The 108,029-nt window shown below is 34.6% G+C and overlaps 11 protein-coding genes and 1 long non-coding RNA gene across 15 annotated transcripts; 7 read left to right on the top strand and 5 right to left on the bottom strand.

Moving 5' to 3' along the window:
* The first annotated feature begins 6,960 nt into the window (after positions 1 to 6,960).
* Positions 6,961 to 8,371, top strand: LOC148228771 (histone H4). Its single transcript, XM_088200746.1, has one exon. It carries the CDS (start codon positions 6,990 to 6,992, stop codon positions 7,299 to 7,301), a length of 312 nt encoding a protein of 103 aa, XP_088056872.1. The 5' UTR covers positions 6,961 to 6,989; the 3' UTR covers positions 7,302 to 8,371.
* A 680-nt stretch (positions 8,372 to 9,051) lies between these two features.
* Positions 9,052 to 9,655, bottom strand: LOC148228770 (histone H2B-like). Its single transcript, XM_088200739.1, has one exon. The coding sequence runs from the start codon at positions 9,566 to 9,568 to the stop codon at positions 9,191 to 9,193; it is 378 nt and encodes a 125-aa protein (XP_088056865.1). The 5' UTR covers positions 9,569 to 9,655; the 3' UTR covers positions 9,052 to 9,190.
* A 99-nt stretch (positions 9,656 to 9,754) lies between these two features.
* On the top strand, positions 9,755 to 10,551 carry LOC148228769 (histone H2A-like). The gene has a single exon (XM_088200745.1). It carries the CDS (start codon positions 9,802 to 9,804, stop codon positions 10,174 to 10,176), a length of 375 nt encoding a protein of 124 aa, XP_088056871.1. The 5' UTR covers positions 9,755 to 9,801; the 3' UTR covers positions 10,177 to 10,551.
* Positions 10,552 to 14,693: 4,142 nt separating this feature from the next.
* Positions 14,694 to 17,146, top strand: LOC148228768 (U-scoloptoxin(01)-Er1a-like). The gene is made up of 3 exons (XM_088199434.1): positions 14,694 to 14,779; positions 16,086 to 16,270; positions 16,548 to 17,146. Exons 1-3 carry the CDS (start codon positions 14,749 to 14,751, stop codon positions 16,680 to 16,682), a joined length of 351 nt encoding a protein of 116 aa, XP_088055560.1. The 5' UTR covers positions 14,694 to 14,748; the 3' UTR covers positions 16,683 to 17,146.
* Positions 16,706 to 19,087, bottom strand: LOC148228767 (protein-L-histidine N-pros-methyltransferase CARNMT1). Its single transcript, XM_088199433.1, has 8 exons — positions 18,871 to 19,087; positions 18,467 to 18,761; positions 18,293 to 18,408; positions 18,086 to 18,227; positions 17,857 to 18,006; positions 17,634 to 17,785; positions 17,481 to 17,562; positions 16,706 to 17,405 (listed from the first exon to the last, which is right to left on the bottom strand). The coding sequence occupies exons 1-8, from the start codon at positions 18,963 to 18,965 to the stop codon at positions 17,274 to 17,276; spliced, it is 1,164 nt and encodes a 387-aa protein (XP_088055559.1). The 5' UTR covers positions 18,966 to 19,087; the 3' UTR covers positions 16,706 to 17,273.
* A 1,548-nt stretch (positions 19,088 to 20,635) lies between these two features.
* conv (insulin like growth factor binding protein acid labile subunit convoluted) lies at positions 20,636 to 26,552 on the top strand. 2 transcript variants are annotated; one of them, XM_088200707.1, is made up of 20 exons: positions 20,636 to 20,851; positions 21,035 to 21,161; positions 21,238 to 21,397; positions 21,457 to 21,626; positions 21,692 to 21,844; positions 21,919 to 22,022; positions 22,092 to 22,190; positions 22,261 to 22,362; positions 22,431 to 22,575; positions 22,642 to 22,896; positions 22,955 to 23,127; positions 23,187 to 23,390; positions 23,457 to 23,691; positions 23,832 to 24,031; positions 24,916 to 25,000; positions 25,058 to 25,253; positions 25,313 to 25,390; positions 25,449 to 25,640; positions 25,703 to 25,982; positions 26,054 to 26,552. In XM_088200707.1, exons 2-20 carry the CDS (start codon positions 21,042 to 21,044, stop codon positions 26,496 to 26,498), a joined length of 3,396 nt encoding a protein of 1,131 aa, XP_088056833.1. In that variant the 5' UTR covers positions 20,636 to 20,851; positions 21,035 to 21,041; the 3' UTR covers positions 26,499 to 26,552. The 2 variants fall into 2 exon arrangements, with proteins under 2 accessions (XP_088056833.1, XP_088056835.1); XM_088200709.1 differs by having other exon boundaries at positions 20,809 to 20,947.
* LOC148228765 (angiotensin-converting enzyme-like) lies at positions 26,548 to 32,145 on the bottom strand. Its single transcript, XM_088200714.1, has 10 exons — positions 32,072 to 32,145; positions 31,406 to 31,844; positions 31,232 to 31,346; positions 28,794 to 29,010; positions 28,427 to 28,731; positions 27,938 to 28,080; positions 27,754 to 27,865; positions 27,171 to 27,643; positions 26,953 to 27,102; positions 26,548 to 26,773 (listed from the first exon to the last, which is right to left on the bottom strand). Exons 2-10 carry the CDS (start codon positions 31,831 to 31,833, stop codon positions 26,602 to 26,604), a joined length of 2,115 nt encoding a protein of 704 aa, XP_088056840.1. The 5' UTR covers positions 31,834 to 31,844; positions 32,072 to 32,145; the 3' UTR covers positions 26,548 to 26,601.
* Positions 32,146 to 39,318: 7,173 nt separating this feature from the next.
* atos (atos homolog atossa) lies at positions 39,319 to 75,674 on the bottom strand. The gene is given in 9 exon segments (XM_088200706.1): positions 39,319 to 39,532; positions 39,535 to 39,899; positions 41,600 to 41,802; positions 41,871 to 42,040; positions 42,127 to 42,332; positions 42,399 to 44,981; positions 45,045 to 45,247; positions 47,007 to 47,273; positions 75,522 to 75,674. Coding segments are annotated over 9 exon segments (4,131 nt in total). The 5' UTR covers positions 75,576 to 75,674; the 3' UTR covers positions 39,319 to 39,452.
* LOC148228763 (uncharacterized) lies at positions 71,267 to 80,370 on the top strand. Of its 2 annotated transcripts, XR_015811738.1 has the most exons (3): positions 71,267 to 72,970; positions 74,406 to 74,514; positions 75,089 to 79,064. It is a non-coding gene; the product is annotated as an uncharacterized LOC148228763 (long non-coding RNA). The 2 variants fall into 2 exon arrangements; XR_015811737.1 differs by lacking the exon at positions 71,267 to 72,970 and having other exon boundaries at positions 73,192 to 74,514; positions 75,089 to 80,370.
* An 8,859-nt stretch (positions 80,371 to 89,229) lies between these two features.
* LOC148228762 (uncharacterized) lies at positions 89,230 to 92,128 on the top strand. The gene is made up of 5 exons (XM_088200729.1): positions 89,230 to 90,662; positions 90,722 to 91,264; positions 91,460 to 91,600; positions 91,661 to 91,828; positions 91,899 to 92,128. Exons 1-5 carry the CDS (start codon positions 90,558 to 90,560, stop codon positions 92,109 to 92,111), a joined length of 1,170 nt encoding a protein of 389 aa, XP_088056855.1. The 5' UTR covers positions 89,230 to 90,557; the 3' UTR covers positions 92,112 to 92,128.
* D12 (YEATS domain containing 2 homolog D12) lies at positions 92,120 to 97,841 on the bottom strand. The gene is made up of 9 exons (XM_088200710.1): positions 97,489 to 97,841; positions 97,287 to 97,428; positions 97,085 to 97,222; positions 96,762 to 97,026; positions 96,528 to 96,696; positions 96,319 to 96,467; positions 95,237 to 96,252; positions 94,356 to 95,170; positions 92,120 to 94,287 (listed from the first exon to the last, which is right to left on the bottom strand). The coding sequence occupies exons 1-9, from the start codon at positions 97,668 to 97,670 to the stop codon at positions 94,155 to 94,157; spliced, it is 3,009 nt and encodes a 1,002-aa protein (XP_088056836.1). The 5' UTR covers positions 97,671 to 97,841; the 3' UTR covers positions 92,120 to 94,154.
* A 1,064-nt stretch (positions 97,842 to 98,905) lies between these two features.
* On the top strand, positions 98,906 to 106,284 carry mri (BTB/POZ domain-containing protein mrityu). 2 transcript variants are annotated; one of them, XM_088200731.1, is made up of 2 exons: positions 98,906 to 99,423; positions 105,010 to 106,284. In XM_088200731.1, exons 1-2 carry the CDS (start codon positions 98,941 to 98,943, stop codon positions 105,637 to 105,639), a joined length of 1,113 nt encoding a protein of 370 aa, XP_088056857.1. In that variant the 5' UTR covers positions 98,906 to 98,940; the 3' UTR covers positions 105,640 to 106,284. The 2 variants fall into 2 exon arrangements, with proteins under 2 accessions (XP_088056857.1, XP_088056856.1); XM_088200730.1 differs by having other exon boundaries at positions 98,906 to 99,435.
* The last annotated feature ends 1,745 nt before the right edge of the window (positions 106,285 to 108,029 follow it).

The raw sequence follows: 108,029 nt of genomic DNA, 5'->3' as shown, positions 1-108,029 counted from the left end.
CAGTGGTGGGTATTTGTAAAATTGTGGCTTCTGATTGTAGTAGGTCGGGGGTGGGGATTCTGTTGTGGGCGATAGATTTTTTGATAAATATTGCGGTTCCACCGCCCCTGCTGTGGATTCTGTCATTTTTATATAGGATGTAATTTGGGATGTTAGGAGCGTTGGATTGGCGGAGATGTGTTTCGTTAATTAGTAGTATGTCAGTATTGTACGTTTTTATAAATTGTCTGAGTTCGAGAATTCGGTGGGTGAGGCCGTTGGCGTTCCAATATACCAGGGTGAGAGAGCTGGCTTTATTTACTGCCATTGAAAGAGGGGTTTGTCGCCAGGGTCTGAATGACCATTGCGGTGATCTGAGCTCTTAGCTCGGGAGAGAACGTTGGGGGGGGGAGTTGGTTTTAAAACCTGGCTATATTTCGTCTGTAGGGTGACTGGACGAGTCGGTGGAGATGGGGTTGGCAGTGGGGTTGGCGGTGGAGTGGCGTATTTGGGGGGATTTTTGGGCGCCGGCCATTTCGGGCAGCCTTTGTAGCTGGCCGGATGAGCTCCGCCGCAGTTGATGCACTTTGGCGCTGACTTTGCGTCCTTTGTGCAGTTGAAGGTGGGGTGGTCGCCTGCGCACTTGACGCATGCGTATTCCATTGCGCAATTCAGTGCGGCGTGGCCGAACCGTTGGCAACGGTGGCATTGAGCGGCTTTGGTCGGCTGGTTTAAGCTCTCCACCGTTATTTTCAGGTGGAGGAGGGAATCCAGTTGAAATAGAGCTTTTTGCTGGTCAGGTTTAGTTAACTTAACTAGTACCATTGGGTATTGGATTTTTGTCGTTCTTGAGGACATGCGGATGACCTCAGCGATTGCGAAGCCCTGTTCGGTGGGGGCTTCTTTTATTTCCTCAGGGGAAAGAGAGGTGGGGATTCCTCGGAGGACAACTTTTAGGGGTTTGTCCTCTGGGAGAGAATATGTGTAGAAAGGGATTTTGGCTAGTTTAAGAGCCGTGGTCGCCTTTCTGTAATCGTCTGGTGTGAAGACGGCGATATTAATGCCGTTGTTGGTTTGTTTAGTCGTGAAGTGGGTGATAGATTTTTTCATAGTTTCCACTACTTTTTTGTAGGGCGTGGGGGATGAGATTATGATTGGTGGGATTGGAGACCGGGTGGTGTGATTTGTGGGTGGATAGCGTGTAATCTGTGTTTGACTTAGCTCTTTGGGTGGCGTTGCTGCTGTCACAGGAGTTGCGGCATGCGGCGTCGATGTTGAGGCGGGCTGTCTTGGCGTTACGGCGGTCGGTCTTGGCGTTTCGGCGGGTGGTCTTGTCGTTTCGGCGGGCGGTCTTGGCGTTTCGGCGGGCGGTCTTGGCGTTTCGGCGGGCGGTTGTGGCGTTTCGGCGGGCGGTTGTGATTCCTCAAGATCCATTTCTTCGGATGAAGTTGAGGATTCTCCTTCTTGAATCAGGTCGGTCTTTTTTGGTTTTTTCCGTTTTCTTGGTCCTCTTGCTTTGATGGCGGCGGCAAGTTGGGTGGAAAGTTCTTTAATTTTGCGATCCTGTCTTTCAATTGTTTTTTCCAGGCGGTTGATGAGCGTCTGGAAGTCTTTGAGGCTGTCGAGTTTTGTCGGAGTGGGTGTCATGATCGTCTTTGAAGTAGACTGTCTGATCTCGAATCGAGTGCTCGAGTCTCTTTTTGAATGTGTGTGTCTCGCCAAAGTCAAAGTTTTTGTGTTGTGGGAGTCCCTGCATTTGTGCTCTATCTCCCTGTCGGAATTTATGTTGTTAATGTGTCAAAAGTAATGATTAATTAATAACGAACAATGATGGCCCCAGCCGCGCACAGCGCGGCTAGGGCCAACACTATTCATGCGAATAGAGGTTTATGTTTTAAATTTTAAGATGTCCAGCGGATGTGGATTTCCGTAAGGGTCCCCCGATCTACAGAGGTTGTTGATAGTGCTGTTGGGGTTTTGTGGCAGTGACTTAAAAAATTTTTCCGACAGTTTCTGTATATACTCCATGATTTGTTCCATGTCCGTGTCTTTGTGGATGTCGGAGTTTCTCACAAACCAGGGCGCGTCGGTGGCCTGTCTGAGGACTCTGTTTTGGACTATCTGGAGCCTTTTCAAGTAGCAGCTCCGAGCGTATCCCCAGACCGGAGCAGCGTAAGTCATCACGGGCCGGATGATCATTTTGTATATCAGGAGCTTGTTCTTCAGTGAGAGCCTCGACCTCCTTCCTACCAGAGGTTGGAGGGCGGAGACCCCCGCCAAAGTTTTGCTCCTGATGTTTTCTATGTGCGGTTTCCAGCGCAGTCGTTTGTCTAACGTGAGCCCGAGATACCTAGTCTCGTCGGTCCAGGGAACGGCCGTGCCGCACATTGTCACATTGCCCGGCGTCTTTTTGGATACGCTTTTGGAAAATAGAACCGCAGCACTCTTCTTTGGGTTCACGGTGATCCTCCATTTGCTGAACCATGCTTCCAGCTCATCGATGTAGTTCTGGAGCCTCTCCACTATGAGCTGTGGGCTTCTAGATTGAAAAAGGATAGCTGTGTCGTCCGCGTACAGCGCTATTCTGGCCCTCCTGTCGACCGGTTTCGGTAAGTCCGATGTGTATAAAGTATACAGGAGTGGTCCTAGTATGGAGCCTTGGGGGACTCCTGCAGCTATTGGCCGTATCGCTGATATTGTGTTCTCGTTTTTGACACTGAACTTCCTGTCCCGCAGGTAAGACGAGAGTAACCTGCAAAGAGAAGAAGAGACATTTTGATTGATTAATTTGTGAAGCAAGCCGTCATGCCAAACCCTGTCGAAGGCTTTCGCAATGTCCAGGAAGATCGCCCCCGTCGAGAGCTTGAGTGAGAAGCCGGAGTTGATGTACTCGACGACTCTCATCAGCTGGTGTACAGAGGAGTGCTGCGGCCTGAATCCATGTTGTTCATCTGGAATGATGTTTTTCTCAGCAATGTCCTCTTTGAGCCTTCTTTCGATGACTCTTTCGCACACTTTTCCAATTGTCGACAGTAGGCTAATGGGTCTGTAGTCTTCCGGTTTGGTGCCTCCCGTGTTGGGCTTTCTTATCAATATGACGGTCGCCGTCTTCCAGCCTGTGGGGAAATGTCTGAGTCTTAGACACGAGTTTATCAGAATCGAAATAATCAGATACCCCCTCTCCGGTAGGAGTTGTAGCGCTTTCGGTTTTATTTCATCCGGGCCTGGTGCTTTATTGGCTCTCATGTGTGAAATGATGTCTTCTATTTCCAGTGGGCTCGTGTGTCTGATGCGGTCGCTCGGTGGTGTTGACATCTCGTGGAGCACTTCGTTTTCTATCCTGTCCACGAACAGAGGATCGATGTTAATAATTGTGGGGGTGAATTGGGACTGCAAACCGTCTGCGAAAGCTTCCGCTTTGTCTTCCGGGGTGACAGCGATACTTCCGTCGGATCTCTTGATCGGTGGTACGTTGGTCGATTTGTTGCGTAGCGCCTTGGCCATTTTCCACAGTGATCCATCGTCGGTGGCCAGTGACTGGATTTTTTCCTTCCATTGGCTGTTTCGGAGTTCCGCCAGGGTAGATTTTACCTCTCGGTCCAGTCGGTTCAACTCCGCCTTGTCCGAGGGGTTGCAGAACTTTTGCCATCGCTTTCTTGCTTTGTTCCTGTTTCGTATGACCCGCCGGATGCTCAAGGGAATGGGAGGGGTCAGTTCGGGGTCGTAGGGAGAGGAGTTGGACTCCAGCGCCTTGCGAATTTCCGTGGTGAATTTATTTGCAGCTGCATCCAGCCCGTCGCACGTCGCTAAACATACGGGAAGCGTCAGGAAGTCGTTTGCCGTCTTCTGAAACTTCTTCCAGTCGATGCGATTTCTGGCGATGACCGGCAGGGGGTGATGTGTCGTTTTCAGGATTAGGAGCACGGGGTTGTGATCGGATGAGAGCTCGTCTAGGTTTGTCAGCAAGTAGGAGTAGTGGACGTTTTGGAAAAGCGCTATGTCGAGGACGTCCGTCCGGTGCGGAGGGATCATGCTTCGGAACGTTGGCGTAGCGGGTGCGTCGACGTGGGTCGGGTTTGTCCTGTGGGTAAGATAAGTGTTTAGTATTATGCCGTTTTTGTTGCTACTGTGTGAATACCACGCTGTGTGTTTGGAATTGAAGTCGCCTGCGATGATGGTCGGGATGTCTGATGCCAGAAGCGAGTCGAGATCTACGCCCAGGAGGGTTTTGTTGGGGGGGTTGTAAAAGGATATGAGCCGGATTTTTCGGTCGTCCGACAGTTTGATTATGACTATCGTCGCCTCGGAATGACGGAGCGGTGGAGTGGGTTCTTTGTAGTGTTGGACGGTTCTCGACACGTAAATGGCCGTGCCTCCTCCTTTCCTGTCCTTTCGGTCGTCTCTGTGCAGCGTGTAGTTTGCAATCTTAGCCCAGTAGCCCGGACGCAAGTGCGTCTCGTTCACTAGGATCGCTTCCAGTCCATGGGTTTGAGCGAACACTGCGAGCTCGTTACGCTTATTCTGTAGTCCGTTGGCATTCCAGTATGCCGTTCTGAGTTGGGTACCTGAAACGAGAGAAGAAAGCATTAATTGCGGATTTTAATCATTTCTGCCATCATCGGGATCATGGCCATCATTGTTTTTTGGATGAAGGTCTGCATGTCCGCCGTAGTGAACGGTCCAGGGGCAGGTTGAGGGGGGGGAAAGTTTGGAGTGGGAAGATTGGATGGGAGTGGGACAGGCTGCGGCTGAGGAACGGGAGTGGGTGCGACAGCCGGTTTGCTTCCTGCGGCCGCTTTGGCGTAGGAGGACGCAGCCGTGGGAGCTTTAGGACACATCCTATAGCTCGCCGGGTGGCTTCCCCCGCAGTTCGCGCAAGTTGGAGGCTGATCGGCGTTCTTCTTGCAGTCGCGTGTATGGTGCTGCCCTGCGCATTTGACGCAGGCCGGTGACAGGTTGCAATTTCTTGCTCCATGTCCGAATTTTTGGCAGCGGTGGCACTGGGAGAGCTGTCCCGGTCGTCTCTTGAGCTCCTCAGCTCTCACGCTGAGTCCGTTGAGGTGTGTGATCTTAAAAAGTTCTTTTCCTTGGACGGTGCGCTCTGCCTGTGCAAGCACGAGCGGGATGTCCTTTCCGCGGGATTTCATCCTGTGGACAGAAATAATCGGATAGTTGTCTGATTTTAACGACTTCATAATGTCGGAACATTCTATACCTGTGGGCACTCCACGGAGGACAACCTTGAGTGATTTGTCCTCCTGGAGTGCGAATGTATGAAATTGGACCCCTTTTTTGGTTAACGTCCTTGTTACCACCCTGAAGTGGTCGGAGGACGTTAGTTGGATCCGGATTCCGTCTTTGGTCTGCTTGGCTGTCGAGAGAGGGATGGCCATGCGTCTCAGGTCGTCCATCAACTTATAGAAGTTGTCACCGGAGCGGAGATAAATCGGCGGGATCTTCGCAGCTGGCTTGGCTTTTTGTGAGTCCTCTGAGTTGTCCTCGGGACCATCTGAATCGGACTCGCTGTCGGAAATTCTGACAGCACGTCTCTTTCTGGTCACCGTGGTGAAGCCGTCGTCCATCGGTGGACTGGTCGTCTGTGGGCTGGTCGTCGTCGGTGGGCTGGTCGTCGTCGGTGGGCTGGTCGTCGTCGGTGGGCTGGTTGTCGTCGGTGGGCTGGTTGTAGTCAGAGGGCTGATCGACGTTGCAGCCTTCTTCCTCTTCCGTCTCGGCTTCCTCGTGTCGGTCGAGGCCTCCTCTGTGTCCATGTCAGACACTTCGCTTGCTGGTTGTGCTTGTGCTGATCCAGTCAGGATAAGATCAATTTTTGACTGTAAAGCCATGTTGATCTTCGTTAGCTCGGTCAGCTGCTTAATCAGCATTTTCTGCTGCTGGTGTTGTTGCTCCATTTGGAGGTTGTGGCGATCCTCCATCTCCTTGATAATCCTCCTTAAGTTTTCCGCCTCCGAGGAAGGGGAGGGAGGAAGAGTCTGTTCGTCCATGACGAAGGCGAAGGTGGCCCTGAGAAGGGCCTTTTGAATTGTCGTGACCACGCCAAGCGCGGTCACAGATCAATTTGTTTGCGGCCTTGAAGACCGCGGGTCGCTGCAAGTCACCACGCGTCCGAACTTGTCCGAACGCGTCAGTGTCCGTGAGCTGGCTGGTCGAGAGCGTCCGCGCGATACGTACGTACAGCGCGAGCAACGGCGAGCCAATTGAAATTTCGAGAGAAACGGCCCGCTTTTATAGTAAGCGTGTTCTTTTGACTATTTTACGGAGAGTGGGGGTCGTACTCAACGGCAAAGCGTCGTTTCAAAATTTTGGGTTTACTTTATTTTACTATTAACTACCTAATTCTAATAGTATATAGTTTACATATTTTATTTATTTTAAATATTTTCCAGAATATTTACGTTTTTTTTTTTTTTTTTTTTTCGGTTTTAAAATAAATGTTTATGTATTGTTAGTAGGGTTGCCAACAGTCCCTGATTGACCGAGATTGTCCCGGAATTGAAATCGCCGTCGATGTTTCCGGTTGAGTGGCAAATTATTTAGCAATTCCAGAGAAATAGTATGCAACAGGTCATCTCGGACATTTTTGAATGAATAAATAAAAAATTCGAGTTGACTTTTTTTTTTTTTTAAGCTCCCACCAAAATCACCCGTGACAGTCACGGGTCAAAATCATAAATAAAATGTAAATTTAATTATCCTATTAAATAAACGATATACAAAAAAAAAAAAAAATGGCTGAAAGGTTATTATTTTACAAAAAAAAAACATTATTCGTAATTAAAAATAAAATAACTCTGGATATATGCGCGTTAATTTATTTAAACGAAAAACTAACAGCTTTGTTTTCATAACTAAAATTAAACTATAACCCCCACCACGCGCATGTTTTAGCTCCGCCCACAATATTGCGTTTGTATATAAGGCGGTGTCTTGAAAAATTTTCTCACTTCTCTTCCGTCGCTCGTTTCGTGTGGTTGGACTTTATACTTTCAAAGATGACTGGTCGCGGAAAGGGAGGAAAGGGATTGGGGAAAGGAGGAGCTAAGCGTCACAGGAAGGTGTTGAGGGACAACATCCAGGGTATCACCAAGCCCGCCATCCGTCGTCTGGCTCGCAGAGGGGGAGTCAAGCGTATCTCCGGTCTGATATACGAGGAGACCAGAGGCGTGTTGAAGGTTTTCCTAGAAAACGTCATCAGGGACGCCGTCACCTACACCGAGCACGCCAAGAGGAAGACCGTCACCGCCATGGATGTCGTCTATGCTTTGAAAAGACAAGGACGTACTCTATACGGATTCGGAGGCTAATCATCTCGCATCGCTGACTTTTCGAAAAAGGCCCTTTTCAGGGCCGCCAATTTTTTATTTTCGGTTAAGAATTAATCTTGCATTCAACAAATTTATTTACGCACCTTTCAAATAATTGTTATACCTTTTATTAACCCTTAAAATCTGGTTTGATACTATTAAGAGGCGAGTGATTCGATAAATATTATTTTTAGATAGATTTTTACTACCTATCGGTCTTTGTATGTACCGTATCCTCAAACCGAAATTCTTTGAATGCATTATAAATTTTAGGACGAAGCGAAAAAAATACACCTAATTGATATGAGATATTTATGCACTATTTTTTAAATAATTTTTTCCGGGTTAAAAAAAATTTGACGTGAAAAAAGTATTTTTGATTTAAAAATCGAAAGTATATGGATAATTCTATTTATGAAAGCTGCTGATTTGGTTACCTAAATATATCAATGAATGGTGATAGATATAAACATAATTACATAATAGCGACAGTCCGTTCACCGTTTATTAAATTAAGACATTTTTTTGGTACGCAACCTAAACGAATTTAAAACAATCGTTGCTCTCGTGTTATCGTTTTATTACCTACAATGTACAGTCACGTTTTAAATTGTATTAAATTAAGGCGACCAGATTTTGAAAATATCAGAGACACTAAAAATAAAATGGTCATCTCTAAAATTTTATGGATAACGGACAGTTGCCGCAAGAACTAAAAAAACGTTATGAAGTTTTTTGAGAAGGATAAATGCTACGGGAGTTAAAAATATATCATTTTGACTTTAAAATCTAATAATAAGGAAATGTATTAATTCATTTCTATTTCCGGCGAAACACACGTTGAGAGCCACTTAATAATGACTTGAATTGATGCATTGATACATTTATAATATGTCTAGAAAAATTCATTAAAATATTCGGACCGTATCAAAAGATACATAAGTTTTTCTGGTAGTCAAACTGCCGGATGAAAGAAATACAAAATATATTTATAAAACCTTCGCATTTGTCTAAATATAATTAAAATAAAAAGAAAATTCATACATTTATTTAGTCATCTCTTAAAAAAAATAAAACACTAAACATGTATTTTTAATTTGACATGGAAGCGATCACATACACAGGACGCCAATTGGCGTCTGCGGTGTTTAACTTTCGGCACACTCAGGACGCCAATTGGTGTGAGCGGTAGGTAAAGTGTTAATGTATACATATTTTTTAATAAACAGCAGTGCTGTCCAACTAGTGGGCCACGAAGAACTTTTTTTTTTAAATATTTTATTTTATTCATTTTGTAAGATTCTGAGTATTTTTGTTTATGATAAGTAACAATATAATACTGTTGGATTTGTTTTCTTCGTGTAATTAAAATAACTTGATAAGTGATAATAACTGAGTTTTCAATTTCAATTACCAATTACAAAATAAAAAATGGACAGCGCTGCCATACAATAATTAATAATTACTATATGAAACAAATAAAAATAAGTAAAGTCGCTCTCCATTTTGCCCATTTGGTATAGGATTTTCCAACAATCGATATTAAATTTCGTCCAAAAATCTGGTGTGTGAAATTGGGTATTGTGTAACATTAGTTTTGGTCACAGTCCGACTGTTTTAACATTATTATACAAAATATAAACCGTTAGATTTGTAAGTGTTATTTATGCTTTCCTTTCGGCTTACAAAGTTAACGCAGGTGACGAGGATTCCTCAATAATTAAAAATAGCAAATAAGTGGTGTTTTATAGATTGATGACAAAGGGTAATAGGATATTATAGTGAAAGTAGTCATTGGTGAAAAACATAATTAGCAGGATATCAAACAAAACCGAAAAAAAGATTCGTTGGCCCTGAAAAGGGCCGTTTGGTGTACGTGAAGGATCTGTTTACTTGGAGCTGGTGTATTTAGTGACTGCTTTGGTGCCTTCACTGACGGCGTGTTTGGCCAATTCACCGGGCAGCAAGAGCCTGACGGCAGTCTGGATCTCCCTGCTGGTGATGGTGGAACGCTTGTTGTAGTGAGCCAGGCGAGAGGATTCGGCCGCGATTCGTTCGAACAGATCGTTGACGAAGCTGTTCATGATGCTCATCGCTTTCGAGGAAATGCCGGTGTCGGGGTGGACTTGCTTCAGCACCTTGTAAATGTAGATGGCGTAACTTTCCTTCCTCTTCTTCCTTTTGTTCTTCTTCTTGTCGGTCTTGGTGATGTTTTTCTGAGCCTTGCCGGACTTCTTCGCTGCCTTCCCGCTGGTTTTCGGTGCCATGATCGGACTCTGCTGCAAAGCTCAGTCGGAACGGGTGGGTGAAAATTTGAAAAGACTGGTAGAGTTTACTATCGGATAAACGCAGCGCAAGTAGGGGACGTTGGCATCGGTAGAGTGGTGGGGAAAAGCGGCACGTACCGCGACTGGTATAAATATACAGCCCGTCAACCGCAAAAATTTACACTCGCTCTTCCGTTCTTCTGCGGTCGTGTTCGTTTAATTCATCACTCAACATGTCCGGTCGCGGTAAAGGTGGCAAAGTCAAGGGAAAGGCGAAGTCCCGTTCCAGCCGCGCTGGACTCCAATTCCCCGTGGGACGTATCCATCGTCTCTTGAGGAAGGGAAACTACGCCGAGAGGGTCGGCGCCGGTGCTCCCGTCTACTTGGCCGCCGTCATGGAATATCTGGCCGCTGAAGTCCTCGAGTTGGCCGGCAACGCAGCTCGCGACAACAAAAAAACTAGGATCATCCCCAGACATCTCCAACTGGCCATCCGAAACGACGAGGAGTTAAACAAACTTCTCTCCGGAGTCACCATCGCTCAAGGAGGAGTACTGCCCAACATTCAAGCCGTTCTCTTACCCAAGAAGACCGAGAAAAAGGCTTAAATGGATATCTTATACTATTCACTGACAAAAGGCCCTTTTAAGGGCCGCCAATTTATTAAATCGGTTATTTAGGTTTCTGCTACATATTTGTAGGTTCACAACCACCGCTTAAAATGAAGCTTCTTACTACTTTGATAATAAAATTCAAAAAAGCCTTCGCTGATTGTTCGTAACAAAGTAGCGAGAATAAGTCGGAGCAAGATTATTATATTTACAAGTTGTTAGTAGGAAATATTCTATAATAACTAGAACAGGGGTGGCCAACCTGCGGGCCCGCCTTGAACATTTTTCCGGACCGCGAGATTCTTTACAATGTACGCTCAGTAGTATTATTATTATATTTATGTTTACATGTAAGAATAATAGTAAACACAATAATAATAACTCGCTATGTTTCAATTGTTCACTCCAAAAAAATGTCTATAGTGTATCTAAATCTAATATTAACATGGGGACATAATTTTATATGTAGCCCGCAAGATCATTTGGGTTGGCTGCCCCTGAACTAGAACAGTTTTCTGCGAATTTGTTTACACCGATAGGAGAACGTTACTAATACTAAATCAGGGCTGTTTTACGGGTAGGGTGACCATAGTTGGAAATTTAATTAAAAATTATAATATGTTATATTTTTATTATAAATTATTGTCATGTTGTGTAATTTTATAATCAATAAAACAATTCCAGTAATATTCTATTGGTATTTTAAAAAATATTATATTAACAGCTTAACGACCGAGGACTCACCCACGAGTCCTGAGAGAACCTCTGTAGCGGCCGAGGACTCGCCCATGCGTCCTGCGTTATGCGTATTCTATTATTAAAAATACACTATGATACAATACAGCTTACCCCCTATATTATAATGCGAGATGGTAGTATACTATTTCTACATAATATAAAATAAATTATATTTTACTTTAATTTTTCGTAAAAAGAGTCGTTTTATCCCACTGCGTCGCACTGCAACGAGTCGTCGCCTATTTGGGGCATTTTAGTTTGTTATATTCTAATATTTTTTGGGTAGTGTGTTGTTTGGTAACGGTTCTCCAAGCCGCTCCCACTTACAGTGACCATATTTTTTGCATTGTGGAATATTATATTTTTATTTATTGTTGTTGTTAATAATAAGTGATAATTTATAGTAAAAGTTAGTTAATAATAATAAAAACAGTGAATTGCGTATTTACAAAAATAGTTAAATTATCATTAAAGGAATTTTTGAAATTTGACAACGTTGATTAGTGCACGATTTTTTTTTGAACACCACATTAGCTTAAAAATGTGATAATTAAATTAATAACATGTATGTTTAAATGTTTCTAAAATATTTTGTATAAACGATTTATAAAAAATATCCATTTATAATAAATAATAATTTGCACTCACTAAATTTTTCGGCGTCCATTTTCTGCGTACAATTGTCTCGAACACATTTATTTTCATAATTACACTGAGTGATACGTGTAAAAACATTCGTCATTATGAAGAAAATGAACTGGATGAGTGCAAATTTGTCACACGCGGTCTATGTTTACGTACACTTGAATTATAATTACTTTCGCACATATCACTATGTTCACAATCACTGGGGGCGTTGAACAACGCGTTTTCCAAATTTTCCAAAAAGGTTTAATTTCTTTCGTCCATTTTGCCGTGATTGAAAATAAAAAATTTAAATCACAAAAGATCACAGAGAGAAGAGCAATTTTCGCGATACGTTTCGACCGATAGTTTAGAGGAGACTGTATTACTTCGATTATAAAATGAATTTTTTTTTATCTGTGTGGAATTCCCGAATTTGGTAATTCCACAATAAAAAAAGTATCATATACCCCAGGGGTTCCCAACCCCGTGCCCGCGGGCGCCATGGCGCTCGCGGACCGATTTGTGTGCGCCCGCCACTATTCGACCACAATAGAATTTTTTTCCCAAACACTAATTAAAAATTTAAATTATTTTTAATTATTTGTTAAGCTTCTACTACACTCTCTCGAAGTTGTCCGAACCGAAGCTACAACTGAAATCGGCCGAGATCGCCGACTTTTTTCCGATTATAGCTCCTGTAAGTGGAAAAAAAGGAATCTTCGACGAGTCAGGTGGTGCCCGCCGCCCTACCGATATTGTAAAATGCGCTCTAGGATACAAAAAGGTTGGGAACCCCTGATATACCCTAATAGATGAATTCTTAAAAGGTATGCACGAGGTAAGCTGATAAGACGGGACAGGTAGTGGCGATTTACCCGTTTAGAATAACATTGATTGTAATTTATAGTAAATATTTAATATTATATTTGTAAACAAGTTTATTTTCGTTATATCACTTAATTATGCGGCCCACAGATTTAGAAACACTGGTTAAATGACGTAATTACAATATATTTATGCAAAAAATCATAAGGAAGCTACAAATTAAATTTCGATAAAATATATTATTTGGTTTACAAGTTATAGGGAATTTACTAAAAAAGGTAATTTTTTGCTCTTATTCCGCGAAATCTCCCGGCCACCAAGGAAAGTTCGGCAAAAAACACCGGGCGTTAAGCTGGTAAAAAATATAGTGCTTAGATGTGTTATAAGATTAAGAATAATAAATTAACAATAACATTAGATAAAATCGTAAACTATTTTTTTTAATAATAATTTCTTAAATAAAATATTATCATAATATTTTTGTGATACCTTGTAGTGTATGCGAATATTGTGGGCTGATCTAACTTGTGTTTCATGTAAATAACCAATACAAAATTAAGTAGAAAATATCTTTCCTAAGATTAGAGTAGTAACTTGTCAATAATGAACCTTTTAGAAATGGGTGTTGGTCTTCGCTCAAAGCATACAATATAATTAGAAAGAAACTGTTCTGAGAATTTATGTTTAGTTTTTAGTTTATATCACCTATATAATACCAAATTATTGTTATGGAAAGAATGAAAACGATGAATATAAAATATATTGAAAGCATACATGTTACTTTTAATTTATTTAAGTGCAATAAGCAAAATATTTTTAGTGAAGTGTACCGTAAATTCATTTCGTGAGTATGGGCATGGAAATGGTTAGACACGGTGGCCCTGAAATAACAAATCAAAATTTTTATTTTTAAATTTAAAAAGTGATAAAAAATCAGGTAATTAATACTAATCTATTGAAGAGTCTCACTTACTTTGTATTTGTAAGATGTTTGCCAATGATATAAATTTGTTTTCGAAACTATTATTTCAAACAAATTGGACCTACAGGCTTAGAAACACTGGTTAAATGACGTACTTGACAGATATTTATGCGAAAAATCATAAGGAAGCTACATATAAAATTTGAATTCAATATCTTAATTGGTTTACAAGTGATAGGAAATTTAGTGAAAAATGTAATTGTTGGCTATTTTTCAGTGAAATCGCCCGGCCATCAAGCAAAGTTCGGCAAATAAATACCGGTCGTTAAGCTGTTAAACAGATATTCAACCTGGAGAGTGATTCCATAACTGCTTTCATGTTTTTGAGTTAAATATGTATATAAATAAACAAAATAAGTAAGAAAGTGATGTTTTACACTTTCCTCAACAATTTAAATTAAAAAAGTAAAAATTACCTTATTATATTTTCTCACCAATACTGTGACGATGAGCGTTCATATCTTGGGCGGACTGTACATGCGACTGCTGTGAAAGCGTATTAAAGTTATAAAAAAAAAATAGGATTAAAGTAAACGCAGTAGGTATGTAGATTTATGTAGATCTATGGAAAAATGTGTAAAGATTAATATATTTTTAACGGTTAATATTCATTTTAAGATGTTTATTTATGATTATTTTTTTATTTTTTCTTAATAGCCCCTTTATTGAAACAAGACGGCGGATTAGACTGGCTAAAAAACTTGATTAAAACCACGACAGTTACCGTGTCCTCAAATTTCGTTATATCCCACTGAAGGAAAAAAACGTAAAAAAAAACATTTTTTTCCTTTTTAAATAAAATAAACAGATTTATTTTTAAAATAAATGGCTGTTAAAACTGGTTATCGAACTTAGTTATTTACAAGATCTATCTTTAGAATGCCAGTACGATAACCACGGAAGTAATTGTGTTCTCAAAAATACACATAAAGCATTTCGCCTCAACTTATGTTAATGTATTAATACAAAACATACCAAATGTATTAATACAAAATTTTTTTTTTCGCTTAAAGGTCAATTTTCCAGGAATTTATCTAGGTTCTAGGTATGGGTATAGGTACAGTTTATAAGATAGAGTAAATAAATATTTTCTAGAAGGACATTCTCGCGTTCCAAATATTTTGGAGTGTTATCAATCGATTCAGTCCAACATGGAGACGTATCAAGGTTGACAACTGTTAGATTAATTTAATTTTTAATGAATCAGAAAATGTACGCAGATAGATACACGCACGCTATTAATCCATCTTTACCCTCACCATAGTGACTGGTCCACTGGAGAAAGGAACTATTGCTACCTAATAGGAATGACCATCAATCGGTCAGTTCTTTACAGGTGGTCAATTGTGCTGCGGTGTTACGATTGAATTCATATTTTAATTTGTAAAGTTATCAACATGGGATTTGTCCATATTATAACATTGTCAAGTAAGAGTATTGCATTTAAATCGCCATTAATTTTATCAACAATTCATAAACAATGAATACAGTTGCAACCAAATAAATATAGATATGAATTAACACGGTAATGGTACAAGTGTTGACACAAATTTGTGGCTAGTCATTAAAAAAGACCAGAAGCGGGTCAATAGTAACATAATGAACGTTTATTTTTTGCAAGGCAATAAATCACATTCCTTGTCTACAGTATTATCAATTTATTTTATTTTATTAATACAGTAAAGATGCATGTTCTTATAAAGTATTTTTATTTTTTGAAAGTGCTTTATATTTCTTTTCGAATTATTAGATAATGATATACGTACATTTTACAACACGCTAAACAGAACGTTTTAATTTTTATTTTCAAAATTATCTAATATCAAAGTATTTTTGTGAAATTATTCAAATTTACTTTTGGATTGTGTGCGACTAATTATAAAAAAAGTAAATTATTTTTTGTGTGCAACTAAATACAGTCTATAATCATCACATTTGCAAATTGTTTTCATTGTTTTCAGATCCTTTTTATATTTAAATATTGCAATTTAAATGAATACATACACATTTATTTCCAGTTAAGAAAATCAGATAAGCTTAATTGCATGGCGTCTAGTGATTAATGTAAACTTGTGAATATATTATAGTTTTTTTCTTTTATGCTACCGCATATCAGATAATCTCGTTTTTTTTATATTAAATTCATATTATTAACCGACACGTTCTTATTTTATATAGTCGGTTTTATCTAATGGCGTCATCTAGTTCTTGGGCAACCGAAAAACGTGATTGACGAATGTGCAATGTAACAAATCGTGACGGGATAAATCGACAAATGTGTCTAATATTAATTTCTGTACGTCTATTTTATATTCGTACTTTTTAAATGTGCTTCAACTATTTTCATTGAATTTAATTTATTTGTGCATGCTCATTTAAAATAATATTAAAACCAAATTATTAGAAAAAAACCACATCACTACATTTGTTATACTACATATTTATTAAATCAAGAATATTAAATTTAAGGTAATTCAATTGCTGTACTTTTCTTTTCATATTCATGCATTTTAACGATTTTATTGAATTAAAATATTTGGAACATGGTCGTCGAAAATTACTGTTTAAGCCAAAATAAAAAATATGCTACTTTACATGGTGCCAATAGCACCATATTAGACTAATTACCTCTTATTATAATTAAATTAGTAAAAAGTAAAATACTTTTATATTAATATAGACAATGAATGTGATTTTATTATTAATATACATATTTTGGCTTTCATTTTTACAGTAATATCCACTGCTCTTTGTGGTCATTATATTATACCGTATCATGAGCCCTACGACGCCTATCACGATCTCCACTTACCTCACAATCCGCCCTTGCATCCCATTCATGATAAAGTTCCGTTAACATCATTTTCTTGTCTCGGTAGACCTTGGCGTTTGTTTGCTGATATTGAATCAGGTTGTCAGGTGAGATTTAAAATATTTATATATATATATATCAGTGGTGTGCCGTCCATATATGCGGTAGATTCAAAACGCTACCAGCATGAACGATTGATGGCGAGCGACTAAGCCAATCATGTGGTCGTGTTTATAGTCGATCAACCGTTCATGCTGGTGGCGTTTTGAATCTACCGCATCTATGGACGGCACGCCACTGATATATATATATATGTAGTATATGGCATTATAAAGATGTTTATTAATATTCAATACTGAGATGACATATTATTCTTTATTTTAGGCTTTCCATTTGTGCATAAGGGAAAAACTGACATCTTCTAACTTATGTACAAACGGAACACTGTTCAACGAACAATTTCAAGTGTGCGACCAATTTTACAATGTTCGCTGTGGATCGCCGTACGAAGATTTATAATATTCGTTAAATGAAATAATTGATTTTATGAAAAATATTTATTACTTAAACATATTTGCTGATAATTATAGATAATTTAGTTTATCAGTACTTTTCACAAACAAATTAATTTAGAAACTTAATCAGAAGGAGCTTTAATAACATTTTAACGACTGTACGATTAACTTATTTAAGTGATTAAATACATTTCTAACAAACGTGTTTAATTTCAAATTTGGTATCATGAATAATAATTAAAATGAGCGTTTGAGAGATGTCTAAATATCTCAATTAGGCTTATAAAAGACCGTTTATATTTATCAATAATAGAGAATATTACAACAAAAAATATACATTAATTATATATCATAGTAAATTAATTATATGTAGCCCACTATTAACGTGGTCTTTGTAAAGATATGATTATTATGCAATAAAAAAGATCTTGCAAGAGATTATGTTAAATAATAATATTTTATAGTTCGTTGCCTTGTAACTGCAGTTCTTGAAACATTGAACTTCAATAAACAAACAAACAAGTCATCCATGTTGTCTTATTATAAAATAGAATATGATCATGTTGACCTTAGAGAGATAACTCTGGTAATTATTTTATAAAATACGTAAAGGAGAGCCGATGCTTGATGTTGGTTTTCGGCAAACGAAAAACACTGAATCATACTCATATTGAAGCATTGACTGAGGATTTTGTGAGTATTTTGTCTTCATGCTGGGTTTCACGATCTGAAATTTACACGTTAGTTATTTAACATATAATAATACATAATTGCATAAACAAAACAAATATATATATTTAACCTCCATGACAAATCCCACGTCAGTAATAATATCACAGAGAATATCGAAAGGCGGTTCGATGCTACTCTCGTTTGCTATATCACTGAAAATATTTAAATAAGAATTATATTTTTCTATATATGGAAATATAAGCCTTTTGTATAAAAAGAATACCTATAATGGTACAGTAATGGACCTAAATTGATCCATATGCCACCTGGTTTGAGTATATTGTATATCGTCTCAACAAAATCAATTACATTTGGTGCACAATCTATGAAAAAGCAAGTTGCTACACAATTCCAGTCGTTATGTGTAGTATAAACCTTAAAAAATATGCATAAAATATTAAAAGCTGCTTCTCAATGATGTATAAAATTTTCAAATAGTGTTATACTTTCAAAAAATCTCCAGCCACCATGGAAAAATCTGCTCCGGCAAGTGTCGAAGGGTCGACGTCTGGAAAATATGCTTCTTGGATCTGATGATCGCACGACAGATTATTGACGAATTGATGTACCCAAGGATATACTTTGTAATGATCAACCTTTAACACAAACAAATTCATGAACATTTTCACATCAACATAATGCATATTCATATAATATAATATATAAAATAACTACTTCATGACATTTATTAAGAATGAAATTGCTGGCAAAAAGCATGAAAAGTGAAAATTCGTTGCCTTGGCACACAAATCCACGCATCGCAATCTCAAAAGCGAGTCGACCTAATCCAGCTCCGGGCACTAATACTTTTATACCACTAAAATAAAAAAAATAAACAATTGTAATCATAAAATTATTATTAATGAACCATATTGTCGTTACTTAGAATTAGGAAATTCGCTGCAAAGAGCCGTTAAGATTGGCTGGTAGCATTGCAATCTTTCGCGACTGCCCGATGAACTCCAATCTCTCACAAACTGTTTTAGTACTGATTGAACCTAATAAACAAGTATCAGTAAGAATATCAAATATATTACGATAATAGTTTTATTATACCTTATCAATATCCTCTAGCTTTGGTCTGACTGGATTTATTCTGTTATCGGATTCTCCATTTTCTAAATTTTTGCAAACGGAATGTTCGGCCGTAGGATACAGTTGTTCACTAGGAATATTTTCAAACATATCACCAACGTCTTGCAATATATCCTTGATAATTGAATCATTTTCGTCTATGCACCATTTTATTCTCGATAGGTAAGAGACGTACTTTTCTAAGCGATTTTGATGCCGATCTGGCAAAGTTTGTATGAACTTTTCAGTCTTATTCACTCGTAAAATTGTTTGTGTTCTAAAAATAAATAAGTGGTTCATTAATAAACATTTGATGAGTAGCACAATAGATAAGAAACAAAAGACAAAGAGCATAACCTCAAAGTTTATAAACTAATTTTACATACCTGTAGTGCGAGAAAGCTGAAAGAACAGATTGAAAATGGCGTTTTTCTATTTCTTCTTCACTGTTGAAGACATCTTCGTTTTGTTGTGGGTCCATAATACGTTTATAATAAAACTGTCAAAAGATCCACTGACAAATCGTTGGATCGGATAAGTTTTGGTCTTAACAGCAAAAAATGTAGCTATCACAAATTGGCCTTAATAATAGCAATGATGTCCACAAAAACTTTTAAATTGCCATACGTCATGTATTAACGGGTTCGTAAATTATTACGCAAACAAAAATTGCGCATAGCGAAACATTCAAACAACAAAAACTATGATCATAGATAATCAATAAACACATATATGTATATAAGAATACGTCAATAAATATAAAAAAATATGTTTGTAAATATAACAGATGTTAATATGATTTTAATTAAAAATATTATGTTTCAAAAATATTTAAAAATTATATTTGTGATTTACGTTAGTGATTAGTGATTTGTAGAAAGCGAAGAACGTGATAATTTCATTTTTTCGGGGAGACAAATATATTGTAGGGCCTATTTAACTATTTATTTATTCATACATTGTGGCCATTCTGACCGATCAATCCGAATAACAAATTCCATTTAAAAAAAGTTGATCCTACACATATTAATTGCTATATACAATAGCGTTATGTAGATAAATTAAATTTTGTGCGATCTTATTGAATCTTCAGTGTTTTTTTTGTAAGCGAATGAATAAATAAGATAAGCGATGAATTTAGCTCCACATTTCGTAGAGCACGGTCAGGGCTAATGAACAATGTGATAAACCGATATAAAATTGTTTTTTAAAAAATTAAAATATGCTAAAAATAATATTTTAGCGACAGGATGGTGACGGGTGGCAATTAGACACAGATAGGACAGCTGCAGTGATGATTTATTGTGATACGAGTTGTTTACATGGTTTATACAAGTGAAAAAACGCGGATCAGCAGGCCGGACCCAACCGGCATTTGCGGGCCCGCCAAGGGTTGCCACACGATCGAATGACCGTCACGCCCGTGTTACTAGAGTGAGCAGGGCCGGCCCGAGGGGCAGGCAGTACAGGCGATCACCTGGGGCGCTAGATCTTGTGGGGCGCCATGATACCAAATGAAAACGCAATATTTACTTGAGATTATCAAACAATATTGTTAAAGAATATAATCGTGTACATAATTTTGAATAAATATTTTGGTATGTCTCAAACAAAAAACATAATCTATTGACCCAGGGACATTTCAGCTTTTTCAAGGAGGGGGGGGGGGGCGGCAAAAGTTGCCCAATCAGTGGTCATTTTTTAAACATTTCGATTTCATTAAGGTTCATTAAATAACATACATTATGCTGGCCAATTTCAAGGGGGGAAAATGCTCTCATCTGTCCCCCAAAAAATGGCGTCCCTGTGTATATCTAAAAAATCCTTTGTATAAATATGATAGATATTTTACTCAGAATATAATAATTTTAATTATGACTTATATTTATAATAATCTAGTATTAATTATTATTGATGAAATGTAATTTTTATTATCTTGAAAAACATATAATATTAAAATATGTAAGTATATATAAAACTAGTTTTATTCCAAATAATATACAATAATTTTGTAAATAAACGATTGTAACATATTATAAAAATAATAACGATGAGAAAATACTAAGTAAATCAAACATGAAATAATTAGAAATTCTCGATCTAAATATAAATATTAAATTCATGGTCGAAAAGGCCGGCCTTGTACGTACTAAGGCAGTTGTAGTGTTGTACAACTTTCACTTTTAGTTTCGTGTCAGCTTTCTTGCAAACAGAAAGCCGTCATGCAGTGGAGCAAGTTAAAATCACAATAACCCACATCCAAAGCATAAAATACATACAATGGAATACTACATCAACTATTATTGCCATTTAAAAATCACATAAATACCAGAAACTAATAAGAATACACCGTGTTCTTGAGTATTTGTGAGTATTTTAACAAAACATATTGTTAAACAACAGCTATATAACATTAATAATAATATTTATATAGAATAATAAACTTTTTAAAATTAAAATAACGTGAGTGATATAAACGAGTGGTAGAGCTCGCAACTTTTATGTAAAACCTGATTTAACAAACTTTATATTTTAACATTTGTGTTTTAGATAAAATATGAAGGCGTTAAGGCATACCATCTTCTGTGCTTTATTGTACTTGTTCTTTATTTATAAGGCTCAATCTGAGTATATTCCACCAGGGCCTTTTTACAATTGCCCCAAATCGACAGAAGCGGTATTGATCTAATTATAACAATAGTTATTATTATTATTATAATTTATACAAAGTGTATTAATATTTTACTTTATAGATAAAATTGCTTCATCCATGTGTTTGCGAATTAGGATCTGACGCTGGTTTATATATATCGTGTGAAAATGTAGGCATAGCGACCCTGAGCGTTGGCTTGAGAAACTTAGCTACGTTTGACATGCCTTTAGAACAGCTCATTCTAAAAGAATTAAAAATAGGTGAGTAATTTAATGACCTCATAGAAATAAATTAGGAAATAATACAATCCAACATTTAGGCAGACTCTATGGTTCATTACTTCATCGGTTGAAAGTAAGAATCTTAAAAATATTAGATACTCCTCTTACAAAGATTGATGAAGAAGTATTTTTCGGTATAAATAATACTCTTCAAGATATATATTTGATAAACACTAAATTGGATACTTTTCCGAAAGCAGCTTTTAAGGTATGATATTACTTAATTAAAACTAAAATTAACTATAAATGATTTGTACAAAAAATGTTTATTAGATATTGGGAAATTTGACTATATTGCATATAGATAAACATAATATGAAAAGTATCGACAAAGATATTTTCAGTGATAGTTTATCTGTTGGTAAATTGGAGAGACTTCATATTATCAACGGAGATTTAACAGAGCTTCACGTAGAATCGTTTCAGGTAATACATATTTATATATGTACATAGAGAAAGATTTATAATATGTTAAATAAATGTATATTTATTAATTTAAGCCTTTGAGGAAGTTGAAAACTTTTGACGTACACGGAAATAAGCTGGTGAGTTTAAAACGGAACCAATTTAAAGGTTTAAGGGACGTTGAAGTACTAGATTTGAGGTAACTAGCTTTTTATATAAAATGTATATTATTATTCAATGTTTTTTTAAATGTTTGCGGATGTTTCAGTTATAATAACATAACGAAGATGGAAAGCTCACATATTGCAGATTTGACTAAATTATCATGGTGTAACGTTTCACATAATCATTTAACGGAATTATCAAGGTGTATTTAATATTATTAATTATTTTCGTATAACTGTATACTAAATGATTCTTTTATGCATTAAATAAAGAGGAATGTTTGCTCGGAATGCTGTATTGAGAGTTTTACACATGGATAGCAATAAATTGAAGAGATTAGATACAAACAGCTTCCGTGGAATGAGATTTTTGAGGTAATTGTTTTATATTAATTTTATTTTATAGGCTATATACTCGGTTTTATATTCATTTCACTTTATAGGCGACTTTATTTATCTGATAATGAAATATCCGACGTCGGAAGAGGCACATTCGGATCTATTACAAGAATAGGCACTATCGATTTAGCCAGGAATAAGATAAAGAAAGTCGATTTCCAGATGTTTTATCAGCTTAACTTTGTCGAGGTTTACATCATGATATATTTTTTATAGATTGGTTAGAGTCCATGTAAAATTTAATACATTTTTTAGATAATCGACTTAGCCGAGAATCAGATTACAGAAATTCAGAAACAATCGTTTAAAGATATTTATTTGGCTAAAATCAATATATCTCATAACGCTTTATCGACTATTGAAATTGGCTCTTTTGAAAACTGTGCAAATATTACAATACTAGATCTTTCGTATAATAATTTGACTCAGATACCGTCGAAAGCATTCGACGCGACCACATATGCTACAGAATTGCAGTTATCTTATAATCAACTGACTGTTTTAAATCAAGTAATTGAATAATGTTAATTAAGTTTATATTATTCCATTATAAACATCATTTTCATAGGTGCCATTGCATAACATGACCGGTTTGAAAACTCTGAATGTATCGCACAATATGATAACGACTATTCCAAAGAATACTTTCCCAAAACTGTACGAACTGCACACAGTTGACGTGTCTTACAATCATTTGACTGATATTGCTAGTGCAGTTTTCCAATCTCTGTTCTCCTTGAGGTAAGTCATTATATATTATCCTTAAAATGTGTGTAATAAATCATATTTCAATGTTTTAGATACCTCAATTTGAGTCATAATACACTCGAGCAAATCAAACCACCAACGTTTGGTACATTGCCAACTCTACTTGAACTTGATTTGTCACACAACTTATTGAAAGATATATCCAAAGGCGCACTGACAAAGTTGGCAAGCTGTAGGAGGATGAGCGTCAGCAACAATATGCTCCAAAAGATATTCCAAATTCCACTCAGCTTAGGGTAAAATTTTATTTTAAGTAAGGGTCAACTTTGTAATATGTTATGATAATCTAGAACTTTTTACAGCGAAATTGATTTTTCATATAATAATATATCAGAGGTACCTGAAAATACATGGCCGTCGATGAACGCGCTGTTAAAAATTGACCTCAGCCACAATTCCCTAGAAGCTGGTCTATCAACTGAGAGTTTTAGAGGCTTATTAACATTGCAAACGTTAATTTTAACAGAAACTGCACTTACAAGACCACCTTGGGAGGCTCTCAGTACTCTTACTTCATTGCAGTACTTAAAATTGAATGTAGGTTTTATTATTATTATTAATGTAATTCTACAGATGTAAAATTTAATATGAGAGGCGTAAGCGTAATATGTATAATATTATCATGACCTAGGTTTTTTGGTAGCACTAAACTTATATTTGGGATGGTTATTTTTCAGAAAAATTCTATAACTGAGCTCAATAAAGGAGCGTTTGGACGACTTCCAATAGTGTTTGATTTAGATTTGTCTGATAATCAAATTGTGAGAGTAAGTCCAAGAACATTTGACGGATTGTTGCAATTATTAGCACTATCATTGAGAAACAACAGCATTAAACATATTCCAAATGAAGCATTTAAGGGTTTGGTGTCTTTAAGGTAAATATCATTGTACATTTATTATTATAACATACTATACCACCACAACCCCAAATGTTTTAGAATTTCTATTATGTCTAGGAGATCGCAATTATTGATTATTATATAAATATAATTCTGATCGACTATCATAGATTAAGTTTTCTTAGATTTTCCTAGCCTCACGGATGAATATTGTTATGAATAATTTAATGAAATCGAGCTACATGGTGCATAGTGACAGCATTGATTGTAAGCTCTAATAATATATTAAAATTAATACAATAAAACTCACTAATTTGTTTATTGATTAGCAAAACCAAAGCATTCGTATATTCCGGCTATGATTGTTTTTATCCCATTAATTCCAATGAAATATATTCCTATTTTACTCATAATGATTTGTCAGTTATGATTATCCGAAAGAACCTCATGAGAAAAGAGTTTGTACAAAATTATAAATGTATTTGTTCAAAATGCGACATATTTTTTTCTAAAAATAAATTGATGTGACTGATGATTGTGATATTTATGTGATTTATGTATATATTAATTATTGCACATTTAATATTTACTTTAAAATATCTCAATAATATTTATTTTCGAAAGATTTATCTCTCGTATATATAATATATTTATTTATACTATATGGATTTGTAAAAAAATGATTTTTTTCCAGTACTACTGGTATTTCATTTTGTATTACCGGTAGTACCGAAGATCGATTTTTGTCCCAAGACCGGTATTACCGGTATCAGTACTACTGGTACTGCAAACCCTACTCACTACTTAGTATTTGTTGATCGTTTACTCCGTTGTAATGCGTTAGGCTAATCATATCATGTTACAACGGAAGAATTACAGTAAATAAATAAATACTCTTTTATCGTATAATTATATTTTAGATCACTAGACTTATCACAAAACCAATTAGAAAAGTTGGACAACAGAACAAACGGACTATTAGATGATTGTTTATCTTTGGAAAGGGTAAAAAAAATTTTTATAAATTTTGTAATCGTAATATTAAATTGATTTTATTTATAGGTGAATTTGAGTCATAATAAAATTAGTTTCATAACAAGAAAGATGTTTCCCAGTGATCCATATATTCCATATAATTTAAAAGTAATAGATTTGAGCTACAACGAAATGCCAGTCATAACTGGAGATTTAATGTTTGGCACCAAGAAATTGGAAGTCTTGAATATATCGAATAATATTCTCAATGATATTCGAAAAGGTTAGTTTGTAATATTTTTATTTGTTCAAGTTCATACTAAAATATGAATTAACTTTTAGGTGTAATCGGTAATCTAACGTCACTACGACATTTAGATTTATCACACAACGGTTTGAACGATTTAACTTCAGATAAAGGTATGTAAAATGCTAAATTTGTATTAAATATGCTTTTATATGTAATCATTACTTACAGATACATTTTCATTACCACCTAAAATACAAATTATAAATCTATCCCATAACGAATTATTAAAGTTACCTTCTGACCACATAATAAAGTCAGTTAACATAACTGAACTCGACGTTAGAAATAATTCATTGGAATTCTTCGATGATAAATTAGTTCCTAAAATCAAAGAGAGTGAACTGAGAGTATATTTTTCAGGTAAATATTTTAAATAAAGAAACTTAAAGGAATTTGCAATATTAAATGCTTTTATTATTCAGGAAATCCATTGAAATGTGATTGCTTTGCAAGACCTCTCAAACATTATATAAATCATCTACCAAAAAGATTAGTATTTGATGATGAATTGTATTCAAGTATAATATGTACAGCTCCAACTAACCTGAAAGACTCATATTTTGTATCTGTTGACGACGATCGACTAAATTGCATCGAGAATGTGGCTAACAGGAATAAGTTAGACAACAAGAGGCACCCCGATGATAATTCAGTTTCAGAATACGATAAAGAGCCAGATCTAGTATTTAGAGAAATTCACTTGTGAGTATTAACAAACTACCTTTATTTATGAACATATATGATAAATTAATATAAACATACATTTATATCAGTTCTCAGAACTCAATTTTGCTCAAATGGTACGTGCAATCTGTGAAAGACATTGCTGATATTAGTGTCATCATCAGAAATCCAAGAAACGATGTATTTTACTCCAAAATGTTGCCTTACTTCCAACGAGAGCTATCTATTAATATCAACGAACACGCTAGTCTACAAAAGGCTATAAAGGAGAAAGACCCGATGATTGAATTGTGCATTTTAGCTGGCAATTCGGTTTCGTCCACGTTCAGTTGGTTCCAAACGCAGTGCAGAATGTTCCCCGAAGACTTTGATAAACTGGATAAAGATATAGTTAAAAAGTCAAAGATATATGAAAGTTATAATAGGTTGAGGAACAAAATGAGATCATCTGCGATAAAGTTCAAAACGAACAGTTTGTTCATGTATTCAATAATGGCTGTGCTGTCATACAAATTTATTACTGTTTTAATATAAGCATATCCAAATATTTAATTTTAGAGTATATTTAATAAAAATATTATTGTAAAATTTGCTTGTAGATTTATTTATGTAAATTATACATTATTTAATTTATATTTCAATAACTTTCCCAACCGACATAGATTTCATTCTTCACTATCAAATTCTGCAATAATTTCTTCAATGGATCAAAGTATTCTAGAAAAGCTGAAGAGGATATTTCACGCTCTCCCGTTAGTATGTATAAAGCCTCGGACCATTTAATCGAGCTACCCTTGGACATCATTTCTCTGTAAAATATGATAAATATAAGATTAATTTAATTACATATAAATATGAAAAATTTATGATTTTTCAAATATAAGATAATAGCTTTCATTATTTTTCAATGAGTTTATTGATATTTGTTAAAAACGGAATCATTGAGGAAGGTAAAATGAGAAAAATCTCTCCTAATTAAAACACAAACCTGAGCTTCTTTCCTGCGATTCTAGAACCGTATATATCACAACGATGTAGCGGTATAGGTAAGCGTTGATGTGGATCTATCTTTCCGAACACGCTTAATTTACACATTCCCTTAAACATTTGTATTTGCAAAAAGCTGCTGAGGAAATACCTAAAATATATAAAAAATATAATAATAATTCAAACCAGCATAAACTAATATATAACTTAATTATATACCGTATATAAGGAGTGTTATCTGGAACATGAAATTTCGCCCCCGCGTCAAAGTACTTTTCGCTTCTGAATAGAGAATCAGGCGGAGTCACACCTTGATATTTCTGAGTATACTCCCAATAAGCTTTATTATAATCTTGCGGTTCAATTTTACCGGAAAATATGTCCCATCTGTATTTTTCCAAGACGTAAGCATAGGGAATGTGAGGTATTTTTGATAAAGCTTGTCTCAGAAGCAACACATCATCGAAATCTAATTTCGATTTGGTGTTCGGCTTTGATTCTGTCCTATACTTCGATAAGTCGTCTAATAGAACACTGATGCTTTTTGTGCTATTGAAAGATTTATGTCGATTTGGTGAAACGTGTAACAATTTATCGTTTATCAAGCTCAAGCGTTCAAGATGTTGCGGTGACATGACGCTTAACATTATAGCATCACCAATGCTCTCTTGAAATGCTGTATTAACTCCATCCTAATGTAACAAAATGGTTATCATTTCATTTAACGATCAAACGGAATTAATATAATGTGAATTTTCGCAATACATCCACCGACGCAGAAACTTAAGATATAAAATATGACCTGAAATATTGTCGGCAAATCTTCTTCATACGCCATATAGTATTGTATATGTCCCATTTCATGATGTATAACGTAGAAATCTTCCAATGACAATTCAGCACAATATATCATTCTAAAATAAGGATAAGTTTTAATACATTATTAATATCATACATAGACCTTTTAATGTATTCTATAAGTAAACCTATAATCTTTCGGTAAAAACATATTGGCAGCCGTTCCATGGCATTTTGTCGTATTATCTTTTTTAAATATGGAATAGTTCCAGAATTTCTCGGTCATTGGAGGTAAGCCCATTGAAATGTAAAAGTCCTCAGCTCGTTTAGCCTAAAAAATAAATAGTATGTAAATTCAATATTAATTTATTAACTCTTACAAATTTGGGTTTAATATATTTTATTTTATCTTCGTAATAATTAAAAATATGTGGGTGGCTGCAATATCAATCTTTTGATATAGACTTTGCCATGTGTTAGAACATTATTATTCATTGCTCGTGCGGATTCACCGTCTGCACATTTGCTAAGAATGTAAAGATATTTTTCTGCCCGACAGTCATAAGATAGCGTAAACAAATACCATATTTTAAATATATTACAATGACAGCATAGCTTAACCTCGTTAAAATATATTAAAACTCATTATATGCGACACATAATAATTTAAACCATACCATGTCCTTTGCTGTCCATTTTTTACTTTTAATCGATTTGTCCAAGTTCATATTGTCATCCACTGGTAAAATAAGATCAATTATATTTTCCCAGTTTTGAGCCCACATGTTTCCGGTTAAATGTGCTTGAATGAGTGTATCCTTAGATTCGGAAGCGATTCCATAATGTTTTCTCAAAAAATGCCTTACTACACTATGAAGAAGAGTGTATAGTTCTCTCGTTTCATCGAAAAGTTTATCAACCAAGCCGGACAAATTGTTAATTTCTAGCTCTTCGCGCCAGACTTGTCCTGTATCTGAGTAGCCTGTGAACAAATATAAAAAAATGTATTCTTCTTACGATTTTATTATAATAAAAATATATTACCGTATTTAACAGCTGCTGCGTTTTCGATTGATACCATTTTTGCATATAATACTTTCATGGGAGGCCCGACTGCTTCTCTCCAAACGATCCAAGACCATTTGAGTACCAACTCTTGTCTGCTGGTCCTCATGATTCTTTCTAAATCAGGCTCTCCGGATAAACAATAACCGTTTCCATATATTGATGTGTTTTCATTTTCGTTTACATTTATTTCAAGCTAAAAAATATTATTTTTAATTAATTTATTTTATTATTAAATGGTGCTGTGTTTCGGCAGTTCGATGAAGAATACTGAAAATTTAAGTGATCAAGTAAAAAAACAACGCAAATAAAACATGCGATCAGTCCCGTCATCCACTTCCTAGCTTTGTTTTATATTGTAAATATGAGCTGTATGACTTGGCTGTTAATCAAAAGTTAAGCTACAAAACAAATTATTTTGACTACTACTGCTACTTCGTTTGACTCTTTCTGGATCAAAGTAAAAACAGAACTCCTAGAGTTATATGAAATAATTGGCTTTAAATTATCTTTGTATCACCTAAAAGATAGCTAAGCATTTTTTTTTTGATTAAGTTCAATTAAATTTTATATTCCAAGATTTAGAAAGCACTGAGGTGTATTGTACATATAAATAAATTTGAGGTTTAATTGATCGTGGGATAAGAACAACTTTGTAAATTTCATTAATATGACGATGTATGAAGTCCGTCACAAAAGTTTACTGATATTTTATTTAAATATATACAAGATTCATATGAAATTACAAATTAAATATATTATAGTTCGATCCTTGCGAATTCACACCGAATTTTCGACGTTTTTTTCAAGACCCGGGCGATTGCAAATAGCATTGAAGGCGACTGGTCGACTGCGATCGAGGCACAAGTTTAATTTTTTCAGAAATTCGTACAAAGTACAAGGCATTGAAAAATCGGTAATCAAACAAAAAATTAAAATTAAAATATTTGATTAGTACTAATAACGGTTCTTAGTTTCAAATATAACGGTTCTTTTTTTCAGGGAGGGTGCAAAAGTTGACCAGTCAGTTGGCATTTGTTTAATATTTCGATATTATTAGGATTCATAATATTTCATTAAACAACATGCATTTTTCTGGCCAAGGGGGGAGGCAAAAACTTCCACCTACCCCTCCCCAAATGAAGTCCCTGTTTAAAATTAACATAAAAAGCAAAACTTTTTATAACAATATTATTATTTACAATAAGTGAGAATCGATTAAAGCATATCTATACCGAATTTTGACCAATAGGAGAGCGCGAAAAACAATTATTCCTTCTCATTATTTACTTATTTTTGTGTAATTATATAAATAACAATAAACCCGTTTTGCAGCATTTTATTTTTTTCCATATTTTTACTACTGAAAACAAACATTTGCAATGAACAAATTTTTAGTTGTATAAACTAAAAATCATATTATGACGACCGGCCGTCGTATGGTGCATTCATTCAAAAATACGTACGACGACCGGCGCGTCGTATGGCAGTTATAGTGTTAAAACACATATATAATATATACACACGTATATAATTTATTTAAAAATGCAAAGCAATGATTTAAAAAATATTTTTTTTTGCATATGCCGAATTGTCTGACTAAAAAGGTTATGCAGTATTTACGCATTTTTTATTCTATAATATTTACATAATCATTTATAACTAATATAATAATAATAATTAAAGGTTCTTTCAGATAATCGTTACTGACAAAAAATAATAAGTAATATATTTTATTGGAATAAATTTTCGAGTGGTGCCCTGGCCCCTGGTATAAAAATTTAGGGGCATCCAAAAGCGGTCGATCAAAGACTATATTTTGTAAAAGACGATGTTGTCCTAGATTTATTGTTCCAAAATAAAAAAAAGACTTCACTCCCGAATTTTCGAAAATATTTTTTTTTATAATTAAGAAGTGTTTAAATTAAAATAATTTTTAATTAAAACATTAATTACATCGAAACATTAGTTGCCAGGGAATTCAAATGCTTTAGTTTTGCCAATCAATAAATGTGTTGAATCATGCGAGCGGTTCTCGAACTATTTTTTCGGTTAATTAATTAAAATAATAATAATTATTTCAATACCGGTATCTACAATTTTATCTATCTGTAATACCGGTATTTAAAATTACAGTATTATTATATTCCGGGAATATTCATGAACCATTGTTTTCTTGCATAATTTTTTTACGTCCAGACAACTCGCATAGTATTTGATAAAAATCCGACTTTTAATTTTTATTTTAATTCTGAGAAGTTATATAATTTTATTTATAAATTCAAAATCAATAATCATATAGAAGCTTAAAAAATAATACTATAACGCATTACAGCCCCACTACACCACTGATTTTCTTTAAAAAATATATCCAATGAAATCCACAATTTATATCCAGTTTTTAAGGGATAACTAACCTTTTGCATATCCTTTAAAATCGCATTCTCTACACCATTGGACGTTCCATATGGAATACATATTTCAGTGTTTGTATATATATTCTGCATTTTTTCCAAAATAGTATTTAACGATCTGAAAATGGAAGTTTTAGTCGATATGTTTATTATTTTTACCATCAATATAATACTAACCTGATTTCCTTGTCATTGAAAATGATTCCCCTGCACAATAAATACACTTGTCTCGTCCTAAAAGGATTTAAGATCGATTGTTTCAGTAGAGCAATCCTAGAACAAACAGTCTGCCGCCACAAAGAACGCACTCTATCGATTTCGATGCCTTCTTCTTTTAAGACTTCCTGACCTGTGGAAGCTCTCCAAGCTAAATCGGCTGCTTTGATATTCAACTTTAAAATATCATCGTTGATCCTGCAAAACCAAGAGTTTAACAACCGTTCGCACGAATCGCCTTCGTTCATTTCGCAGGCCTCAATCGTCATTTTATCGAGTTTCTTATGAATTTCGATATTCATATTTGGCGTTAGCAGAGAAGCGCCACTTGCGTATAAAAGTGTTGCCAGATGTAGCAATAAAATATATAATTTATTTTTTTTCCTCATTTTTGCCGAATCTGAAAGAAATAATATATCATAAATGTCACGATAAAATGTTAGTGTGTTAATGTATCGAGATAATACATATTCATTAACATTATAATGTATGCATGACATTGATTGACTTTATCGAAGATGAGTTAAGTGGTTAGTTTAATTTATATTTCGGCTTAACTAAATTTTATACCAATATTAATAGTATCACCAAATTAATATTAAGTTAAATGTAATTTATTGCTCTTACTGAAATGTTATGGTTTTGCAATGAAATAGTATAGAGATCAAATTTCAATATAACGAGCGACCGTAAAGAACGAGCTTCGGGGTAAGACTGGATAACATGGAGTATGTGCTTTAGAATTCAGCGATACTCAAACTACATGCTAGATCACAACCTTTCACAGTTATATTTTTAGAACAGCTATCTTTAAACTACTGTAGAATAAAATTAATTTAAACATAAAATTCATTTTTAAATAATATTCGAGAATAATGAAAATTAATACCGGTAAAAGTGAATTTTGTTTTTTAAGGACCTTATGATTTAATTGGAGATTGTGATAGTGACTATAATAGTTGAAAATGATTAAATGTATTTATTTAACTTACTATATCTAATATATTTTTCTATTAACAGTAGTAACAGTTTAAATATTGATTTATTATTTTTAAAGACAAAAGTTTTTAATTATAAATTATTATATATACAATAGAATGTAGTATATGATGAATTTAAAATGGATAAAATCGGCAAAATCATAATTATATGCTCTGCCCGTGTTTTTTGTATTTGGCAACGACCTTCCGGGCTATGTTCACGGTTTTTATACTATTAATGAGTATCGTTGTATGTCTGCTTAGATACGTAATCGTTTGTAAATGTAAATGTATAAGGCCGGCAAAAGAAAACTTATTTTTTAGAAAGTACAAAGGACACAAATAAAGCAATTAGTTATAAGCTTTTGTTTATTTATGTGCTTTTGTTTATTATGTTTATTTATTAAGCTCTAAACTGAAGCAATTCAAAAAATAATCTCGTATATTTTTGTTCAAAAATGTTGGAGGTGACCTTTTGAGTCATCTTTCTTTGAAATTTCATAACAATTTGGCACATAACCGGGATCCTGGATGGCTATTTTAATTCCGGAACAATTCCGGTCAATTCAGGACTGTTGGAAACCCTAGTTATGGTGCGTTCTCAAGCGCTGAAATCCTGGCCGCAACGGTAAGAATAAGGGATGCGATCGCGACTCTCTAGTGCACACGGAAGCTCGCAGCCGAAAGTCGTCGAGCATTGATGGATTGTCGAAACCGCCCCTAAGCAAAAAGTACTTCATTGTGTAGACACTACACTGAAAATACAATGGATTGTATCAAAAAGGCACTAGGATACAAATACGGATACGAAAAAAATAGCATGTGAAATATTTTAAGTACGTTTATGTAAGAAACAATAAAATCATCGACTAATAGTATATATTGTATGTAATAAGATATTTTCATATGACTTTAATTTAAGAAAAAATCAAGAGTTATTTTATACTCTTTAATTAAAATTTGCTTGTTTTATAAAAACATACAAAAAAATATTAAATTATCCACTCGTCAAATATATCATTGGTGATATTTGACTCATAAACTAATATTTTCTAGAAAGAAAATATTGAGGCCGCGTAGCGTAAAATTTTGTTTAAGATTTAAAAAACCCTAATTTTCCTTAAATAAAATGTTTAGTTTATGTTTCACAGTTGGGCTACTTATATTCTGTTATTTTCTTAAAAAAAAGTCGAAAATATTCATGATGTTTTGAATATTTTATTTTCTCCTTGATCATGACGTTTTTGGTGTTCCGTGGATGTTGATCCTTTTACACCTTTGTCTGTCTGAAAAAAAATATTTTCTTAGTAACCTTGTTAATTTATATACATAGACGATGAAGAATGTTTGAAACAAGATCGTTAGTTCAAACGTAGTGTCTAAACACAAGTTTCAACCACAAAGGACATTTGTTCGATGTTGATCCTTACATTGACTTTTGAACCTTGCGGATGAACTTATTATAATAGCCATTTGCAACGTAAAGAAACGAAGCTTTATGATACTTTTCAAAGAGCGTTTTTAGACGAAAATAATTAAACTGCTCTCACCGTGTATTTACGGACATCGTAGATGTAGTGTGTTTTACATTTAAAATTGATTGCATTTTATTGCCAAGTCACACACAGGGGATTGAAGGAGATTTGTTTGCATTAGACCGGATTGGCAGGTCGTATTTTTCAATTATTGCTCCGAGCTTTGCTGTAGAGCGAAGACTGAATGACAATTGATGTGACCTATAAACTATAATACAGTTGTATCAAAATTTTTTTTACATTTTTTTACAAATAGGTACAATTAAGCTCAATCTTTAGAATATAATCTATTCATTAAATTTTACAAACGTCTATAATTAATTTAAGTTTGATTTTTTTATATGCACAGCTTTTAATAAAAATCAATAGCAAAAAAGCTCTCTAGAATTTTTATTACATATCTTAATTCAAAAAATATCAAATACACGGAATATGTAAGCAACTTTCTTTCCATTCTATACTACAAAAGTATGTATGTATCCATTCATGCTTGTAGGAAAAGCAACGTAATTGACTTGTTAGCGATATTTTTCAAGTCGATCGTAACTTTTAACGATATCGAATTTCAATATACATATATTATATTTTATACAAAATGAGCGCCCATGGAAACATGTTTATGCTTAACATCAAATTTTATTTCACTAATATATTATAAATAATACTAATAAATTATTTTATTAAATGTATTAAAATATTTTATTAGGGGTACAGTTATGGGTTATTAATTGGGTCAAATGGGTTATTAATTAATCATTTAACAATTTGTATAAAAACGCATTAAAATACCTTCTCAATAATATAAAAAGTTTAAAAATACATAGGTTGGCAACCTTTTCCACCTTGTGAATTTTTCCATTAAAAGTATCCATTATTAGTTCCGAGCATGTGCATTAAACCGTTGAAACTCACTTTAACAAAAAAGTGAGGGTCGATGCTAAATCTCCAAACAAACAAAGCATCCGTCAAACTCATATTTCAGAAAATAGCTACGTTGTCATATTTTAAATGATTTGCGAATCTATCTTTACGCTGTTACACACGCAAAAGACTGGTTGTTTTTTATAGTACGCTTTACAAAGCTTTATATAATAAAAATAATATTATTTATAAATAAGAAATTTATGAGACAAAATTAATTAAAAATTTAAATTATCAAAATTAAATAAAATATATTATAAGTAATAAATATGATTTATAAATAAAAAATAACATAATAATTCATAAGTGTCTACCAACACCTTTGAGGTAGAATGCAAGGTGCCTGCAACCTGCCGAGAGGGGACAAATTCTCGGGGCCCGACTCTGGAAAAAATCATAGCAAGAATGTATTTATAAAAAAAGTAAAAACCGACCTCAAATAACGAATCTGAACTACAGTTGTTTGAGATGTATGTATTTCAGGTATAAGTTTCTTCAGCCCTTTTTATATATATTATACAATAAATAAAAGGAGCAGAACATTGCCTTCAAAATCACCTACTTTCTTGGTAGTACTTTCACAATAAACATTATTATTCAAAGGGACAAGTTTGTGTTAAAATTTATTTAAAAATTATTGTTGACTTTATTGTTTTTTGAACGTTTAAAAATATTAGACATGAGAGGAAATATTCAACGAATGTAAATTAGTAGCAGTAAATATAGGTATTCGATCTGAAAATTCAGATCGAATACCTAAGAAAAAAACAAAGAAAAAACGAAAAATCAACAACAGCATCAGCTGAATTATATAAATTTAATGTTTTTATAGATTTATTATCGATAATTTGATAACTGGATTTAATGCAGAAAAATAAATAAATAATACATTCAGCTTTATGTGGTTATTCCTAAAAGAAGATCTAAAAAAAAGTCTCGAATCTATCCCGAAAATATTTTTTTAAATATAATTTAATTTTACCAGTGAATACATAAATCATCTAGCGGGTTTAAGTAAAATGATATGATTTCAACTTTTCTATATGTAGTAATATATATATATATATATATATATATATATATATATATGTATATATGTATATATATATATATATATATATATATATATATATATATATATATATATATATATATATATATATATATATATATATATATATGTATATATGTATATATATATATATATATATATATATATATATATATATATATATATATATATATATATATATATATATATATATATATATATATATATATATATATATATATATATATATATATATATATATATATATATATATATATATATATATATATATATATATATATATATATATACATATATATATATATATATATATATATATATATATATATATATACATATATATATATATATATATATATATATATATATATATATATATATATATATATATATATATATATATATTTAAATATGTACTTATCATTATTTATTTATATCCGATGTCTAAATGTTACAGTGAATGTGTATTTTTTGGTAAAGTTATATTTTCACTAGTAGATATATATTTCTACTAGCGAAAATATAATTTGATAGGATAACTGATAGGCGCTAATATGCTGTTCTAAAGTGTTTATGAAACTAAATTTGACAATTGCGAAACGTCCATTTGCTGTTCAAACCCAAACCTAACCTAAAGAAAGTTCTAAAACTAATTATGGGTAATTATAGTCCAAAATATAAATTAAGGCAACGCATCTCTCAGGGGGTAAATAAGCGGAAGAATAAGTACAGATAGACATCGCATCTCACATATTGCTCCATAGTTGGTCTACATTTCAAAATTACACTATTTTTTAAAATATGATAGCTATCCATGTCGATATTACTATGGATTTCTAGTATAAGATGGCTGATCAAAGTATATTCAAACCGAATTTTGCTCAACAGGAGGCGAATACATGCGTGTCTTCACATTTCATTTGTCAATTTTCTTTAAGAAAATTTCTTGCTGATGTGATTAGGTTCGTCCTTTTAAAATAATCAGCAGATCAATATCTTCTACAACGATGACGGCGGTCTTTTGTTGTTCAGATTCTGCCATGGCTGTTTTGATGATGATGATGATATCAGCAGCATCTTTGGCTTGGTTTGTAGCGATGCTAGCAGTTTTTAATTGCTCAATAAGCATTCCAATATTTTTTTTATTGCATCCGTTCGATAAAACTTTTCTTGGCTCGTCAATAATTTACCTTGCTGGATCTGTTAACAGTTATTTTTTACCATTGACAAAATAAACTGCCACAAAGTAAATGATATTCATTATTCTGGCCTCATTTATGAACAACTAATTATTTATGGTGGTTAAAAATAACTAGTCTTTTTCACATTTACAGACAGTTCTGTATTTGTTTGCATTAAAAGCATAATGAATTTCGTTTTACAGATACAGAGCAAAATTAATTTGCCCCAAGGTATGAAAAGCTAATCTGCACGGCAAACGAATCGCGAGACTTATTCTGCGGATTAGAGATTTATTATAGAAATTTAATTAAATAAAAGATGCATACTTTTTATCATTTCTTTTATTATATTCATATATATACATATTTATATATGTATAATATATACCATCTTTTACACCAGAAACACTAAGCAACGTATCACATACCTTCAATTTTTTTCATATTTTATACCATAAATACATTTATAATCAAAATATTTCATATGTTATATAATATATATACTATGTATTATATTTCTTTTTTATATATTTATATATGTTTAATATCAATGATAATAATATTTTATAATATGTATATAATTAAAATAAAATTGTGTCTCGAACATTATTACAATATACAATGATACATAAATCACAAGAGAACATTAGCGTTCTTCATATTAAAAGTTTATCAGAGGAATAAAATCATGTCGAGGATTGGAAAAATTGAAGAATGGACAATTATGTTCACATATACGGTTGGCGCACTTGAGTAGCCCGCACCTACTTACAGACTGATAATATATTTATTAATTGAGCTACTTTGCCACCGGTTACATAAACACATAAGGCCAAAAGCCACATTTATGAAATCACACACATGCTTCTAAAAGTCGTTACGTCCTCTACTAAACTAATGGACTATTGAAAAATATTTAATATTCGATATTATACAAAAATATATCAATTGTGACGACTTATTGCCGATAATTTAGATTCAATTTATAAATATACATATATATTCATTATAAGAGATTTAATAAAAATATGAGTTAAAAAATCAGCACAGCTTTTAATGTTGGGTGTAAAAATAAATCATTATAAATCGAAAAAATAATATTTTAACATAGTTTAATATTAAATTTCGTACACTTTTAAACAAAATTTGTACAAAACAAACAAAATAAAATATTTGGGATTTTTTTGTATGAGTAAATATTTTAACTGTCAATTTTTGAATACAGAGAATAACACATCACATTGGATTGATATACGTATGCAGAGATACAACGCGTTATATTTAATTAAAACAGTACGTTAGAAAAATAACGTACGATTTGGTCCTTCTGACGTGTCGATGGCCCTTCATCGTTCCTAATATAAGAAAAATCTAAACGAGAACTTTGACGTTAAAACATTCACATTTTTATTTATGTAAAACATTAATCTTTTTTATACACAAAATATATGATAAATTACAAAAAAGCATGTCTAAAACACGTTAAAAATACATACGCTCGAATCAGATTATTTTACACGAAAATCACTGAACTTCATCATCGAAGAACATCTATATTATAATGATAGTCACTTTGGACAAAATGATTTTAATCAACTACCATACAAAATATATACGATCAATAGATTTGAGTAATTTACAACAAAAAATATGTATGTTATAAATTTATACATATGATGTATTGGCAAACCTTACTTTCTCAAAGAAAATTTAAAGTGTCATCTTTCATCGACAAAAACCCTGATATGATTATTTTTAATTTCACAAAAAATTCGTCAACAGTGTAAAAATCAAGTGTTATCTATTCAGTATATAAAGTCTATGTTAATAACATATTCTCCTATAGTTATCGCACAGAAGATTAATAAATCCATTTGTCAGAACGGGTAAATTTAAAATATGTACAAAAACAGCTTCGGTGTAACTTCACAATAAACTAGACCAATATTATCGTCTCACAATACTTTGGTTGTAAATTTATAAATCTTGTGCAAGCGCAGTAACTTAATTTTGATTTTATGCTACAAATTTACACTAACGTAAATAATAAACATAATAAAGCAACATCATGGTGAAAATGTGACTCGTTAACCTGCGACACAAAATAATCACAACAAACAAACACAAGTTTATGAATAACAAAAAAATAAATAAATAAACATATATATGAGGATCAATGGAATCCATGAAATATATACACTGGCATACACATTTGTATGACTATACATCGCACGTACAGAAGTATGTTTTCGAATCATTTCGCTAACTTTTAATTTATTCGCATTGAAATAAAAAAAAGTAACTAAAAACTAATCGAGCCTATCGAGGGGAATACTTGGGATTGTCCGGTCCATACGTGTAACTTCTCAGCTCGTATGACAACTCTTTCGATACTCTTTCGATATCACCGTTGACATGTTGTCATGCAGGTTGACGTGCTTCTTGATTTTGATGTGATCGATGCGGTTGACATTGTGATTGGCGTCGTTCAGTTCGTAGAGCCCATTGGTGCAGTTCAGCTTTTGCTTCTCCATTATGAATTGGTCCTTTCGTGACCGCCGCTCGAAGGTTCCCCGTTCGACTTTGCAACCTTTCTTCTTTCCAAGCTCGTTGTTATTGTTGTTGTTGATGGATTCGGTGAAGGCGTTTAGCCTCACGCCCGAAGCCAACGAGTGAGCAGCAGCCGTGTCTATGTCTGCCTTTCGCGATACGATAATCCTGATGTCTGTGTGCAGATACACTTTTCCCGATTTTGAAGTGAGAAATCTGAAATTATAATGAAATAAAAACATGTAAATAAATATAATCGATGTAAGCACAAGATTTAGAGTAATGGAAATGCATTTCGTAAAAGTAAAATACATATTATTTACTCCACTAATAATGGAACAAAAGCTTAATCACTTAAAGAGAAAAAGAGCTGGGGTAAATGGCGATAGGAACAAGTAGCCCATCACAATTAGGGATTGCAATACCAGTAATACCGGTATTGGGGTAAAAATTGATCTTCGGTACTATCGGTATTACAAAATTAAATACTGATAGTAACGAATTTTTTTTTTAAATCTGTACATCTTATTTGTTAAAAACGATATCTACATGACTCAGAACTACGAATGTGACGATGCCCATATTGCTTGAAAGCAGAAACGGAGAATAAAATGATGCTCAATGTTAAGCCTATGCAGTTTTATCGGGGTAGGATATCAAAGTAGAATAATATCCCTTTTAGTCCAAGGGGGGCAAAATATTAGTCCACTGAAAAACTATTTATGCAAAAAATTTCACCGGCCGATATTTCGGTGTAACTTTTTGAAATTCAATTTTACATGTTCGATATTTTTGTACGATATGCGCGACGTGTCAATGTATAAGAAATACTAATAATACTAATAAGTTACAGAGAAATGAACGCGCCTTTTTTATGATAGGGATGGCTGGCGAAGTGAAAATTTTGTAATATTTGTACATTTTTATCTTCATTCAGACGTATTTTTATCCAAATAGTCCACAGAATATGTTTCACTAAGCATTGCTGTTAAGTAATAAAATAATAACAATAAGTAAGTCTCAATAATTATATTTAAATAAAGAACATATTTAAAAAAAACTTTTTATTGGAAAACAATGCATTGTTATTTTTTTCTGTTACAAACTAATTATTATATAATTAAAATAAGAATAATTAAAATATGTTGACGGGTGTTTCTTTAAATCAAACTTGATTATTTTTATAAGTAAATAAATATGAAAAATAATTTTTTTTATTGTTGTAATAACTAAATATTATTGCTTTTTATTACCTCATGTTGTTGAGAATTACATAAAAAAGATTAAAAAATTTAAAACACATGTTTAACATAATTTATTTAAGAATGCAAATCAATGATTTTTAAAAAAAAATATTTTTTGCATGTTAGGCCAAATTGTCTGGGACTAAAAGGGTTAAGTAGTTTACGATTTTTTTATTCTATAATATTTGCATAAACATTTTTAACTCAAATTTAATAAATGTTAATTTTAACATGACAAAAAATAATGAGTAATATATTAATTGGAATAAATTGGATATGGTATAAAAATTTAGGAGCGGTCGATCGAAGACGATATTTTGTCTAATCAGATGTTGTCCTAGATTTATTGTTCCAAAAGAAGAAAGATTTGGCGCCCGTATTTTCGAAAATATTTTTTTTCCATAATTAATGTGTGTTTTAATTAAAATATTTAATATATCGAAACAATAGTTTCCGAGGTATACGAATGCTTTGGTTCTGCTAATTAATAAACATGGTGAATCATGCGAGTGGTACATGAAATATTTTTTGTTCAATTAATTAAAATAATTATAATGTCGGTATTGAAAATTCCGGTATTATTGCTAGTCACAATCGAGTCATAATAAAACTAAACTTTTAATTTAAATTAGTTTGATTATCATCGGCGTTGATTATTAAGCCATTAAATACCTGAGATGAATCAGGTAACGCAGACAAGTTCCGCCCCAGAGGGTCCGCTGTCTTAAAAACGTTCTTGAATAAGGCGGCATGTCTTCCAGATCATACATAACTACAAACATCTTGACTACGGTTCCGTGTGGGTTGAACAAAGTTACTTGAATGGTACCTGCGCGTGGTACACAATAACCTTTTCTTCCTAGATTTATATGGCCCTAAAATAATAATAAAATATGAGTCGTACATAAGCGCTTTTATACAAAGTAAAATAAATAATACTTACAAGATAAGGTGACGAGGTGGTGTTGTCTCCTAGAGTGTAAAAAAAAACTGTAACAGGTAACTTTATATGAGATGGACAAAATTCGCCGGAAGCGCCGATTTCTGCAGTGAATCCTGCTACTGTAGCTGCTGGTTCCAATCTGCCGTTTAGTACGGATTCCTCGAAACTTCCTAAAAATCAAATCATTTATAATAATTAAGGTCGTCCACGCTCATAAAAATAAATAAAGCTAGGTAATACGAAAATACTATTATACCTAAGAGTCCACTGCTAGTGCCGTGCCTAAATTTGTTCCTTCTGTTCGGAGCTATGATTGAAGATGATACAGTTTTCGATAGCAAGTTGTTGAAAGATGGCGGTTCAGTTTGTATGTGACTAGGAGAACCCGGACTGGATCCTGGAGACCACGTCGGATTCTGATCGAGCGTTTCTAAATCCGAAGCGCTCAAGCCGTACAGTGCGCTAAAATGACGTAAATTGTAAGCACAACTAGTTTTTTATATCCGGATCGAACTTCAGAAAACATACCTTTTAATACTGGATACGCTGTTTATGGAGCTGTCGTAGTCGAAACAAGACTTTCCTCTTCGCAACGGAGCTGGACTGGAAGTCAAAGGGAGGCCGGTGTGGGAATGGAAGACCATAGACGCCGCTGAATCTAGCCTATATCTGAACTTGTCCATTTCGGAAACGGACGGAACGGCAGAATGTTCAGATATAGGCACCGAGTTACTTTGATTGCAGACGATAGGCATTGATTTTGTTCTGTCGCACTCTATGATATGTCCGAATGTGCCATAATCGCCCTTTTCGTAAACGACGACGTTGTCTTCCTCTCTTTCGTCCGCAGCAATGTGTATGTATCCATTTTCGTTTTGGGTTTTGGTGCGCTTTTTTTTATCCGGTGTTTCGATTTCCGAGAGAGGTTTGCCGTTACGATAGAAGGAGTCGATGTTGCTGTTTTCTGAACACTTCTCCCTGTTTTTTTTCATGTTTCGATCCGAGATGATTTTGTCAAGTCTGTCTAATGGCGAAGCAAATCTTTTGAGCTTGGGTTTTCGAATGAAATTTTCCAACGAATCTTCGGGGTCGGGCTCCGAGCGCCTGACGACACGTTCGGCGGCATCGTCGGACATTAAAATACTGAGATCCGATTCGGTGAGAGAATTTTCTTTATCGCCATATGAGTTACATTTGGTTTCGCGTCTGTCGCTACATCTAAATAGAGATTTTCTACGCGAAAGCGAATCTTTCGCACCGCTACGTTTTTTATAACTATTAGAATATACTATATTATTATCACACTCGCAATTATTTAATTTACTAATACTATTATCACAATGTAAATCGATCACTTTGACTCTCCCGTTGGAGCCCACTTCGGCGTCCGCGGCGAATTCGACGGAGCCGAGTTCTCTATCTTCGCGCTCGACGCCGCATTTGCGACTAGTTCTTTCCATGGCTTCCAGAAACAGAGCAGACTTATCGACATCGGCCAGGTTGTGATTGGCCGTCGAGCGTTTCATCGCAAAGACGCCCGGAGAAGATCGGCTGAAGTCCGTTCGAGGCGGGTCACCGCAGTCGGAGCACACGGGAACGAGCGACTTTCCGCATCCACACTGCATGTCGTCGGTCTGCGTGTAGCTCGAGATCAGTTTTTTGGTCGACGGGCGATAGTCGACGTCGTCGTCGAAGCGAAATCCCTTCGGCGAAGCGTCCAATCGTACTTCGCACGGGCAGATCTCCGCCGACGCGACGCTCTCCGTTCGCAACGTGACGTCGTCGGCGTCGTTCGAAGGAGCTTCGCGGAGAGATCCGGCGCCGTCGAGCCTCACGCTCTGCTGTCGTTTCAGAGAATAGAACTCTCGAAGCGTCAGCGGCCCGTGCAGCGATTTGGCGCTCCTGAATCCGCCGAACCTGTTGACGTGGTCGAACTTGGAAGCTTGAAGTATCGGAATGGAAGTGGTAGCGCCGGATTCGGGTTGCTTCCCGCACCTGACCGGATTCTCGAAGGGACAGCCGTTCCGAGGTCCACGCGTACAGTTGCGGCAGTCGTGACAAAGCGCGCCATACCGCACCAGCTCCGGAGAACTTCTACCGTCCGAGTTGTCAGATGAGCTGCAAGTTCTCGCCTTTCTATCTACAAGGCTGTGCTTTCTGTCTCTGCGCGAATCCGCGGGCTCCGGAAGTCTCTGCTTTGCCTCTTTTCTGTGCCTTCGGTGATGTTGTTTAGAAGGATCTCTGATTTTCTTCTCGTCGGTCGTCGAGTAAACGACGGCCGTTTCTCTAACGCCTTGGTCTGACTCGTCGTCACAGTTGCATCGATGCTTTCCTTTCTGTTTGCACGACGTCTGCATTCTATCGTCGACGACCGGATAGACGGGGGCGAACCTCAGACGGTAGGAGGCTTCGTTCACGGAAGTGGCGGCGGGAGACGCGTCGCGAGATTTGCAGCAGCCCGACACGCCCGAGTCGTTCAGGTCGGGGGGTCGCAAAACCATTCCAGAGCAGCCGGCGCCTGGATCGAAAGGCCCATCTTCGTCCGGAGGCTCCGGTTCGGCGAGCGAACAAGAGACGGCGAGTTTTTTGGCGAGCGCGTCTCCCGACGGGCTCTCCGACGAAGACGCATCTCGGCTCTTCCTCCTTTCCGGGACGGAACACGCGCATCGCACCGCGGGCACGTCTTCCAGCCTCGGTAAGCTCTCAAGCACGACTTCCAGGTAAACGTCGCCACCGATATCGGTGAGTGGAAAGACGTGCTTCGAGGGCGATCGCAGGAACGAGCTTGACTTGGGACTCTCGCTCGGCGCTCTCAGTTCGTAGACGACGTTCAGGTTTTCGACTCCGTCCTTCTCCGGCGAGCTACGGTCAGCGTCTGCCTTCAGCACGTCTTCGTCGCAGTTGGACTCGTATTTTTTATAGTTGCACGTCTCCCGGCTCAGCTTGCGCCGCCTCTCCGAAGGCGATAGTTCCCTCCTTGCCCTGGCGAGCCTCTCTCCGGCGTCCCGCTTCAGCTTGGCGCTCCACGCGGATATCTGCGAGAAGTGTAGCTGCGACCGGACGGCGTTGAGCAGCCACTGCGACGTGATCGAACCGACGCCGCCTCGACTCCTGAAGAGAACGAACGGCGAACGGTTAGCGAATGCGGGGAAAAGGACTCTCTCGCGGTGTTACCTCTGAGAGTAGACCGACAAAGTCCAGCGCTCCAGTAGTAGTAGAGGCTCTCTACAGGCGTCGCAGGTCGGAGCGAGCAACACCTCGATACAGAGGGGCGCTCGATCCCGCCACAGAGCCTCCGCCCGCCATCGCAGCGGGGCGGCTTTCGCCATCCGCGCTTTCAAGTTGTACGCGGTGGCGGGTCCACCGTTCGACGCGACCTGAAAAAAAATGCAAAAATCAGTTGATTCATAAGGAAGATATAGAATATTTTCAACGATGTCATTAAAAATTTGAATGTTTTTCGGACATTTTCGGATACATGAACATTTTCTTTATCCCGTGTGTCTACTTGCCTTTCAACTATAAGTTATATTAGTCACCACTGATCGAATACACGATTTTCACAGATAGTTTTATTTTTTGTAAATAATATCGTTATAGTTTAAAATGTAATGTGTTATATTAAAAATAAATACTATATAATCATTAATACACACATGCACACATGAGTCAATAACTTTTCATATCATTTACGTAAAAAGTAGTAAAATCGCGCCGTCGCCATCGAGTGGAAGCGTTCGGTTATTTAGCGTTCATATTATATTAAGATGTTTTTTAACTTACAATAAGTGAGAGTTGAATGAAGCATATCTAAACCGAATTTTGACCAATAGGAGAGCACAAAAAACAGTGAATGCGCCATCGCGGCCTGCGATGGCGCATTCACTGTTGGATGGCTAGCGAAGTGACAACCAAAGCAAGTATAGCATCAGGAATGTCATTTCAACTTTTTTCAGGGGGTGCGCAAAAGCTTTTAATATTTCGATTTCATTGCGATTCATAGTATTTTATTAAACAACATGCATTTTTCTGGTCAAATTCAAGGAGAAGACAAAAGCCACCAAATAACGTCCCTGTTTAAAATTCAGGTAAAAAGCAAGCATTTTTCTAACAATATTACGACTTACAACATGTGAGAATTGAGTGAAGTGCATCTAAGTCGAATTTTGACCAATAGGAGAGCGCAAAAGACAATTATCCCTTTTCAGTAGTCAAAAATTCGTCGCCGTTGCAGTGGAAAAGTTCGTTACCAAGCGTTCCCACTGCGACGGCGCCGACGCGATTTTATTGCTTTTGACGTGAATTTTTGACTTCTGAGAAGTAATAATTATTTTTGCGCCCTCCTATTGACCAAAATTCGATTTGAATATACTTTGAATCAATACTCTCATATCAAAAATCCGTAGAATTGTCGGTAAGCTAGCTATCTACCATTTTTTATGATTTGTTTCAACATAAAATACGTGCTTAAATATTTATTTTCATGATCAGGGAAATGTTGAATTTTGGTTTATAAAATTTTAGCAGTAAGACATAAAAAAATCATATTTTTGAAAAAAGGTTTGCTTCTAAGTCTTATTGTATATGAGACATGTGTATAAAAATAGGTTGTCATTAGGTTTGGTTTGAACAGCAAATGTCAAATTGTGTTTCATAGACATTTCAGAGCAGATAGAGCCTATTAATTAAATTATATTTTTCCTAGTACCTATGTCTACTGTTGAAAATGTATTATGACTTCACTAGTGAAAATATAACTTCACCAAAAAATACACTACCATTTATACGTCATATAATTTTACTAGCTCCATTTTTACTATTTTCACTGGTAAAAATGTATTTCAATATGATTTCACTGAAATTACATGTTTTATTATATTTTTTTCGGATAGATTCGAGACTGTTTTTTTTAATTTTCTTTAAGTGATACCTAGAGAATTTCTAGTTTAAAATCAGAGACATCATTTCAGTATTTCTATGAGGAGGGGGGGGGGAAAGATGACCAGTGGTAGTTTTTTTAATATTTTGATTTCAATCAAATTCATAAAAAAACTTTGGCCAAACCCCACCTGCCCCTCGCAAATGATGTCCCTGTGGAAAAGGCGGTCGATCGTCGAGATTTGTGTAAAAGCTCACGTTTTCCTGCGTCGCGCCATCTTCGTGTTCTTCGTCAGTTCTAGCTTGATCTCTGTTTCTCTTGGCTGGCGACGAGCGAGGAGAGCCGACCGCGAGCCTCTTCGACGAGGCACCTCCGACGGCCTCCTGGCACTCCGCCTGGCAACCCTTCGAACCGTACGACGGCGCTTTCGAAGATCTGCTCTCTATGATGAGGGTGCCCAGTTCGAGCAGCAGGGCTGCGCCTTGGGCGGGCGGCGGCGGCGCCGCTAACTCGCAACTATGCATCTGCAAAGAGAAAGAAAACATCAGAGGCCGTCTCGTCTGATCGAAATTCGCGCGAAGAGCGACGCGACGGACGCGAGACGATGCGATGCGTTGCGGCGCGACGACGGGAGCGCCGAGCCGTCTGGTCGGGAAGATCGCGCGAAGGCCGTCCGTTCATTACATAATAATCGGCAGTGCGGTGCTGACCGAGCCGCTCACGTCCAGATAGAGCCCCCCGAACTCGAAGCAGCGCCACAGGAACGTCATCATGTCGGCGGCGGAAAGTCACTGGCGCCGAAGGGGCGCGAATCAGGTCGCACATGCGCTCGCCATAGGGTCTTCTCTCGGAGCGCGACGACCAGCCCTAATTCGACGCGCGATAGCGAAACGTCCGACTCGACCTAAATTCGCGACCCAGTTAGCGCGCCCTTGCCTCGCCCCTCTCCCCTGAGACCTCAGCGACCCAGCATCAGAACACCTGTATTTGCCAATCGAAGACATCTACCAACGAAGAAAAATAAACACTTCACAGTCCCCCCCGGAAAACTAGGTCGCGACCCGAAAGTGAACAAAGGTCCGTTTAGAGCGCGCTCATCGACGATGCGATTTCCCGGTTTATAGTTATGCACCTTGCAGGTACGATAAAGGAACGAAGCGGGCGCCGTATCCGGGTCAAGGTGCGCAAGCTGATCGAACAGCTTTGTCCTTTGGCATTGAAGCAGCGCTAGAACGCACAAAACGCACACATCTCGAATTTCTGATTTTTTCTATTGAGGCGTGTAACAGGTGTATTACGCACAACGGCGATATAGTTCGAGGCGACGCCAGCTATAAGCGAGCGATTGCACATTCGCTCGCCAAAATCACCGAGACGGGCTCGGGAAAGAAGTCGGTGAAAGCTCGGCTCCGGAAGCTCGATCGGCCGGTCCGAGTTAGAAAAATGGGAACGGAAAACCTGTTCGATTAGGAGAGAGTTTCGACGCCCCGAGGTCGAGCCAAAGCGCGAGACGAAAACGTAACGATCGAGCGAGTGGGAAATTCGACTTTTCGCGATGCGATTGTGCAACGGCGAAAATCGACCTAGGAGGAGGTCGAGGCGAAAGTGCCCCACTGGCATAAATATCGCCGAAAAGCGACCTAACCCAACTCGACTCGATTCGCGTAAAAGTGAAAGAATGGTTAGACGCAAAAGTGGAGCGAATTTCATAACTCGCACACGGTCACGATTTGAAAGTAACCCGCGCCGCCATTTTGTCGTAATCCGCTGTTTAACGTTGCCGTTTAATGCATAACGATCGTATAACGACGTAATCCGTTACGGCGAGGTCCCGAAGTCATCGGTGCGAAACTGCGCTAATTCGCCCAGCCGGACCTCGCGCGAATCGTAGCAAAGTCGTAGCGGAGATCCTACGTCTTTGTCTACGGAAACGTGTAACAAAACATTATAGAATAATAACGCACGCACCGGTGGAAGGCCGCCGCTTGACTGATGGTGTGTAATTTACTTTTTAAACCTTAATTAAGACTTATAATTACAATTAAACTGGGCAATATCACGCTAATTGAATTTATTATGCGTATAATTACACATAATCGTCTCACGGCAACAATGTCACCATTTTAGTAGTTGCACAAATACGTCACGAGTAAACTTCAGAAGATATTTCATAGCAGGGGTTGCCAAGACGTAGGCCGTGAAAAATGTTTGGGTATCGCGCGGAGGTTAGACTATCCAATAAGTCAACGAGGATCATATTTTTCTGTGTACATTTTTTTTAATTACAAAGATACGACTCTGAAAGACTAATTCACTATTATTCCAATAAAAACTAGACTCAGAGCCGGCTCTAGCGTAGAGCCAAGTAGGCTCAGATTAAGGCGCTTAATTTTTAATCAATATATTTTTTAAGCATGAATGATTGAAAAATGTGGTTCGGTGATTTTTCCGGACATAAACATTCCGGATACTGATGATTTCAAAAATATATTTTTATTATTATATTAAAAAAAAATAATAAGGTAAACAATTGGATTGTTCAATTTTTAACTACCGAGTTCAATCTTGCAATGTACCAATGAATCATATTTTTACTTCGTGAAAAAACGCAAAAAAGAGCTTGTCTTAATTACTATTTTCCATTATTAAAAACGTATTTTTTATCTTAATCCGTTTAAAAGGATCTTTATAAAACATAATAGTAAATGGCCTATTTCCATTACTAAATAGTTTCACGTTACTTTTATGAAATTCTTATATTATTTTATTATTTCAATTAAAATAAGTTTAACGATAAGCAACGTGTAGAATTATAAAATTAATAGTTTCCTCGGATTATAATGTATTCAATAAATCAATGATAATGTGAAATTATTATGAAGCAAATTACTACACCAGTAACAAAATTATAGTATTAGTTCTTAAAACTTATGATATTTAACATTAAATAATAGTGCATTTTTTAAACTTAGAATCCGTTTTTTTCTTCAACAGTAAACAATGCTTTCATTGAGAGTCGAACTGTCCCTTTTTATGATGATATGCGTTAATCCTTTCGTCTAATTATAGATAGATGAGTGTTTCAATCGATGAACCCTTCAATTCCTTTACCTATCGAGTGGTATTCTTATCAATATTGTGGGGGTTATTATTCTTGAAACTGACCACGATATAATAAGGATGAACTTGACAATAGAGTATAAAGGAAGGGACGACACAAAAGCCGTCTTTACGTCCAGAAAAAAAGAGTTTCACATAAATAACACGCAAAATTTCTTTATTGCGAAAACAATATATCACCAGACGACAAAAAGCACCGTAAAGCCAAAATATTCCCGTTGCACGTATTTCGTATGTCGAAGAAACGAGTGCATGGTGGTGATTCGTCAGCGAGCTTTGTAAACCTTGATTAAGGCTGGTCTCCAATGTGGAGAGGCCAGATAGGGACTCCCGCATGCGATCACCGCAGCAACGAACCACTACTGCACCGTAGCTGCACAACTACAAGACCTCTGATGCTCCCCTCTACTGGACATCGTCCCTCCGTCAGCTTCTCCACCACTGCTCGGAGAATAACGATACTCGCCCATTATAATTTGTCGCAATATATGTAATATAATAAAATCAATTATTACTGGCCATACTTGGCACTAATTCTCTTATATATGATTCTTTCTCAGATTGATTTTAAAAACACATTCTATTAACAATGGTTCGTATTTTTTCAATAAATGAACCAAATTCTAATAAAATCTGTTTCCAGTTGATTTGAGATTGACCAGATAAAGCTAAATTCTGTTTAGCTAGGAATCATAATAAAAGATGTAATAATGGAAATAGACCATCTAGGCAAAACAATAGAAAAACATGCGATTGATTCATTTTATTACATGTCACTACTAATACATTTCATGACGATCCTTTCGAACGGATTTAGACAAAAATGCAGTTTTAAATAATGGAAAAAGGTAATTAAAATGCACTTGAGGTTGTCATCAGCATATTCAATACATCATTATACATGTAATAGAAATAAACTTTGGTCGTATATTTGAGAATTACTGACAAATCAGAGGGTAAAAATTTAGGCCGCATTAAATCTGTGTACACAGTAATTTTTATTTTTGACATTGCTTTTCATAAAGGCCGCCGCCAAAAATCCTAATCAATCTTTACTTAACATTTAATTGTCCGTTTTTATAGACGTCAACTAGTTAAAAATGTTATAAAAACAATCAAAATAGCAACAACTGATAAAACGTTTTTTTAACGAAGTAAAGGCAGCACTGTAAATCATACAGCTGTCAATAATGACGCGTGTTCAAAGTGTCAATGTTAGTTTGCAGCAACACATTTACGAAATAGATCGCTCAATTATCTAGCTTTTATATTAGGATTTTTTAAACAATTTTTCAATAAATTAACAATAGATGAGAATCGAATGAAGCATATCTAAACCAAATTCTAACCATGGAACAACCGAACTTATAACCGAAACCGAGATTCAAGTGATTCTTTTAAAAGAATCATGACTAAAGGGAAGGAGGCATCAGGTAGCAAATCGCTCGCATTTTTTTCAATAGCAAGTTGACCGCAGTTTGAAAAGTTTGTCCATACCTGGCTTATAGAATTTTGATCATGAACATAGACAGAGAATGAGCTATGTGTGTCAATATTAGAAAAACGTAAATAATGAGCATTACAAATATGTACATACAAGTGCATTCAAGGCAAAAAAATACATCATATAAAGGTGCGAACACGTACACTCGATAATTGCAGTCCTAGAATGCTAAGCTTCTTTGTTTGTCCAATACTACATGGCACTTGTCACACGTGTGAATTTCGCTAAAATATGTCGGACACGAAATTCTTAGAGCTTGAGCTCCGAGAATTTTGATTGCGAGTACACTCATATCCGAGTGCGAAGCGTTAACAAATTTGATATAAAAATAGAGTCGAAGAGCAAACGGCGGTCAGCGCAATTCGCACAAACGCTCGTAAACAGGTTATTGTTCTTTCGATAATGATAATTCAGTATGCCATGATGGGTTCAAGCGTCTTCGAAAGAGAGAGAGATAGTAACGCGTCAGAAGAGAGCCGATCTACTAAATTAGCAGCCGGAGATGCGCCAGAACGCATAAGATGCGGCAAATTCTGAAACGCGAGATGGAACCCCATCGTGGACCCAAAAAGGCAAGCTTCTGCGGATACAGCTTCAGCGCGTTCATATACCCCCATTCTAAACGGCCGAATTTTAGATAAATCATATTTGCGCAGTTTGATTTTAATGAAGTCAACACGCCTTTGCGTTGTGGTGCTAGAGAAAAACGTTCCTAGCTTTATAAAATCATTGATAATACAACAATTTATTTACTATATATGTTATAGTGAATGTATATTACCAGTGAAAATATATTTTCACTGATCTTTCAGTGAGACCATATCTGAATACATCAAATAAATATAGCTTCACTGATATTAGTGGAATTAAAAATCAAAATTGTGTGATAGTCTTTGTGTTTTTATCTTACATTTGCAAAAATGTATAACTTTTTATAAATTAACGATAATTTCACTATTTTTTCGGTATTCGTTAACACTAGTCAGTCGTATCAGTGATGCTATTTAATGAAGGAATATTTTTTGTTTCGATATTTTTAACTCTAAGTCAACGATGTCAGTGTAGATAAAATAATCTCTGTTATGAGTTTCAACTCGGTCATTATGCGACTGTAGCAGTTAAAAACATATGTAATACAATTGGCAGGAATACCATATAATTTAGAAAGTGTCAAATGTGTCAAAATTTAGTTTTTGACATTGAATATCTTCGTAGTCCATAGGGGTTGTTAGTGAGTATATTGGAGCTGCAATCTAATTAGCGATACAGAAGCTAGCACAAAATTTCAACGTGTCGCCTACGTCAATTTACAGACGTTTAAAAAGTTGGGAAAGGTTTTAACTTGCAGAATATGCTATCTCATAAATTGTCTGAGGAAAAGCTAGTGCAGTGAATCTCAATATGTCAATAATTAATGATTTATTTTTGAGTCGAATTGTTACTGAATATGAGAAGTGGATCATTTAGTTTAACGCCGAGAACAGGTGGGATATGAAAGGCATAATTCATTATGAGTTATTAGATTATAAGCAGACAATTACGACAGAAACAGAGTGTTCTCAGCTGATTCGTTTAAAAGCGAAGACCTTCGTTTATAAATTAAAGAAGGGTAATTTTACACCAAGACAGCGCTCGCCCTAAATCAAAGTATCAAAGAAGATGATAGAAAAAAATCAACGAATTTTCTTGGGAACTCTTTTCTTACCCGCTGTATTCTTCAGACATTGCTCCAAACGACTAGATCCCTGCAAAAGTTTTTAGGTGGAAAACATATTTTACAAAGACAAATATAAAAAACTACATTATTTTATTAAAGCAGATATAAAAACATGATTAACATGTGGAGAATAATTGTAAAAAAATGGAGAATATATAATTTAATAAAAGTATTACACGTTTTAATTTTTAGTTTATCACCTTAAAAACGCAAGGACTTGTGAAACAGCCTGATGAATACATTTTAGAAAAATTCTAGTTAGAAAAATTGTATTTCTAAATTAAATTGTGTAAAATACACATTTACTGTAAGAACTGTGAAATTACACACGTAACTACAAGCTTGACAAGCATGCATGGTCAATATTTTCATACAAACATGCTTAGGTGTCTGTAGGCGAAATGCTTGTGCAAAATTATCGTACAGATGCTCAAATACGCTTGTACAAAAATATTGATCATGTATGCTTGTTAAGCTTGCAGTTACGTATGTGCCCACTTTAAGCTAAATTAATTAATCAAAACCAGCTTGACCTAATAAAAAAAAATCAGTTTTTGAACTGATTTAGGTTTGGGTTTGAACAATAAATGGACGTTTCGCAACTGTTAAAAAAAAGTTGAGTTTCATAGACATTTTAAAGCAGTTAAATTATATTTTCGTTAGTAGAAATATATATATCTACCGGTGAAAATGTATTCGGATATGATTTCACTGAAACAGTTAGTGAAATTATAATTTAATAATGCTTAGGGTGACCCAGGATCGAGAGGAATTCATCAAGAATCTTTCAGAAAGCTGGAATTCCGTTTCAATACCAAAACAACACGGAAGGACCGATTCGCCAGATAGCAAAACTACGAAACTCTCCCGCCGAGCAAGTATTTATAGCAGTCAAGTGATGATAATAACCAAAAAGCGGACTCACGCGCGCGCGATGACCGCCTGCCAACTAATCGCCGACGACATTAGCTTTTTGCATATGTACATATTTATGCGTCCATTGTTTGCAAACTGCGCCGCTATAAATACGATATTCTATACGTAGTAGATATAAACAAATCGACTTTCGTTTCTCCCGTTCGGAATCCTTTCTTTGTCTCTTTACTTTATTTGCTCTTCGGTACGCGCACAAACGAGAAGACCATACGAACAATAGAAAGAAACGAGGTTGGGCTACATTAACCACGAAAAAGAGCGTTCCACTTTGGAGCTTGGCTCGCGTGTCACTCCATATTCGGCGGCGTTATACTGTTATATGAATAGAATTACGGGATTGACCGTGCAGTTTTAAATTTCGTTTACATTGTCTATGGCATGCGTATGGTGTCATTATTACACCGTGCAAAACATAAATCTTAAGGTGCATCCAAATTATCGCTCCATCTCACTCGCTCATTTTAAGTATTGTATACATACATTCATGGCGTCGAGATAACAATAAATGGTAGCGTATTTTTTTTCAAAAATATGATTACATCTTTAAACTGGACACTACAGGACCTACAAAAAATTTTATTTCCTTTAAAACAGATAATAAACTTAGTTTTTAGTAGAATATTTGAGCTGTGGGAATAATTTATTTTTGAAACTATCACAATAGCATCGTACCCATTGAAAAAGCCCACAGAAAACTAAACTAACAGACGATAAACCATATATGTATGTTAAAAATAATAATTTACATATGATTATATGGGTATTATTATAGTTCACAACAATAAATATATAATTTTCAAACCTCCAGACTTGATTGTTTGAGTAAACATATTATAACTGTGTAAACAAAAATTCAGATATTTACAAAAAGTAGTAAAAAAAAGTTACATATGTAGATAATATATCAGTATTATAATTATAACTACTTAAACGCCAGTGACTCGCCGATGAGTCATTTGTTGTTTTTATTAAATTTTTTTTTTTAAATTTGATTATTTTTTAGTATTATTAAAGATTATTGTACTAGCTTAATTTATCAGTAAACCAATTTTCTTATATTTATTTTAAGAAAGAGATACTGACGCGTGAAGAGAAATAACACATGACTCACTAATTAATCGCTGGCATTTAAAGGGTTAAATAAAAATTAATCATAACATTTCCGTTTAATTGGAATGTTAATAGAAATACAACGAAACAAATGCTAAGATCTAAAAGTAAATCTCTTCGTTTCTCTAAAAAAATCTCTAGAGTAAATGAAAACATTCCAAAACTCATCTATTTGAGTTACTTAAACATATCGTATTTTTTTGCATACAAAGATGTATTGAATTCATTGTTAATATGACACATTAAGCACGTTTTGATGTACATACATCTATTTACTGCAAATCTTCCTTTGTAACATGTCAGTCGCAATGCGTTACAACGGGGTAAACACAATCAACACCTACAAGTAAGTAGGACACCAGATTGAAATCAGTTTGTAAATTAGTGACATTCATTTTATTAATTATATACTATCATTCAATCGTGATAATCATCATCTTCCGTTGTAACATGACATGCGTTAGCACAATGCGTTACAGCGTGGTAAACACAATAGACACATACATACAATTAAATAGTTAAAAAAACTTTGTCGAAAAGCTTGAAGATTTACTTTGTTTAAAAAAACGCCTAACAATATTTCTAGGCGTCACTCAAGCTTTTACAGATAAGGCGTGGCGCATAGTGCTTGTATTTAAAATAAGAAAACTTCTAAAGGCTTATTCAAATGAGTTAAGCGAGAAGACACATTTACAACCCTAAGAATGATATCAACTGGATGGCCGGAATCTCTTAACAGAGAAAGCGATAAAAGAATCTAGTAATAAACTGCAACGAGCTATTGATAAATTGAATCAAATTGAATGAGAACATATATCAATTATACATATTTATTTAACCCATAATATCTAACCAAAAATATCTTGTCAAGCTCATACGGTGACATCTTTGGTAACATAAATGCAACCACTTTGCCATCAGGCATCGAAACCTAAAACTGCGTCAGTCGGTAATGTCACATTGCTACGTGTTTGAACATATTTTTTTCGTTAAATGTGTACAAGATACGTTGTAAAGTAACATTCAATATTGATAAGTAAATATGAGAATACACTGATTAATTTTACAATCGTTATCATATCAAAAATGAGGTTTCTTTATGAGGCCAAATATGGCACTGCATGGATCGGGTGCTATAAATACGTATGGATATGGCACTACGGTATTTAGGTAAGATAGAACCAAACAATTTGTATTGACACAAAAGTTTTTAAATATATCCGTTAAATCGAAGACGAGTATTTGTCAGATGATACCGAATTTGGTATTTTTCGCTAAACTATAAAAAAAAATCTGTACCTTACAAAAAAATAAATGAAACTTAGGAATCAGAATTAGAACAAGATCCACTAGATTTACAGGAAAACACTATAAGTAAAAAAGGACAAAGGAAAGAATTCAAATAAAGAAGAGTATTACAAATGGATAGTATTGTTGTGATCAACAGAAATAACAAATTTTGAAAATCCACTAATTTTTAAAATATTTACTTACTACTGACGATGATTCAATATTTATGGAAAAATAAGCAATGGGTACTGCACAAAGGTATATTAGAAATGTATTGTTTTAATGTTTTCATTTTTTAATTAATTCGTATTTTTTACAATTTTAGGTGCCCAATGCATATAGATATCATCCGCGATCAAAGGGTTAAAACGGATTGGCAAAACAAACAGGATGTGTATTTGGACACGTACATTCCGCTATCGTCGAAGCAAAACCGCGATCCGTTTTTGTCTCAAATCATAACAAAAAAGTGGATAGTGTACGATAATATGACACGAAAAAACAATGGCTTTCGAAGAACCAAGTACCTGTTCCAACCCCTAAACCACGAATGACACTTAGTAAAGTTCTTTTGTGCGTATGGTGGGATATGCAAGGGGTACTGTATTATGAATTACTAAAACCGGACTCAACAATTACTGCAGAAGACCAATTACTGTCAACAATTAGCAAGATTGGACGAGAAATTGAAAAATAAATGTCCGAATTTGGTTAATCGAAAGCGAGTGATTATTCTACACGACAATGCACGCCTTCACGACAGGCAAAAATGAGATGGTTTGGGAGGTTTTAAAGCATTCTGCGTGTTCACTAGACCTTACTCCTTCGGACTATTATTACCGATTCAGGTGCATGGAATATACGTTAAGTTGAAAAAAAATGAAAACCACCTATTATTATTTTTAATCCAAAACCGGCAAGTTTCTATAAGAAAGGGATTGAAAGAATATCAGAAAGATGGGATAAGGTTATAGAAAATAAGAGTAATTATATTTTGCAATTAATTGTAAAAAAAAATAGATTTTTTAATTCGATAAAAAAATAATGGATATATTTCTGGTACACCTAATATATGTTTACCTGTGAAAATGTATTTGGACTTTACTAGTGAAAATATAACTTCACCGAAAAATACACTTTCACTGTAACATATGTATATACATACATACATCGCATGTAAATAAATAATGATGTATACATATATTACTACGTATGGAAAAATTTAAATCATATAATTGTACTAGCACATGCCATATAAATTATATTTTCACTAGTAAATTATACATCTAACGATGAAAATGTTTCCGATAGAAATATTTCACTGAAATGACATATTTTCGGGATACATTCGATATATTTTTAGGTCTTTTTTTTAGCGAGAACCAGAGAATTTTTGGTTTAGAATCAGGAACTTTCTGCTTTTTCCAGGAGGGGAGGTGGGAAAAAGTTTCTTAATCAGTGGTCGTATTTTAATGTTTCGTTTTTCTGGCATAATTCATAGGGATAAATGACCCACCTGCCCCCCCCCCCTCACCTATAAATGATTTCTCTGAATTATAATGATACATATGTATGTATATACTGTTCTAATGACTTGGTCTCAAATATCCCGGAAAAGTTTCAAAGAAAAACTGGAAACTCGAACATGAAAAAAAAACAATCGGGAAGTGGCGCAAGTATCGTCATACACAATGGCAAGGTACACACACGCGCACGTGTTGTCTTCCATAGTTTACCGTTACGACTAGTTTCGTCTCGCTCTTTGGCGGCGCGGGCGCGCGCCGCCGTCTCGCTCGCGCACTAACACACTGACACTGATACGGCAGCAAGCGGTGTATACGGTTTGTTTATACGGCACAGCTGATTCGGACTGACTGGTCGCGCGCTAAGGCCACGTTCGCACGCACGACGGCGATTACGATTAGGACATTATGCGGTGACGCAACTTTTTACACGTTTTACGTTTTCGATTTTATTTTTCAACTGGCGTACGTTTCGATTGATATCGTAGATAAATTGTATCGAATGACAAATTATGACAAATATTACGACTGTTTACTGCATGGATAATATTTATTCAAGACTTAATAATATTTTAAATAGTTTGAAGTATTTACAGATAAAAATCGACCTAAAAGTACTTCTCGGATTCAACAATTTATTATTGTTGTTTATTCACCTGTAACAATTAAGTCAACATGAAAATGGATGAGCTGTGTCGCCGCGAGTAATAACCAGTATTTATTTATTTGTAAATACATGCGCAGGACTTTACACGTAAACAAATATCTTTTAAGTATAATATACAAATAAAATGAAACAATACAGTAGAAATATATTTTTTTTATGAATCTGCAGATACTTCATTAACAAAGATAAATTAAAAAAATGAGCGAGAAGCAACGCATGAGCGTGTTCAGAGGCAACTCAAGCGAGTCATGCCTTAAAAAAACTTTAAAATAAAATATCATTAAGCAAAATTCTAGATTTTTAGTAAATATTACAACATGATATTTATTAATGCTGACGATCCATATCAATGCACTCAAATCATCTCTAAATAATATTTAAAAATCGTCAGCATAAACTAGTGTTTTTTATTTATGTAATGTAAATCTTCCGTACGTTAGCCCAATGTGTTACAACTAAGTTAACACAACCAACAACTACCAATTAAGTAGTGTAAGACTCCAGACTGAAACCAAAGTCTGTAAATCAGTTACACCTACAATATTTTAATAATTATAAATATACACGAGTTCATTTTTTTCAATTATTCATACGATATTCTTCCGTAAAATTAGGAAAATCTAGAAAAACATAATCCGTGTCGATCGTTCAAAATTATAATTATATAATAATCGATAGCAATATTGAAAAACACTAGCACTGGCACTCTAAAACTATATTTCGTTTCTTTTAACAGAGTCACTTTGAGACTTATCTCGTATTTCAAAACGGTATTTCATTGTTCCGCTTGCGCAGAGTAAAGTTGTCATATACGTTCCAACAACTTCATTGTTATTCCAAGTCTTTAAATTATTATCGCTATACATTCGTAAATGATTACGATTGATAAATCATTGATTTCGATAGCTTATAACATTCACTATTTCAACATAAAAAATATATTATCATTCCTAATTTCTTAGTAATGATAAGCATATCGAACATATATCCGCATCTTGTACTTTAGAGCAAATTGGTGGGAGGCGTACACCCAAAGTTAGCATTATCTCTTTTACACTTATGAATAATGACGAAATGGGTAGGCCTCAAAGTGACTCTGTTAAAAAAAACAAGAGTATAGGGGCTTTCAAAATACCGCCTTTCGTTTTTTTACAAATCAAAAACCGGATAACCGGTTTTAACCGTCCTCGGAAAATAAAGATATTTCATATGTTGTAAATTTTCATTTAAACAAATAAATATGTAAATATTTATTTAAAATTATGCAAGAAATTATAATTTCATTGCTAATAAATATCATTCAAAGAAAAATAACTAGAAATAGATAATGAAATGCACGAATATATGTTTTAAATTAATGTACATATATATATATATGTACATTAATTATAAATTACAAAATACATTATAATGAACAAAAACCAATTTATCGACAAGAAAAATACACGTGGATTGTTATTTTATAGAGCCAAAATTTGGTGGAAATATATTCAAAATAATATAATAAAAAAAAACACAAGTAATTAAACGGTATTAAAATATATGTATTGCAGTTTTTTTTAAATAATATTTAAAAATACTAATGCAATAAAAGTGTATCGTAAATTCGTGATACTTTTTAGTATATTCAAATAATTTAAAATCTTTTTGTAGTTGAAATGATTAATCGGATGATATAATATACATATATGTATTCATAATGGATGATATACTTTTATGCATTTCCATTATTAGTGATAGAGAAAAAAATAACATTCTTTATTTAATTCTAAAATAATCGTAAAAAATCGGTTAACCGAGTCAAAAAAGCCGGTTTTGTTTATTTTAAATGAGCAAAAACCGGTTAATCGGATTGTAAGCCCTACTCCAAAACATACTAACTTGAGTATTTATTGTTAGTCATATATAACTTACCCAAATAGGTACGAATGAACCTGGTTATATCATCAGAAAAATCAAGATTGATAAATTTGTTGATACACTTTATCAAAAACCTTATCGAAATCTGTATATATTACATGTTTTTGAGCATTAATTTTTAGATATTGTGTCAATTGTTTCGCGAATGACACTAGAACGCGTAGATATAAATCGATTAACGTAAATTATTGTATATGTCTGGAATTATTTAAAATCCTTATATACTACATATATTTATATTTATTATCAATACATTAACGTTTTTGTAAAATAACTGTAAAACAGATTAGTGCATTATTTGAACAATGATATAAATTTAAATTCAATTATATACACCACTTTCGTTTGTTTTGTTTTGAATTTTGGATAATATTTATTTATTATAAATATCAACACTGGTTTCCCAAATGCGTCATGTTGGTCACAATACAAAATAAATATTCAACATTTCAATTAAATCCTATACATACTCAAACATGCATACGTAATTGGGGATTCTGTTTCGAATCATCCCGAGAATTTATTTGCTGTCTCGAGTCCCGGGAATTAAAAAAAATACAAAATAACATAAAATTTATATAATATTTCGTACATTTAACGTTCTTAATAACATCTGCATAGTAAAAAATACTCGCTTAGTATAAAAGCAGATAGCAAGATACTCTGAAAGTAAAAAAATAAGAAAGACGAAATATGCGCCTCATTGATTTAATTAATTTGTTACAAAACCCTAATTATGTTATTAATAAAAACAAGTTGTTCCAAAAAAGTATGTATAAAATATGGTCAAGAATTAATGAGACGACTTTTTTCCAATGTAGAAAGTTCGAATAACGTATTTGTCGAGGAAGAAGAAAGCACTGATTTATTTGTTACAAAACCCCAATTATGTTTTTAATAAAAACAAGTTGTTACAAAAGAGTATGTATAAAATATGGTCAATAAATATTGAGATGATTTTTTTCCAGTGTAGAAAGTTCGGATATCGAAGTAATCGAGGAAGAAGAAAGCACTGATTGTATTGTCATAATGTCGATTGAAGAATAATTGAATAAAGAATTAATACAGCACCAAAATATTTCAACGGTGAAGAACAATAGAAATTTCAGATCTTGGACTCCAAATTTAAATCTGTTATATAAATCATTATTACTAGAACGAATATTTTCTACGGCAGGAATATTCAACAAATATTTGTTAAATAAATATCTGACAAAATATTTTTTTTCTATGATTCAAATAAAAACCCGAGATTTCAGAATCCATAATACATATACATATAATACACACACTTTAACATAGGTATTATTATTAAAAATGTAAAAGATGGATAACTTGTATAATGGGAGCGTTTTCAAGCGCTGAAGACCCGGCCGCAATTCCAGAATAGGGGACGTAATCGCGATTGCAAAACTTTTTTTTTAGTAAAATATTAAATAAAAAAAGTCTCAGTGGTATACGATTTAGATACTATATACCGGATGCTATATATCGTTATCCTTGATAGTTATTTTCTACAGTGTGTTCAAAAACGAAAGCAGTTAAACTTGATTTAATTTCGTTTTATTTCAATACAAAATTAAATATTCGCTATGGATATATTTTCTGAACATCCTATATTATTAAATATATCTAAATGCGTGTTTAAGTTTTATGCTTTGTTCAAACGATGACGGTCCGAGACCAGTATTTTTCAGTTTGGAATTGACACGTAGTTGAGATGCCTAAAAGCGCGTCATACTATATATAATATAATCACTCATTAGTCGAGCGATTATCTTTAGTATGCTGATTAAAAAATTGAACCAGCTCTAGTTACAAAATATTTTTGAGTTAAAAAGGGATATCAATATGTCATTGCATTAAAAAAATAAATGGACCGAGTATTTCAATAAACCAACCGTGTGAAGGGTCCTTTACAATGCTCGTCCGGCGCGATTGTCAAATCGTATACCACAATATATTCCACAAAACAACATGAGCAAAATGTGTTTTTGTTATTTAACGGGGCAAAAATAACCACACAATTTACACATATTGACATAAATCACTATGCAAGTCAAATACGCCCAATGCGTCACGGTACAGCTATAGATGGATTTGTGGAGCAATTTTTCGAATCGAGAACGATTTTCGTTCCGGAAAAATACAATACGTAAACGCACCGTTATGCGGAAGAATCGCTTCTGCAGCAACACGCCGCATGGCTACTACGCGAACTTCTTCTGCTTCTGCTTCTCATAGCAGCTTTCTACGGAAAATCTACGACTCGCGTTGCGCAAAATACGTACCGCCGAGATCGAGCGCGCAAATGGAAGTAAGTAGATGTAACCGTTGTCGCTTTCACTTTCGCGCGTTAACCGGACGAAATTGCCGCAATTAGAAATAAACATAAAAAAACTACACACACAAATCGACCGTAAACTGGTCGAACTTAACCGAATCGTTACATAGCAGAAAAAAAACTAACCAGATTTCTCTCTAGTCGGCGACGACCGGCGAGAAGACATCGCAACCCACTTGCGCTTTGCAACAAAAAAAGGAACGCCCGAGGTCAGAGACCATCTTCGTACACCACACACGCGATGTGGTGTAAAATAAGAAGCTCGCAATTTGCGAACGTAAAATTGTATCTGTTAGCGATAAGGAGTGCCGAGCACCTGTTCGAATTTAGAACCGAGCAGCACCGAAATACGTGCGCGGTATGGCAACAAAGTCCCTAGACTGGACGGGATCGCCGCTCTGGTGACCAAAGCGGTCGGTTGTTAATTAGCATTTTCGTTTTAGGAAACAATAACGAGTCGGGTGCAGCCAATTCTGGCAAGCGCACAGGAAGGTTAGGCTAAGGTGACCAGATGCAGATACCAAAGATAATTTGCACCGCACATTTTTCTTGTACTGATTTCTACAATAGTCAAAATTGACACCGACAGCTTTCTATATTATAACCAACTCGCAATTTGAACTTTTGCAAACCAGTTATTCAATTACTACGACATTCTTTGAGAAAACAATGGTTACAATTGTTCCCTCAAGTTTAAGCCATTGTGTTATATTGTAAAATAACTAAAACTCTTATTGTTGGTGAGAAACTAGTGCTCGAAGTAAAATTTTGACATAAAAATAAGTAAATATTTTTATTTTATTCGATAACTGATTACACAACTGTACAAGATTTTTGGGCACTGGTCGGTTTTATACCGGCCACTGCCACTTGTACACATGTAATTAAGAAATTTGGCGCATGCATCATTATCATTATTATTCATTGCGTGATGTATGAAAAACAGATGTTTACGGATAACAAAAAAAATATATGAAACTCTTAAATTAAAAAACAAAAAACAAGTGTTTTCACTTGCATCTGTTAATTAGAGCAAAATTAAGATCAGGAAATTTGTTTTATTTCTAGTTAAAAACAATATCAACAAAAAAACCAGGAACGGCACTTCAGATTTTTCCAAGTAGGGGGGGGGGGGTCAAAAATTCGTTTTTATTAAACTATTTTCATTACATTAAGATTATTAGTATTTTATTAAATGACATGCATTTTTTTGGCTATATTCAAGGCCTCTGTTTAGAATCCAACTCAAAATAAAATCATGCCATCGCAGAGGAAACGCTCGGTTATCTAGAGTTAATATTACGACTTTTTGTAACAATATTACGACTTACAATAATGAGAATCGAATGAAGTATATCTAAACCGAATTTTGACCAATAGAAGAGCGCAAAAAACAATTATCACTTCTCAGAAGTCAAAAATCCACGTCAAAAGCAATAATATTGTGCCTTTGCAATGGAAACGCTCGGTTATCTGGCGTTCTTATTAAGACTATTGCGCTCTCCTATTGGTCAAAATTCGATTTATGTGTGCTTAATTTGATTTTCACTTATTGTAAGTTATAATATTTGTATAAGTAGTCTTAATAAGAACGCCAGATAACCGAGCGTATCCACTGCAATACGATTTTAAAACACAATGCAAATAAACTATGGAGAAATATGCGAGTTGTATATCACTTAAGTGTCAACACGTACTTTCATACTTTTTCCCTTTCAAAACGTCAATACTCTATTTGCGTTAACACAGTCAGTCCGAGAGCTATCTATTTCATCATTATATATAAGATAGACTAAGTTTGTTAGCGACCATGATCACGTTTCAAAGTTTCTGCTATTAAAAAAAATTGTAACTTAATTAAAAACTAAAAATAAAAGGCAAAATTAATAAAAATGTAAACAACTAAACATTAAAATAACCGTAACTCCTATTTTTATTTTCTTAAATGCGCACAACTACACAATTGTATAAACATTTTGTATCGAAAAACGCTGTATACTTACATTACACTGGTAATTAACGTAGTATAGACGTGCCATCCAACGCCGACACTCAAAAAAACTATTCATTGATCTATTCAAGTGTACTTCTACGATAAAAAGGTTTAATATTAACATCCATTTACTATCATTTGTCCCTACATAAGTAAATTTTGCATTGAAAATCGAACGAGCATTGTTCGAGCACGCGATTTTTGCTAGTCGTGCATCACGACTGTGGACTGGGATTTAATCACACGTTCGCTATCGCATAATGTTTCATCACAAATAGAAGAAAATCATACTAGGGACTGTAGTTAGACGGAAAGTATCCTTGGCTAATATCGATCATGCGTTTCACTGAGCTCGCGTGTTATCAATAATAAAAAAAAACGAACGCAACAAAGTGAAATCACCTGTGGCAGAGTTCGAGCGCCTTTGGAAAAATACAGAGGCAGAGCTACTTGCTCTCTCGTGCAAAATAGGGCACATCTTCGATAGATGTGGGGACCTTTGGAAGCTCACAAAGAACTTTTAGAAGCGGACGGCCCTTGGCGCTACTTGTCAGCCTTGTGCCATAAACTGAACCCATTACCTCTACGCTTGTCTATTAGCAAATCGTGGCGCATGGCAACAGACACGAGGACGGATTGCGAAACTCCACCAGAAGTGCTAGCGTTGCATTAGATTAAGTACTGCTTACACAGGTAGCTGCTGACCGATTTAAATAAAATCTGCCAATTTACAGTTATTTTTTATGAAAGAAAAACGATTCGCAACTGCCACGATAGACAAAGACGATACAGTTACACGGCATGACTCGAAATTCGTTCCGCCCGATTCGCTCCCAAATTTGGAACCGAATCATTACTCCCTATACGTTTGCAAATTGACCGCCGTCAAACATTATGATGAACATGGATGGGAGTGTCGTAGTATAATCAATATTATCGACTCAAAGCCATATTAGTGATGTCAAACATTCTGGCGAATTCCTCGAATATCGAAATTAATGAGATTGGTATACAATATGTACTATGTATTTTACTCGCAAAGATGTAATCTATTGTCTTGTCCTAGACACTTTCTTATCTAACTTCTGTCTATTTCTTAACTGTCTGAAGCCTCATGCATAACTTGAAAGTAAGTTTATTTTATCAGCTACTTCTAAACAACAAATAGGTTTTGTGGTTAGCATATTCATATAAAGTAGACACTCAAAATTTTAAGAGACTGATTTGCTGTACACTTGTATTCATTTGAAATGGAAACATAGTTCCTTCGCGGTTTTGAAGTTTAGTACACTCATTTTCACACCAAAAATATTACAAAAAAAATCTCGCCATACGATAAAACAACTATAAATTTAAGTACAAGTACAAAATGCCAAAGTACATATAGCGTTAGAGGCTAAAGACAACATTTCAATGGTTCCAGTTCTCCAATTAATGTACTCAAATTATCACATTATTTATCGTTTTTTTTTTTTATTTCCTACATTTTTTTCTTACGCTTATTGTAGGTTTTTTGGCTCCACTTTCACCGGTAGATAAATATACTTTTATTTGTTTGATCGTTTTATTAAAATATTTAATTAATTTTGCTAAAAAATATTAGGGCCAATCAATGTAGAACTACACGTTTATTATTGATACTAATAACGAAAAAAAAGCTACTGGTTATTCGATTGTACCCTTATTTGCTTTGAAACTGCGTAAATTAACACATTACAATCTAATGGTTAGTAGCTCAATTATGCTGTTGAGGTATTTAGATCCAATATAAATTTTATTTTATTTGTTCTAAAGTCATTGGACAGTTACATAAAATATGCGATTGAACAGTGATCCTAATTGGTACACAAAGAAGCGAATACGCTTTTATTCTTAGTGATTTGCCTTTAATCGCCATATCAATAATGAACTCACAACGAGAGTTACTTAATGTTATAGATGAACGCTTCATGATCAATTTTAAATCGTAACATCATAAGCGGATCTTCTAAAACATGAGTTAAAATGGCCCATTTTAATACCTAATATGTACGACTTAACTCGGTTTGAATTAATCATTACGATATTCATCCGTGAGATTGGAAAAATCTAAGAAAACATAATCTGTGATAATCAATTGGAATTTTAATTATATAATGATTACTAAATCTGATTTTTTAAACACGATAGAAATTGAAAAACACAAAAGTTCATATTGGATTCGAGCCCGGTCCTTTCGGATATTAGTGTATTTTTTTCATACATTACTTTTTAAAGAAAAAAAAACGCATAAGTAATGCTGATTAAACATTTAATCTAATATTTATATCATGGTCTTGCGTATTCTTAAGAACTTAAGAACAAAATATTTTGAATTAAACAATTTATTGTATTGCAATTTCAAATACAAATTGCTTTTTATAGTTATTTTTTGGGTTTAGATTCTTAATCTGCTCTTAGTAACTAGCTCACAAGCGTCTAAAGAAATATTACTGATTTTCTTATGAAAATAGCGAAATTACAAGAGCAATAGTGCGCTGATTGTAAACTATATTCAACGATATTCTTTATGTGACATCAAAATGGAGCTCAGTCGAATTCATCTCATTCATTATGAATATGGGCGTTTTCAAATACATACTCGACTATGCACGCATCGTTGGCAAGCAACGAGAGACCACCGTCAATTATTGTGCAACGCGACCTCAAGATCGTTCAGTCCGATTAAAAAACAGAGCAAGGTTAGGCCAAAGGGTCGATTTCTGATCTTCTGAAAGTGTTACGTGGTGGGTTTTCTTTTTAACACGACCTTTGCCTTTATGGCGTCATTGGAGCTCTACTCTGATTTATCTCGTTTCTGCTGAAAGGAGTGGAATCGATGCTTCGCGTCAGGCTTTGTTTAGTGTTCGCCGGGACTCTTCTCCAATTCGGATCACAACCGCACGACACACAAAACGCGCACACGCAAACATGGTCGCAACCCTCCTATTGAGCGACGAGCGAGAGGACGCTGACCCGCTCACCTTATTTCCCGTGCTCAATTATCCGGCTGTCGACTCGGGCCCGTTTCGTGAATCGCAAAGTGGGTGCAAAGTGCCCGATAAAAACCGAAATTCATAAACAAACTATTATTCCCGTCAAAGCGGTTTCCATTTTAACGAACCCGCGAGCACACCGACACGCACAAGGGTTCAATCAACCGCTGGCAGAACCGGTCATTTCGCGGCGAAGGTCGGCGGGGTCCCAAACTAACAACCCCCACCCTGGCGACGAAAGAGATGTGGGACCATTTTTTTGAAACTGGGCTACGTCGCGGCGGTAAATGACGCCGCGGTTGTGGACCCCCAGTGAGCCGCTGCTAGATCTAGGACGTCATCGTCGACTTGTGCGTGTCGTTATCCTTTCGGTGGCTATTTCCATCGCGGCCGACGACACCCTGGAATCTCGGCCAACGATGGAAACAATGCGACAACGGAAGAAGTTTGAGCTAATTAAAAAAAATGAGAGGGTAGGTTAATGGTAAGGTGACCAAACTTACTCATCAAAATTTTGTCCTTCTTTGTCCTCCTTAGACAAAAATGTCCGAGATAACTTTTTCATTTTTAGTGTCTTTCTTTGATATTTTCGACATCTGGCTACCTTAGTTGATGCCACTTTGCAAATACGCCCTTAGTGTATCTAATCCACTACCTTTTGAATTGATAAAAAACAGTTCTCGGTAGAAACTTATAATGGTTCTGCCATCTAACTGATGATAAAAAGAGAGAGAATACATTTGCGAACTGTCTTTGAAGTCAACTCTTAACTAGTTCAAATTTAGACGACAACGAGTCAAAAATATACACTGAGATATCTATTGATCGATGGCTTCACAATTTGTGACCCACAGATTTTAGAACATTAAAAGGGAAAAAGTGGCTGGTATGCTTAAAAATTAAAGGACATTATAGTACATCCACCGTTGTTTGCTTACCATTGCAAATCAATGATAAGCATGTATCGATTTTATCAGCACCAACCAAAGTATTCAAAATCATACTTCATAAGAATGCTTCAAACCATATCTAAGGTTACTTTTTTGATTAACAGTGCGGTTTTCGTGTATCAATATCAGTAGCAGTAAATCTGAACCGAAAATCTCAAGTACACAGATGTCATGTATGTATCTACACTAATTTTGAAAAGGCTTTTGATCAGGTTTATAATGCTTTAATTATTAAAAAAATTATAGACGGGTTAATGTGATTAAATTTTTAGAATCAGACTTCAAATCGTCATGCTTTATTTGATTGATCAACAGCGTGGTTTTTTGTGTATCGAGATCAGTAGCAACGAATCTGTTGTTTTTTTAAATTTTGTAACGAAAAATTTCGATATATCGCAATACATTTTCATCGGTAGATATATATATTTTTATTAGTGGAAACATAATTTATCTGGCAGGTGCTAGTAAAATTATATTTTTTCAACTTTATAATATATACATTTTAATGCGATATATAAATGTTTCAGTGCATGTGTATTTTTCAGTAAAGTTATATTGAAATCATATGCTGCTCTATAATATCTATGAAATTCAATTTGACAGTTGCGAAACGACCATTTCCTGGTTTAACGCAAACCTAACCAATGAAAATTATAGAACTAATTATATTTGCAGAACTTTCATTAGATCAAGTCCAAAATACAAACTAAACAAACTCATCTCTCTGGGGAAAATAAGCAGAATAAGTACATACAGACGTCGCATCTCGCATTACAATATGTTTTAAAAATATGATAGCTATTCTTACCGATATTACTACGGATTTCTGATATAAGAGTCATAGTATTGAATTTTGGTCAAAAGGAGAGCGCAAAAAAACAAGTATCACTTCTCAGAAGAGATGATTGTTTTTGCGCTCTCCTATTGATCAAATTTCGGTTTATATGTTCCTAATTTAAGTGCTAGTGCGAACGCAAGATTATCGAGCGTTCCCACTGCAACGGCACCCATACGATTTTATTGCTTTTGACGAGGATTTTCTACCTCTGAGAAGAGATAATTGTTTTTGTGCTCTCCTATTGGTCAAAATTCGTTTTAGATATGCTTCAATCAATTCTGTAATATTGTTATAAAGAGTCTTAATATGAATGATGTAGATTCTAAAGTCCCTGATTTAATGATAAAGGTCAAACTGTAACAATCAACGGTGAGCGCTATAGTCGCTTAATAACCGCATATTTTTGGCACGAAATTGAAGATATCGATGTGGAAGGCATGTGGTTAACTTGCCACACGTCGGCTGCAACGTTGGAAGTTTTATGCATTATTTCACGTTTTGGTGACATCAAATTGTGGGGTTACCCAAAGAGTCGTGTCTACACCGACGAATCTAAATCGTTTGCGCGGCTAAAAACCAACAAGTTATAGCCGAAATTACGCCCGAAATGTACGAAAAGTCATCGAAAATTATCTCAAAAGGATCAGCTACCATCAAATGTTTTTTTTAAAAACCCTTTATAATTGATCTTAACGTAGACATAATTTTACACAGTTACACGTAATAATATTAATATTGCAAAAATATATAGAATCTTAACTTAATAAATAAAAGTTGAATCATAATTCTATGTTGCAACTTTTAACCCAATTTTCCTACTCGCTGCGAATGATTGTAAATGAAGACAGTCTCATCGTGGTCTTTTTTACTACGACTCCCTCAACTGTAAAACGGTAGAAAACTATACGAGAAAGGTAAGAACCGGTATAGTTTTTTATAACGCCGGAGCGTTATGCACTGTGCTTTTTAAATGCCACTTTTCGTTTGAGGTTGTAGATTAGATTCAGGTTAAGGCGGAAATGAGAAGTTCAACGGCGAGGTAGCCACTCTTATTGCCATTATCAACAACACGAATAAAACGAACCGATTATGTGTGACAGTGAACTAATGCGATACTTTCCAATCATGTAAATATTTATTTATTTTTATTGGCAATCTACAGTATTGTATTGTGACTAGGGATTCCAATCCCGGGATCCCGAATCCCGGGATCCCGAACGATTTTCAATACCCGATGAGTCCCGGGATTATAAAACATAATCCCGAATTTTTCGGATTGGTTGATTTATCAAGCACAATCGAATTATTATTGACAACATCGTTATATTTCGTGTACAAACTTGCGCGAGTTGCACGTGTCATCTGTGAATCTTTGAGGCTGTGAGTCTGAACGTGCTTTTTCAGCAGCAGGCTGCTTAGGAACCAAAATCAGATCAAGGCTAAATGATAAAACACTTGATGCTTTGATGTTACTTCGTGAGTTTTATTCAAAATAATGTTTTCAATTAATTGTGTATGAATGTACATACCTATGTGCATACATTGTCAAAAGTTCATTTTTTCTTTTCAAATAAATATATAAGACCTTCCCTTTTTTATTTTTATTATATTATTTTCTATTTTAAGTCCAATACTAAAATTATACGTACTTTATACATTGTACGTTATAAAAAACAGATGTAAAAATTTATTGTATTATTCATTTTAAATTATTTTTATCGATAAAATAGCATGAAAATTATCCCGGGACTGGTCCCGGGATCCCGGGATCGACTAATTGCAATACCGAAATCCCGGGATCAAAATTTTGGCCCGGGATTGGAATCCCTAATTGTGACATTTATTTGTAATAAATTAACACGTCCACGACATCAAACATTTAATTTATATATATGCGTACACGAGTCAAACGAAAACCTTAAAATTAATTCCAATATGAATCCTAACCGTGGAGCTAAAAATGGTCATGCATAAATGTCCGCCCACCGAGAGGCGTAATTCGGCGATGATCGCTTATTAATTCAGCAAGTGTGCAAGTAGGGAGTACCAAAACGATGTGTTCTGTGGCAGACTATTCGACAGGGAACGTTATTTTCAAAACAACCCTACTCGCAAGACAATTTGACAATGTTTTAACAGAAGTTGAGAATATCGTGTCCTGGTTATTCTGAACCTGAGACTCAAAAAACAACACTCGAACAAAACATAAGGGCACAGTCACACGCGCAAGTCTAAAAGCTGTTTCATAACACTAAAAAAATAAAGAAATAAACTATTTTTCATAACACAGTCATGGTGACTTACGAGATGAGCTTGGCTCAGTGCAAAATAATAAAAACAAAAACAAGCATCTTTCAAAGGCTGGAACGCGGCCAATTTTTCGTCAGAGCTTTTTTTCCGGTCGGCTATTTTCTAAGCCGATTCGTCGAAACGTCAAAAATAAGCGACGTATCGGACGCACAGTGTACAGAGTGAAAAATCTGCGGCTGTAGTGGGCGTGTGTATTCAGCTGAAGAAAGCGACAGCGGGTTCAAACCCGTACGACGACCGTCTGGAAGCCGGTCAGATTTGTCGCTGATTTTCCAAAATGCGGTGGCGTGGCGAAGCGAGTCGCCAGAACATATTTATTCACGTAATAAAAAAGGACGTGTGTGGTAAATTTGCGGTTAATTAATGACTTATGCGTACACGTATGTTATGTTATGCCACGCGTGGCAAAAAAGAGGTAAAAACACTGCACAATTATGCGAGTGCAATGACAGTAATAAGTTGCATGATAACATGCGAGATTAAAAGGCCAGTAATTACTTTATTTATTTATGGAAAAACACAGGTGTACCAAAATTTGTATGCAATGTGCGAACGTCGGTTATTATCTAGGTATGCATAAATACAATATTTTTAATATCAGTGTGTAAATATTACTTTAACGTGGCGTAGTTTCATCATTAATTAATACGTAATACTGAAACAACGACGAATTAACATAAAACAAATACACAATTCTTCAATATAAATTGTGTTTTTTTTTAAAAAATATATAACGTACAAAAAATTGCTAACATATTTCGGTTTAATAAAAAAAAAAAAAATTTCGCTGCGTAGCATAGTTTATATGAGGAAAGTAATACTCACGTGCTGGATGATAATTAAAAATAAAAAAACGAGTGATTTCAAGAGCAAATCTCGATGTTGAACAGATGACTAGAGAGAAGAGAATAAAGGTGACTAATACTTAACAGTCCTAGGTTCAAATCCCATATGAACTCTATAGTCTATTTATTTTCAAGAGTCAGTGCGCAAGAACATTGTTTAACGCGTAATCATAACATGCTTTTAAATTTCTGCCCTGTGATTGGTCGTTCGCCGTAAGATCAATCGTTTCATTGAGAACGACCAATCACAAGGGAGAAATTTAAGAGCACATTTTGATTACGCGTTAAACAATGTTCTTGCGCACTGACTCTTGAAAATAAATAGACTATAGTATTTTTGAAGTTATATCGTATCTGGGAGATCGGATTATTTAATTATTTAAAATTAAATTGGGACCATTGTAACCTAACAGATGTACCCCAATGCGTCACGATGATCGAAAACAATAATTGTATTATTTCAATACACAAAAATTTATACATATAATTAAAATAATACACAAAAAATCATAAAATATCAAAATGAAATTATACGAACTGGACAGCTCCCCGTAGCTGACATTAAACAGGTCAATATGCAATGACAGCGTATTAACGAGCCGGATGACCACAGTCATAGGCGAGTCCTAGCCCCAGCATTTATACAATTTTAAAGCATCTGCGTATAGAAGAAAATTTAAATTTGTAATTAAAATAACATAAAGAGCAGAGGGCCCAGGTTGGACCCTTGAGGAACACCTGAAGGAGTGAAATATTCTTTCGTCATAGGTTATAAACTGTCTACGATCGCTCAAATGTTAAGGACCCGGGAGGAGGAATCGGCTGGACGAACGATTTGTTTTAAATGAGTACGCTTTTGTATTGGCTCTGACCGTCACTCTCTCTCTCTCCGAGATCAAGATCAAGTGTCTTCTCTTTATTTGATTCCCATATTTATATACATTGACAAATTCCATAAGGTAACATGTACACCATCGATTTGTCCGTTCGATCGACCTGTGATATAACATGTGACGCAACATCTCTTTGTGACAAAGAGAACAAGTATAGTACTGTTTCCAGTTTCAAGTGTCTCATCGATTTATCGTTTCGTTCAAACGAATGATACTGAATCGATCCCTTGTTTGCTCTAATTGCTTTAATATAAACAAACGTTCATATATCACGATTTTAGGGCGATGAACTAATAACGTTGCAGCATTGCAATTGCGTCGCAATTTTATTGAATTATATAATAATAGGAATACAAAATCAGAGTATATAACACAAATAACTCGAGAATAACCGATTTAAATCATCCGCGCCACTGAGGCTCCATAATTTTTTTTAATAATAACCAATGACAAACCTTGTCAAATGCCTTCTCAAAATCTGTATATACGAAGCTTACTTGAATTCCCGCATCGAGAGATTTTATCACAGTTTTGGTGAAAGACATAAGGTTAGTAACAGTGGAACGGGCATGACGAAACCCATGTGCCGAAAGTGATTAAAGACATATCAATGAATAATTATTTCAAACAATTTAATAAAGCCGTATTTAAGATCTGAGAGCTCAGTTTCTTTGATGGTCAGTACTGAAGACCAAGAACAAGAAGAAGGAAGCAACAAATATTCCTCGAAAACCGTCAGCAATATTAAGTGAACCGTCCAATGTTTTATCGTCAAAGATCATCACTTTCGCGTAGCGCGTTTAGTGTTAATGAATTTCCATCTCATTAATTATTTATTTTTGGCAACTTTTGTAATAATCCCGATGACAGAAAATTATCAAACACGAACGAAATTATATAGTTAAGATTCCGATCGATCCTCACAGATAAGTTTTATTAGATTTCCCTAATCTCATGGATGAATATTGTGACGAATAAATAAAATAAAATTAAGCTAGGTCGTGAATAGTGACATCTATTGATCTTAAGCTGTGATAATATTTATAAATAATAATATAGACGTCACTGATCCACAATTGGTTTCAGTCTGGTGTCTCACTACACACTTAGTAGTTGTTGATTGTCTTTACCCCGGTGTTATGGAAGATTTACAATAAATAAGTGTTTAAGACATTTTTATATAAAATAATATCTTAACCCTTTAAATGGAAAACAAGTTCCAATGATTATTCTTTGTACGCCATCATGATTTTTAAAATAAAAATAATATGTAACACACATATAGTAAAATTTTATTTATTTTTTAAAACAATAATATTTTTAATATCAAAAACGTTTGTAAAAACTACAACAAAAAAGCAGCAGCAAAAATAGCAGCAACCACAAAACTCAAGTGAGGTGAATATTCCAGTTCTTGGAACACAGAATATAATTTTAGTGACCAATACAAGTGTTAAGGAAGATTCCTAAGAAATTGTGTGACCAAGTCAAATAAGCAAGTAGCCGAAAATATCACTGACCAACTGATGAGTCACTAATCCATAATTGTTCTATAAACTCGTGCGGTATTCAAGCGGATGACATTGCTCTCACTCTTTTTCTCTGCTCATGTTCATCCTAATTCGAATGGCGATAACATACTATTTACATAACCGTTTAGGCTCTTATAGTTATTGCACTTATCTATATTGAAACACGAGCGCAATCATCACGAAAAGCACATAAAAATAGAGGCAATGATCTTCGTCTCATCGTTCTTCTAAAACTACTCTTGTAATCACAAATAAAATTGCACTACCAGCCCGCAAAAGATCCGTTGCACTGCGGCACATAAACTATTCAAGAGCACCATCCATTCGGTTCAGGGAGGAAAAGCGCGAAAAACTCAGCCGGGCTGCCCGGAGCGGAGCGGGTCGGGCCGTGTTTCCCGATGGCCGATCGGCGAAGTATTGCACCTAGGCACGGAGTCCGAGTGTGTCTGAGTCCCGGTGCCGTTATCCGAAGGAAAACGAACAACAAAGGACACACCACCGCACCACCGGTTCGCTGAACCAGCTCTCGACGGGGCAAACGAACCAGACGGCTGCCGAAAAGCGTATAGACTCTCTTTTTCCACCGGGGTCGCCGAACTCGCAATGAATGGACGGACATACAGACACGAGCGGCGAAAATGACAATTTTTGCAAGGGTCCTCGAACGATACACAAGCACGCATCAAAGCGTCAAATGGTCCGGAGTGGTAACCAGTAGTGCCGGAAGGTCGCTCCGGTACGATTTGTTGAAGATCAGGTAAAATTGATTTGACAGCACATTTTTGAACACCACAACTCAACAAAAAATAACCAATCGTAAACATAAACCGCATTATGATTACCTTAAAGAAGAGTAGCGTTCCGGTACTTTAGAACTACATATTTTTTGGCGAACAGATAGACAGTTTGGGCCGCTGCGGTAGTATTTATTGAATTGCTATAATAGTTACATCGTTATTGAATGTCATGATTCGTTGACCGGTCCACCATAGAATAAGTGTTGCCATCACCGCTATCACGTCAGTATTCCAGAGAGTCGCATAGTTTGTGACTAAATAAATCACCTCTTTACTAATTAAATATTGTAAAGTTCATTTGATAATATTTTGATTGATTTTACAACCGTTATTTAAATCTAAATAAATACTATTTTTAAGATCAATACGACACTACATTCAATGAGGGTTAATTGCCCATATCTGGCACACCATGTATTAGCCTTTCACTGGTCCTTCGAAGCAGCGTTAAGACGATATAGGACAGTGATGGCGAATATTGGGCTACACGCATCGTTTACGGACGGTCTATGTCCAGAAACACATCTTGCGCAAAAACACTGAGAGAAGAGTTGATAAAATTATAATCAGTGCCAATAAGAATATCAAGGAACGGAATATGTGAGGTTGTTATTAAAACATTCCTTGACCTAATCATTGATATATGTAAAATTGTGTCAGTAACGACTGATGAAGCACTCATTTTGGTGGGGAAAAATGTGGAGTTTGTGAAATTGTGTATGGAAGCTATTAAACATCTACTTGTTCCATCAGAAGGTATCGTATGCCAATGCAGGATTCACAGAACTAATTTAATGTCAGTTGTAACAAGCGAGAATTTTCCATAATTTTACAGAAAGTTAATACAATGGACTGATCATGTTCAAAATGTAAGGTTAAAATATTTTTTGAGGATAAGAATCTGACAGACTTTATTCAACTCGATACAAAAAAATCGAGTCTGCTGCGGGACATGAACTCGCAGCCTCTAGATTATTAATCTAGCTTAGCGCTATTCCAGCCTTTAATGTATAAATAAGCAAGGGGCAAAAAATCGTATGTAACCTAACGCTTAGATTAAATTTTGAGTGAGCAGCGGGGCGAATTGCATCAAACGCTGCTTTATTTTGGGCATTTTACCCTGTATTATTTGCCAAAATATCTTTTGATAAAATCTTGTTACAGCTTACAACTATTTTTTCAAGTATTAGTGATTATACAAAGCGCACAATTCCCAGCATATTTTACAAAAATATGAGCGGTCAACTAAGGACGTCATTTCAGCTTTTTCCAGGAGGGGGCAAGAGTTGGCCAGTCAGTGATTTTTTTTTAATATTTCAATTTCATTAAAATTTATAGTATTTCAATAAATGACACGCATGTTTCTGGTCAAATTCAAAGGGGGGGGGGGGGCAAATGCCTTTGTCTGCTCCTCCCCGTGTCGTCCCTGCGGTCAATGTCCGATTAACGTTATAAACTGCACAGTAATGCATGCGTATAAGTGTCCAAGTCAACGTACCGACAATGAAGAAAAACGAGGGGAAAGAATTCCTGCTCCCGATAAAGTACACACAAACACACATGTCGACTCCCTCGAATTAAGCAGTGTACAGCACTCGGTATTTACAGTTTTCGACCCTTTTCTAAGCTCTCGAGATTCGCGGAAAATATAAACGAGCGAGACCAATCAGGCGTCGACGTGTATATAATTATACTTCAAAGCAAATATAAATCTGAACAAAGAGATGGTTCAACTCGTTCCTTCGCCGGAGTATTGATTAATCCAGATGGGGAACGTAGAGAGAGTGGAAGCATTGGAAATCAATTGATGTAAAAAAATATATATAGGTCAAAAAGTACAAATTTTCCAGACGGTCCTATCCCAACGTCATTGGTGGGTACTTTTTTCCCAAAATCCCTACCCATCGCCCCATACCCACAAAAACACCTACCTCCCGCTGACATAGGGCGAAAGCGGTCGATAAAATTACGCAACGCGCTACTTGTCAGCATTCAATAATCGGCGAAGCAAACACACAAAGGTCGAGACCCTAGGATCCGCCATAGCAATAGATAAGCGATTTATTAATTTGCAAAGATAAGCGCGAGCAGTCTAAGCACCTGAAGCATGAGCGATGACCTCTCGGAGGTTGAACGGGTCCTCTAGGTCAGTGGTCCCCGCTAAAATTTGAATGAACAAAACATATCTACAGATTGATCGCGGCCAAGCTCACTGATCCCGATGGGAAACGTCGTCCTAGGCGATTCGGTCCACAACGGTCTTTGGACCGGCCCTTTCGCCTTCATGAACAAATTTGAAATTATGATTTAGGCGGTGACGAACCAAGTAGTGGGGATCGCTGCTCTAGGTGTAGCGGTACAAAAAATGTCCTCGAACGAGAGCAGATCGATGTGGGAAGCTCACTTTGCTAGTTCAGGTTCAACGGCATCCAAATATACGCGCAGAGACATCGGCGCGAAACGCCAACTAATTACCTTTGTTTTCTCTATTTTGAATGATGATTAGGTATCTCGATATACTATAATTAAGGCGAGCGATCGTCTCTTTGGACGGAGCTGTTCTTTGTCAGATTTGCGTGCCAAAGAAAGATTTTTCATCGTGCCAAACATTATGAATAGTAACACATTCGTACAATAATGAATTCATTATAATCTGGGGTATAAAACATTAGTTTCCGAGCCAACTCTGCGTGTTATTACTTCAGTAATCAAGAAAACCGGAAAACATTGATCAGGGCCGACGAAGCACTTCAAATGCTTCAAGATAATAGAAATTTTAAAAATGTGCCGCACATGCGTAATAAAAACAAAAAAAACACGTTTATGAATATTGTTTCGCTAGCGATCGATAAAAATGTAACTATAATATACTAACCGACCGTCAAATCACTCATTCGCTGTTACGTCACTGGCAAACTCGATCACACACCATGTAAGTGAACATTTTTTGCAAACGCTCATGCGGAACGTTTGCATCTCTGACACGTTCTTAATTCGTGGACGAGTGTATCCATCACACAAAGAATACGAACGCAGATTAGTTGAACATCTCATGCAATGAACGATCTCTCGATCTAGTCACAAAAAGAAGCGGATTCTGTCTCTGTTGGGTCAAAAGGTTAAGTCAACCAGTAATACAACAGGGTCAATAAATTCATGCATACGTGTTACAAACCACCAATTGGTCGTTATCGTTTATGATTATTGCTTGAGTGCGATTGTTTATCGCTGGCCACCTATGTCCTTTATTATAAAAAATAGCTAGCGTTTCGTTAAATCTGGCACAAAGCGTGATACAACCTTATGATTATAATATATAATAAAATAAAAATTTAATTACAGTAGACCCCCCAATAACACTTATTTGAATGCCCGCTACTTGTGTGAGCGAGCTGAAGGATATCTCACCACACGAGTCCGATTCGTATTGCAAAAAAATATATGAATATTTTCTAGTCCGTTAACTACATGCACCCAAATAACACGTCCCAGTTTATCGTGCTATTGGGGGGTCTGCTATATGTTATTTACCTAAACTTAAATGCCATTTTTTGTAGATTATTATGATTAAATAATACATAATTGACTAATTTGTTTTATTTAATATACATACTTAATAATCTTAATCTCTAACACATATTTTCGAGTTTCAGATTAAAATTAGTATGAATTTTAAATTATTTTGTTTTTTTATCTACAGTTCAGGGTTGTGCAAAATATACATTATTGAAAAAATCGCTAGTTTATTATAAAATTAAATAAAAACAACACATTTATAAATCATCATGTACTAATTTTCATAAACTTATTTTTGAGAGGGGGGGGGGGGCACACCTGATTAATGCCTCGGGTACCACGTTTCTCAGCACCGGCCCTGCTCTTCAAATATTTTCACTCAGTAGAACGATGAAATTGATTATAAACTTTCTGTAAATTCGATACAGAATTGTTATTTATGTAGAATAAATAAATAATTTTTAAGCGTTGAGCGGTGGTCAAGCGATCCAGTAAATATGTCGTTGCAAACTAACATTTGACACTTTGAACACGCGTCATTATTGACAGCTGTCTGATTTAGTGTTGCCAATATAAAAAATTCGAATTGGATCAACCTGTATTTACTAGCATGTTGACAGTTGAAACGGATAGTTAACCTAGTCGACAATAAATGTTATATAAATACACCACTGACCGAAACAACACTATAATCTCTTTTGAACTTTCTCTATCGTAAAGGAGTCACATTTACCTCAACTTAAGCTGTGTGTGGAATATGTAATCAACGGAAGCTATTCGAAGTTTCATAAAATATGTATTCGAATCTATTTTATGGAACAGGTACTGTCACAAGTTGTTTTTTTTATTCTTTCATTACGACATGAGTTTAATTGGGTCACAGTGTTCCAGCCCGTGCGCTCTAATGAATCAGATTCCGAGTAAATTTTCATTGGGTTTTCGTCCACGTGAACAATGTCCCCAGTCCATTGGAAAACTTTTTAAACGAATATAGGGGATTTAGATTTAAGTACGGTCGAGAAACTATTCCAAGCTATTGTTATTGTAAATGAAACTGGTATTACAATAATTATACTAAAGCTAATATTAACCATGTTTAAGCTACTATATTGTATTATGTAGTACCTTAATATTTAACTAAGAAATAAAGTATTTTTATGACGCGTGTGACTTTACGTCAATTTCTATATAGTTTCATCATTTATGATGAAACTATATCGAAAAATATAAACCGAGATGCACAATGCGTTATCTAGGATGACGCATTGGGCATCTCGAATTTTAACAAGTCAGAAGAAGAGCGTTTGCGCGTTCGCAAAATCGAATTAGGCGAACACCTACACAAAGGAGAGAGAGGAACAAAGCAAATGTACGTACAGGCGTATGCTTACCTATACGAGTCATATGCGCGAGCGTTCCATCCGAACAGAATGGATTCTTTGAAAGAACGATGAGTCGACCGACCGTCAATGACTAGTTACAACTATAGCGACCCAAATTATAATTTTGTATAAAATCGTAATAGTAATATAATAAACCGCGTTCTAATTATCGGCAATAGTTTATTGTGAAACACCTTTGCGGAAGATGTGAATCTGATTCGTAACGAAACATCGTCACGCAAGTGATTGCATCATCCGCAGTCGATGCGATCCGTTTCCCGTGCATAGTAAGTTCTGCAGGCTAATGAAGACCAACGTTAAGAAACATTTCACACCTAAAAAATTATTCAAATTAAATAACTATTTTTTGTATAACTACCACTTCGCTTCCGACTTGGAATAACGAGGGTTCAGCCACTCGCACGTTAAGCTTAAGCAATCACCAACTCCCTACGACTACGAGATACATACTACTTCATATAAATCTTAAGTAAATCAGATAAATAGGAGAAAAAAAATTGTTGAATTTAGAGAACCACTGTTATACTGAAATTACTTCATAGAAGACAATTTATGTAAGTCAGAACAGGCAAGTACACATAAAATACCAGGGAAACGCCTCTAGTAGATGTTTCATTCACCTCAAAGCGGTTTTCCACAAATCTAGTTTAGATATAACCGGAGGCGTACACATTGTCAATTATTTCTTCAAATTCTAACCAATTTGGTAATAACATTTTTATCAAAAATGGCAATACGCGGATTTGGGAATATAAAATTCCACTTAAAATTAAAACAAAATACGTTGATTAATAATATTTTTTAGTACAGTAAAATAACAAATGACGCATATATGCGCTTCCCGACGTTAACGATGTATTTAATCTCAACGCCTCAAATAATGATGGCATTAGTAAATATTTAATTTTAATGGTGTAAATATTTGAAAACCCACGAGCAGCAAAAATTTGAGATACAATTTTTGTGTTAAATTTGACTGCATTTGACGTTTTAGAAATTGTTTTCTTACTTTTATTAGTAAAATTTACCAACTTTACAGGAAGCGCGGCTTTTTCATGCTTAGAAATTATGTAACCATAAAACCAGAAAAATATGTAGATATATTAAATAAATAGCATGAAGGGAGGAATATTTTAATCACAGATTCGGTTTTCTTTATCTCACGGAGGAATAATTCATGAAAATTGCAACTTTATTGACTATAAGTCACATCATATATGTTGCTACTATGTACTTGCTTGTGGTTGTTAACAGGGTTGAGCCGAGAATGTTCAGCGCCCCGGCCTCTAAAAAAACAAAGGTCATTTGGATTTTTTTCCCTGAGAGCTAAATAAATGGTCATCACGGAAATATATTTTTAAAATCTATTTCGTAAATTTATCTCCGTGAAAGCTAAATAAAATTTTGTCATGGAAATATTTGTTCAAAACCTATCTCGGATTTTTTTAATGAGATCAAATTCCTGAGAGCTAAAAAAAAGGTTGTCAGTGAAAAACTTGTTCAAATAGCATATCCGAATTTTTTTCGAGGAATCGAGGAGATATCAATACCGTGTTAAATATAATCAAATGGGCAAATATAATCGCTTCGGGCTACCGCCAGTTGTAACGCATTGGGCCTGTCATGTTGTAACGGTAGATTTATAATAAAAAAATTAGCACTGAAGCAAAGAAATTAAATCGTAGTTGAACAAAAAATGGTCAGCCCCGGATATCACCGCCGAGCAGGTAGTGTATCTCCGCGGTGTATTTCCGCATATTCCAGCGGAAGATTTAAAAATACATAAACAGCAAGGGGTTTATGATTTAATCTATGAATTTCAAGCAGATAAGTGTCTAGATTTTGACTAATAATTATCAATTTTATCTAGAAAAAAATCAATTCAAAAACGACTGTATCAATAATAATAAAAATTTTAGAAAAATTCTTGCGTATCAAATGCGATTGAAAGCTTTCCAATCTCGAGAAATTTATTATTTCAGATTTATTGGATAAAAAAATATGAAGTAGACTCCTTAAAACATTGATATCTTTAATGTCAGCTACGAGGAGCTGGTCCGGTTCGTTTAATTAATTTTTAATATCTTATTATTTTTTATTGTCTTTTATTTTTTTAAATGTGCATTGAAATAATTAAATATTGTTTTACGAACATCGTGACGCATTGTTGAAACCTATTAGGTAACGGTGGTTAATTTAATTTAAACATATACATATGCGTTTATAATATATTCATATTATCATTATTTTACTGCACCTATCACTTCCCAGCACGAAGATCTCATGATTAGCATGAACCATGGGATATATGAGCTGTATCTCAATGTTTCAATTGGTATCTTCAGATTATTTTAAAATTGGAATTTTTAGCCATACATCAATATTAGCTTTAGAATAGTTTAATGCAGTAACATTTTCCTAATTACTGTAGATTAATGCACTTCTAATATAAAAAGTATCTAATTTAAGAAGAGTAGGGTCCGTGCCCAGTTTGCGAAGGTTGCTTTCACGCGGTTGGAAACCAAACGGCGTGGCGTGGTGTAGCCGAGTTTATGATTTAAACAATATATACATCCTTCAGTTTTAGTTAGGCTAGTCCGTACGTGTACGCGAGTCATGTTATTATTGATCAGTTGTCTTATCAACAAGCTTTGCAGACCAGTGGTCTGCTCGAATCAATTCGGGGAAGTTTTGAAAGGGAGTGGTTACTTTGAGAGGTGGATCAATCGTCCATATGATCGGATGACGTCACACGCCTAAATTTTTATTTACGTTTGCACAGCAGCGAACCGGGAAGTTTTCAGGCAGCCAAGGTCGCGACGTTGCGTCACGTAGCGGAGTTTTCCGCGTTTTTCGTATTGCGCAATCCGCAGGGATCCGAGCCAAGGTCGGTTCGAGATTTTCCGTTTTTAGTTCGCGCTGTCGTCGACGGGCCGGGGCGCTCGGATCGGTCCGTGGAAAACGAACGCCATTACAGCTGTGCGCGGACAAAGAGAAACCTCCGACTGACCTCTGACCGGAGCTACCGCTGGGGCCGCAAGCCGGGTTATAAGCGGGGCTCGGGGCTCGCGGGGGGCCGCGGCCGCTTGTGCCTGGCGCGCATCCTCCCCCGCACGAGCGCAGATCGACGTCCCGAATGACCGCACCCGTGCGCTCTCTGCTCTACACTGTGCCGCTCAGCTGTTCGCACACACCGACACACTGCCCCCGCCTCCGTCGCCCCACCCGCCCGCAGCGCGCATCTTCCCTCTCACTTGCTCGATCCTTTCGATCGACAAACCCAACGATCGAAGCCAATTGAGGCCGTATTTATTAGTAAATTGAATCGATTTACATCTGGAAAAAGCAATACTTTTAAACAAAATGCGCTCTAAAGTCTTATTTCATCAAGGACGTCCGACTGTCAAACGCGCGCATGCATGCTCTATCTCCCTCGCACGCTTTATTTTGATTATGTCGACTGGTGACGGCCAACCGTCGGATACGTGCGCCCGTATGTGATCGATACTCTTTCCGCAGCGCCGTCTTGGCTTAAATGACAAGTGTCATTTTACAACACGTAACGTCAGACTATGTTTGTCAACTAAGTTACTAAGATTATCAAAATTATTATTTATCATCCAATATTATGCCACCGTTTTTTCCAACCCACAAAACAATTGTAGAATGTACAATCTAGTAATCTTTAGCTCACTTTTTATGATAAATACAGTAAATAATATAAGCAATTTAGATACAATGTAAAGGTAAAGGGGAATCCTACATTATTCCTCAAGACCCAAAAAATACCGAGAGGCAACTTTCATAAATAAGTAATGTACAGGTTGATCCAATTGTTGGCGGCACTGTAAATCAGACAACTATCAATAATGATGCGTGTTCAAAATGTCAAATGATAGTTTGCCACAACACATTTACGAAATAGATCGCTTAATCACCATTTGCCCAATTGTGTACACAAAAAAATTAGATTATGGGCAATTTCATCGTTCTACTGAGTGAAATTTTTGAAAAGATTGGAAGCATAGCTGGCGCTAAGAAACACGGGACCCGAGGTAAGAATCAGGTACGGGGCCCCCTTCCAAAAAACTTAAAGTAAAGGTAAAGTAAAAATTAGTACATGATGCTATCATTCCATTTAAGACTATATTTAATTAGTCATCGTGCTATCAGTGTATTATGATAGTTGAATTTAGATGAAATCTTTAACCAGAATCAAGATGTAATAGCATAAATAATTATAATCTTTACTAACACTTTAATTATCTGACAACAGCCTAATATGTGTTTTACTGAATTGGAACTAGAAGCAACCAGCTGAACATCAAAAATATATTTTTCTTTGAGGTAATGTTTTCTTTTTTTAATTCATGCGTTGCTCTTTTATTTTATAGACATAAAAACAGCAATATTTTAATTATTTCCCTTTTAAACATTTAGGCAATTACTTTAAAGTCGCTATGAATATTCTATTGGAAATAATCAGGGCGGATCAAAGGATTGAATTGACCCGGGCGATTTGGATAAGGTGAGTAGATTTTGAAAATATCAAAGGATATTTTTGTTCGTTTACGGATGCTGGTGGGAGCTAAAAAAAAGATCACTTCAAAACAAAAATGTCTAAGGTGACCTATTTTTGTAACTCCCACCAGCATCCCTAGTTAGAATAGATGAATTTATAAATTTAATTTTAAGAACATGAATGAAGAACAAAGGAGGATCATTTTTGTAGTGGCCGTTGCATCGTTCCAAAGAAATATCGGGCGATACTTGATTTGCCACTGGAAATTAATATACATTACCAAAATTATTTGTTAAAACATACTGTCATGCTTTTATTTTATATATTAACAGGATAAGCTATTGTAGTTGCCTTTATTTTTAGCTTCCAACACTCGATGTTAATTATATCATTGACTTCGAAATAATAGATTATCTATGTATTATTCTTAATATTAACTAATAGTTCATTAATTTATTATTTATGCAGAGAAAACTTTACTTTTTCACTAATCTAATTAGTAGTTTTTTTATAAATGTGTTTTTTATGAGATTTAATTATATCACGGTCTTTTTTATTTATAGTTTTTATTTAATATGTGTTTATTTTTAAATTATGTTGTAGTATCGATTTGCGGACAAACCATGGATTATTTCAGTAGTTTTATTTAATACATACGAGTATTAATTATGTATCCATCAACCAAAAAAACATATGAAATTACAAGTCTTATTAAATATTTATACATTAGTGTTTTTTTTTTAATTTTATTTTACTTACTTTTACAGCTTAACATATATGTTCCACACTCTATAATACTTGCATTGTATGTTTCATTTTATATATTATTTTATAAGTTTCATCACTTTCTGACTTAAACTATTAGCTGATTAGAATTTCCGTGAATTTTTAACCCTAGCCCCTATTTCACATTGTGTCAGACACCCTTATCACAGACCGTCACAATTCCGCTAGCACCTCTCCTTTTTACTCTAGTGATTTTTTAAATAGCTGCTATGTTGAAACAATATGATCGATTGCTTGGCTATCTAATTTGGCCGAACCCTTCGAAAAAAAAATACGCAATCTATTTTGGTAGTTATTGTGTCGACAAAAACGTAATAGTGCATATACTATATAATTTAGTTTAATGTTTTTAATTATTTTATACACGAATTAAAGATATAATTAAAGTATAAGCCTATTAGGTTCAGGGTACCATTTTCGAATTGTTGCGCTGTTATTAGATTGTTCACCACTTGCTTGTATAATAGATGTTGATTGTATTTACCCCGTTGTAACGCATATCATGCGTGTCTAGATGTAACATTTTGTCAATATCACCTAAAAATTTGAATTAGACTAATCTGGAAAAAATAAATTAAATTTGTAATATATTTTATAAAAATACGTCTTAAGCAAATAATAAAGATGTCGATGTAGGTAAGGGCGCATTGTGTGGTGATGTAAAATAAATAGTAGTTTGTTGCTGTTCCCACGATTTATGTTACAGTGCGTACGTAAGATGTTTACCTTTCCATTTAATTTTTGAATAAAATGTTTGGCGGTCATGGCCGATTCTACAAATGTTCACGAAAAGGTTTGCGATCGCCTCTACCAGCTGTTCAAATTGTCTTTCGTAGTTCCAAGAGTGTCCGCTAGATGCGCCACTTCTTCTCAGCTGTGAACGATAACAAACAATCCAGGATAGAAAAAAAACAAAACGCCATTTTGAAAATGGCGTTTAACCCCATTTTGTTTGATTTACGAATGTTCATGTCAGGCATATGTTTCAATTTCAGGTGTTGATAACGCGCGATTATTGCGGATGTCAATGTATCGCGTTGGTAAGTCGAAACGCCAACTATTCGATCGCTGCGCCAATTGCGTTATCCGTTTCGAAGCCAAGGTTAGGTGGTTTTATTTATAAACCGATTCGATGGAACTTTGAATTCGATTTTAAAAAAGAAGTATGCTAAATGCCTCGACTTTGAACGTCGGTTAACTCGTATGCGCGTTTAGGGCTTCGCGGATTTAAAAATAAACAGACTGTACGCAAATGTCAAATTGACATAATATTATGCACATAACATGTTATTATCTTTCGCACACTGTTGCGCGTTACATAATCATAATCAAATTAGTTATTCTTAAAATAACTCGTAAAGGTTTCCAAGTCGTATACAATTTGACATTTATAAGTTGTCACTTTTGTAGAATTATTACAATGATGAAATTCGTCCAAAAAATAATAGTCGTTAATATTATTATTTGTTTACCAACTATACTACAATATTTCGAATGAAATTTTCAAAACCTTATAATTAAACAATATAATACTTATAATTATACCTGAGTGACTAGTGTCGCTCCAAAATCCATGGTTTTTTATGTGCCTTTGTTTTGTTTCGAAATCCGAGACAATGACACGCTTCTTCTTAACAAAAAAATGCTTTTATGCATTAGAAAATAGATTGTTTATCGGTTATATCTACTATGACAGAAATACGCAGAATTCGTTCATTGACCGAAACAAAATGTTGGAAAGGCCCACCCTTTATTATCGTTTAACGCTTATCTCAAAAGCAGGTGTGCGTCGCAAATTGTAGTGAAGTTATAAGTTACATTTTTGTGTTTGTTGTATCAAGACGCAAAGTTTTATCTCGGTCAATTCAATAGTTCGATCGCTGTTAATTTATTTCTAGTTGTTTAATTTATACACAAATCTGCAATAAATAACAACGATACAGATCCAATCTTATGTATATTAAATTCGTTTCAATCATTACTAGCTATTGTATGTACTAAAAATTCGATTGCGATTATGAAAGTTATTATTACATAATTAAAATAATTACTTTTCAATGAATGCACTAATTGGTTAAATAAGGAAATATCGGTAAAACCGAAAAGAAAATCACTAATATATTTGAATATTTAAATACTTCTTCAATTTTTTATTCAATATTCGAATAGTTGAAAACAACGACTAATTGAGAAACCAAATTCCAATATAAAAACTATAGCTCTTAAACTGTTATCTATTTCATTGAAACCATTCATACGATTGATCATTTTTCAAAAACTATTATTTAATTTACAGATAAAATATATTTTAACTTTAAACGTAGATTAATAATCTGTTGCATAAATCAGAGAAGTATATATGTTTTAGGATGGTTTAATAATTATTTAAGAAATAGAAAGCAAAAGTTAAAATACATAATGCCTATACAACAAAGATAATAATATCTCATGGTGTACCACAAGGGTATAAATTAGGACCGTTATTGTTTATAAAATATACTAAATATAAAAATAACACCTGTTTGCTGATTACTGGTCGATAGATTAAATAACGAATTGAGTACAAAATAAAGACGATTAAAGAATAATGTACTTGATTATCAGTTATAAAGAAATGTTAGATAATAATATAAATATACTTGTAGATAATTATAGTATAGATATAATTAATTGCTAATTTAGGAAAATTATAGATAAAATTTTTTTAAGTTAATGTAATAATTTTATCTATAATTATTCCTAAATTAGCAATTATAACTATAATATAATTATAAAAAAATAGGTATAACATAAAAATGTTATTACTTTACATCACTTTAATTATTGTGCAACAATATTATACATGATTAATGATTCAGATAAGAAATTACAAAATAGGGCAGTAAGAGTAGTTTTTATTAAAAATAGATTTACTGATTGTAAAAGTATTATTGAAAAATTGTATGTTTGAGGAATATTGAAAATGAATACTTTAGATTTTTATGTAAGAAAATACGACATGAATTTGTTAATATGTCTTGGACAAACCACATAAATAAAAATTTAGCGGGTTTCATTAATGGAATAGAGAAACACCTTGTGCATTAGGTATCTCAATTATAATAATACATATGTAGTTTTGCTTGTTTCCATTTGTCTTATTTTGTATGTATATAGGTATATTTTTGATTTTGTTTCGTTACATTATTCACTTTGCTATTAGCTAAATAAATAAATAAAAAAAGTATGTATTTCTGTCTCCGAGTTCGAAATAAATGAAGAATCGCTAAAATGGCGTAAAACTACCGAATGTTTCAAATTGTTGTGTTAAGCTGTTTCGAGTGAAGGGTCAATATATGATTCTTGATTTTCTATTGTAATATATTGCTAAAGCTTCTTGTGAGTATGTGCGAGATTATGAGCGCAAGGTGCGAATTATTGAGTGCGAAACAATCATTGACAGGCCTAAATCTAGTACTAAATTAAATTCCAACATTATAACAAAATTGCCTCATCAATGATAATTTATTTCGTGCCGTTGGACCGCAACAGGAAAAGCAATAATGTCATTTATGTAGTGCTATTGGATATAAATAATATTTTTTAAACATATGGGTATTTTCTCTAGCGCAATAAAATTGTTTTCACTGGCGAAAAGTACTCAAAAAACTAAGCTTGAAATTTTTTATCACATTTTAAATATAATAAAAGTTATGCTTCTAATAAAGTCGGACATTTACAATACCTACTAGTATATGTTGATCGTTACGCTGTTGTAACGCATTGGGCTAACGCCCGTCATATTAATATAGCAATAATAATATTATCACCCTAAGATAACATTCTTTGTTTCGTCATACAAAACTGCATTACCAAAATTATTTTACAGCATATCATATTTTTATTACTCAGTTAAGTAATAAAGGGTTCAATCACACTCATAACCGAAAATAGAAATGGAGGTTATTCATGTGATTAATAATTCAATAACCTTGGCATTGTTTTCTTTAGAGTTCGTTTGTACTATATTTGGAAATTTTATTTCACATGCAAGCCTTGAATTGTTTTTCAGTTCAGATTTTCAGGCAGACATACAAGTATTGATTAGTATAATGTTACTTTACCATAACTAATCTATGTTGTAAATCACGGGGATGGGTACGGGTCTGAAGCGATTTCACACCACGGCCACACTTGTATCACCATAGAAACGGTAGTTTGTAAACATAGACTATTGAACTTAACAGTTTCGTTGCATTCATATTCGCGTAGTTTTAAGTCGTCCCAAATACAGCTAACATGTTGGGGGATAATTTAGCCGATAAAGTGACGGAATATCACATTTTGAATGAGCAATTGATGTCAAAAGCTTTGGCATTATTGGACAGTGCGAATAACATAATGGTGAGTGTAATATAATATTTTCATAATATTAAAAATATTAATTGCAATGTTAAAAATAGGGTGCCCATGATACTATTGAAGCAAAGAATAGTTTGAAGAAAAATCATAATTTTCAATTTGAGTCTTTTGACAGTACACTAGCTTATTGTAACAACGTGGATTTTTCAAAGTTTAATTCTGATTCGTTTGTCGGATCGGTCAGTAACACTGATGAATTGACGGTGAAGTATAATAATGAAAAACCAGAGGATAAAATCAAGTTTACTTTTCCCGTCGAGTACGGAAAGAACGAGTGCGATCTTTTGGATTTGGAGACTGATAACGTTTCGGAAGTTGACGAAGAGAAAAACAGACGAAAAGATCAAGAAACGATTGAACGAATTGTTGAAAATCAATGTGCTTCCGATAATTTGGTGCAGCGACTTTTGAAGACTAAACTTACGATACAACAGAATTCAAATAAGGACAATAAAACTGCCGAACATCCAAAGACTGATAAAATCGACGATAAAGTGCAAAACACCTGCGTAAAGGTATTGAAGAACAAGATTGAAACATTAAACGATGAAGTGCATTCATGTCAAGACAAGCTTAAAAAGAAGGTTAAATTTCTATTTTATTAATTATTTTATTGTCTGGGAGATCTCTATTGTGTCTTGGAGATCGGAATTAGTGATTATTATATAATTATAGTTCAGATTCATCGCAGATTAGGTTATCCTAGATTTTCCTATTTGTGATGACTAAATAAAATATTGTACATTAATTTGAACTTATTATGATATAAAAAAATGTAGATTTTAGAATGCGAGGAGTTGTCTAAGCAAAATATGACATATCAAGATAATAAACTGCGATTAACAACGCAGATTAATAGTTTAAAATCTCAACTCTACAAAAGAGATGAGAAGTTATCTACATTAAATACAAAAATACAGGTAATTTCATGAAATATAATAATACTATTAATATAATACAAAAATGCGCTTTGTTTTCAGGCGCTTGAGACTGAAAATCGATCGTTGAAATCGGAGCATGACGCTCTAATGAAGGCCACGAAGGACGCGGCTCAAGAAATTTCAGGTACAGAAGTAAGACTCACTAGAGCACTCAAAGAAATATTAACACTTAAAGAAGCACTAAATAATTGCAAACAAAGCGAAAAGGTAACGCTGAATATTTGTTAATTTTTGATCTACACTGATTGTGTTGCTCATTCGTTGTTACTTTATAAAGGAAGTCAAGGAGATCTCGAGAAAGCAGTCGGAGAAACTGGCGTCGGGGATAGCAGCTGCTGAAAAAAGAGAGAAGACGTTATTAACGGCAGTCAAGAAACAATCGATATTGATAGACAATCTTAAGAAGCAAGTTGTTTACTTAATGGGAAAGATGGATTTGGACGCCTCGGAAAGGCATCTGGACCGCATTCTTAAATGGGAACACAAATAAAAAATAAATTGACGCATTTTATCGATTTATTATTATAGTCAATTATATCACAGTTTGTTGCGATAGTCACAAGCATCGCAAGTTGAAAAAGATTATCCTATTGTAGGTTATAACTAATTTTTATCCCATAGTTTTATAGGTACGACTCTGTAAAATTATACATAATTCATGAGCATCAAGTTTCAAGATGTTTTACCTTAAAAACTGGAGATCGATATATATATAAATAGCTAATGTAATAAGAAAAACAGTGAAGCGTACTTTTCTGTATATACATATGTATAAATAATATATAATCTTATCATGGAATTATTTATTTTTATTACATAACATAACAATCAATTATAATTATGTCCGAGGTAGTAATAGATCGAGAAAACTGATTACATTGTACAACACAGTTTCAGATACTAAGATACAATAACCCAATTTTTATTTTTATTCATTTCAATTAATGATAGTGATCAATTATGATGAGTTTTAGTCTCTACATTGCAAACAAGGATTATTTAAATAAAGTGATATTATATGAATTATGAACCCTACAAAAAAGTAATTTGTATTAACCGCTTGGGTTCTGCACATGTGTGGGATTTTCGATTTTCAAAGATGGAATAATGTATTCAATTTATTGTTATTAAATTTTTAAAAAACATGTTTATTTCGAGTAAATGTTCTTAAAAAATAAATATTTTTATTTTAATACTTATTATTTACATAAAAAAGAAAGAAAATAATACCGATTTTTTAACAACTTTCGAAAAATATTTCAGGCTTCAAGTGGGAAAGGTAATAAATGAGCAAGTGTAAGAAAAGAAATTGACTACTGACAAATAATACACAAGCAACTAATTGTTACTCGAAAATATTTTTTATGCCTTTATAGATTATACTTATGATGAATATACAATTATTATGAATTTATTCTCTAGGTAACATTATTGGATTGTTAAAAGCTATTTTTTCATATTAGAAATCAATACAAAACTGCTAATTAATATAAAAAATAAAGTGATTTTTTGTTATAAATGATAAAACTGACTATTAACAAATTATTAGCAATTAATCAATATGATTTTGAGTAATTTTTATAAGAACAGTAATTTATGCATTATAACATATTTTACCAAAAATAATTATGTCATAGAAAAATACTGATTATTTTAATCAGTGCACTAGTTAATTTGGTTATTGTATTTTGTAGAAAAAATATATCAAATACGTTGTACAATGTTGTATATATACACACATGCTACAGTGAAGTTATATTTTCGCTAGGATGGCTTTCATAAATTATGTCACAGGTTTAGGGGGGGGGGGGGTTCAAAAACTATAGTTAGTTTTAGATTTTATATTACAACAAGTTGGGTTTGGTTAGATCGTTTAGGTTAGGTTTGGGTTTGAGCATTTTGGCCTTAACAGGTGTACAGGAGTTAGCAAGTGGTGTTCACAACTGTCAGTTGAAAACCACCACTTATAACCCCTCCCCTATAAATGATAGTTTAGGTGGCTTCTGTAAATTGACACAGGTTTAGGGGGGGAGGGTCATTGGAATTATGAGTATGAAACGAACAGAAGTCTGGCTCAATGAAATCTTGTTACATATGATGGAAGGGAGGGGGGAGTAAAAAATTCACGAAAAATCTGTGACATGATTTATGAATATAACTAGCACATGTCAGATAAATTGTATTTTCACTAGTAAATATATATATTTACCAGTGAAAATGTATTCTGATATGATTTCACTGAAAGGCCAGTGAAAAATATATTATCACTGTGACATATACATAAACCTTATATAATATATTTATCATTTAAATATTCCTTAAATCTTTTATGAAATTTTGACAATAAAAGCAGTAGACTGATTATATAAGCATATAATACAATATAAAAATAAATACTTAAAACAATATTATTTTATTAGAAATTCTGGTAAATAGCATAAAAATCAAAACCAAAAGTTTTTAAATCTGATATTAAAATTTTCATTATCAAAATTTCTGTTCTAATTATCCATTTATTATATTTGAATAAAAGTTATAAATCTCCATTGTAGTTTACGCCCTCTATACCGATTCCGCAATTTGTTAAAAAGTCAAATTCTTTCCTTGTCTTTAGAGCTTCGAAAATGTGTCTGATAGATATCTCATTTTTGTGTCCATTTTCACTTCTGAAATAAATATCACAATATTATTATCAAATACAAATTATATTACTGAGCAAATCGAAAATAGTTACATGTTCCAAATTTTAGTAATTGGTAACGGAGTCTTGCTATCATCGTCTTCTTTGCCAGGTTCGATTTTGAAGTTATTTGATAGTTTACAATCACTTTCAACTTCTTGCTTGACAGGCGATTGAATTTTATTTCCTTCGTTCAGGCATTTGAGATATTTCATTCCGACAGATTCGTTTGAGTTCACAGCCTCAATCTTGACGCAAAGCGATCTTCTTATTAGGTCTTCGGCGAAACTCTTACAGACCGCTAACATCATCTTATGAATCAAACTGCAAACGTATCCGTTTCCTATGTTATGACTGCGGATCTTCAAACCCAGATGATCCAACTCTTTCTCTATATACTGACATTGTAGCATTTCATTGTTATCTCTGAAAGGCAGCATTTTACTATTAGAGATTTTATTTACTGTGTGATGTTTTTTTGTTAAACTCTTAGATTGATTCAAATTATCACAGATATCAATTTCATCGTCTGAACTGTCGGAAATGTAATAGCAATTTTCGTTTTCCAATGAATTGTCGTACCGATCGTCTATCTTCTCGATTTTCACTTTAGTGCTCTCTTCATTTACGATATTGAATAACGTTTTCGAATTTATTTCATATACACTATCAAACGATTCTTTGATAGCAACTTTATCCTCTATCGAGATAAATCGGTTGATGTCTATCTTGACCCGCGAATTAGCGGCGATTCTGATAGGAAAGTAACCGTGATACTGACCAAAAATTATAATCTGTTTCGTTGACCATACATAGCTGTTGTCGAAGAAGTTTCTCAAAAAATTATTGATCAATTTAGCTCGTGTCCACTAAAAATAATAATTAAAAAATAAGAGTCGATTCTAACGAATTGATTTTGATTTATGAAAACTTACAATTAAATTTCTTCTTTTGACAATATCTAGATGAAAAAATTCTTCTGCGCTGGCTACGACGTAAGGGAAGATTTTATTATATACTGAAGCTTTGGCCGATCGATCGATCAACGGCATATTTTTTAACATGACATTAATGGCACATCTCATGTCTTTGATCTTAATTAAACCGGACCATACTGCACATATTATATTCAACACTTTCTTTCCTGTTAAAAAAATATTGTCAGATGTCTCCTCTTCGAGAGATACAGCATCGTTTATTGATATAACGTTCTTTAAAATGTATACATATTTGCTCACTCTCTCAATATCCCGAGTAAACCCACTTTGAAATAACGATATTGTACTTTTCGTATATTGTTTGATCAGATAGGCGTTGACGCAAGTTACATTTTCAACTATCACGTCTCTATCTATATATTTTGAATCACTTTCAAACAATTTTTCTACCAGAGATTTGTTCAATTCGACGAACTTTTCAATATCAAAATTTATATTATCGACAATGGTGTTTATGCCGAATCGTTCATACAACTCGGAAAAATAACTCAGACTCACTAAACTTTGGATATGAGCAAAGATAACCTTCTCCAGTTCGTCGCAGTGATCTTCAGAATTGGTAAAATTGGAAGTATGTATAAAATACGAATGATCATTGTAAACGTGGAGTTCTCGGTTGTTTAATTTGTGATCGTAACCATTGTCTAAATTATAAACATTCAGGGTTGTCAAATCTTCGCTGAAAACGCCGTCATCTTCCACATTTTCATCTATTTCCATAGGTTCTTCTTTGATGTACACGCAATCGCCGTCTTCCTCCGTTTTTGTACTTTGTAAATCTTCGTAATATATGTCTAATGGTTCAGATTTCACTAATTGTAAATTGATTAAAGGTGCATTGTTATCTATTTCATTGTCAGCATTACTATTGTTGTCGTCCATGCCGATATCTTTGTTTATATCGATCATAGTCTCGTCAGTATACAGCCAAACATCGACTACCGTCTCGCCGCCTGTAATATAAAATTTTAATCAATTAAAAATTCTAATAATATCAATCATTCTATGTAGGATCTCACCTAAAGTTTGTATACCAGTATGGTATCGATCTAGCTTGAGGTTGTGAATTATATTGACAGGTTTATTAAAAACTTGGTTTTTAAAATGCAGTCTTAACTTCACCGGAAACTCTCCCCAGCCTCGTTTAGATAAATGAAACGGAGAAGATCTGATTGTTTTAAAATAGCATTAAAATAAGGTAAATAGCATAAAAAACGATAAGGCTTACTTGAGCTTAATAATATTTTGCGGAGCATACGAATCGTGTAATTGAACAGTGATAGAATCTACAATATGAGATATATCAGGAGTTAATTTAGGTCCTCGTACATACAATAACCATCGGTGAGTTATAAAATCATCTTTAGAAGTTGGCATAATATATTTCGAAGTATTTCCTATAAATTATATATTTATTTATTGAATTATTAAAGAAGTAAGACTTAATTATAACAACACTCACCTATGATGATTCTAAATTTTTTCTTCTGTTTGTTTCTGATAACTGGATCTATTTCTAAAACTCCAATATCAGCATCTTTCGGTCCAACGTACATTGGAATTTTCATAGTATTATTAGAACCGCTCTCTACGTTATAAGCTTTGGCAATCTCTCCGTATTGATCATTTTTGCAATTAATTCCTATTTCCGTTTTGATATTCGGTCTTAACGATTCGTAATTCGCATCGACCGGTATTGTTAAATTGTTCACAGTGGAAGCGAGAGACTAAAATTAAAATGTATATTACTATTATAGTCTTTACATTATAATAAAAAAATATTACATCAGGATCTGGTTTAAAACGTTTTCGCATCGGTCTCAACGGGGATATATCTATCGGAACATCGTCTAATTTTTCTTTTGCGGCTTTTTTCACGGCCGGATGCAATCGCTTCTGTTCGTCGCACAAAAGAGATAAAACCTGCAAACGCACACTTTTGCTTAGATAAACCTGTAATTTATCAATTTCAAACGTAATAATATACCTCAGATTTGCCTTTGGGATCTCTCGTACAAGACAGCTCTCTCTGAACATCGTCATTGTTCAACTCGAATTTTTTGGAATTGTAAAAATTATTAACTACGGCGTAACGCAATTTGTGGAATGTCTTTCTGGCCAACAGTAACCTTAAATTAAAACGAACGTTAAATGTTTTCATAGCAACGGAAAGAATTTGCAAAACGCACCTCTCGTCCACCGTTGCCAGAGTTCGCTCTTTACTTTGTATTTCGTTCTGCAGCTCTTTTTTGATAATCGCCTTGAGTTTTTCGACTTCGCGGTCTCCCGAAGACGAATCGTCGAAACGCTTCGTCGGCGAAGAGTAATCGGGATCCCGGTATTCGCACAACTTTTCGTCATTTTCGTCCATATTGGCGACCAGAAATGTAACGAATGACACAAACTTAGAAAAGGTCGACGATTCGAGCTTCCGTATTGAAAATTTGAAGTTTTTCCATTACTATCCGAGGGAAAAAACGACATTTGCGACCGCGCGAACGCGACTAACCTCTATGTTTTGACGTTTGTTTAGCCCACGGTTAGGCCATAACAGCCTTTATATTGATCATCGTGTTTTAAAATCTTATAGAATTTAAATACTACCGAATAACTTTAATAGCAAACTAATTTTTTATTATGTTATACCGCTTTGTCAGAGTATTTCGCAAGAGAAAGTGGGTGGGTGAGTATATTCCCTTTTGTACTTTTCGAGGAGAGATGAGAGAGCTTCACACAAAATGTCTGCGTGATTTGTAAAATTGTAATTAATCAAATAAAATCATATACCATGGAACGGCATTATAAAATGCATGAAGATGAAGCTTAAGATTGAACAACAGTTACAGCACACAAGTTGTGTGCATTGTATTGTGTATCGAGAATTGCTATTTAGCAAAGCTATAATTAAATGTATGGAAGATGTGTAATTAACAGTAAGAACAGTATTTAATGCAATTAATACCAGCAGTAAATTGTCGAACTTGTTCAAGTCTATATGTCACATAAAACGACGAAAAACATAATATATTGCTCAATTACAAGCACATCAGATGGCCAAGTTTCGATACCATAAAGATTTAAGTGAAAATTATTTTTTTGCCGCGTATTAGTTGGATAAATAAACAAGTACAAAAAAGTAACTTATCAATAATAGAAACCGTGTTCAACATAGACAAATTAAAAAATGACCATTTCTCTATTTTATCTTCTTTTAGCGATTTATTAGAAAAAAATATTAACGAAACCTCTAAATTAAATTAAAATTTAAAATAATAGAGTGTCTTGAGTCTCTTGAATTTTTGAATTGAATTTTTTAAAATGATAAAATGATGATTTCATAGGACTACAAAGAAGATTAACATAATTTTCAGTATTCAATTTAATTAAATGGGCGAACGTCAAATATGCGTTATTTGAAATGAGTTATGACTAAGTACTTAAAGACCATTTCAATAATACAAGTAAATTTTTCCTACAACTATATATTGAGAAAGATCATTGAAAGTAATGCATTTTATTAAAAATAAATATCATATGTAAACATAGAAGCAGCCAAATGTTAATTTAAACAATAAAAAGAAGCATATTAAAAATTGGTGCATGGTCATCGCGGGTGGCGTTCGGGCCGCGTCGGGTGCGCGATGTGCGACAAGGCAGGCTCCAGCTGCCCGGGGCTGCCCGGGGGCTCCGGGGGCAGCAGCGAGTACTGGCAGGAGAGCAGCAGCGACGCGGAGGACTGGCAAGCGGACGGTTTTCATGGGGGCAGGGTTTCGGGGCGGCCGCGCCCCCGAGCTCTGCGCGACAGGGAGCCACCGCGCAACCAGCACCTGCAGCAGCTGCAGCTCCAGCAGCAGCAGCTGCAACAGCTGCAGTTGCAGCAGTCCACCAGCGGCTCCGACGGCGACTCGGTGGTGCTGCTGGTCGACGGGGCGCAGTTCTCCGTCAGCCTGGCGCTGCTCACGGCCAAGCCCAACACCATGCTGGGGCGCATGTTCGGCTCGGGCCTCCAGTACGCGAGGGCTAACTCCCGTGGCGAGTACGAGGTGGCCGAGGGCATTTCGGCGCCCCTCTTCCGCGCCGCGCTCGACTACTACAAGACGGGCGTCATCCGCTGCCCTACCACGGTCTCTGTTCAGGTCGAGAGAGCCTTTTCTTTTTTACAAAACTTTCATATTGTATTAATAGATTTATCTTTTAAACTAATAATTACAACTACGAGGAGTAGAAAAATAATATAATAATAATAACATCTCATCAAGGTTAATTTCCCTCCAATCGTTCCATATTAATCTTGAAGATAATGTCATATTGGATATAATTTGAGGAAACTTTTGTCATTTGACCAATATTGAAATTTAATAAACTTAAAAGTTACTAATTTGAGATATTGTTTAAATCAAATTTTTGCTTCCGATTTAGACCGATAAGCCTAATTTCAATATCACTCTCTTCTCTATTCTCATTGGAAGAGACAAAATCAATAAAATCCTCTCCATCACAATCACTATATTCAGCCATGGGACTTTGATCAATGAAAATTTTTTTAAATATAAATAATCAAAAAATGTCACTCGTAAAACTGAGAAAAATGATTCTGACCATCTTTCAAAATATTTCTCCCCATTTGATATAAATTCTGACCATCTATTATTTATTTTGGCCGCTTATATTCTGACCTTTCAATATAAATTCTAGCCCATGTAATATAAACTCGAAATTACACATTATTGCTTTGTTGAGTCATTGCTGTGTTTTTTTTGTTGCGTATTTCTGTGTGTATTTGTATATAACTGCTGATTCACTTCCTCAATCGGTTTACTCATCTCACTCTTCAATTTTTAAAACAACTATGTTACTTATAAACGTACAATTCATCTTTCTAAGAATTTATTTAGTAATTGATGCGAATCATGATTCATCTTTGCTTTGTAAAGAACTTAACTATATGTATTTTTTATAAGATGCAATTCAGAATTCTTAAATTTAAAAACATCCGTTTTGTATTCATTATGTACATGGCTCTGGTTCGAGGGCCCAGACTGATTTTATAAAATATTTCAATTTCAAAATATGTTAACTTCTTTAGCTCTGAACACAATTAAAGCCCTGAAAATGTATATTTCAGTTCTAATAAACAGAGCATTTTACCCGGAGCCGGAGCATGGAAATTTGTACTACTGCGCTGCTCCAATATTTTATGTTGGGTCCGTTTTAGAAGTCGAAAACTGACCAATATAAAATTGTTTCTTATTTCAAATCCTCAAAAATTAGTATTATTTCAATGAAGGTCTTATGGAAATGGTTTGCCTAAGTTAACACCCAATCTAAATTTTATTGATAAATTGTGCATAAAAATATAGATCAATCGCAGTGTTGTCAGCTCCTGCTGAATTGTTCGAAATAATTATCCTTAGATACGTCTTCAATCGCTTTCAGCAAGTTTTATTGGACCAACAGAATGGGTTTTGTCCCGTCTCTTCCACTGTTGCTAACCTTGTCTTTTAGCAAATCAGTAACAAAATCTAAGTAGACGTCGGATTTTGAAAAGGCCTTTGACGTGATTATTATTAAAAAAAATTCTCGAACCTCGATTGTTTGGATGATTTAACTCGGCTATTCTCCTCGAGTTATTTGAACCTATGGTGGCTGATTTCATCTTTTTGGGGGTTCCTCAAGGGTTCAACCTGAGACCTCTGTTCTTCGCGTTATTCATTAATGACATAAATACAACAGTTACAAAACAACTATCACTTTTCATAAGTCAGAAGTAACAAAATATTGCAGTCACGTTTGGTTATCTAGCATTCATTCTACGACTTTCTATAAAAATAGTACGACTTCCAAGAAGTGGTAATTAAAGAAGGTACGACAAAACTGAATTTTATCAATAGAAGAACGCAAAAAACCATTATCACTTCTCAGAAGTCAAAAATCCACATCAAAAGCAATAAAATCGAGCCGGTGGCGCTGTGATGGTGCCGACACGATTTTAAAGCTTTTGACCTGAATTTTTGACTTCTGAGAAGTGATAATTGCTTATTCACTCTCCTATTGACCAAAATTCGGTTTGAATATACTTCGGGCAATACAAGCATAAAATTGTACCATCACCATCCTAGTGTGTTTGCTCGGTAAGAATATCTACTATATTTTTAAGTCAAAGAAAATCACCGAGCATTAACAAATTGTCAACACTGCCAAATTTGAATTAATAACAATGTTTATACTTGCAAAATCAACAGAACCATCTGTTACTTTACAGCAGGAAGCTAATAAATTATAAAATAATATTCTGATTACTCTTTGATTTTTATTCATTTATTAGTTTTTGCACCTTTTAACGGTTTTGTACTATCCATAGTTTACTTTGCTCTTTTAAAACCTAGAAACACCCCATCAGTTCTTTAATTCTTATTGTACAGAATCTAGAAATCTTCAGGGTTGCGGTAGAAGAACAAACTGACTACGACTTCCCATAATATTTTCGATTAATCATCGACACTTTATTTATGCTCTTCAGGCTAAGAAGTTATGAAGTAATTGCCTTATAGAATGGATTTATTTTGTGTAATATTTTTCTTATATAAAGATTTCAGTTCTAAGAACACAACCTTTGGATGACTTGAAAAAAATTCCATTAATAAGTCACCCCTTATCTCAACTTTTCTAGAAATATTTTATCTCTTCATTGCCCAATTATTTTATTTAGTACGTTTTTTATGACTTTGTCTAATGTTTTAGGGCTTATTTCAGCTATTTCATTATTAATGTTAATTTTCAGTTGTATTGATCGTGGCTTATTTTTGTACTGTTTTTCTTGAAAACGATAACAAAACAGAAATCCGAATAGACTGTTGCTATGTTAAAAATTCTCATTTATTCTCTTTGAGTTACTATAATCAATTCAGTTTTGATGGTAGATTGTGTAAATTTTCATAGCTTGTTTTATATCGCTCTTACCTTTAAAAATAATAATCAACAAAAAAAGTTGCAAATTTAACCCTTTGTAAGTTAATTTATACACATTTGCTAATTTGTTCGTATACACCTGGGAGTGAGTTAATTTTACGTATTTTTCCATAATTATTTCTGTTGTTACTTATTTATTAGTATTTTATATTGCATTTATAGTAAAATTATAAAAAGAAAAAAGTAATTCTTATCATTTTATTGCTTTAATTTATTTTACTACTTTTTTATTAGTATGTTTTAATAATATATTTTAACATTATTAAATTTCATTAATTTATTTTACATATTTTTTATAAAATATTTTTTGTTATGTCCATTTAATTCGTACTTTTTAATTTTTTGGTATTATTTTACATTAAATCAAATTTAAATATATAACTATCTTTGGTACCTCAATACAGTGAAAGATCGACCACTGTACGTGTACGACGGTACCGCTGAAAGGGTTTAGCCTTAGATTCCTCTGACTTTTTTCAAAATTAATCAGCCACAATAATAAAAAAATTTAACATAATAAAATAAATATTGTAGGTTTTATTAGCTACTTAATGGTACAAATGTTCGCTATAAATTCACTTGTTTATAATTACGTGATAATGCTTGATTTCAAAAATCGCTCATAGTTCTTCAGAAAAGTTCACGGGTTGCGCTGGAAGGCCGAATTATCAGATCACCTCGCGTTCCAAAAGTGTATTTTGTTATACTAGATGCTCCTTGTGAACATCAAAGGGTTCTGCGACAGAGCGAAAGTTCCAAGCAGGCGTCTCAGAAGTCTTCCTGCTTTCCACGGTTTATAGTCCTCATGCAGGTGTCATATTTTAAGTTTTCTCTTGCTATCGTCTCCTTTGCAAGGTGCAATATGGTTTGCAAACTTCCATAATTCTTGGTCACACTTGATTAGTTAATATATCTGCGTGTAGGCGAGGGGTCGTTTAGATATGAGGAGATTGTCTTATCATCTCGCTTCGCTTTTTGCCAGCTTAAAATATTTCGTTTATTGCACTTGAAGAATCTAATGCTTTCTCCACACTCTCTGGAAGTAGGCCATGGTTGGACAAGGACGGAAAATATAATGTGTTAATTCGGGGCTACTTCGGTCGAGCTCGGGTCTGCCCGCTCTAATGTATCGGCGACCTCGACCATATTTGGTAGACCTTTGGTTCGGTAACTTCCAGAGAGTGTAGAGGAAGCATAAAAGTAACATGTATATTTTCAATGTGTTATATTAATCATTTTCATTTATTTAAATTAAATTAAAACCATCGTAACCTAATAGGTTACCCCAATGCGTCACAATGGTCGAAAACAATACATTGTATTATTGCAATACACAAAAGAAATATAATTAAAAATTACATAGTCAAATAAAAAAATCATAAAATATTACTATTATATGATGCGAACCGGACCAGCTCCTCGTAGCCGATATTAAACTGTGCAATGCCAACGTATTAAGGAGTCGAATGGCGACAGCCATAGACGAGCCGCAAGTGCGGACATATTCCATAATAATAATTGTGTATAATATAGATGATATAAACAAAAATCCAACATAAATTCTTACAGTCTAACAGTTTCTTTTTAATTATATTGTACGCGCCGTAATTGTGTTGTGTCTGGTGTCAGGATTTGGTTGTATATCTTGCTTTTATTGTATATTGCTAGTTTGGAGTTGATAGCTTTCTATATTTTATTTCAAGTTCTTCTTTTTCTTTTTTATATGTTCCTTATATACTTATAGTTCCATGTTTATAATTACGCCTTAAAATCTTCATCTTTCTAGAATTCCGTATTAAAAAAATTCCTAGATTGCTTTTTTAATTTTAGCATTTGCATATCTATTTGTTTCAGCAACAAATTTACTGATCAGGGAGTTTGTAAAAATGGCTGAATAGTCTGCTGATTCCAAACAATTTGTTGGGCGATTCGGCTATTCCAAATTACTCTATTTCCAATAGAAAAATTGTTTTTTGTTGTGAAATGTTATTAGATAATAAACGCTACTTCTTGTCAAATCAGTAGATGTTGAAGGTGTTGGGTTGATTGGTCTTGAAGGTCTTATATTTTGCCATCACTATAATTATTCTCGATAATTTTCACTTTTTTGAACAAACGTATTCATAAATAAACAATGTTGTCAAACCTAAAAAAGTTCCTCATAATCATTACTATCGACGTAATCAATTGTTATTATCATTAAATTTGAAAATAGAACTTTCATTTTTTTTATTGTTTTCCATGGTGATTATTTAACTACTTTTATTATTATAAATTATCACCTATATTGGTCAATCAATGTGAGTGGGAGCAGCGTCAGAGAACCGTTACAAAAGCTAGTTCACGACAAACTACCCCAAAAATATTGGACTATAACAAACTAAAATAATGAATCTATTTTTTATCAACCTTAACGGGGTTAATATAAATGTTTTTCAAAACGTTGCAAAGCTTTACTGCCATTATCGAAAATAATACTATATAGAATTTACCCCCGTGATCGAGAAAGCGGCGAGTTAACTTATACCTGCTTTCGGCTAGACTGGCCCACGAAGCTGCTTAACAAAACCGTTCGGGCCGGAATGTCTGTCCCAAGTAGTACTAAGAGTTAAAATAAAAAAATGTTTTTTGCATCAATCAGTACTTTCTTTCTGAAAGAATATATTTAGCAAATGTGTTACTATTATTGTTATTGCATTTGACATAATTTTAATAGCATTTTTTTCTCAAATCTTGCACAGGAGCTGAAAGAGGCGTGCGACTACTTGCTGATACCATTCGACGCTAGCACAGTCCGCTGTCAGAACTTGCGCGGGCTCTTGCACGAGTTGTCCAACGATGGAGCTAGGCGCCAATTCGAAAAGTTTCTGGAGGAACTCATCGTGCCGCTGATGGTGGAGCGAGCGCGTCTCGGTGACCGCGAATGCCATGTCGTAATCCTCATGGACGAAGACTCCGTCGAGTGGGACGAGGAATACCCGCCGCAGATCGGAGACGAATCTCTGCATGCAGTGCTCAGCACTCCACTGTACCGCTTCTTCCGCTACATCGAGAACCGCGACGTCGCCAAGCAGGTGATGAAGGACCGCGGACTTAAAAAAATAAGGCTGGGCGTCGAGGGCTATCCGACATACAAGGAGAAGATCAAGAAGCGCCCGTGCGGGCGCGAGGAGGTCATCTATAATTATGTTCAGCGACCGTTCGTGCACATGTCGTGGGAGAAAGAAGAGGCCAAGAGCCGCCACGTCGATTTCCAATGCCTCAAGAGCAAGTCGGTTACGAATCTCGCCGAGGCGACCGCAGACCCCGCCCTAGAACCGGAAGGGGCGCCGCCGGCGGAGAGAGAAGCGCCCCCGGAGTCGGAGCGCTGACGGTCCGCGCCGGCTCGTCTGCGACGGCGGCCGTTCCGCCGAAAGGACGCCGAGTCGGACGACTCCTCCGACGCTGTCGCTTCGCTCCGCGTCTCGTCGGCCGTTCGCGTCGTTTCCACGGTTGCCTCTTGAGAGTGCCGAAGTTTCGTTTTGACGCGTGCGACAATCCACGGCGATAGATAAAACCGGAGTGAAACGCAGACCTGTGTCAAACTCACTTTGGCTAAAAATTGTACGAATTCCGCGATCGGATCGACCGAAGCGATTTTTTATAAACGACATATTTGAAGTAATAATACTTTATTTATCTATATATTTGTACGCTCGCGTCCATTGTATGAATATTTAAAAGTAACTCAAAATCGTACATATAAAGATGTTTTATATACTATTAAAATTATCGTCGACGATGCGAAAATTGATCTGAGAGAGAAAGTATTATATGGGAAGGTCACGTACCGATTGTAAATGCACAAACGTCTTTCCATATTCTTTTTATATCGATATACATATTTTAATTGTTATTTAAATATCCGATATATATATTATGTATATGAATTATGACATTATATTTAATTTAGTTATTATCTTTAAATATTTTCACCCGTGAATAAAAACGTATTCAATATATATATATTAATCCTAGCTTTGTTTTATTGAAGACTTTTATGTTTCTTTTGTTGTAGATTTGATTGTAAAATAAGACTTAAACTATAATACATAACTTTATATATGTTAATTTAACACAATATCAGCTGTGCAAATTGCTGAAAAATATTTATACAGTATGCCATAAGAAGCATCCAATAAAATTTATGTTTCCAAAAGAATTATCGGTAAAATATATCCTTGATTTTGTTAAAGTGGTCAGTATTTATTTTCAACTAAAATTACACACTTAATTTACCGCACAATTTTTTATTTATTCGTTCTTGAACCATTACAAAGTCATTTAAGTCATAATTGTAATAAATCTTTATAAAAAGAAGCCTAAACCATTTGTAAATTATGCAGACCGACTCAAATTTAAATTGACCTCTCAATATTCATAAAAACCATTGACCAAATACACAAACCTACATTTAATTTAAATTTTATTTTCTTCATATATTTGTGGTGATCGTAACATTTTCAAAGACTAGGATAATATTCGCAACAAGACTGAGCATATTGTTATGAGAAGAAGGGATGCCAAAATTCTTGATACCGAACTTCACTTCGTACTGCTTTCAAGTCGACACACCGGTGATGAGTGTAAAAAACTATACGAATGTCGCAAGTTTGTAAAGGAGTTCAGAGATAACGGTTATACATCAGCGCTCATAGTGGTGAAATTAGTCTTGTCGGACAATGAAGAGATTGAATATGAAAAAGTAGACGAAACACTAACCGATACTAATCAATAAGATTATTGTTTTCTTTCCGCTGACAGGCATAATTTTAAGTTCCGTAGACTCGTTTCAAAGAATTAGCAAGTTTCAACATAACCTAGTATTTCTTGTACAATTTAAATAAAGATGCACATATTAACTTTAGTTAATACTTAACTTTAGTTAATATGTGCATCTTAGGCACTAAATTTTTGAATGATTAGTCAGTCCGTGAAAGAAAATGATATGCAAAATACTTTCTGTATTTTGAAAACTATTACAATAACAGTAAACAAAGAAAAGCGAAGTTAGTATTAAGACTTATGTCCATTGAGAATGTGGCAGCACAACTATTATCTTACAGAAATATGTTATTGTTGTATTTTATGCTATTTGATATGATAAACTATTATTTTGTATCTAATACAACAATATGCTATTGTGCTAATACTTACTGCTGATATCCAGTTCCTATGTGATGATATTTAATTTAAGTGTCTAGTAACTTGAGATTGCATTTTTACTACATTCTAATTATGTACTGTAATATCACATAAGGTTAGGTTTTAAAATATTAGGAACTAAATAACTACTTCGTTTTAATTTTGTATTTGATTGTTTCGCAGAATTATTATTAAATGATTGAGACTGATCTCTTAAAATTTTAAAATCATAATATTACAAGCCTTTCATTGTTCTTCTCGTAAGAATGTATAATTTTGTATTTCAGATTTTGTATAATAAAAAAATAAGAAAGCACAGTGTGTTTTAATCAAAAACCTTCAATTAGAGAACACAGTTTTTAAGGTTAGTTTCACCCTAAAAATATATATAAACTTTTTTGTTTCATATTTTTTTTAATTTTAATAAGCTCCAGATTTTAAGAAATATTATTCAAACGTAGTCATTATAAATTTTTATCAAAAGTATTATTTCCATTTTATAATATTTTTACGTAAACGTTGATTACAAATCTAAAAAAATACAGGAAAATTCATACATTAAAATTTAAGTAAAAGC

This window comes from Plectrocnemia conspersa, unplaced genomic scaffold (assembly GCF_051122295.1).
Source record: "Plectrocnemia conspersa isolate PC_06_02 unplaced genomic scaffold, ASM5112229v1 ptg000012l, whole genome shotgun sequence".
In the NCBI taxonomy this organism is placed as follows: Eukaryota; Metazoa; Arthropoda; class Insecta; order Trichoptera; family Polycentropodidae; genus Plectrocnemia; species Plectrocnemia conspersa.
The sequence above is the reverse complement of the archived record's forward strand: the minus strand, read 5'-3'. Positions and strand labels throughout refer to the sequence as shown.

Excerpts from the sequence above, each read along its gene's own strand:
- LOC148228762 (XM_088200729.1), top strand. The coding sequence starts at position 90,558 with ATGTTGGGGGATAATTTAGCCGATAAAGTGACGGAATATCACATTTTG. Across the intron at positions 90,663-90,721 it reads ACAGTGCGAATAACATAATG|GGTGCCCATGATACTATTGA; the intron begins GTGAGTGTAATA and ends TGTTAAAAATAG. Across the intron at positions 91,829-91,898 it reads ATTGCAAACAAAGCGAAAAG|GAAGTCAAGGAGATCTCGAG; the intron begins GTAACGCTGAAT and ends TACTTTATAAAG.
- LOC148228769 (XM_088200745.1), top strand. The coding sequence starts at position 9,802 with ATGTCCGGTCGCGGTAAAGGTGGCAAAGTCAAGGGAAAGGCGAAGTCC.
- LOC148228768 (XM_088199434.1), top strand. The coding sequence starts at position 14,749 with ATGGGATTTGTCCATATTATAACATTGTCAA. Across the intron at positions 14,780-16,085 it reads CCATATTATAACATTGTCAA|TAATATCCACTGCTCTTTGT; the intron begins GTAAGAGTATTG and ends TCATTTTTACAG. Across the intron at positions 16,271-16,547 it reads ATATTGAATCAGGTTGTCAG|GCTTTCCATTTGTGCATAAG; the intron begins GTGAGATTTAAA and ends TCTTTATTTTAG.
- LOC148228770 (XM_088200739.1), bottom strand. The coding sequence starts at position 9,568 with ATGGCACCGAAAACCAGCGGGAAGGCAGCGAAGAAGTCCGGCAAGGCT.
- LOC148228765 (XM_088200714.1), bottom strand. The coding sequence starts at position 31,833 with ATGAGGAAAAAAAATAAATTATATATTTTATTGCTACATCTGGCAACA. Across the intron at positions 31,347-31,405 it reads TTCAATGACAAGGAAATCAG|ATCGTTAAATACTATTTTGG; the intron begins GTTAGTATTATA and ends TTCCATTTTCAG. Across the intron at positions 28,732-28,793 it reads CGCAGCAGCTGTTAAATACG|GCTACTCAGATACAGGACAA; the intron begins GTAATATATTTT and ends ATTTGTTCACAG.
- conv (XM_088200707.1), top strand. The coding sequence starts at position 21,042 with ATGAAGGCGTTAAGGCATACCATCTTCTGTGCTTTATTGTACTTGTTC. Across the intron at positions 22,363-22,430 it reads CGTGGAATGAGATTTTTGAG|GCGACTTTATTTATCTGATA; the intron begins GTAATTGTTTTA and ends TTCACTTTATAG. Across the intron at positions 23,692-23,831 it reads TGCAGTACTTAAAATTGAAT|AAAAATTCTATAACTGAGCT; the intron begins GTAGGTTTTATT and ends GTTATTTTTCAG.
- LOC148228771 (XM_088200746.1), top strand. The coding sequence starts at position 6,990 with ATGACTGGTCGCGGAAAGGGAGGAAAGGGATTGGGGAAAGGAGGAGCT.
- D12 (XM_088200710.1), bottom strand. The coding sequence starts at position 97,670 with ATGGACGAAAATGACGAAAAGTTGTGCGAATACCGGGATCCCGATTAC. Across the intron at positions 97,223-97,286 it reads ATCCCAAAGGCAAATCTGAG|GTTTTATCTCTTTTGTGCGA; the intron begins GTATATTATTAC and ends GTGCGTTTGCAG. Across the intron at positions 95,171-95,236 it reads TCAAAAGAAGAAATTTAATT|TGGACACGAGCTAAATTGAT; the intron begins GTAAGTTTTCAT and ends TATTATTTTTAG.
- LOC148228767 (XM_088199433.1), bottom strand. The coding sequence starts at position 18,965 with ATGGACCCACAACAAAACGAAGATGTCTTCAACAGTGAAGAAGAAATA. Across the intron at positions 18,409-18,466 it reads AGCTAGAGGATATTGATAAG|GTTCAATCAGTACTAAAACA; the intron begins GTATAATAAAAC and ends CTTGTTTATTAG. Across the intron at positions 17,563-17,633 it reads CCATTACTGTACCATTATAG|TGATATAGCAAACGAGAGTA; the intron begins GTATTCTTTTTA and ends AAATATTTTCAG.
- mri (XM_088200730.1), top strand. The coding sequence starts at position 98,941 with ATGTGCGACAAGGCAGGCTCCAGCTGCCCGGGGCTGCCCGGGGGCTCC. Across the intron at positions 99,436-105,009 it reads CTACCACGGTCTCTGTTCAG|GAGCTGAAAGAGGCGTGCGA; the intron begins GTCGAGAGAGCC and ends AATCTTGCACAG.